Source organism: Pygocentrus nattereri, chromosome 7 (assembly GCF_015220715.1).
Source record: "Pygocentrus nattereri isolate fPygNat1 chromosome 7, fPygNat1.pri, whole genome shotgun sequence".
Lineage (NCBI taxonomy): Eukaryota > Metazoa > Chordata > Actinopteri > Characiformes > Serrasalmidae > Pygocentrus > Pygocentrus nattereri.
This window is the reverse complement of record NC_051217.1, coordinates 20671134-20793029: the sequence shown is the minus strand read 5'-3', so window position 1 is coordinate 20793029 and position 121896 is coordinate 20671134. Positions and strand designations below refer to the sequence as shown.

Genomic DNA, 121896 nt, shown 5'->3' with positions numbered 1-121896 from the left:
TGCACTGGGTCGGTATGACCAACAGGTCAAAACAAGCTCTAAACAAAGTGACCGCTGTGCCCTGATTGGTGCTCTTGCTTTGCCCTTCTTTCATTTTGACATGTTACGTTTTTATAAACACAGAAACCAAAAGGAACGACAGATTTCTCAAAATGTAGCGGAGGAAAAAGTCAGATATTTGACCTTGAAATGTAGTGGCGTGAAAGTAAAAAGTCGCCCAGAATGGAAAAACTTCAGTGCTGATACATGAAAAAACTACTTAAGCACAGTAACTAATTCCATTTACTTAGTTACTGTCCACTACTGGCTTTTAGCAGACGCTCTTATCCAGAACAACTTACAAAAGTGTTTTGTTGTCCACTTAGAGAATGTATCCTAGCTAGTACAAGTACCCTTGAGCTCAGACATTGCCATAAAAACAAAAGCTGGTGGCTGAAAAGATATGGAATACAGAATTGAAGGAACACTATGCAAGATATGGGGATTTGAGGACCTCTCTGGCGGATATGTGTAATTGCATGCAACATGCAGAACAACATTGTGTAACATCCGCTGTACTTTGGACCCCCACAAGTGGGTGAATCTGACTTTTTTGAATGTGTTGAAAGAGAATTCAAGGAGAATTAAGTCAAAACTTGGTGAAGGATGCATCTTCCAAGGATGTGAGTGAATTATTTGCTGTCATCATATCTTCATTGGTCTAATGTTGATCTTGCATTTGAGTCCTAAACATTGAGCTGGACCTATTTTTTAAGTCTGCGAGTGTGACGTTAATACACAAAGTCATAATAAATAGTCCCTTTTCAGGAGGGCATGAGCCTTTTGAGCCAATATTATACTATTGTTGTCGAAACAAAACCACATAGGAGATTCACTTGCTGAATATTCTGTAATAACTCTCTCTAGGATGAAGCAATCTGAACGAAACAATGTGCAATGTGCTCCTCAGTATATGGAGCTTCGAACAAGCCTGGATGTCCCTGCGTCAGAGCAATGAGGTAAGCGCCGGAAAGCCATTACAACGTTAAACCTCCATTTGCACCTTCCAGGTGCAGACCCCTATACCTCTTCATGTGTCTGGCAGAAAACTTAGATCACTTCCAGCGTATTTGTTTGGTTCAGGTTGCTTCATCCAAACAGGAGTTACAACAGAATATTCAGGGCCTCTTTTGAGTGAATCTCCCTGTATCTCTGTCTTTCACATTGTTTTAAAATTTCATGATGAATGGACCAGTAGAAATGCTCCAGAATTATTTGGAAATCAGTCTTATTTAACTTCCATTTAAATTTCGGAATGGTTTTGTCATGACAGTCATTTTTATAGGTGACGTAATAATGTACAACACTGATAGTGTGTAAAGATGTATGTAGCTGCTGTCAGAATAAAGCCTTCGATCTCCACATTTCACATAATTTGAAAGTGCATGTTGCTCTTTACATTGTGTGTAAATTTCATGATGAATGGACCAAAAGAAACAGTCTAAAATAACTTGGAAAGACATCTGGTTCCACTGACTTCCATTAAAAGTAAAGTATGTTTCTCCTTCTCCTGGAAAGTTACCATTTTGGAGATACAAGGTTTTGTTCTGACATGTAGCTGTATGTAAATGTAGATTTTTATAGCTGTAAGCAATATGTATAGAATAGAGAATTGTCTGGCTGAGGGTTACTGAGGATGTGAACCAGGGCTATGCGTTGCCTAGCAACGAGCCAGCGCTGCAGCTCCGCCCCCTCCCAAGTGCCTCACTTTACCGAGTCGACTCATTTGAATCACTCGCTTAATGGGCTTACAACTGAGCGAGTTGTGATTCATTTGATTCGTCATCCGGTGTCCCGCACTTGTCTGAAATTAGAAAGCAAAAAAAAAAAAAAAAAAAACAGTTTGCATGGATCTTTCTATGTTGGTAAAACTTAAATAACTTACTTGGAACAACTTGAATTCATAGTCAAGGATTCGTTTTGGACTTTAAGTTTAGTTTTTAAGTTTAATTTACTACAAAAATTGAGTAAACTCTAACTAAATGTTTGTTGATGAAAAGGAAGAAATGTTGTCTATAAATTGTCTATACATGATGCCTTTAGTTATATGGGTTTAGTGGCTTAGATAAAGGGTCAGGATACTTCAAATAACGCAAAGTGGAACCGAGATCCCTGCAGACTATTGCCTTGTTTCAAATGAGGTCATTTCAGATAAACAGTTACACTGACCTTCACTTCAGTGGGCTTCACTGGTTTGACTCTAACAGGGAATATAACAATAAAACATCACTCTTAAATGTGGCTCTTCAAGGGTTCTTTAGTAAAGAAATCGGTTCTACATAGAACCATGAATGCTCAAAGAACCCTTTGGATGAGTCTATTTGATGTCTTATTTTATTTTGATCTGATTCATTTAAAATAAGAAAATTGCGTATCATACATCTGTTTCTCATATTAGAGATGCTTCACATCCAGGGAGTAAACTGGTATGTCTATAACGTACAAAGTAATGGGAGTGGTCCTATTTAGAACCATGAGTTCTATATAGAACCTTCTCATGCTTAAATGGAGTTTGCATGGTGAAACAGTTCATCAGATTGATGGAGAATTAGAACTTTGAAAAAAAAGGGTTCTATACAGCACCAAAAAGGGTTCTGTTGTTGTGTACAAGCAATCATCATTTTCAAAAAGATTCAATATAGAACAATACTCTTCATCTAACTGCCCTGCTGAAAAGGGTCCATTAGAAACCATTAGTATTAAAACCAGGTTTTGCTTTTTAATGGGAACTGGCTTAATGGTTTCCAATAGCGACCACTTTCCTGTAGAAGACCTTTAGATCCCATTAGGAAATCACTAAAAATACATTTAGAGTCAGCCATTAGGATCCTTTACACTGTGATATCGACCCATTAAAGAAGCCAACATGCAGCACTTTGGTGTCCTGGACCAAAGTCTGGACTCTTTTTGCGAGTCGATTCGTCTGATTCGCTTAGAAGAGTCGTTCAAAAAGACCGACTCGCTGATGAGTCGTCTGTCCACCGCGATGCCGCTATGGGAAAGCTCGGACTCCTTCTGCCCCATGGACCCTTTCAGTGTGTGTTAAATGCCACCAGGAGGACATGTCCGAGAGGTGAGTCGTGAAGCCGTAGATTAATTAAGAAATGAATCTTTTGCCTGACTCGGTTCGGTTCTGTTGTGCTGTTGCTCGGAGTTGTTCTGCTGCGTGTGTGTGTTGCCTGCATGGGAGGCCGTGCTGTGTCTATTTCGCCTGGCTTGTCGTGACCCTGACGCTGTTCACGGTATTAAAGTTTTTGTACAAGAAGTACTTGGGGGTCTTGTGAAATCTCGTTCACCTGCGTTAGAGCGCAGCGAGCTCGGGTGTGCTCAGGTATCCGGCTGTTATGGCGACGGCTTTAATCCGGCACAGAGCGCAGAGTTCAGGGTAACCTAAGCCTTATTTCAGCAGAGCTGCGGCTCTCCTTACAGCCGGCCAGCGTTTCCAGGCCTGATTTACCCAAAACCTACTTTCTCCAAAGTGCACATTCAGTTAAAGGGGAATTTCACAGATTATTTTATCCCTATATAATTCAATGAAATGCTTAAACTGTAATCAGAGTCATTCAGAGTGGTTTGCTGTGGTTCTAGAGAAACTTATTGAGCCACTATATTAGAAACCCCTGTCTTGTGCTTCCACTGACTGGCCATTTTATTAGAAACCCCTATCTTGTGCTTCCACTGACTGGCCATTTTATTAGAAACCCCTATCTTGTGCTTCCACTGACTGGCCATTTTATTAGAAACCCCTATCTTGTGCTTCCACTGACTGGCCATTTTATTAGAAACACCTCCATTGTACTTCCACTCACTGGCCACTTTATTAGAAACCCCTCCCTTGTGCTTCCACTCATTGGCCACTTTGTTAGAAAACGCTGCCTTGTGCTTCCACTCGCTGACCACTTTATTAGAAACACCTCCCTTGTGCTTCTGCTGACTGGCCACTTTATTAGAAACCCCTCCCTTGTGCTTCCACTCACTGGTCACTTTATTAGAAACACCTCCCTTGTGCTTCCACTTGCTGGCCACTTTATTAGAAACACCCACCTTTTACTTCCACTAACTGGCCACTTTGTTAGAAACCCCTCCCTTGTGCTTCCACTCACTTGCCACTTTATTAGAAACCCCTACATTATATCTCCACTGTGTAGGCACAGTTTATCAGCCTCATCTACCCCATTCATCATTGCTTGGTTTCTCAGGACTGCAGTAACTCTGACATGGAACTGACTGTAGTGCATGGCTGTCACTGTCTGAACACAGAGCCACTGTTGTCTGGATAATTTTGGCTGGACAGTCCACTCTCAACCCAGCAGTGACACTGATGTGTGTAAAAACTCCAGCGGCACCGCTGTGTCTGATACACTCATACCAGCACCATTGTCATTGCTGTGCTGAGTGGACCACTACCCACAAAATATCTGGACAACAACCGCCCTGTGACCATAAATTGACCAATGATGGGCCAGACGATGGACAATACACACTGTGCATGAGCAAGGATCCACAAGAGAGGGGTTTCTGATAAAGTGGCCACAGAGTGTGTCATTCTTCTAGTTCATAGTTTGGAGTTGCTGTTCACAATTATGTAAAACAAATTTAGTTGCAGATAAATGTTCATAATTACTCTGTGTTGCTTTGTCTGCACAACTTCACAGCTTTCAGATGTTTAGAATGTTTAGAAAGCTGTTTAGAATGAATACGGAATGATGAACAGAGCTATAAATGATTCCAGAATAAATGACTGACTGACTCATTTTAGACTGACTGACTCATTTTATTGCCACACGCCATGTTAGTGGCATTTGTATCCGGTGTAACAAGGTATAATTTATGTAGCACAATACACATAAATATACAATATAATACACATACAGTAAACAATATACAATACAGTACACAGTATACAAGATTTAACATAGGAGAATCATGAAGAATTGCACAGTAATGTTAGGTGTGCATTTTTACAAAAGGTGGAAATCCTACAGACAGACTACACCGAACAGGCATAACATTATGACCACCTCCCTAACCCTAACTGTCCATTGTATAGCTGCACTTTGTAGTTCTACAGTTACAGACTGTAGTCCATCTGTTTCTCTGATACTTTGTTAGCCCCTTTTACCCTGTTCTTCAGTGGTCAGGACCCCCATGGACCCTCACAGAGCAGGTACTATTTGGGTGGTGGAGCATTCTCAGCACTGCAGTAACACTGACGTTGGTGGTGGTGTGTTAGTGTGTGTAGTGCTGGTCTGAGTGGCGTGTGGCAATAAAACGAGTCAGTCAGTCTAAAATGAGTCAGTCAGTCATTTATAGCTCTGTTCATGATTCTGTATTCATTCTAAACTGACCACTGAAGAACAGGGTAAAAGGGGGCTAAAGTATCAGAGAAACAGATGGACTACAGTCTGTAACTGTAGAACTACAAAGTGCAGCTATACAGTAAGTGGAGCTGATAAAATGGACACTGAGCGTAGAAACAAGGACGTGGTCATAATGTTATGGCTGATCAGTCTATGTTCACACTACACAGAGTTTAGTAACTTTACAGCAGTAGGGAAAAAGCTGTTCTTGAAGCGGGTTGTCTTGGTTTTTAATGGGTCTATATAGAGTCTCAAATCAAAGTTTGAATAAAATAAATTATGTCTTAAATGGCTTGGAAAGAACTCCTGTAAATACACACTGCTGCATGCAGAACTTAAATTTCTTGTTTTTCATAATTTTCTAAGTCAACACACTTAAATGTGGCATTTTACTGCACAATTTCTTTCATTTCAGCGTCTAACATATTGTAAACATCAAATATAAAATGTGCCATAACTTTTGCACAGGCCTCATTTGATTTTTTTTCCCCAAATATGTTAATTCAGCAAATAAACAAAAATTGTGCTTAAAAATGTCTAGAAGCAGGTACTATAGACTATATTAATATATAGTGTATTATTAATAATCGAATACCTTCTTATTATTCTCATAATACTTCACATATCCTGGTGTCTAGTTTGAAATGTTTAAATGGGCATTATTCGCATCGCTGAGTATCATAACAATGATTATTAATATTGTGGTTAATAAGTGGTTCCACACTTTTGAATGGTGCTGTAGTTTAAAGTGTCACACAAAGCGAAAAGAATAAAGAATGAAAATATGAATAAATAAGCGAAGTAAGATTATAATGGGCTGTGAAAACTGTGTTCCCTCTTTTGTGTGCGCTTTTCTCACGTCCTCCTGACGTGCTTCTCTCTGCAGTTCCTCAGGAGTGAACACCAGCAGTGGCAGCTTCCCCAAATCTCACTCCTCTCACTACTCTGAGCTCAGCGACACTCACACTCCTCTCTCCGTGGAACACACCCCCGACTCCGGCATCGTCGCCACTCCGGTAAGCCTCAGTCCAGAACTCACGCTACGCATGTAGACGTCCAGTCATACGCAAGCGTTTGAGGTCAGATCTGCATGAAGAGAAGTTAAAGGGCTCATGTTCTACACTCTTCTTATGCTTCACTTCATTCTGTGTGTTTGTGCCCAAAACAGTTGGAATCCCTTTTTGCATGACTGATACTATGTTTTAGAATGAAACAGGTGTTTTCAGGACTGATGTAGGTAAATGGGGGTCATTCTACAGAAATGTTCACTTTTCTGTCTTTCCATAGGAGTCACGGGTGTTACTGCTTGTCATTGGTGTTACACATAATAAAGGTAACACCAGAGACATTTTTGATTTAAAAAATTTATTTTACAAAACGGCTGCTACATCAAACCACATATTGTCAATCATGGAAAATCCACTAAAATATGTACTTTAATTCTGTTTTTTCACAATTACCACAGAATAAAGTCGGTCACACCAGTGACTTCAGCTAAAAGCTTCATATGAAATCATGAGTTAAATGAGAAAATCTCTGAGAACTGAAAGACACTTAGTGGGCTCACCATGTGCTTTTCTTCATAGATCATCAGAAAACAGGTGAAAGGAAGTCGAATGAGGTCATCGGTGTGACTTTTATTTCAGAATAAGAGATTTTTTGTTACGCATGATGTTACGTTTGATAACAGCAGTGACACGACTCCTGGGGACCACAACTTTCATTATACAGGGCGAGTCAAAAGTCACAGGACACCATTTTATCTTATTTTTTATTTTATTATCGATTTTCATCTCTGGGGTCATCTCAAACAAATTGTGTATGCTGAGAAAATACGCAACAAACACCACCTTCAGCACCGCATCGTGGAGGCTTGTGACAGCATAAAAAATAAAATAAGATAAAATGGTGTCCTGTGACTTTTGACTCACCCTGTATATTTTAAAATGTTTATTTGGCATTTGTTTTCTTTATGTTGTTTAATATTTTATATATTTCATAGTCATGTATGGTTTATAGTAGTTAAAATTGCAGAAAAAAAAATGTTTTTCTTTAGAATATGGCCTCACCCTTCATACATGGCTGTGAGGACATGCACTTCTGTGGTGCTTGGAATTCTGTATGATTGATTTAAAAACTAATATTGCTAAATTGATGGATCAAGAAGGTGTAACTGTTAAATTAACTTATAGCTTTATTTTAAAATAATGATAAGGTGTAACCTTACACTTTTTTTTAAGTGTAATATATGTCTAAACGGTAGGGACACAGAAATGGACATGTCTGTAGATTGACCCAAATGAGCTCTGTGTTTAGGTCTTGTGTGGTGTTGATGTGGGTGTTACTCAGTGGGCTGCTGGACCAACCACATTATTGTTTATTTAAATCAATACAGTCATAACAATTTATGTAAAAATACCAGATGTTTAAAATATTGCAAGTGTCCAGCCTAGGGTTCTCCTTTAGCAGCTGTAGCCAGTCAGCAGCCTGTTCATGTTGTACACACACACACACACACACAGACACACACTAACAGCATGCCATGTAGGAGGAGAACAGAGTGAAGGACACAGCACCTCCACACTTTTACTCCCCACAGGTTCAGTCACCACATGTGCAATATAAATGTGTGGGGGGTGAACGGAGTGAAGGCACTAAAAATGGGTTATTGAGTTGGTTTGAAAAAGCCAACTTACTGTTCTTCGTAATGTTATTATTATTCTACGCTCAAAATATAAAATGTTTCTCGTCCCACAGTTTTTGAGCTAGAACCACGAAACTTTGCGGGACCGTAGTACCTATACCTGATTAGGTTGCATGTGCTTTTCTTAGGAATCCGATGTACGATTTCCGTAAAATTATCATTCAAAAACGGCATTTTTTCCCACAGGGAATGAATGGGTGGAATGTTGGCGACATTCAACTTTGTGATGTCACAATGGGCACCTCTCACACACACTCACGCACGGAACACATTGTCTCACATGCTCACAGACTATTGCACAGCAGGATCAGCACAAATAATGAATTTTTAAAGGTCGAACTGCTTTTAAGGTGGAATTTCACTTAGGAAACACTGAATTTAAGGTGGAACTCTCCTTAAGGTAGCACTAAAATGAATGTGGCACAGAATTTAAGCTGGAACTGGAATTAACATAGCACTACATTTAAGGTGGCACAGAATTTGAGGTGGAACTTCAATAAACAAGGCAATAAAATGAAGGTGGCACAGATTTTTAAGGTGCAACTTCAATTTACATAGCACTAAATTTAAGGTGGCACAGAGTTTAAGGTGGAACTTCAAAGAACATAGCTCAGAATTTAAGGTGCAACTTCTTTTAAAGTGCCACAGACGTTAAGGTGGAACTCTCCTTAAAGTAGTACTAAAACTAAGGTGGTGCAGAATTTAAGATGAAACTCCAATTAACTTACCACTAAATTTAGGTGGCACAGAATTTAAGGTGGAACTCTTTAAGATGGCACTAAATTTAAGGTGGAGCTGCAATTACCATAGAACTAAATTTAAGTTGGCACAGAATTTAAGGTGGAGCTCTTTTTTAGAGACACCAACTTTAAGGTGGAACTGGAATTAACATAGCACTAAATTTAAGTCGCTTAAATTTAACAGTCGCTCTTTACTCCAAACACTTGGGAAACTGGGCGAGTTTTCATATTTACAGATCTGCTGCAGCTCATTGTAAAGTTTTTCAGAGGAAACCAGGCAGAGTTACAGTTTCTAGGCTATGAAGGACCAACTGGGTGAACCAGTCTGCTACATCGCCACCCTGAGGCAGAGCAGTGCTGCAGTTTTAATTAATTGAGAACACCAGAGACAGAAGATGATTGTGGGTGAAGCAGATAAACAGTGAGCTTCACTGAGTGTATGTCACCGTAATGGACCATATAACATCATAATAAAGGGTCCAAGAGGTCAATTAGGGGGTGCCGGACCCCCCAAGGACCCCCTATATTTCGTGCCTTTGGAGATGTACATTATCAGAAATACAGCGAACTCAAAATGGGATGTTTTGGCAGCTTAGTCTCCATGTATGGACTGCATGGACTTGGGGGTGATTTTAATAATGTTCACAAACTGCATCACACACTTATTTGAAAATTCAGTTTTCACAAAACAGACAACAATACAAAATATTACATATGTAAGATACATGTAGTATTTATTCATATACACTATATTTCCAAAAGTATTCAGTCACCCATCCAAATAATTGAATTCAGGTGTTCCAATCACTTCCATGGCCACAGGTGTATAAACCCAAGCCCCTAGGCCTGCAGACTGCTTCTACAGACATTAGTGAAAGAATGGGTCACTCTCAGGAGGTCAGTGAATTCCAGGGTGGTACCGTGATCAGACGCCACCTGTGCAACCATGAAGTCCAGTCATGAAATTTCCTCACTACTAAATATTCCACAGTCAACTGTCAGTGGTATTATAACAAAGTGGAAGCGATTGGGAACAACAGCAACTCAGCCATGAAGTGGTCAGCCATGTAAAATGACAGAGCGGGGTCAGCGGATGCTGAGGCGCATAGTGTGCAGAAGTCACCAACTTTCTGCAGAGTCAATTGCTACAGACCTCCAAACTTCATGTGGCCTTCAGATCAGTTCAAGAACAGCACAGAGAGCTTCATGGAATGGGTTTCCATGGCCGAGCAGCTACATCCAAGCCTTACATCACCAAGCGCGATGCAAAGCGTGGAATGCAGTGGTGTAAAGTGCAGCCACTGGACTTTAGAGCAGTGGAGATGTGTTCTCTGGATCGACCAATCACGCTTCTCTGTCTGGGAATCTGATGGACGAGTCTGGGTTTGGCAGTTGCCAGGAGAACGGGACTTGTCTGACTGCATTGTGCCAAATGTAAAGTTTTTCAGGAGTTGGGCTCGGCCCTTTAGTTCCAGTGAAAGGAACTCTTAATGCTTCAGCACCAAGAGATTTTGGACAATTTCATGCTCCCAACTTTGTGGGAACAGTTTGGGGACGACCCCTTCCTGTTCCAAAATTGCTCCACCAGTGCACAAAGTAAGGTCCATAAAGACATGGATGAGCGAGTTTGGTGTGAAAGAACTTGACTGGCCTGCACAGAGTCCTGACCTCAACCCAATAGAACACCTTTGGGATGAATTCGAGCAGAGACTGTGAGCCAGGCCTTCTTCTTCATCAGTGTCTGACCTCACAAATGCACTTCTGGAAAAATGATCAAAAATTCCCATAAACACACTCCTAATCCTTGTGGAAAGCCTTCCCAGAAGAGTTGAAGCTGTTATAACTGCAAAGGGTGGGCCGACATCATATTAAACCCTATGGATTAAGAATGGGATCTCACTCAGTTTCATGTGAGTGAAGGTAGACGAGCGAATACTTTTGGAAATATAGTGTACATCATTTATAGTAAAGAATAAGTAAATTATTGCAATTTGTTACTCAAATTGCCTTAGGAATTAAAGATATCCATAACCAATGATTGTTCTTAAAGGGTTCTTTAGGAGAGAAAGTCGTTCTATATATAGAGCCCCTTCCATGATTAAAGGGTTATTTGCAGTGTTGAAGGGTTTTTAGATCAATAGACAATGTGCTGTAAATGGTTCTATATAGCACCCAAAAGGGTTTTTCTATTGTTACGATGTCAAGCTTGTAACAATAGAAGAACCCTTTTCAAAAAAGTCCTATATAGAACCATCTACAGCACATTCATGCAAATTTACCATAAATCTGAAGAAACAATGAAATGTTAAAAGCCTCTGTTTGAACACAAACAGCGTTTCAGTGTGAAAGTGGTCAAACTGTTGAGTCTGTTGTTTAAATACTACTTGTAAAATCACTCAAACTGAGCTGGAGTTGATTATTTAATGATCAGCTGAATGCACACCTGTGTTTTTCCTCACACTGTGTACCAGTCTAGAATAAGGGTCAGCGTGAGGGTCGTCCCAGTGGATTGTGTTACTGACCACAGCTGAGCCGTGAATAAACTCTGTGTGGACGTAAAGGTAATTCTAGCTTCAGAGATAGACGCGTTCACTGGGGGTCACAACATGTCACCTAGCTGGGTTCACTGAGTCCAGGCTGTTTCCTCAGTGAGAGTCAAAAGAGCAAAGAAATGTGGTAGTAATATTACAGTAAATCGAGCCAAGCCAAAAATGTTTTTACAGTTTAGTCTTTTTTTATTTAACTATCATTTAACCCAGGGAACCTCAAACACACAAATTCAGAAACAAAGAGCTGAGAATATTAAATTGCCTTAATTATCTTAGATACAAAACACAGTATAATACAAACATAAGACCAGGTTTGGGATTGCTACTGAAAAATTAGTAGTTAGTTACTTCTTAGCTACTTTCTCCAAATTTGTAGCAGCTACTTTTTGAAACGTAGTGCACCACTTTTTAGCTACTTTCACCCCTTACTAATAGGCTTAACTCAGGGGCTTTAATCGAAATGTTTCTTATACAGCTCTGTTCTAGATCACAGAACCCTCTCAGCAGACTATCAGCACTGAAGGAGTACTCACCCTTTTCTCATTGATCACTAGAACTTCTCACAGTGAAACGCTGACGTTAATCTCATCTTTTCTCCTGAGAAATTGGAAATCTGAAGCGCAGAAGATTCAGAAATCTATGATCCTTCATTAATGAAGGATTGCGATCTGCTTTATTTCTTTGAGACAATCTTGAGACAGACAGTTTTGTCGGGAAGTGTTGATTCCAAGCAGTTTGAACAGAACATGAGGACTGTGCAAACGGTCAAACTGAATCATTGTGAGGTCAGAGATTTACATCCCTTCTCTTCTGTGTTGTTTCTCTCTCTTTCTCTCTGGGTTTATTTTAGCTGCCATCCAGCCGCTTCAGGTTCACCTCGTGGCATCGCCTGGAGGAACATGATGTCCGTGGAGACCAGCTCACCTGCCCCAGGGTCCGAGAAGGTGACCTTTCATAGAAAGTTCATGCTGACCTTCTCTGAAAGCTATGTTGCATAACTGTTGTGTCCAGTGCATGTGTTTCACATGTTTGTGGCATTTCAGAAGTTTGTATTGCTTAATACTTCACAACTAAGTAAGAAAAATAGCAAAATTGTGGTGTAACATTCAGGGTCCATGTACCTTCTGTTTTGATTTTCATTGTAAAAAACAGTATTAAAAAACAGCAAATGGGTCGATTCTCGGTTCTGATTCTGGTACAGTCAGTGGAAAAATCAAGAAATAGCTTCGTTTTACTGTTTCACAAACTAATCATAAAATAACATAACAAACAAACAGCAATGGAATAAAAGGTCGTATTCTAATGACCCAAATTTAGAATTTCCCATCATAAGCAGAAATAAACACACAGAATGCAGGTGTGGAAGGTCAGGAATCACAGAAATCTGGCCTGTGCATCTGGTGTATTTGGTCGGCTATATTTCTTTTTGTATAAGGTTTGTATATTTGACCTGTACAAACTACACTATATTGCCAAAGGTATTCACTCACCCATCCAAATCACTGAATTCAATCACTTCCATGGCTACAGGTGTATAAAACCAAGCCCCTAGGCCTGCAGACTGCTTCTACAAACATTAGTAAAAGAACGGGTCACTCTCAGGAGCTCAGTGACTTCCAGCATAGTACCATGATCGGACGTCACCTGTGCAACAGGGGCTGTTTCTCAGGAGTTCCTGTTCCAACATGACTGCACACCCGTGCATAAAGCAAGGTCCATAAAGACATGGGTGAGTGAGCTTGGTGTGGAAGAACTTGACTGGCCTGCACAGAGTCCTGACCTCAACCCGACAGTACACCTTTGGGATGAATTAGAGCGGAGACTGTGAGCCAGGCCTTCTCATCCAACATCAGTGTCTGACCTCACAAATGCGCTTCGGAAAGAATGGTCAGAAATTCCCATAAATACACTCCAAACCCTTGTGGAAAGCCTTCCCAGAAGAGTGGAAGCTGTTATATCTGCAAAGGGTGGGCCTACATGATATTAAACCCTGTGGATTAACAACGGGATGTCACTCAAGATCATATGCGCATGAAGGCAGATGAGCAAATACTTTTGGCAATATAGTGTATAGTGTAAGAAAGAAGTGATATAGGGTAGAAACTGAACTCCCACCATTTGACGGGGTCTTCATGCCCCCCAGATCAGCTGCTGACGTGCTCATCAAGAAGTGTTCTATTGATGTTGTGCTGAACTCCCTATGTGTGCGTGCGCTCCATACAGGCATATGGACACTAGATTACATTCTGCAATTAGGCATAATGACCAGTATTGTGGCCTCTTGGTGAAATAGGAGACTCAGGAGATTGTCAATCTGCTAGAGAAGTGCTCTTTATTCCATTGTTGTTTATTTGTTATTATTGATTTTATGATTAGTCTGTGAAACTGTAAAATGAAGCTATTTCTTGTTTTTCGACTCACAATAACAGAATCAATAATGAGAATCGACCCATTTGCCATTTTTCTTTACTGGATTTTAATATGAAAATCAAATGAACAGAAGGTACACGGACCACTCAGCTTCATGATCGTCCTTAATACTCTATATGAATAGTAAGTATTGGGACACCTCTTAATCATTGAATTCCGGTGTTTCATTCAGTCCCATTGCCACAGGTGTATAAAATCAAGCACCATGTGTATAAAATTAAGCAACAAGCACCTATTAGATCTTCCATGAACTGTGAGTGGTTTTATTGAAAAGTGGAAGCATTTTGGAACCACAGCAACTCAGCCACAAAGTGTCAGATCATGTAAAGTTACAGAGCAGGTCTCCGAGTTCTGAGGAGCACAGTGTATAAAAGTCACCAAAGCTGTGCTGGATCAATAACTGAGTTCAAACCTCCTCTGGCATCAACATCAGCACAAAAATTGAGCCAAGATCTTCATGGCAGGGTCTCCATGGCTGAACAGCTGCATGTAAGCCTTACATCACCAAGCACCATGCGAAGTGTTGGGTGGAGTGGAGTAAAGTGCCGCCACTGGATTTGCCAGTGGAAACGTATTCTGTGGAGCGACAAATCATGGTTCAAATCTGTCTGTCTGATGGATGTGTCTGGGTTTGGAGGATGCCGGGAGAACATTACCTGCCTGACTGCACTGTGCCAGCTGTAAAGTTTGGTGGAGGAGGGATAATGATATGGGGTTGTTTTTCAGGGGTTGGCCTAGAACCCTTAGTTCCATTGAAGGGAAATCTTAATGCTTCAACACCAAGACATGTTGGACAATTGTACACTTTCAACTTTGTGGAAACAGCTTGGGGAAGAACTTTTTCTGTCCCAGGATGGTTGAGCACCATGCACAAAGCAGCTCCATAAAGGCCTGACTGGGTGAGTTTGGTGTCGAAGAACTTGACTGGCCCTCCTCAGTCCTGACCTCAACCTTTGGGCTGAACTACCTTTGGGATGAACAGAGATTGTGAGCCAGGCCCTCTCGCCCAACATCATTGTCTGACCTAACAGGTGCTCTTCTGGATGATTGGACAAAAATTCCCACAGACACTGTCCAAAATCTTGTAGAAAGATTTCCAGAAGAGTGGAAGCTGTTAGAGCTGCAAAGAGGGACCAACTCCATATTAATGCCTATGGATTTAGAATGGGATTCGTAAAAGCTCCTGTAGGTATAATGTGTAGGCATCCCAATACTTTTGTCAATTTAGTATAAGAAGAGCAGTAATGATGTTAGTGTTTTTTTCCCCAAATTATTGTTAAAAGCTCATACTGAAACTCTTTTAGTCCAGAGGTGGTTTAATCACCTGAAGGGTTTGAGTGCTGATGAGTGACATCACAACAAGGAGATTAAGTGGGTGTGGCCTTTATTGATAGAGCAACACTATCACGAATATTGGCACGAATACTTACACATGTAATGATGTTTTCCTTTAAACCTGAATATACTTAATATGGCCAGTTGTTTCACGTCCACATAGAAAACATGCCGTTTTAAAATAGCTAGGTGTCCTCAAACTTTTGATGAGCAGTAAAATGTGTGTATGTCAACGTGTGTGTAATATTGTGAAGTCAGTCTATAAATCTGTCATTACAGGACCTTCAGAAGATGAACATTCTCTTAGGGACGATGACATCTTTCTCAGGAATGGCAGGAGGAGGAGAGAGGATGAAGAGCAGAGGTGGGAGGAAAGGCTGCAGGAGAACTGGGAGAACTGTGTGGTGAGGCGTTAGAAACACATTATTAACTAGTTAATAAGTAATAAAGTGGAGTAAAGTGGAGTTATTAAGGGGATCTGTGTGCACCAGACGACGTTTTTTCCTTTGCTTTACCTTTTATTTATTTCCACATTTCCAGATATAATAATAACAGACAGACCCATAGACAGACAGACAGATAGGCAGACAGACAGACAGACAAATACACTATATTGCCGAAAGTATTCAGTCGTCTGCCTTCACATGCATATGAATTTCTGTGACTTCCCATTCTTAATCCATTGGATTTAATATAATGTCGGCCCACCCTTTGCAGCTATAACAGTTTCCACTCTTCTGGGAAGGCTTTCCACAAGGTTTAGGAGTGTATTTATGGGAATTTTTGACCATTCTTTCCGAAGCGCATTTGTGAGGTCAGAAACTGATGTTGAACGAGAAGGCCTGGCTCACAGTCTCCGCTCTAATTCATCCCAAAGGTGTACTGTCGGGTTGAGGTCAGGACTCTGTGCAGGCCAGTCAAGTTCCACTGCTCCAGTGGAGTCCAGTGGCAGCACTTTACACCACTTCATTCCATGCTTTGCATTGTGTTGTAAGGCTTGGATGCAGCTGCTCAGCCATGCTCAGCCACTATGCACCTCAGCATCCGCTGACCCTTCTCTGTCATTTTACGTGGCCGACCACTTCGTGGCTGAGTTCCTGTCTGTCCCAAACACTTCCGCTATGTTATAATACCACTGACGGTTGACTTTGGAATATTTAGTAGTGAGGAAATTTCACGACTGGGCTTGTTGCACAGGTGGCTTCCAATCACGGTACCACCCTGGAATTCACTGAGCTCCTGAGAGCGACCCATTCTTTCACTAATGTTTGTAGAAGCAGTCTGCAGGCCTAGGGGCTTGGTTTTATACATCTGTGGCCAGTGATTGGAACACCTGAATTCAATGATTTGAATGCATGACATTTACATTTACAGCATTTAGCAGATGCTCTTATCCAGAGCGACTTACAAGAAGTGCTTTGTCTATCTAGAGAAAGTATCCTTGCTAGTTACCAATAGGTTAGAGAAAGAGACAGTCTGGAGCTCAGATACTGCTATAAACAAAGTCACTGTAAATACCCAGAGAACAAGGAACAGAGTTGAACACAGAACTCTTTGCCGTTCAGTGCAATACAATACAATAATCTACAATACACAGTGCAATACAATAAAATATAATAGAATTCAATGCTCATTTAAGTGCTGTGTCTTCAATCTGCGTTTGAAGACAGCAAGAGACCCTGCTGTACAGACAGACAGTGGGAGTCCATTTCACCACCTGGGTGCCAGTACAGAGAACATTCTCGACGCTTGTCTTCCATGGGTGGTGGGTCAAGGATGGCGGGTCAAGCCGAGCTGTACTCGAAGCTTGAAGGGCTCTTGGTACAGTTTGAGATTTCACCATTGCCATCAAGTAAGTAGGGGCTGGTCCATTTTTGGCTTTGTAGGCAAGCATTAGGGTTTTAAATCTGATGCATGCAGCTACAAGAAGCCAATGAAGGGAGCACAGCAGTCGGGTGACGTGGCTGAACTTTGGCAGATTGAAGACACGCCGTGTTGCCATATTCTGGATGAGTTGCAGAGCCTTGATGGCCTGCATGGGAAGATCAGTAGACAAGTTACAGTAGTCAAGTCTTGAGATGACAAGAGACTGCACTAGCACCTGCGCGGCCACTTGGGTGAGGAAGGGTCGGATCCTATGGATGTTGTACAGGAGATATCTGCATGACCGAGTTAGGTTTGTGATATGAATCGAGAACGATAACTGGCCATCCAGAGTCACACCAAGACTTCTTGCCTCTACAGATAGGACAATCAGAGAGTTCTCAAATGAGATGGCAAGATCATGATGAGGACCTGTAGTTGAAGGGATGAATATCAGCTCAGTCTTGCTAGGTTTGAGCTTCAGGTGGTGAGCTGACATCCATGAAGAGATGTCAGACAGACATGCCGAGATGCGACTGGAAACCTGTGTGTCAGAGGGTGAGAAAGAAAACATTAGTTGAGTGTCATCAGCATAACAGTGATAAGAGAAGCCATGAGAAGATATTACATCAGCAAGAGAGCTAGTGTAAAGAGAAAAGAGGACCCAGCACCAAGCCTTGTGGGACACCAGTGGAGAGCCTGCATGGATAGGATGTGAACCCTCTCCATGTTGCCTGATAAGAGCGATCCTCCAGATAGGACTTGAACCACTTCCACGTATAGCCAGTGATTCCAAGGATGGTGAGGATGTCCAGAAGGATCATATGGTTGACTGTTGAGAGATCAAGAAGGATCAGGATGAATGACAGTTTGGCTGATCTTGCTGATTGGATCTTGTGTGAGTGGATACTTTTGGAAATATAGTGTAGACAGACAGACAGACAGGCAGGCAGATAGACAGACAGACAGATAGACAGAAAGATTGACAGACAGAAAGGCAGACAGACAGATAAGCAGACAGATAGACAGACAGGCAGACAGATAGACAGATAAACAGGCAGAAAGATAGACAGATAGACAGACAAACAAGCAGACAGATTAACAGAGAGACAGGCAGACAGACAGATAAGCAGGTAGACAGACAGACAGGCAGACAGATGGACAGACAGGCGGACAGATGGACAGACAGACAGGCAGAGAGATAGATAGGCAGACAGACAGACAGATAGACAGGCAGGCAGAGAGATCGACAGGCAGACACACAGACAGATAGATAGACAGACAGGCAGAGAGATAGACAGATTGGCAGACAGACAGACAAGCAGACAGATAGATAGGCAGACAGACATACAGAGAAGCAGACAGATAGACAGGCAGACAGATAGACAGATAGGTAGGCAGACACACAGACAGATAGGCAGGCAGACATACAGATAGATAGATAGATAGATAGATAGATAGATAGATAGATAGATAGATAGATAGATAGATAGATAGACAGGGAGACAGACAGAAACAGACAGATAGACAGGCAGGGAGACAGTCAGATAGACAGACAGGCAGGCAGACAGATAGACAGACAGACACACCAATAGATAGATAGATAGATAGATAGATAGATAGATAGACAGATAGGCAGACAGACAGGCAGCTAGACAGGCAGACAGACAGACAAATAGATAGGCAAGCAGGCAGGCAGATAGATAGACAGGCAGGCAGTTAGGCAGACAGACAGACAGACAGATAGGCAGGCAGGCAGACAGACAGATAGATAGGCAGGCAGACAGACAGACAGATGGACAGATAGATCACCCCACTGAAAACAATCCAAAATAGGGTATCTATACCCTAAAAACACTCCCCCTTACACACTCTCTTCCTCTGACTGTCCCCTCAGGAGCTGAACCTGTCCTATCAGGACCTGGGAGACCCGTACCAGCTGGAGAATTTCACACGCATCCTGAGGAGGCTGATCAGAGTGGAGCGGCTCCAGCTGGTGGACAACACCCTGCAGGACCTCAGCTCAGTCCGACTGCCAAGGTACAGCACCCTCAGCCAAGACAGGGAGTGAGAGAGCAAGAGAGTGCAGCACCAAGCATATGTTTATGTGAATACTGCACTGTGGAAGCTAAGCACATTACTGATAAGAGAAACTTTACTGAATAATACATTCTCTCCTATAGACTACTGTACAGACCACATGACCCACTCAGCCACTTATAAAAATGCTGGAATCCGTGACGTTAAAAACACTAGTTAAGCAAAAAATCTAATGTAGACAGTTTTCTATGTACCCCAAACATATTCACTCAGCCAAGATTTGAAGATCAGGCTTTAAGACGACTGCTACTGTGTTTAGATGTGCTGAAATACTTTAGTTTATAGATAACAGGGAGTGTTTACATGCACACCAATAATAGGCAAGGCAAGCTTATTTATATAGCACCTTTCTTACACTGTGGTCATTCAAAGTACTTTACAAATGAGAAAATACAAAGATAATTTTAAAAAATAATTTAAACAAGATTAAAACAGTAGATTTTACAAGAGAAGAAATTAATCAATAAAAATTTAATATAAAATTAGGATCGTTTATTAATATCATCATTATTAGTGTTCTGCAGTTATCTGATTATTCAAGTGGTCATGTAAATAGCATACTCTGATTTCTTAGATCAGATTATGGTTGTTATAGGATTTCTAGAAATCTGATAAAGAGGCTGGATTTGAGCTCAGGTTTTTCAGTGCATGTAAACTCTTACTCTGATTTCTTTCATTTCTCTCAGTCTGTGCTTGAGTAAAAACAGAACGCCACCCTGGAAAACAGTAAGCAGCATTTATACAGAGCAACAGTCTGATTTTCAGATTATCAGATTATTAAGTGTAAATAATGATCAGTTTATCAGATTTTTAAGATTATTATCAGATTAAATGTAAACACACTGAACCAGTTTCTGTGTATCATACAGTGTCAGAAAGGGCAAAATCAATGACATTAAACCCTTTTTACATCTTGTCACTTCATGTGTTGAGTATCTGTATTGTATCCTTATAAAATTTTAGCCACATGAATTTACACTTGGTAGTCAAATGAATCTCTGGTCATTCAGACTAAACTCCGATTTCTATCTGGGACGGAATACACAAATTCGCTCATTACATGGCAAACAGTTACCACCTGTTTATTAATCACTTGCAGTTTTTTAATTGTGGTGTCTGTCCTTATTGCTATTAAGCATTTTGTTTCGTCCCCAACCATGTGTGTCCATCATTATCTTCCTCACAGTCGCAGATCACCAGCCCAGTGATGTACTGCATGGGAAAGGGTTTTGGTTGTACTGGGAGGGGTTTCGTTTGTACTAGGAGGGGGTTTGGTTGTACTGGGAGGAGTTTCAGTTGTACTCGGAGGGGTTTCGGTTGTACTGGAAGGGGGTTGGTTGTACTGGGAGGGGTTTTGATTGTACTAGGTGGGCTTTTGGTTGTACTAGGTGGAGGTTTGTATTGGGAGGGGTTTTGTTGTACTGGGAGGGGTTTTGATTGTACTAGGTGGGGTTTTGTTTGTATTGGGAGGAGTTTTGTTGTACTGGGTGGAGTTTTGTTGCACTGAAATGGTTGTTGGTTGTACTGGAAAGAGTTTCGGTTGTACTCAAAGGGGTTTTGTTGTACTGGGAGGAGTTTCAGTTGTGCTTGATGTAGTTTTGGTTGTACTGAAAGGGGTTTCAGTTATACTGGGACGGGTTTGGTTGTACTGAGAGGAGTTTTTGTTGTGGAATGTGTGTTGTAGAGACGGATGGGTTCACGCTGTTATAACGTGGCGCAAATACCTCTCAGTCCACCTCCTGAAGTGGTCTGAGTGATCAGATTTGTATCTGTTTTAAATGCGTCTTGGCTGCATTTACACATTGTTTACACTTATCCAGACATAATCCTGATACTAAAGATACATGAAGTTACCAGGTGTGAACGGGATCTTAGAGATTACTGAACAACAACACACAGTTTGAGAGAGTGATGATTTAGGCAAGTGTTTAGCACCATGCTGATTGGTGGGGTTTAAGCTTCCATTACTTGTTAGCTGCCTTAGCCCCTTAGCTGTCTTGGCTGAACAACATTTGGGGTAATGGTGGGGGCACTGGTTAAAAGTAATTTTTCACTGAACTATTACTTTAATGCTATCACACAAATTTGGCTCTTTCTTCTGTTTAATCCACTTTTCTGCATTCATGATTTGATTTCTCAGTGCCACTGCGCTAAGAAAGCTGAACATACAATCATTTTATTCTGTTTATGTTTATTAACCAGAAAACATGAATGGGAATGTGTCAAACATTAGTAGCTTTTTGTGCACTGCACTCTGAATGAGCTCACTTGATTGCTCTGATAAAACCACTGTGCATTCAGCAATAAACAAAGCCTCATGCATCTTTTATACAGTGATAGGAAACACAGTAGCTCACAGAAAGCTCTGATTCTACAAGCTGATACATTCCACTCTGGCACGCACTCCTTTGACAGCAGGTTTAAATGGGTTTAAAATGCTGGTGAGTTAATTATAGAAGAGGTAGTAGTTTAAAAAAAGCTATAATATAATGGCTCAACATGTACAGTATATTGCCGAAAGTGTTCACTCACCCATCCAAATCATTGAATTCAGATGTTCCAATCACTTCTATGGCCACAGGTGTATAAAACCAAGCCCCTAGGCCTGCAGACTGCTTCTACAAACATTAGTGAAAGAATGGGTCGCTCTCAGGAGCTCAGTGAATTCCAGCGTGGCACGGAATGTGAAATTTCATGTGTGAAAGTCCAGTCGTGAAATTTCCTCGCTACTAAATATTCCACAGTCAACTGTCAGTGGGATTATAACAAAGTGGAAGTGAATGGGAACAAGAGCAACTCAGCCATGAAGAGTGGGGTCAGCAGATGCTGAGGCACAGTGCGCAGAGGTCGCCAACTTTCTGTAGAGTCAATCGCTACAGACCTCCAAACTTCATGTGGCCTTCAGATCATCTCAAGAGCAGCGTAGAGAGCTTCATGGGTTCCCATTGCTGAGCGGCTGCATCCAAGCCTTACGTCACCAAGTGCAATACAAAGCGTGGAATGCAGTCTGACTGCATTGTGCCAAGTGTAAAGTTTGGTGGAGGGGGGATCATGGTGCGGGGTTGTTTTTCAGGAGTTGGGCTCGGCCCCTTAGTTCCAGTGAAAGGAACTCTCAATGCTTCAGCAGACCAAGAGATTTTGGACAATTTCAGGCTCCCAACAGGCTCCCGACAGCCCCTTCCTGTTCCAAGATGACTGCGCAAAAGTGCACAAAGCAAGGTCCATAAAGACATGGATGAGTGGGTTTGGTGTGGAAAGGTTGGGCCGACATCATATTAAACCCTTTTGATTAAGACTGGGATGTCACTTAAGTCCATATGTGTGTAACGGCAGATGAGCAAATACTTTTGGCAATATAGTGTATGAGAACACAGACCAACAGCAAGTGACTTTTATCTTTAATAAACTGATGTTATGAAGTGTGTGAGTAAGAACACGTCTTCACTGTAGATGTAAAAGCCTGAATCTGCACCGGAACCACTTGACGTCATTCAGTCAGCTGCCAAAGGTTCCGGAGATCCAGCACCTGTGCCTGTCGGAGAACAGCATCTCCAGCCTGGGGGAGCTGAGCCTGCTGCAGACCACAAGCATACAGTCCCTCACACTCAGACTCAACCCCTGTGAGTTCCTGGAGGACTACCGCTCACGGTGAGAGAGAGAAAGAGAAAGGAGAAATTAGTTTCAGTATCTTTTTTTCAGTATCTTTTATATTATGCACTATAAAAAGAAAGAAAGTTCTTCAAGGGTGTTTTTGGCAAAGTCAGTGGTTCTATATAAAACCAATATATATAGACCAATAATGAGTGTGTGGTGCTCTAAACGGGTGTGGCTCAAACCAGTTATGAGTGTGAAGTGCTGTAAGGGGTGTGGCTTAAACCAATAGTGAGTGTGAGGTGCTGGAAGTGGGTGTGGCTTAAATCAGTAATTAGTGTGAGGTGCTATACGTGGGTGTGGCTTAAAATAGTAATGAGCAAGGTGCTGGAAGTGGGTATGGCTTAAGCCAGTAATGCGTGTGTAGTTCTGTGAGTGGTTATATTTACTGACTGTAACAAATTGCTGAGTAAAGAAGATGTGCTGATATTAATAAGCTGCATATTAAATGTAATTTAAACAGCCAATCAGAAACAAGGTGCTTATTGGATCATAAATGCTGATGAGACTCACCACATTCAAATTTGGTGAATAAGATGAAGGTTTTTGATGCTTCTCCTCTTGTTCTGATGCAGTGTGTTCTCCTGTTTGCCAAAACTCAAAGTTCTGGATGGCATCCCAAAGCTACCAGAAGACTCCGTGCCTCCGAAACTCCCAGCATCCTCCAGGCTCTGCATCATTCTGTAACATCAGCAGGGTCACGAGCTGTCCACCACAAGCCATCATCAGATCTGCTGTACTGTACCGGAGATGGAGGTTTTCTTTTTGAAATGCACTGTTTGTACAGAATCTGCTGAGGCAAATTAAAGCATTGCTATTTTTTGTATTGTACTGGCTTCGTCTTATTCCTGTTCAAAATTCCAATTTGTCAAAAATGTAATTGCAGAAAATATATCACTGAAAAACTGCAATATGCTTGGAAATCATAACTCATTCACCTTCCATACCATGGCGTATTTGTGATTATACAACCGTTAGTTCAGGTTGCACAGTCTGGTTGACAAGCGTTCTGGTTTCCATCACAAATAACAGCACATTTTTTAACCACATAATATTTGACCTGCAGTTCATTTGGTCACTTCCTGAAGAAGAAAGTGACCACAGGACTGCAACAAACTTTAAACCCATCATTAGCCACATTTACATGCAGCAACATCTCAGTCGGAGTAGTCTAATCTGATTGAGGCCAATCGGAATATAATTTCTATCTGATTGAACAAGGTGGGTAATCCTGTAAATAATAACCCGTTAAATAGAAGAATAATATCCGTGTAAATGCCTGTTTGTGATTACATTCCCTAAAGGAAAGTTTAAGTCCGTTCTGCATGTGCGTCGCGTCATAGTGAAAGATTATAACGTCCAACATGTCGGGGCAGAAACTGGTCTGTAGAGGAGATGAAGTTTATGCTCTAATCTTTAAAAGACGGCGGTGTGATGGATGTCCAGCTTATGTGTCTCAGAAGACGACGTCTTCCTGTTGGCTGTCTTTAATAAGGACATGTGAAGGACATTTCTAACATCATTTTAAAGCAATTAAAAGCACAAGCACTGCTCACTGCTGCTCATCTCACTCTGACTGGACTGACATGATGCTGGTTCTCATGGTAATGTCTACGTTAAGGGGTTCTCTACACGTGTGTAATTTTAGATCTGATTTCTTGTAGTGAGCATGTAAACATTGAGATTTTCATCAGATTGTTGAGTGAATACAAACACCTCAGTCTTAGTCTGTAATCAGAATGTATTCAATTGTATTAGCAAAAATCTTTGCATGTAAACACAGACATTCATTTGGCAAAAGTCTCAATATTTAGTTTGGGCTGGAACAAACTGTAAATAATACTAGATGGCAATAAACAGATGTGGGTTTTTGGAAGAATGACTCTGTTAACTGGCTTATTATACAGCTTATACACTTTTAATACCAATGGCCATGATAAACTACCACTATAATTTAGTCAGTAACAACCAATATGACATTTAATTGTTATCGTGATAAATTATAGCGAAATATGCCATCGTGGATATCGTCACTGTTTAAAGAACACTAATGCTTCGTTAGAAAGTGAGCAGACGTAGGACTGTTTAATTGGTTTTAGGCACTACAGGTTCTGTTTTATCTGTTGCAACTTGAAAACTAAATATGATAATACATATGTATCTTGTGTTTTGAATGTTTTGAAGTATTGCGATATAACAAATGTGCTATATCACACAGCCCTAGTAACAACTATGAAGTATTACAACTACTGTGTATTGTGCAGTCTCTGTACTGCATGTACTACTATAAATACATTAGTAACTACTATGAATTATTCAGTATCCAATTTGAAATTATTCAGTATCTACCACAAATGATTTAGTATCTACTTTCACTTCATGTATCTACGTTTATATATATATAACAAATAGAGATGCATGGCTTATCAGCCTTATACTATTTACATTCAATCATTTGATAGAGATGTGTGATCCTGCATGTGCCACAACATCTTACCATTCATAGCCTCTCTCACCCCGTAACGGCCGCTTCATCCTTTCAGCAGTGCTTCATTAATTCATATGTACCTCAGGGTTGTGTTTTAAATTTGGTGTCGATTTCAGCTCCACCGAAACCTGAGCTGAGGAGCCGGGACACTTCAGGACAGTGAGGAGAGAGACAGAGAGAGAGGGACAGCAGAAGAGACAGAGGAGAAAAGAGATAGAGAGGAGGAAAGACATGAGAGACAGAAGAGAGCATGCACTGTTGGAAATGAAGGTTCTGTTCAGGTACATTTTTCATTCGTTAAGGTACAAACAATGTAAATGTTCCCTCAAAAGGTACTACAGTTGGTTTTTGAGGTCTGACTGTGAACCTTAAAGAAGTTTCTCCAGATGAAAAGTTTGTACTTGTACCTTTTCATAACCAAATGTTTTAAAACAGAACAGTAGAATAAAAGCCTGGAGGCGAGACGGGTGTGTGTGGAGTCAGTACAGCTTAGTAAATGTAATTTCAGTGGATTATGGTTCAGTTACGTTTCCTGACTAAAGGTACTGAGATGTATATTGGCATCGGACCGCAGTCCGAGTGCAGACCAAGATGCTGTCCTGGACCTATAATCAATAAACTATGGAAAATTATTTAATTTTGATGAGGTGGTCTTATTTTAATTGGCGTGGCTTTTCTAATCATTACGGTACCAGTTTAGCATTCTAGGAGACTCACAGACCAATCACGTGTGTTGTAAATATCACATGTGACGCTACTCAACCAATCAGATCTGTGCATTACAATGAGCACTGAGATTCAAGTGAGTGATGCACACACAGGTGAGGGACGAGGTGAGACACAGCATAAGAAAGTCGGATAAGAAAGTGAGTCAGAGGGAGGTTATTTTACATGACGTGATCTAAAAAGAGAAAACTGACATTAAATGTTGTTGAAATATTGTTTTTTGGCTGATGCTCTTATCCAGAGCAACTTACAATTTTATCAATTTATACAGGTGGGCAAAGGCAGTGTTAGGAGTCTTGCCCAAGGACTCTTATTGGTATAGTGTAGGAGCTTGTCCAGGCAGGGGATTGAACACCAGTCCACAGCATAGAAGGCAGAGGTGTTACTCACTACACTACACCAACCACATATACCAAATATGACTGAATTGTCCTTTATTTGATTTGACATTCAGTTGACATTCAGTTGACTTCAGTACACAGTATATGGCACTGAATCATAATGCAAGTTAGACATTATGATGTTCTGGACCTTTGCATGAGGTCCTCTAACTGGACCTTACTGAATTTTAATTAAATACCCCTGATCTACAGAGACAACTTTTGCATATTTTAATACACAATTATTGTTTATTAACTAAATTTAACATGATGGAAAACAAAATGCCTGTGCGAATTTTTCCCAGTATGTTAAACTCAAATAGAGCAAATAAATAGAAAATGTGCTCTGAAATATGCAGAACAATGTCATATTTAAGTGTGTCCTCGGTAGAGGATGTGCTTACTTGTTTACACTTAGAAACTGTATGATTACATGTCCTAACAGGATTGTTATTATTATTATTAGGAATATTAGTATTAATATGGAAATTTGGTAACACTTTACTATAGGGTGCTGTTCATAAGGCTACATGACACCTACATAAGCTTGTCCTAACAACTGACATAGCTCTACATAACTGTTTATAAATGTATTTTTTACAACAGGTGTCATCTGTCATTAGGCTACTTTAGCTGACTTTGCCCAAAATTGGCCAACATAACCTTTATAGTGAATGACACCTGTTGGTATAAACATTTATGTAGGGTTATGTCAGTTGTTAGGACAAGCTTATGCAGCTGTCATGCAGCCTTATGAACAGCACCCTACAGTAAAGTGCCACCAGACATTTTTATACAGAGAAATGTAGCTCGATTCTTCAAAAATTTTAAATAAAAGGACAATAAAAATTTAAATCAAAGCAAAAACTACTTTTTGAAGCTGAAGTGAATGTGTCGAGTTTATCTGTCAGCAGGATTAGCGGACAAATCTGAGCTGATAAAAGAAAAACTGATAAAACAATGATAAAATCATTAAGTTCACAAGAGGTCAAATGAAATATAGAGAAATGCTGATAAAATTTTTCACCACCACTTTTATTCCACACATCACCAAAAGAGGTGACGGTTCTACACCAAACCTGAACTCCCATTTCCCCCCATAGTGAACGCCATCACTGCGGACTGTCTTTATGAAGGCTCTGGAAAGAAGGGAGTACAAATGTATGTACAACCCCAATTCCAATGAAGTTGGGATGTTGTGTAAAACATAAATAAAAACAGAATACGATGATTTGCAAATCCTTTTCAACCTATATTCAATTGGATACACAAGATATTTAATGTTCAAATGGATAAACTTTATTGTTTTTTGCAAATATTCACTCATTTTGAATTTGATGCCTGCAACACGTTCCAAAGAAGCTGGGACAGGGGCATGTTTACCACTGTGTTACATCACCTTTTCTTTTAAGAACACTCAATAAGCGTTTGGGAACTGAGGACACTCATTGTTGAGGCTTTGTAGGTGGAATTCTTTCCCATTCTTGCTTGATGTACAACTTCAGTTGCTCAACAGTCCGGGGGCTCCTTTGTCATATTTTGCGCTTCATAATTCGCCACACATTTGGCTTAGCATTGTCTTGCTAAAATAAGCAGGACATCCCTGAAAAAGACGTTGCTTGGATGGCAGCATATGTTGCTCCAAAACCTGTATGTACCTTTCAGCATTAATGGGGCCTTCACAGATATGGACCCATGCCATGGGCACTAACACACCCCCATACCATCAGAGATGCTGGCTTTTGAAATTTGCGCTGAAAACAATCCAGACAGTCCTTTTCCTCTTTGGCCCGGAGGACACGACATCCATGATTTCCGAAAACAATTTGAAATGTGGACTCGTCAGACCACAGGACACTTTTACACTTTGTGTCAGTCCATCCCGGATGAGCTCGGGCCCAGAGAAGCTGGCGGCGTTTCTGAAGTGTTCCTGAGCCCATGTGGTAATATCCGTTACAGAATGATGTCGGTTTTTAATGCAGTTCAATGTTGGTTTTCTGCCTTGCCGCTTACTTGCAGAGATTTCTCCAGATTCTCTGAATCTTTTGATGATATTATGGACTGTAGATGATGAAATCCCTAAATTCCTTGCAACTGACACTCACACGTTTCCAATTAACCTGCTCACCTGTGGAATGTTCCAAACAGGTGTTTTTTGAGCATTCCTCAACTTTCCCAGTCTTTTGTTGCCCCTGTCCCAACTTCATTGTAACGTGTTGCAGGCATCAAATTCAAAATGAGCGAATATTTGCAAAAAACAAAGTTTATCCATTTGAACATTAAATATCTTGTCTTTGTAGTGTGTTCAATTGAATATAAGTTGAAAAGGATTTGCAAATCATTGTATTCTGTTTTTATTTATGTTTTACACAACGTCCCAACTTCATCGGAATTGGGGTTGTACGCTGTAAAACCTAATGAGTTCAGTGAACTTAAATGGTTTAAGGAAACCAATTGCAACTTATATTGCTTAAACAATTTAAGTTTAGGTTACTCAAATCATGTGACCATAAGTAATTCCCTGTTTACTGATGTATAAACTTAAGTAAATTGAGTAAATCACTCTTTTGATCTTAAAATGCCTGCGTATTTAGGACTTATATAATAATGGTACTAACTCAATACAGTTAAATCATTCTAACTTATATTTACTGCCTTTGCACAACTCTATTCACTGAAGTTCAGCTAATTTTCCTACCATTAAAAGCTAAACTCAGCTTTGATTTTAACAAATTTACACTGACTAGTAGAACATCTTTGACAAGAATACCTTAAACAGTTTAACTTAATTCTGCACTGGACTATCTTGCCCAATACTGACAGTTCAGCTCAGAATGCAGAAGAGATGTGAAGTGTTCATAGCCACCATCAGCAGGTGGGGTCATGGCAACTCAGCACTGATCTACAGTTGGTACTAACAGATTAGATGAGCTCCCAAAATTTAGGAAATAAGCAAGTGCCCAAGGGAAGGTAGGCTGGGGAGAATGGCTACACAGAGATGGTAGGTTAAACAAGATGGGAAGACACACCCGATATGCCCTCAAGAGCCAATAGGAATCATGCAAATTTTACTCAAGGTTGCATTGACCAAGCTTTCATCAAGTAAAGCTGAGAAGTCTTAAACTAAACTGCAAGAGGTTGATTCAACTCAAAAGATCCCATTTGAATGTCCAAAGTTGTCAAAAGTTACATGAAAAGCACGAGAAGCCCAAATCATTTGAATGTAAACCCAACCCTGTCTGTACCCACTGGTAAAGTCAACTTGACTAAAACTGGTGAAAATAAAACGCATGAATAAAGTTGCCTTAACTCAAAATAGGCTAACAAATGATTTCACCCAAAATGACTGAGTCATTCATTTTTGAGTTGGTTTGAATTTGTCTGATTAAGTTACTCCAACTCTGTGTGGTATTCAACTCAAAAATACTCTTCAGTCTGTAGGACGTATGCAAATTAATTGATTTCAACTAACTTTACCTAAGTAACTAAGGATTACATAAGAAATAGTACGCATTACTAGATTTGCATTAGTAAGTGTAATAGATGAGCAAAGTTAACCCAAAAAAATAAGTTAGTGCAATTGTTACATTTTACAGTGTAGTGTTTTATTTTAATAGTGTCTTAAATAGATGAACATCGACCTAAAAGATTGTTCTTTGCAATATTATTACTGTGATGAATAATCAAAGTCAAATGGGAAGAAAGAAAGACAGTTGTACACAGTAAAGTAACATTTTGGCATCAAACAACAGATTTTCTTCATAATAAAAATAATACTTGACAAAATAAATACAATAATTCTTTGTACTGACATACATTCAAAATGAGGACTGTGTTTTTTCCACCCTCAAATATAAAATTTCTTCACAAAACTGTAACCTCTGTCTGCCAAGTGAGCTTACAGGCCATGTCAAATCATCAAAACATCAGATAATAACAGAAAACAGCCCCCAGTGGAGCTGAACAAGCACAGCAGGATGGAAGGGTGGAATAACCTCTCTGATGTTGATAGAGAGAGACCGGACAGTACGATCAAAGTTAAATATTTCACCCAAAAAACATTTGGTCTACAGTGAAAGCTGGACAATGAGGTCATGCTAATGTTTCGCAAGTCAGTTTAATAACAGCCAAGTTTTTTAAATTAGAAAGTTGATGTTTACACCCAGTACCCAGTGTGATCGATGCCAACTCGATCTACACTGAACGTTAGCAGAGCCGTTTTATGAAAGGCCTGGCCACTTCCTATTCCTGTTATATCACAAAAACTGCTAAACAGCAGAGGGTGCCCCTGAGCGAGTCCTCAACGAATGGGGTGAATGGAGCTAAACGGCTAAAAACAAGAAGTTAAAATAGTTTCTAATCACTTGCCCAGAACTTTCCTTTCATCTTAGAAAGAAGGATGTATTTCACTTAAAAACTAAAGAAAACGATCCTGTATGTTTCCTTTATTCTAGTAGCGTAACTGCTACAGAGTGCTGATTGGTTGGCGAAAGGCGCAACTCACTGGCAGTCATGAACGCAGAGCCAGTTTATGAGGACTTTGGCTGCTTCCTATTTCCCACATTATATCAAAAACAGGAGAGCAGAGGGCCCCTGCGAGGGAGTCCTCAATGAATTGGAGTGAATGGAGCTCAACGGCTAAAAATGACAAGTTAAAATAGTTTCCAATCACTTTCTCAGAACTTTAATTTTAGAAAGAAGGATGTATTTCACTAAAAAAGCAAAGAAAACTCACCTGTATGTTTCCTTTTTCTAAAGCAGAAGACTGGCATTACTGCTACAGCTTGATGATTGGTTGGCGATAGGAGCAGCTCATTGGCTGTTTGCGTTCACAGACATCATGAATGAGGTGCAGTTTTAAACTCCTATTTCTCGAGTTTTAAAGCTCTTAAAAACATAACAGCAGTGTTAGTGTTTTATGCTGTTCTGTGTTCAGGAAATTACTGCATTCTTTTATATTAAAATATTTAAGCATTTATAAACTATGATTTTGCTCAAAAAAAAAAAAATTATTTTGGACTCGCTCAGGAGCGCCCTCTAGCGTTACATTACAGAGCGGTAATTCTCCTCTACAAGTTCTCTGGCGTTAGTCTGAGTTTGAGAGCAATGTTTGTGATGTGGTCAACCTATCACCTCGCCTACAGGTGAGCAACACCTGTGAATCATGAAATGAATGATACGATGTTTCCCAATAACTACACTCTTAAAGGGATGGTTCTTCATGGGTACTTTAGCAAAGACAGTGGCTCTATATAGAACCAGGAACGCTCAAAGAACCTTTTGTGTCATTAAATGGTTCTTTGCATGGTGACATGGTTTTTCAGATGGATGGAGAATGTGCTGTAGATGGTTCTACATAGCACTAAAAAGGGTTCTTTTACTGGTACGATGTCAACCTTGTTATAGTAGAAGAACCCTTTTTGGTGCTATATAGAACCCTTTTTAAAAATGTTCCATGTAGAACCATCTATAGCACATTCTCATCAATCTGAAGACTCTTTTCATGATGCATAGAACCGTTTCATCAGGCAAATGGTTCACTGCATGTTCATGGTTTTATAAAGAAACATGACCTTTACTCAAAAACCTTAAAGAAGTGTGTTTTTAAGAATGTAGCTATAGGTAGTTTAATAAAAGTGGTTTTGAAGGGCCTAAGAATGGCTCTTCTTGGTTTCTGATGGGGAAAAATTTGAAGCTAGCATCTTTGGAGCCATGGCTGAAAAAATACAATCAAAAACAAAAACAGTGAAAGATTTTTCTGTAGTCGGCACCATATTAGGAACACCAGACACCAGATTTTTCTCTATTTGAATTTTTTTTTTTTTGAAAATTACCGCTCTCGCATCCTGTGGTATTGAAAAATGTCTGAAAGATATGTTTTGTCCTACGAACTAATCAGGTAGCTATCAGGGTTATTACAGTTCATCAAAACTATCAGTGAAACAGAAACTAGCAGTGAAAAAAAGTGCTTGTTCAGTGTAATAAAAATAACTTTAAAACGCTGAATGGCTGCTAATGCTAGCATCGTTTCTGTTTTGCTAGCCTGATCTACTTGGCTGGGTCATGTTTTTTCTTCTCTCTTGGTGTAAAAAAAATTATACAAAGCTGTAAATGTAAGCCAAAAAACACATCTTTAAACAGCCAAAACAGTGCGATATATAAAAAAACATTAGCAGCTAATTGTGCTAACTATTGAAAACTTTAGTTGCTTGTAACTTCTATGAATCTAAATTTTACTTGCTTTGCATGTCTTAACTTGCTAGCTAACAAGTTTGAAACCAATCAAAATGCAGATAACGTACCTTGTAATCAGGTCAAACGGTATCATTTCCAATAATAACAATGCTTATTTGCTGCTAACCAGTTAGCTCAATTAGCTCGCTAGCTATCATGATCACTGAATGGCTGCTAATGCTAGCATTTGTTCTGCTTTGATAGCCTGATTTACTTGGCTAGTTTATCTTTTTACTTCTCTCTTGACTTTTAGTTGATACAAAGCTGTAAGCGGAAGCTAAACAACACATAGCAGATCTTTAAACAGCCCAAACAGTGCGATATATGAAAAACACTAGCTGCTAATTGTGCTAACTAGTGGATAAAGTTGAATGTGTTGCGTGCAAACACTGTTTCTAAATTGCTTTTTACATTTATCAAATTCTGTTTTGCGTAACACAAACTGAAACTAGTTGCATTAAAGTTTCACCATAAACAGCCCAACTTAGTGTTATAGGCATTTTAGTGAATGACTCTGATAAAATCTAGTCAGCGATCATGATCAAAGCTACAGAATCACAAAATATAAAACAAAGAGCTCCACTTATGATACACAATTGCTACAGAAAAACATCTAAAGATAACAAAATGATAGTCATGAGCATCTACATCCATCGGCCACAGATAACAGACATTTATGTAGTGACAAGGGTTGAGTATCGCAATTCTGTACTTCCATCTAACTGACCGAATTACTTCAAAACAACCGAGTATCAAAAAATTCTGTCATTCAGCATCAAATTTCAATACCTAATCTGTGAGCCAACAAAAACACTTGTTCCCAAACATTGACTGCTGATTGGCTAAGCTACATGCCCTATCAGCTTATTAACATTGGCACTTCTTGATTTGTCTGCAAGCCACACCCACTTCTGATTCACATTTAAAGGGTCCAATCCATATTTTCTTTCCACTTATGATTTTTATGTTCCAAATACCGTTATAATTCATTTTTATAAGTCTCACTTTATACCTTTAAATTAAACAAGCTTTTGTTTTACTATGCCTTTAACCCTCTGAGGTCTGAGGTCATTTTCTCGATTTGTTCAAATCTTCTTAAATCCTCCTTTAAAGGCTCTTCATATCAAAATGCTCCGTTATCTTCATCACTACATTCCAAACCCGCTGCAGCAGCTTCAGCAGCTGTAAACTCTCTGACGCTGTTTCACACGAATCTGGACTGAATGATGAATGAAGGGTCCCCAGCGTGATGGTCAGTCCTTAGTGATTTCCTGAATGTCCGCTGGTCAGTTTCACACAGAATGTAGACGGACACATGAATCCACCAGTTCCCCATGGTGAGAGGAAGGTGACATGTATCTCAGCCCCTCTTCACAGGCTCTTAACTCTGGATGCGAATCTCATATGATCTCGTGATAAGATGGAATGGAAAGGGTGACTCTACAGATTCAGGAAGTGTTTAAACTGGATTTCTGCACTGGATCATCATAAAGACACAGACACAGATATAGAAACAGAGAATTTGATGCACCAGCATATTTGTAGACCCCAGAAGGTGAAGACTGATATATGTAAACAAGCTCTGTTCAGATGGGATAACCTGTATTGTACCTAATTCAAAAAGCAGTCCAGGCAGAAACACTCCTTATAACTTAGCTTAGTTTGTTTATGTGGACTTTATGGACTGGAGGGCAAATGGTAACGTTAACAGTGTTTACATACTGCATTGACCTCTCACAAAAAAAAAAACAAGGAAGATTATTCCAACGATATGGGCCCTTTAAATGTCCTGAAAAAGGTACTGAATCAGGAATCAGAACAGATGTGACGGTCTCAGTTACAGAACATGTTAAACAATACCCAGTCCTAGTTGTGACATCAACAGTATACACCAGTCAAATATAACATTATGACCACCTCCTTGTTTCTGCGCTCAGTGTCCATTTTATCAGCTCCACTTACTGTATAGGTGCACTTTGTAGTTCTACAGTTACAGACTGTAGTCCATCTGTTTCTCTGATACTTTGTTACCTCCTTTTACCCTGTTCTTCATTGGTCAGGACCCCATAGACCTTCACAGAGCAGGTACTATTTGAGTGGTGGGTCATTCTCAGCACTGCAGTAACACTGACGTGGTGGTGGTATGTTAGTGTGTGTTGCGCTGGTCTGAGTGGATCAGACAGCAGTGCTACTGGAGTTTTTAAACACTTCCGTGTCACTGGACTGAGAAAAGTCCACCAATCAAAAATATCCAGCCAGCAGTGTCCTGTGGGCAGCGTCCTGTGACCACTGATGAAAGACTAGAGGATGACCAACACAAACTGTGCAGCAGCAGATGAGCTGTCGTCTCTGACTTCACATCTACAAGGTGGACTGACGAAGTACGAGTGTCTAATAGAGTGGACAGTGAATGGACAAAGTGTGTGATGCACTCGTACCAGCACAACACACACCACCCAAATAGTACCTGCTCTGTGAGGGTCCAGGGGGGTCCTGACCACTGAAGAACAGGGTAAAAGGGGGTAACAAAGTATCAGAGAAACAGATGGACTACAGTCTGTAACTGTAGAACTACAACGTGCACCTATGTAGTAAGTGGAGCTGATAAAATGGACAATGAGCACAGAAACAAGGAGGTGGTCAGAATGTTGTGCCTGATCAGTGTACACATAAATTGGTGACAGAAAACCGTGGACGAAAGGCTGACGGGGACAACTTTCTTCTTTTTAGAATAAATTGATTAACATTTTCAAGAAACCTCCAGCAACATTGCAAGACAGACACCTTACATATTGTCGCTGTCCAAAAATAAACATGTATCTTCAAAAGAGTAACTTTACAGGAGGGGCAAAAACATCCTTTACTTTTAATGTAAGTTAATGTTACAAGATTTTATTCCAATTTTTGTTGGTCCATTAATCATGAAGTGTTCACCCAGCATAAAGAGCAGCTTCCTAGATCAAATTATAAAACTGAAAATCAGAAAAAAATGAATTTCTTTGAACAGCAACAATATATAAGAAAAAAATTGCTTTCAAACTCTTTATTGTTTAAAAGCAAACTCATAGCTAATGTGACAGTGTTTGATTTGGACTTCAACACAATAAGGCACAGTTAAGAAGTTCTACAGTATATTGTAGGCAAACTGAGGGCTGTAGGTTGATCTGTACATCAGGCGCTCATGTCCATTTCACACCGCTGAAGAACTGACCCTTTCAGACCTTAAATGTCCCAGCAGAATCTCTGCTTCAGACAGTTTTACTCTGCTACAAGGAAAAAGGAGAATACCGCCAAAGGCCTGTGCAGAGGAAGCATGACGTGATTGGTCATCCTCACATCTCCGCTCTGTGATTGGTGTCTTCCTCTGGCTCCTCCTCTTCCTCTTCGTAGTTCTCCTCCTCATTGGGCTCTTTGGCAGGCTGTTTGTCCTCTGGCCCCGCCTCCACCTGCTCACGAGCATCATCCTAAACACACACACATATCAGCAAGTGAATATGAGCTCAAGGACACTACTGTTTACTGAACCACCATCAGAACAGGCTCACTGAGCACCAGATGGATGTTACTTCAACTATCCGAGTTCAGAACCATCAGCCAACTGTGTTTGTACACCGTGGAATAAGACATCCGCATTTAACCCATCCATGCAGTGAATACATACATACACACTAGTGAACACACACACACACAAGGAGGCAGTGAGGACACTTGCCCAGAGCGGTGGGCAGCCCTATCCATGTTGCACAGGCTTCTGGTCACAGATCACCTCCAGCCCACTACTGCACAACACACATATTACTATGCACTGCCACTTTGTTTACACATCCATCAATATAGCATTAATATTAATGTGTTATTACTCTATCATTTACAGTGCAAAGTCACTCGGCTTGTGTTGCTGCTTGGATGTTTTTAGATGATTCACTGGATGTGACAATACACCACACCACCACAGACCTTCAAACTTCATGTGGCCTTTAGATTAGCTCAAGAACAGCTTAGAGAGCTTCATGGAATGGGTTTCCATGGCAGAGCAGCTGCATCAAAGCCTTACATCACCAAGTGCAATGCAAAGCGTTGAATGCAGTGGTGTAAAGCGCCGCCACTGGACTCTAGTGCAGTGGAGACGTGTTCTCTGTAGTGACGATTCACGCTTTTCCGTCTGACAAGGTGATGGACGAGTCTGGGTTTGCCAGTTGCCAGGAGAACGGTACTTGTCTGACTGCATTGTGCCAAGTGTAAAGTTTGGTGGAGGGGGGATTATGGTGTGGGGTTGTTTTTCAATACATCATATTAGACCCTATGGATTAAGAATGGGATCTCACTCAAGTTCATATGTGTGTGAAGGCATATATGTACAGTATCTATCTATGTATCTATCTATCTATCTATCTATATGTCTGTATCTATCTGTCTAAAAATAAAATGTGGTCTCTGACTTTTGGACAGTGCTATAATGTAACAAGATTTTGAGACACAAGTTGTTTGTGTCAAGCAGATGGAGAGATTTTCGAAATCCCTGCTGATGCAAGATTTTTTTTGGTTGTTAATTCTTCCATTGGACAAATTTTTGGCATTTTTTAGCTTGATCCTCATTAATGTAATATGATGTTTTTAATTAGAAAAAAATTGTTTATTACTTTTAAGGAAATTCAGGAAACACTTTTCTAGTGATCACTCTCGCTGCCCTTTACATTGCAAACATTTCATGATAAATAGATCAATGTCTCTAAAATGACCTGGAATAAAACCTTACTACACTAATGTGTAAACACCCAGTTAAAAACGTTTCACCATCTCCTACAGTTTCCACTCCAGAGATTATTACATTCACGCAGGAGAAATCAGGAGAAATGTTTATTTATAAAAAAAATCAATATCAAATGTTTTGCGATAATGAGATAAAAGAAAGTTGCTTTATTTACATATTTACTTGGTCATTTAAATTGGAAGTCAATCATCATTGTTTGTAAATCCAAAAAAGTTTTTTTATTTAAATGTTTTCAAGTTTATTCCCAGTGTGTGTCATGCTAGTGATAATTACCCAAATGTACACAAAACTGACCCTAAAGTTTATACTGTTCAACATGGCAGAGGAGAACCTGGTCTGCAGAGGAGACAAAGGTCATGCTCTGATTTTTAAAAGATGGCGGTGGGACAGACGTCCAGCTTACATGTCTCAGAGCATGATGTCTTCCTCTCGGCCTTCTTTAATAAGGACATGTGAAGGACATTTTCCTGCGTCTGACATCATTTTTGAAGTGATAAAAACACAAGCACTGCTCACTGCTGCTCATCTCACTCTGACTGGACTCATGTGATGCTCGCTGTCATGGTAATGTTTACTCTAAGTGGTTCTCCACGTGTGCACGTCATTTTGGATCTGATTACTTGTACTGAGCATGTAAACAGAGATTTACCATAAGATTGTTGAAAGTGAATAGAAACACCTCGGATTTAGTCTCTGTAATCGGAATGTATTCGATCAGATTGGCAAAAATCTTTGCATGTAAACATTGATAAAAACAACAAAATCTTAAAATTGGAAAACATCTGGAGCTCTGCAGTTCATCTCAATAGAGTAACTCCTGATGATTCGGGAAAGTGAGCTGCTGCGTGCTGTGATGTAGAGGGGTGGCAGTAACCAGACACTGCCGAGAACACGGCAACCAATCTGCCATTCAGCCAACTGTGCCAGCCGTCAGTCTACAGTTACACCAACAGCTCACATAAAGGAGTGTTCACAGTCGCACACAGCCAGCATGCATACATCTCAGCAGTAACATCGAAACCTTTCAGCTCTACTTTTATTTACTTAGTAATTAGTGACTATTCTTAACCAATTTATGGGTAAAGACCATTTCTGTATCCATAATGTTTATAGATACATTACACTTGAAAAACGTTAGGGTTGCCGTTTTTTTTTTCTTACCTTTTCAAATAAAACAATGTTGTTTTAACAATTACACCTTCTCAATCTATCAATTTAGCAATACTGGTTTTTAAAATCAATCATATGGAATTCCAAGCACCACAGAAGTGCTTGTCCCTACAGTCATGTGTAAAGGGTGAATTATTTGAAGGGAATAAAAAAACAAAAAACCTAAACACATTTTTCTGCCATTTTAACTACAATAATCTATACATGACAATGGAATATCTAGATAAAATGACAAAAAGAAAACAAATGTGAATATTATAAAATATATAATGAAAGTTGTGGTCCCCAGCAGTCACTGGTGTTACCATGTAATAAAAATCTTTTATTTTGAAATAAAAGTGACACTGATGACATCACTTGGCTTCCTTTTACCTATTTTTGGAGAATCTATGAAGAAAAGCACACAGTGAGTCCACTAAGTGTCTTTCAGTTGTCAGAGACTCTCATTTAGCTCATGATTTCATATGAAGCTTTTAGCTGAAGTCACTGGTGTGACTGACTTTACTCTGAGGTAACTGTGAAAAAAATAGAATACAAATGGATTAAATTACATATTTTAGTGGATTTTCCATGATTGACAATATGTGGTTTGATGTAGCAGCCGTGTTGTAAAATGCATTTTTCATTAAAATGTCTCTGGTGATCCCTTTATTATGTGTAACACCAAAGAGGATAAGTAACACTAGTGACACCTATGGAGAGACAGAAAAGTGGAGGTTTCTGTAGAATGAACCATATTATATTCTTCTTTTTCCCATCGACGTTCCAACTCTGGAATTTTTGGTCTGATCGAGGATGGTGTGCACGCATATAGCTTTTTGATTGGGTGTGTTTTTTGTACAATATTTATTAAATGCCAATATTTTTTTACCTGAGGAATGAAAAGGGGTGCAAAAGTTAGTGCGCCCAGCCTATATCACAATGACACAGCCCATTAGCAACACCATATTAATTATGTGGGATATCATAGTAACCATCAGCACCCACCTAGCAACGCCCCCTGGCAACCATCTAACAACCCCCTACCGCCCATATAGCATACTAGAGCAACGACCAAACAACCCCCTAGCAACCACTTAAGATGCCATAGCATAGCACCTACCAAGTTCTTAGCAAGCTTAAGCTGACCAATCACTTTTCTAGTTTACCTACTGTCACCCCATTTAAACACTCTAGCTGCACTTTAGATTGTGAAAATTTCATGATGAATAGATCAATAAAAATGTCTCTAAAATGACACCAATGTAAACACCCAGTTAAGAACATTTCTCCATCTCCTACAGTTTCCGCTCCGGAGATTATTACACTCTCGCCGAGAAAATCCAGGAGAAATCAGGAGGAATATTTATTTAAAAATGATTGACTCTACTTTTCTCCCACTCACCACACAAGAGCTCACTCACTTCTGAAGCACATTTCATTTTTGGGAACGCCCGGAGTGCAAGTGAATAGATTAATGGAATATGAAACAGTGGCAATGTGGGATCTCAGTGGTTGATGCTCAGAAATTGGGTTGAGGAATAAAAATTCACTCATTAGTTTGAGGCTTCAGAGAAGAGTAATGCAGCGCAAGTCTCCGGGTTCATTTTAGCAGCCACAGGGGTAAATTACAGGCCCTCACTTCTATCAGAAATACTGATTAATCACTAAACCCCCTCCTGAGCACTCGTTCACCCACTGTTCTCCTCCTCTTTTCCTTCTCTTCCTCTAGATCCTCGAGTAAGTTTTTCAAGGTTGCGTCACAAATCCCAGACTTGAGTAAGCAGGTTTTTTATCCATGAATGTATGTATCTCTGGCTGAAAAGAAATTGGTTTCTCTATGGATGCATATACATTCAGCTGTTGTGGACAACCCTTTTTATTAGTAAATTCGGCTGCATTAAGGTGAACTCCCTGCTGACACAGGCCTTCAAATGCACACATAGCTTGTGTAATCTCCATAGAAAAGCACTGATAATTGAATAAGATGCTCTAAAACAGAACCACGAGCCTAAGGTCACCATATCTAATGCCAATCGTGGGCTAGAGGGGTATAAAGCCCCCCCAACATTGGGCTGGAAAGCAGTGGAACTGTGTTCTCTGAAGTGATGGAGTTCCAATACCTTTACGATGAGCTGGAGAGATCCAGAATTGACCATATAACATCAGTACCTGACTTAATAAAATCCTCACAGTAATGTTCCAACATTTAGTATAAAGCCTTCCCAGAAGAGTAGAGGCTGTTTCTCCAGCAAAAGGGGACAAATTTATTTTTGATACGCTTGATTTTGAAAGAAACACCGGATGAGCAGGTGTCCATAAACTTTTGGCCATACAGTGTATCTCTGTGAGAGGAGTTACTGTTTTACCATGGTTTACTGAATCTCTGGCTGAGGATATACTGGGTTTTCTATAGATGCACATAACTCCAGCAGAAAAGAATTTCTCCATGGATATATGTATGTCTGACAAAGCAATGGACATACAGCATGTAAATCAGACACCACAGATACCAGTTTCTCAATGGACATGCATCTCTGACAGAAGAAATACCAGTTTTTCCATGGACACATGCATCTCTAGCGGAAGACATACTGGTTTCACCATGGATGTATGTGTCTCTTAAAAAGGATATACTGGTTTCTCCATGAACGTATGTATCTCAGAGAGAATACAGATACCAATTTGTCCATAAATGTATGCATCTCAGGTAGGACATACTGAGTATTCCATGGATGCATATATATCTCTAGGAGAAAAGATATCAGTTTCTCTCCATGGACAAATGATAATGAGACTGATTTCTCCAAGAACATATTGCTGCTGGCATGCTGGCACGTATCTCTGATAGAGGAGATGCCACTTTCTGCATGAATGTACCTGCTCTCCATTCTCCTCATTGTAAGGATCTGCTTCCTCTCCTGCCTCTTCTGGCTTCTGCTCCTCAGCCAAGTCATCCTGGGCCTGTCAGGAGAAAACAGTGCTTAGATGCCCAAAGATTTTGGCCCAATCCCTTTTCAACCTTCGCCCCTACCACTTAGCCCTACCCCTCCTTTTTGCACATCCACATCCAGGGGTAGGGTGTCCCGATTGTTGTTGAGATAGAGGGGTAGGGCAAAGTGTTAGGGCTACATGACCCTCCAAACAGAGTAATATGAGGAAAAAAGAAAAAATGAAAAAAGATGGCTGTACAAGATATCAAAGAAACCCACAAATAAGTATTTTTCAGATAACTACTTTATTATATTAGTTTAATGCTGTTCTAATGTATTATGGTCCTTTTCTTCATAACAAGTATAAAAAAAATGCTAGTAGTGCTGTTGTCTCACATTCTGGCACCTCAGGCATCAGAACAGCTGCTTCATTTAAGGTGGAACTGAAAAATTCAAACAAAACACTGACGAATATCTGACTTCAGCTTCATCACACTGATGAATTAGGGGTGGGTAATAATAAATAATTGCCCCCCTCTTTGAAGGTAGATGATGCCCTAAATGTAATGTCAATGTAATGTAATGTAATGGAGCTGAACTTTCCCCTCCTTTGCTGTCACTGCAGACTGGCAGGGTCGCCTACAGAGCAGCACTAGTAGCTGTTAATGAAGTAATGCTCTGTTTATTTGTCCCATTTTGTAGGGGAAAACTTTAACCATTAACCACTGGGACACAGTTCCAAGGGGCAAGGTGACCCTCAAAAACAAGGGGTAGGGGTAATAATAAGAAATGGGACTGGGCCTTAATTTGTCTATGTGAGTGTGAATGTGTGAGACTGACCTCTTCATCTCCCTCTTCCTGATACTGCTCTTCCAAGTTGTCCTCTTGTTGGTCAGGATTTCCTGCCATCTGCACAAATACACAACACAGTTCAGTTTTTCCACCCTGTTTTTTTTTAGTAATTTTTTTTTTTATTGATCTAATGACATCTGTCTTGTTGCTAAGGTAACTCAGCGAAGGTTATCAGTGGAGATGAACGTATTTTATCATTTCTTCGGTTGGTGTTGGTCAGATTTGGTGGCAGTGCCCTCTCTGCTGACTCACCACCAGCTGTTCGTCTGCAGGCGGCTGCTGTCGGTTTTCTCTGTGTAAGTGGTTGTCAGAGTGTCCAGGGGGTACCGGTCCTTCGTCATCCTCTTCTTCGCGGCCCTGTTGCTCAGCCTCCTCAAACTCATCCTCTCCTTGGTTGTTGGGGTCATCTGCTGGATCAACGTCGGCCTCAATGGGCTGCTAAGCGGAGTCACAGAGAGATACTTGATCATCAAAGGCATCATGACTTTCTAACACGCTAGTCTATAATGGCAGAATTCTCAATTTTGACCAAGTTTTGGATGCACCAAAAATGGAGAAATTTCCCTGTGAAAGAACAAATACTACAAAATATGCAGCTGAATTCATTCTTTATGCAGCTCTCCCCAAGTTACACAAAACACCAGCTCAGTAGGTTAAGTTACCCTTTATTAATTCCACAACAGAGAAATTCACCAAAATTCACTTTCCGCATTTAACCCAGCTGTGCAGTGAAACACCACATACACACCAGTGAAAACACACACTAGGGGGCAGTGAGCACACTTGCCTGAAGAGGTGGGCAGCCCTAACCACGGCGCCCGGAGAGCAGTCAGGTTTAGGTGCCTTGCTCAAGGGCACTTCAGTCACGTACCATCAGTTCAGGGGATCAAACCGGCGACCTTCCGGTCACAAGGCTGGTTCCCTAACCTCGAGCCCATGACTGCCCCTATATAGGACGTTTCTGGGTTTACAAGCAAAAATAATTTTCAGTCTAATTAGCTACATGTAATATTCTCACTGTATACGCAAAACCTTTCTACTCACTGAGCGTTACTTTTTTTAGAGCTCTCATGAAAACTGCTGGCAGCCTCACAGAGCATTTTTACCCATATCTTCATCACTTCCAGCACATCCAAATATGTGTGGATTTCCCAAAAATGGGAACTACACCTTCCTGTTTTACTCCACAGAAACTTCGACTTCCTTCAACTTAGCGTCTTGACTTTTTCATGACCAGAGTACAACCACACATTTATACTTTCCTTTTTTGGTGAATAAAAGAATTAAAATCATCTCCTTCATGGCCAAAAGAGAAAAAAAAGGTAGAATATATAAAATTTATTTATTTATTTATTTATTTTACTACCCTCTGTAGTGCCTCACAAAGGCCTTGTTTAGTAGCCAGCAAATAAAATCAGATGTATCAACACAGAGAAAACACAAACGGGCAGTAAGAATCCATAATGGTTCATAAAAATTTGATATTAACTGACCAAACATTTTCAGTGCTCTGCAAGACTAAAGTGATCCTATCAGTACCATAAACATAAAGAATGCTCTCAACACCCAGCCCTAACTCTGCCTAAATTATCTGATGTATCTGTGTTTATGAAAACACCTCTACCTCTTCATGATGGACTTGCTTCTCCTCTTGCCTGTTATTGTTGCGTGGATTACTCTCCTCTAAAAAGAGAAAACATCATTTCACATCTCAGGTTTCATTATACAGCACATTTCATAGACCAAGGCAATTCACAAAAATATAAACAAAATAAAAATCAGCCGAGAAAACAAGCGATGCACTGGTGCAATTCATCAACATTTATAAACATGGGACTAAACCCATCTGGATCAGCATAGGGTTATAAATAAACTGCAGACAGTTTAACACAGCAACCCAGCGCCACCTAAACGTTCTGCTCTTCTAGAGTCAAAATCAATACATCATATAACGGTATGAAATGACAATCAAATCTAAACATTGACTCAACGCCAATCTTTTTTCAGCAATTATCTGCCAACACTGATGTGATTCTGATGTCATTGTGCAGCCCTAAAAATAGAAAGCTATAAGACGATACACTAATAAGATCAGCTGTGTTAGACTGAAAAACACAAAGCTGTCCAAAGGGGTCGTCTAGCACTGTGAGAGGGGAACCCTGCTTACAAGGACTCCTAATTTTGTGTTGAGGTTCTTGGCACATTTTAAGCTCCATATATATATATGACTCTTTAAAGCTGCCTACTCCTCACATGCAGAATGTAACATGGGATGGCTCACCAAACAGGGGATGTGAACTCAGGCTGTCTGAGTTATATCCAAGGGCCTACCAGGTGAGCCACCACAAGTTCTGGGACCCAAGTTCCAAGATTATGTACGATAGAAGGATGAGATAAACTAAAGCACTTGAACATGTGGCGAGCCCTGGGATCGAACGCAAACCCTACAGATGCTGCGTGAGCGCTCTACCACCTCAGGTCATGGTAATGGTCACTGAAAAGAGCACCCTTCTATGGGATTTCCCAAAAAAGGGGTGGGGAAAGCTGTCCGAATTTATAAACCCACCCATTTCTGTCAGGCATGAAAAAGCAAAGGATGCCAGGGGAAAACGGGCTTTCCCAGAAATCGAGAGAAGTTAATAATTAAAAAGATCAAATTTCCCAACAGAAATAGAAGCAAAACTGAACAGAAGGGAGGATGATTCCAGTTTGTGTTTTGTTATTTTCTTTTTTTTTTCTCTTTCCTTTTGAAAGAGACAGAGAGCAGAGAAGGAAACCTCAAGAGGAGGCTGGAAAAACTCAAAAAGTGAGGGGCAGTGCAAAACTCTCAGCCCTCTTACCCAAATGACCAGCTGTTTCTGCTGACTCAAGATGAGACAAAGACACAGCAGTGTGTCTCTCCGTCTCTGTGTATAGCAGAACTCTTTTGTTGCTATCCAGAACCATATAAGTGGTAGGCCACATAAAATGACATCAGCGGATGCTGAGGTGCATAGTGTGCGGAGGTCTGTAGAGTCTATCACTACAGATTTCCAAACTTCATGTGGCCTTCAGATCAGTTCAAGAACAGCGTAGAGAGCTTCATGGAATGGGTTTCCATGGCTGAGCAGCTGCATCCAAGCCTTACATCACCAAGCGCAATGCAAAGCATTGAATGCAGTGGTGTAAAGTGCTGCCACTGGACTCTGGAGCAGTGGAGATGTGTTCTCTGGAGTGACCAATCACGCTTCTCCGTCTGGCAACCCGATGGATGAGTCTGGGTTTGCCCATTGCCAGGAGAACGGTACTGTCTGATTCCATTGTGCCGAGTGTAAAGTTTGGTAGAGGGGGGATTATGGTGTGGGGTTGTGTTTCAGGAGTTGGGCTTGGCCCCTTAGTTCCAGTGAAAGGAACTCTTAATGCTTCAGCACCAAGAGATTTTGGACAATTTCATGCTCCTAACTTTGTGGGAACAGTTTCCCTTCCTGTTCCAACATGACTACACACCAGCACACAAAGCAAGTCCATAAAGACATGGATGAGCGAGTTTGGTGTGGAACAATTTGACTGGCCTGCACAGAGTCTTGACCTCAACCCGAGGGAGCCTTTGAGATGAATTAGAGCGGAGACTGCGAGCCAGGCCTTCTCATCCAACGTCAGTGTCTGACCTCACAAATTCCCATAAACACACTCTTACCAGAAGAGTTGAAGCTGTTATATCTGCAAAGGGTGGGCCGACATCATATTAAACCCTATGGATTAAGAATGGGATGTCACTCAAATTCATATGCATGTGAGGGCAGACAACCGAATAGTTTTGCAAATATAGTGTATCTGTTTATGAACTCTTACTGTTACTTGAAAATCAAAATTAGCCAGAGTGCAGATTATTCTAATTGCTCTGTTTCAATGACAGTACAGGCATTACTAATATTTTATATTCTCAGTGTACAGTTGCCAAAGCAGAGCTTATGCAAACTTCTCACCATCTTGCAGATCAACCCGAGCATCTTCCTCACCCTCACCAGCATCTAGGTGTTCATAATGTGCCTTTTTCCTGAAATGAGCAATAAACGATAATGATGTTAATTAACAATCCAGATACAGCAGCTTACTGTGACTTCAAATAGTAAGTTATTAAAAGAACTGGTTAAAGGAGAACTCCACTAATTTTGCAAAATTCCATAATCATTCAATGGTTTATATGTAAACAAAATCATTTTCAGTGTCAAATGCACCTTTTTAGAAAAAAAATTATTCACCATTAAAGTACTAGGAACCAGACGTCCGATGCTTTTAATGGCTCTAAAAACTACAACCCATTAAGTTATTTCACAGAATGCTTTTTAAAGTGATGCTGGACACCCGAGTCATTATTTTGTGATAGTTTTGTTATAATTACTCCAGGATTACTTGCGTGTTTTCTGTCAAAACTGCATCTCAACTGAGATCAATGCGCAGGATAACGTGTTTTTGTTGTTATTAGTCTCCTTAATGTTCATATGATCCACACAGTCACTCTGACAGACTGTAATACACTACAGGAAGTGTAGGGGGCGGTATATGGCTTCTGTACTGAGTGGAAGTCCAGGTAGTTAAACTCTCCATAGTTGACCTGTTAATCGAGTATTGAAACAGTCATTAGCGTGAGAGTGTGTGCTTGCGCTGAACCTGAGCTGTTCCTCTCGGAGCTGCTGTTCTCTGAGATCAGCCTCTCTGTGCTGCTGTTCCTCTCTCTCCTTCTCCAGCCTCACTCTCTCCTCTCTCTCTCTCTGCTGCTGAAGCTGTTGTCTCTGGAGCTCCTCTTGTCTAAGCTGGAGCTGCCTCCGTCGCTCCGCCAGCTGCTCAGCCAAACGCTTCTGCTCCTGCTGCTGCTCCAGTGCAGACTTTACGTGTGCTGCCTGGGTCGGGCCGACCTGCAGACAGACAGACAGACAGACAGAAAGACAGCAGGCTACTGAAACTGCAGGACAAATTTTCTAAATAATGCCATCATAGTAAAAGCAGCTTTGTTGAAAATCCAAACAATAACCCTTAGGCCTGATTCACACATGCTACCTCTGCGTGGAGTGAGCGCTGCATCACTACAGATCGAATGCGCTGGCCTTTCAAACATACAGTGTTGTAAACATGCAGCAAGAAAGTTATATAGACATTCCTTTTTCCAGATGGATAAATGGCCACATCAGCCACTCTGATCAACAAAAATATCATTTATGAAAGTGAACGATATGTTTATTTATCCTCAACGCCATTCTGACTGATTAGGCAAAAGTTTTAAGCCAAAAAATGTTTTAAGAAAAAATGTGTAACTAGTATTTCATCATCAAAGTAGGGGGCGCTGGTGAGCTTTTCCTCACTGTCCAATGAACAAAAAGCACAGAAAGGTCCCCCATAAAACCTCAGTTAAGCATGTAATGTGAGTCTTGTGTGCAGAAAGGACATTGTATACAGTAAAAACAAACATTACCATAAATTAAAACAGTTCCATTAGCTAGTGATAGCTTGTTTTGTCGGTCATTTTGAGGCATGGGCTTCGGGGGAAGGCAACGAACCTTGGCGAGGATGGCAGGGAGAGAGCCACGAGTGTGGAGGGGGCGGAGCACAAAGCCTGAGCTTTCCTGACGGACGCGAGTCACAGGAGTGACAGCGTAGGAGGAGGACGACGACAGTGCCAGCAAAGAGTGAGTCCCGAGCTCCGGCCCTTCCACACTTGTGGCTCTCTCCCTGCCGTCCAATGCATGCTGGGTACTGTATTAACACACAAAAACGATGCAAAATTGTGGATTCTGTTGAACTGATGAGGCTGTGGGTGCAATGCTACTCTACAGAATATTATGTAACATAATAAATAATATTAAATACTAAACAGCTAAATAGTTTTAGGCTTTAATCTCATAAGTAGTTATTAATTTAACATTCTGTGTCAACTAATTTGAGTCTGCACTTCCAACATTTGTTGTTTTAAAGTCAAACATCAAATTAAAACCTCTTCTTTTACATAAAAGCACAAACATGATATGGATTGAAATAATTAGTGTTTTCTCCACCATTTCTCCACTTCTTTAGTGAGTTATGAGTCAGAAAGACTGCATGCTGTTGTTACCACAGATGATAACTGCAGCTTCTAATAGTCAGACGCAGAAGATGACTGGCTCAGTGTTCTAACCAGATGGGTGGCGTGCTGCTCCCGCTCTACTGCGTTCTCATCCGGCTGGTTTTGTTCTATATCCCTCTCTCGATCCTCGTGTTCAGGTTCCTCTGGATTCTGATGCTGCTCCACATCTTCATTCCCCCGATCTCGCTTCTCCTCCTCCACCTGTGCTCCTGCAGCTTCTCGCTCTGCTGGTTTGTCCTCATGGTGCTGCAGCTGAGGGAAAGAAATGTGAGTGAGTATGTCAGGTTTTGGTGACGTTGGCTGGAGAACACTGGTATTGTTGGAGTTTGATAAGGCATTCTGTGTTTTCACACTGAATAATATTGAATTTGTTGGAGAGAGTTGGGTTTTGTTAATGTTTGCTGGTTGGGTTTTGGTCAGAGTTGCTGTGTTTTGTTTGTGTTTGTTGTGTATAATGAGGGTTTTTGTTGGGTTTTGTTAGTGTTTACTGGAGAATGTTGGGCTTTGTTGGTGTTTACTGGACAACGTTGGGCTTTGTTAGTATTTACTAGAGAATCCTGGGCTTTGTTGGTGTTTACTGGAGAATGTTGGCTTTTGTTGGTGTTTACTGGAGAATGTTAGGCTTTGTTGGTGTTTACTGGAGAATGTTAGGCGTTGTGTTTACTGTAGAATGTTGGGCTTTGTTGGTGTTTACTGGAGAATGTTAGGCTTTGTGTTTACTGGAGAATGTTGGGCTTTGTTGGTGTTTACTGGAGAATGTTGGGCTTTGTTGGTGTTTGCTGGAGAATGTTGGGTTTTGTTGGTGTTTACTGGAGAATGTTGGGCTTTGTTGGTGTTTACTGGACAACGTTGGGCTTTGTTGGTGTTTGCAGGAGAATGCTGGGTTTTGCTGGTGTTTACTGGAGAATGTTGGGCTTTGTTGGTGTTTACTGGAGAATGTTAGGCTTTGTGTTTACTGGAGAATACTGGGTTTTGCTGGTGTTTACTGGAGAATGTTGGGTTTTGTTGGTGTTTACTGGAGAATGTTGGGCTTTGTTGGTGTTTGCAGGAGAATGCTGGGTTTTGCTGGTATTTACTGGAGAATGTTGGGCTTTGTTGGTGTTTACTGGAGAATGTTGGGCTTTGTTGGTGTTTGCTGGAGAATGCTGGGTTTTGCTGGCGTCTACTGGAAAATGTTGGGCTTTGTTGGTGTTTACTGGAGAATGTTGGGCTTTGTTGGTGTTTACTGGAGAATGTTGCGCTTTGTTGGTGTTTACTGGAGAATGTTGGGCTTTGTTGGTGTTTACTGGAAAATGTTAGGCTTTGTGTTTACTCGAGAATGTTGGGCTTTGTTGGTGTTTACTGGAGAATGTTAGGCTTTGTGTTTACTGGAGAATACTGGGTTTTGCTGGTGTTTACTGGAGAATGTTGGGTTTTGTTGGTGTTTACTAGATAATGTTGGGCTTTGTTGGTGTTTGCTGGAGAATGCTGGGTTTTCCTGATGTTTACTGGAGAATGTTGGGCTTTGTTGGTGTTTAGTGGAGAATGTTGGGCTTTGTTGGTGTTTACTGGAGAATGCTGGGCTTTGTTGGTGTTTACTGGAGAATGTTGGGCTTTGTTGGCGATTACTGGAGAATGCGGGCTTTGTTGGTGTTTACTAGAGCATACTGGGCTTTGTTGGTGTTTGCTGGAGAATGCTGGGTTTTGCTGGCGTCTACTAGAAAATGTTGGGCTTTGTTGGTGTTTACTGGAGAATGTTGGGCTTTGTTGGTGTTTACTGGAGAATGTTGCGCTTTGTTGGTGTTTGCTGGAGAATGCTGGGTTTTGCTGGTGTTTACTGGAGAATGTTGGGCTTTGTTGGTGTTTACTGGAGAATGTTGGGCTTTGTTGGTGTTTACTGGAGAATGTTGGGCTTTGTTGGTGTTTACTGGATAATCTTGGGCTTTGTTGGTGTTTACTGTAGAATGTTGGTGTTTACTATAGAATGTTGGGCTTTATTGGTGTTTACTGGAGAATGTTGGTGTTTATTGGAGAATGTTGGGACATAAAAAGGTGCCTGAGCTTTGTGGCTGTGGTACCTGAGACTCTGTGTCCCTGTGCTCATCAGGTTGTCCTACGTGGGGGGGTTGGGCTTGCAAGCCTCCTGCAGGGGGCTGGTGCTCCTCTGGCTGCCTCAGACTGGGCATCCTATTCAGAGTCTCTTTCAGCTGCTTGAATTCATCCACTTGGACCTGCAACCCAAAAATAGAAACATTACACTCTGACACTTTCACCCTCCGACAGTGCAAGTGTGTGAATCTGAGGATGGTGTAATACAGCAAATGACTCAACTTACAAGAATCACTTAAGCTATGACACTTTCCCTGCATCAGTGGTGCAACATACAATATTTATCTAAAATGTATCAGCAAATTTAGCTGTATGATAAGCATCCCATCTCTGTTGAGTTTAAACTTACAAACTTCTCAACAATAAATCATAACGGTAGCAATTATTCTTCATGATGTTCTGGGGTGGGAGGGATGGGTTTGGTGGTGATGACTGACATGAGACTAGACAGTGAATACATAAGACACACAAATGACAGACAAATGATATTTGTGGTGAAAGGTTTTTTGAGAGTTAGTACAACCCTGTTTCCAAATAAGTCAGGACGTTGTGTGAAATGTACCTGAAAACAGAATGCGGTGATATGTAAATCATTTAAACCCCACATTCAATTGAAAATAGTTCAAAGACAACATATCAAATGTTGAAACTTATATTGTTTTTTGAAAAATATATGCCAATTTTGAATTTGATGCCAACAACACGTTCCAAAAAAGTTGGGACAGGGGCCTGTTTACCACTGTGTTTCATCACCTCTTCTTTTAACAACACTCTAAGCGTTTGGGAACTGAGGAGACCCTGCTGTAGTTTTGAAAGTGTTGATATGTTGTCTTTATACGATTATCAATGAAATATAGGATTTAAATAATTTGCACATCATTACATTCTGATTTAATTTACATTCTGCACAGTGTCTCTTGGACTTTTTTGGAAATGGGGTTGTAGAACTGAAAAGCCATTAGAAGCAAGCAGTCAAGATAGTGAAAACAAAGCCAATCAGCATCCACACCAGACAGGTGGGTAAGAGAGTCAGTCAAAGGCAACTGATGCAAAAACAAAGAATATTTGTGGACCTAACATACAGGAATCCTGTATACAAAGAAAACTATGACCCATTAAAAATCATTATGTGCCTCATTCATTCCAAAAGAAAAGACTGAGCTGGATTCTAAAGAATTTCCACTTGACTGAATTCCACCTTGTCTAAATCAGCCTATCATTAAAATGCTTATCCTATATATATATATATATATATTAACGGCAACAGTAAGTGTCTATAGTAAACCTAATGCCTATAGTGTCTACAGTAAACCTATTGCCTACAGTAAGTGTCTACAGTAAACATAATGCCAATAGTAGGTGTCTATAGTAAACCTATTATAAACTTACATATAGTAAGTGTCTATGATAAACCTAATGCCTACAGTAAGTGTCTATAGAAAACTTCCACCTTCATTTTTACTGCTCCATTATATTTTACAGTTTTGGTTAAGTGGAAAGAGCAGTGCTCAAAGTCTTTCTTTCATATCAAGATCAGACTGATGAAGTCAAAAGCTTCAGTGGAAGTTCTAGATGTTCTATAGAAGGCTGGTCTTCTCTCAGCTGTAAAGGAACTTCAAAGTGACAAAGAAAACAACATGATTCAGCCCAGGGACTCCGAGGAACAAGCTGATATAGACCATTACTATCAGAACCAAACATATATCTCTGAAATGTTAACAGAAAGAGAGAGAGAGAGAGAGAGAGAGAGAGAGAGAGAGAGAGAAAGAGAGAGTTTAAAAGAGTTTTAAAGCTCCAGGTTGTTTCATTAGCAGGAACTGAAGCATGCTTCTGTGAATAAAGGAACGAAGAGCAGCGCGACCCACAGATTGTCCCAGCTCAGAGCTCAGCATTAGAACACAGCAGCATGCACACACACGCCTCAACCACACACACACGCCCTGACCTGGGCCGCCGCTAGCGCACTCTTGTGGTCCTCCAGCGTCAACACAAGCTGATCATGGGCTGCTTTTAAATCCTTGTGCTGTTGCTGAGGGGGTCATCACAGGCAAAGCTCAAAATTAAGCAGCTGTTTTTCACAAAACCACTTCAGTTCAAGTGCGGTTAGCACAACGAGCCAACACACAAACACATCCACAACTCAGGACAGTGAATGGAACATTTAAATCTACACGTAGTACACAACAGGAAAACATGATAACCTGTTTCTGTAGTATAAAACCATACTAATTATTAATGCAATTACTTTTAACGCTTTTAATTGTTTTTATTTAATAATTTCACTACATCTAATAAACCATGAGTAATTATTCTATCTTTGATCAAAGATAGAAGAGTTTCTAAATGACAATACTAACTAAACCAGATACATGAGGATACCTACAGCTAATACTACGACTTCCTCATAGAGAATATCATTACTTCTAGTATTTATCTTATTTGTATGTTATTATAATTTAATTATAATATAAAACACTTAACAACAAATAAACACTTACTTCCCAGATAAACATCTTTTTAATTTTCCCATGTGACTAAAACATTTTCACTGTACTGTATGTAGCTTAGTTAATTAGTATACAGCATACGTATATATATTTGGGTCATTCTACAGAAACGTCCATTTTTGTTTCCCTACCATTTACAGATATATTTCTCTTAAAAAACATGTTAGGGTTATAATATAATGAAAAAAAAACAATAAGTTATTGTAACAATTACACCTTCTTGAGCCTCAATTTAGTGATATTAGTTTTTAATCAATTATCTAGAACTCCAGGCACCACAGAATAGCTTGTCCCCACAGTCATGTGTATAGGGTGTGGATATATTTTGAAGAAAAAAACACATTTTTCTGCAATTGTAACTGTAATAATCTACATGTGACTATGAAATATATGAATTAAATGGCAACAAATATTAACAAATGGCAAATAAATATTATAATATATATAGTGAAAGTTGTGGTCCCCAGGAGTCATGTCAGTGGTGTTACTGCATAACAGAAAAAACTCTTATTTTGAAATAAAAGTCACACTGATGACCTCACTTGACTTCCTCTTACGTTTTCTGAGGATCTATGAAGAAAAGCTCATGGTGAGTTCACTGCGTCTTTCAGTTAACAGACATTTTCTCATTTAGCTCATAATTTCATATGAGTTAATTGTGAAAAAATTAATGGATTAAATTCCATATTTTAGTGGATTTTCTATGACTGACACCTTGTGGTTTGATGCTCTGTAGCAGTTGTTTTGTAAAATGCAGGTTTTTTTTAAAATGCAGGTCTCCGGTGTTACTTTTATTATGTGTAACACCAAAGACGATCAGTAACACCGGTGACTCCTATGGAGAAACAGAAAAGTGGACCTTTCTGTAGAATGACCCATTTATATCTGCTCACGTCACAGATGAACTTCATTACCCATAGTTCCTGTGGGCCTTACCCTCGTATCTTGAAGCTGCACATGGATTTCCTGATGAGCTTTCCTCAACTGCTTATTCTCCTCCCGCAGATTATAAACATTTTCTATAGGAAAAGGACAGAGAGGGAGAGAGAGAGAGAGAGAGAGAGACATATTTCAGTACTGCATAAACTCACCAACCACGTTATCAGAAACCCTCTCCCGTAACTCCACCGTGCCAGTGAACAGTTACAGTTCCCATCATCAATGGTCAGTCTCTGACCACAGAGTCTCTCTCTGCTGGATATATAATTATGCACCTTTACAGTGGACGTGTAAGGAGTTCATTAATCAGCCAATTAGTGGAAGCGCAAGATAAGTGTTTGTAATAAAACGGCCAGCTAATGGAAGCGCAAGGGAGGTGTTTCTATTAAAGTGGCCAGTGAGTGGAAGTACAAAGTGGGTGATTCTAATAAAGTGGCCAGTGAGTGGAAGTACAAGGTGGGTGATTCTAATAAAGTGGCCAGTGACTGGCAGTACAAGGTGGGTGATTCTAATAAAGTGGCCAGTGAGTGGAAGTACAAGGTGGGTGATTCTAATAAAGTGGCCAGTGAGTGGAAGTACAAAGTGGGTGATTCTAATAAAGTGGCCAGTGACTGGCAGTACAAGGTGGGTGATTCTAATAAAGTGGCCAGTGACTGGAAGTACAAAGTGGGTGATTCTAATAAAGTGGCCAGTGAGTGGAAGTACAAGGTGGGTGATTCTAATAAAGTGGCCAGTGAGCGGCTGCAGATACATTTTAACCCACTAGATGGCAGCACAGTTGTTAACTGAAGCAGTAAAGAGCAAATGAGGAAAATAAATGCTTTTCTACACACAGCACACATGAAATTAATTTATAACTCCTCTGAACTAAAACTGTAATCATAAATTCAACAGAATTACATTTATGTCAGCGTATTGGGACAATTTGTGTCCACTCATTTTCCTAAAGTGAGCTAACTTCAATGGATCAACTTCAGCACAGCCACAGCCAAGTCATGTTATTAAAGCATCTGTTAACTAGAATAACTTAACTAGAAGAATAGAATATCCATTTATAATTTGTACTAACTAAAGACAAATGGTGTCTGTTTTCTGAGGTCTCACTGGCTAATGCAATTCTGAGGTATGTCAAAAATGCTATACCATGTTACTTGACAATATTTTTACAATACACGATACATATCACAGCATTAGGTCTTTAAAAAGTAGAACAGATATGTTCAATTAAATGGAACAGACAAAAAAAGCCCTGCAGTAGCATGTTTTAAAAAAAATACTGTCAATAACAATGAATATAATTATTATACATGATTTTTTAACATTTCAAAGTGTGCTGTAAAACCCTTTTCTCTGCTGTGTGTCTTTAAACTTAAGATAATACAGTGGGTTTTTCAATATGCAAATTAATGCATAATTCAGTAGAAAAAGTTTCATCTGTACTAAATATCATTTTTGACAAACTTCCAACACAAAAAAATCTTAGAAACATAACCCTGTTCACCAGCAGCATCTCACCTTTACTGGTATAATATGATGAATCATGCTTAATTTGAACTGTGACACAAACTAACAAGGCACAGATGTTCCATTATGATTTCAGGTTGACTTTAATCACTAAAATAAGGTAAAAATATGGTACAGTACTTGAGTGCGATGTTAAAAGTGTAGGCATTTGTTTGTGCCAGCAGGCCGTCTTGTACAAGCGCATTTAAGATCAGCGCTTAAAGCCTATGGGGTTATATGGGGCTTTACTATAGCTGCTCATCCTATGGTGGATTGGATCCAACCATATACAGGATGTGTAGTCAGGATCTATCGTAAGTTGACTGAAGCTACTATGAAACCTTTTCTATTACTGCATTATGGAACAGAGAGAACTTGCTGCCTTAAATTAGACTCCGGAATGGGGAACTATTTGGTCTAAACTTAGCAGAACATCCAAAAATCTAGCACATCAAGTTATTCATTCCAAGGTTATTCATAGAGCATAACACACCGTATAGAAGATTTAAAATGAAGCTCCAAGCTGGCCATTATTGTCATATATGTTCTAACACTGCTCCTGGAACATTTTTACATATAGCTGCTGTCGAAACAAAACCTCGTATCTCCGTTTTTGCTGTTTTTCAGTTTTTGATACAGTCTGAAAATGCCTGTTGTTTTTTACATTGTGTGTAAATTTCACAATGAATGAACCAAAAGAAATGGCCCAAAATGACTTGGAAAAATGTCTGGTTCCACTGACTTCCATTAAAAGTAAAGTAGGTTTTTTCCTCCTCCTGTAAAGTTACTATTTTGGAGATATGAGGTTTTGTTCCGACTACAGCGATGTTCTGCGAATGTCCTTTGGTTGAAAAATTCTGGAAATATGTAAATTCAGAGTTGTCTGATTTACTGGATATTGAATATAATTATGACCCATGTTTGTGTCTCCTGAATGACAACTCCAATATAGGGTTAAACGTTATACAGAGTAAACTGCTGTTTTCTGGATTTACTGCTGCTAAAAGGACAACCCTAAAAAACTGGATCACACCTGGACTTTACTGGAATCATTCTGGGCTGTTAATTTCCTTAGCATAGCAAAACCTGGATGAACTGACCACTGCTGCGTGACTTAACCATGCTGACACCATGACTGTTCAAACAAGGCAAACCTTTGTGTTTTCCTGCAAGGTGAGCATTGAACACGTCCTCCCTTATTTAATATTGTGATGTTGATCATTCTTGCTGTCCACATCTCTTATGTCTCCTTTTGTTTTGGCTGTCTGTTGCTCCCCATTCCCTTGTTGCTTGTTGTTTTGTGAAATAAAAATTCTTGATCACAAAAAAGTAAAAAGCAAATACGTGTAGGTGAGCGTGAGGTAAAAGGGACTGAAAGAACGTGTTACCTTTCAGTTTGGAGATCTCCAGCTCTTTGGTGTGCTGCAGCTGGTCGTATCTCTGCCGGTGATCGTTGAGTATCTTGCTGTGGTCATCACCCTGAGCCTGGTGCTGCTCCTGCAGCTCGTAGTACTGCTTCTTCAGCTCCTCGTGCTGCGTCTGAGGACAAAGACATACAGACAGACAGACAGTGAGACAGACAGACAGACAACAAGGAAAAGCACTAAACCTAATGAGTTTTAACTGATGAAATACATGAACTGCATGAAGCGTCCAACCCGTAATTTATCTGATAAACATTGTGACTGACTGAAATCTTTATTTGAGATATTATTTTCCATAAACTGAATTCCAGGCCTGTTTTTTTGCATACACTCTTAAAAAAGATGGTTCTTTAAGGGTTCTTTAGTATAGGGAATAGTTCTATTTAGAGTTCTATAGAGAACTATTGCATGCTTAAATGGCTCTTTGCATGGTGAAATGGTTCTTCAGGTTGATGGAAATGTTGTCAAGCTTTTAAAAAGAGCAGAACCCTTTTATGGTGCTATATAGAACCGTATACAACATGTCCTCCATCAATCTGAAGAATTATTTCAGCGATTTAAGCATGAAATGGATCCTTATTGAAGCTATTCCCATTACTAAAGAAGCAGCGGTGGACATTAACTAAGTAAATGTAATTGGCTTCTGTACTTAAGTCGTTTTTCGTGTATCTGTACTGAAGTTTTTTCATTTTGGGTGACTTTTTACTTTCACTCCACTTTTTCAGAGCCACTGATGGAAACTGTTTACCTTCAGTGTTTTGTGCTTATGATCATTTTAATAGACGTCAACGTCACTAATTAATGACGTTCTATTAAAAGACTGGTTTACCAAGAGAATGGCTCATGGTCATCATTTAACACAATGGGAAGTAAAGAAACCAGAAACACTGGCTTTCCACCCAAGCCATACTGACCTTCAGCATCTGGTGCTGCGTGTGCAGAGAGTTAAACCTGCTGCTGGCATCTTGCTGTAGAGGAACGACAACAAAAAAACATAAACATTAAAAGCACAACATAAACACTGCCATGAAAAGCAGGAAATAAACACTGCTGTGCTTTTAAACAGAGAGCCAATCATAGCCATGAGCCCCAGGCATTCAGCATCATAAAGCTGAACTCACAGGCAAGTCCACACCTGCAGGGAATGTATGCATGTATGAATGTATGCACAGTTCAGAGACACCACAGCCATCTGCCTGTATGTTCCTCACTACATATATATATATATAAATATTTTATTGGTGGATTTTTAGCTGTGCTGTTCTCCTTTTTGTGGATTTTTAGCTGTGCTGCTCTCCTATTGGTGAATTTTTGCTATGCTGTTGTCCTGTTGGTGAATTTTTAGCTGTGCTGCTCTATTATTGGTGAATTTTTACCCCTGCTGTTTTTCTCTTGGTGCATTTTTAGCTGTGCATTTTTTTATTGGTGCATTTCTGGCTGTGCTTTTCTCCTGTTGGTGGAGTTTGGGCTGTGCTGTTCTCCCATTTGTTGTTTTTTCAGTTGTGCTTTTCTCCTATTGGTAGATTTGTGCCATTCTTCTATGGCCAACTGTGCCATTCTTCTATGGGCGGATGTTTAGCCGTGCTGTTCTATTATTGGTGGATTTTCAGCTGTGCCACTTCTTATTGGTGGACAATGGGCACAGCATCACATTTAAACGCTCTGCTATAAAAAGTCTGACTCTGACTTCATTGTCAGCCATCTATAAAGCCAAAAGCACATTAAGCTCTTTACTGTTCATCACATGCTTTTCTGTTTACCATTTTCCGAGTCATAATTATGAAGCCTTTGCATTCAGAAACAAGGATATTCCAGCTGAATCTCTTTTGTCCCCCGTCACAAAAATGGACATAACACTTCATTACATCCTGCCTCACCTTCTCTTTATTTAATGACTGCTGGGCCTCGAGTTTATACACCAGGTAATCTGCAAAAAATAAGAACAGCCTTAAACACAAACAGAACATGTCCTGGATTAAAGAAGTTACACAAGGCACGATCCTGTTGGCTGGATATTTTTGGTTGGTGGAACTATTCTCAGTCCAGCAGTGACACTGAGGTGTTAAACTCCAGCAGCACTGCTGTGTCTGATCCACTCAGACCAGCGCAATACACACTAACACACCACCACCACGTCAGTGTTACTGCAGTGCTGAGAATGATCCACCACTCAAATAGCACCTGCTCTGTGAGGGTCCATGGGGGTCCGGACCACTGAAGAACAGGGTAAAAGGGGCTAACAAAGTATCAGAGAAACAGATGGACTACAGTCTGTAACTGTAGAACTACAAAATGCACCTATATAGTAAGTGGAGCTGATAAAATGGACAATGAGCGTAGAAATCATAATTAGTAGTCATAATGTTATGGCTGATCGATGCCTCTGCTACATCTTTAGATATTCATACAGTAAGTACACTAAAAGGATAAAATCACATTTCACACAGTCAGTACTGTGCTTCTTTGTACTGACAGCAGAAAACAACAAAAAACCTGTAAAACTTTATGACTTTATGCTTTTAACTCCTCCTACTTTCTATTTATTCACACATTACTATATTTGTCACAATAAGAGCTATTTCCAAGATTTATTGTCATCTCACTTGGCCAATAAAGAACAATTCTGATTCTGAAACGTCTGATATTTCTTTCCAGCTGCTCTTCTTAGAATCAGCAGAAAAACAGGTTTACTGAAAACAGCTTCTGAAGGCTAAATAAAAGTTAAATATTACACAACTAAAACAGGAAATACTACCTTAGTGTGCAGCTCTGCTGTCATCAGTAAAGTCTAAGCAGTAAAATCAGTGAACAGCAGTGAATCACAGCACTACTGACACAGGCTTTAAGAATGCAGACCTTACCTTCTTTGGCTTTTTTGTGCTCCAGGCGTTCTTTCTGTAAAGACTTCTCCAGTCTGGACCGATGCTCGTACACAACTAGGAGAGAAAGACATGCATGAATTACTTCTGACTCGTATTTTTCACTGAAACAAGTGGAGAAACTGTGGAAAGAGCCGATTTTAAACTTAAATCCACACCACATTTGTGTTTGTAAGAAAAAGAGGAGACGTTTTACAGCGGTTTAAAAATGATCTATTCATCGTTTTCAACACCAAATGAGAAATAAAAGAAGAACAGGACAATTCTGGGCAATAGACGCTTTTTAATTGCACCTCCTCCAAACTCACTGCTCTCCTTACAGCCAAAAAAGTTGTCCTTAAACACAGGAAGGCCAGGAAGTCCATAAACATTACACAATGGGGAAAGCTACTTTTAATGCATATACCATTGGAGAGATTAAATGCTATAGAAATGAATCAAATGGGCATATTCAACACCTCATGGGAACTAAAAATATCGACCCATTAGCACTGTAATCCACCCACCACTGTCCAAGCCTGTAAATCAATCCCCTCAATTCAGTCAACACTTAAATACATGCAGGAGTTAGTTTACATATACATCAAGTACACATATCAACAAACACCAACTTATATACACACACACACGTGTACAAATGCACAAATAGGACATGAATATGAACCTTTTCTTACATGATTACATTGAAAATATTCAATATACATATGTATGTTTGTTGGTCGGTCTGTCTGTCTACTCTTTCATCTTAGTCACACTGACTAACACATGCACACACACACACACACACTTGCACTGACCACCTTACCCAACTCCTCTGTTGGTTATTATTTTTTGATTATTATCTTGGTTATACTTCTTAAAAACGCCACAAGTTGTGGAAGTTAAATGTTATCCTTTTTTCCCTTTTTTATCCTTTTCTTTCTTTTTAAATCTACCTGTGTAATAAAAATAAAGAATAAAGTCGTCCTCCAAAGGGGGGGTGCGGGGTTTGGCGGGCCAAAAATAAATAAATAAATCATAAGAGTCTAATTGCAAATGATCTATTCATTGTTTTTAACACCAAATGAGAAAAAAAGGCAGAATCTGTCGAACAAAACATAAATCAACTGTAAACACAATTCATTGTGCACGTTTGCAGTTAATTACTGCGTTTGATTAACTCACATTTAAGGGTTAAAAAAGGGAAAAGCTTAAATACTGCAAACAAGAACACACACGGCTAAACAAACACTTCATGACTCAGAATGTAAACACAATTCAGTCAACGCACCATCCCCCTCACTCCCACACACACACGTTCCACCCTCCAGACCCAACACACTCCCCCACACACACGTTCAACGCACCATCCCGCTCACTCCCTCACACACACTCGTTCAACCCTCCTAACTCAATACACTCACACACACATGTTTGCTTTTATACAATGTCAAAATGTGGGGTCACACATCTGTATCTATGGACCTGTATATAAAAATAAAACCCACATGCACTGTTGGAAATGAAGGTTCTGTGCAGGAACAATTTTCCTTCATCAAGGTACAGACAATGTAAATGTTCCTTCAAAGGTTCTACAGTGGTTTTAAGGTCTGATTGTGAACCTTAAATCAGTTTTTCCAGGTGAAAAGTTTGTATTTGTACCTTTTCATAACCGAATGTTTTAAAACAGAACAGTAGAATAAAAGCCTGGAGGCGAGGCGGGGTGTGGAGTCAGTACAGCTTAGAACAGATCATTTCAGTGGATTATGGTTCAGTTATGTTCCCTGACTGAAGGTACTGAGATGGACCTTTGAGGGTCCCACCTCAGTCACAAGAGGGGCCCTGACCCAGTGGTGCTTTACTACCTTTATTTCTGAGAGTGTGTGTTACATAAGTATTGTGGAAAAAAGTCAACATGCATTTATTTAATTTCCAGTCAAAATTCAGGAAAAAAGCTAAAATTAACAACAAAAATATACTCAACTAAACAACTACATCTACTCTCTGCTGTGTGAGTGTCAGTGAGTCACTTCATCTCTATTCCAGCTTCCATTCTTTTCAGGAGACTCACTTTCAGTTCCTCAAAGAATCTGCAGACACACCTCCAAAGCTCAGGCTTAGAAGCTGGTTGATGATTTTCTGAAGTAAACCCATTCAGTGATGTTGAGGTCTGGACTCTGGGGTGGTCAGTCCATTGCTCAGCTTCTTTGTTTGATGTGTCTGTCTCCTTTTCTCAGTGAGGTTCTTCTTGATCAGCTACACATCCTTTCAGACCCACAGCGCTGAGTCGTCTTCTCACAGTGGAAGGATGGACAGAAACAACTGTGGATGTTTTCAGACCTGAAGCAGCTTGGTTTTATTTTCTCCTCTCTCTCAGAGATGAAAGCTCTAAGTGCTGTTTATCTGATGGGGGCAGTTTTGGGGTCTACCAGGTCTTCCAGGTGGTTGTTAGGAGCCACATTTAATCAATTTTCACTCTGTCTTTCTCCTTTCTTACGGAAGTGGATTATCTTATATCTTATCTCCTCTATCTTCTGAAAAAAAACAATAATGTATTTAATGGCCATTTGTCTGGAAATTAAATGAATAAAGAGGGGTTCTGACTGTTGGACAGTGCTATATAACCAGCACTACCGCTTGAAGGTAAAGTGAGCTCTGCTGCATGAACTACTGACCCATTGAGAAGCTCTTAAATAAGAGTCTAACTGCATGGCCCAAATGTGCACTGACTTTTCCTGAGTAACCTGAGCTGTAAATGAACTGACCAGCACTCACAGCAGGTAAAGAGTAACAGTGAAGTATCTCTGAGAGATTTGGCTGGTTTACCTGGGTGTTTACATCTTTCACACAGCACTGTAAGCCCACCGTGTCCATCTCCTGTGTATTTCTGCATGTGTTAATCTCTCAGCTCACTTCTGAACTGTAAGATTCCCATCACATCCTTTTAATCACAACTTCAAGCCAATAAAATGTCAACGCTACAATAAAAATGCACTGTAAATTCCTCAGATTACTGTCACAGCCTGTCCTAAAAGAACAGGCTGCATGAGCACTATGTTACACTAGAATGCCAAAGTTTGTGCACCCCTGGCCAAAGTCCCTACTTTGTTGATTTTTAAGTCAAAAGAGGTAAACACAACAACTCTGGATGTTAAATGCATGGGTGCTTTATATTTGATAAGCTTAAAAATAAAACAGTAACTGTGACATGTGCAGAGGCAGATATCACAGCTTGAAAACCCTTTTTGTAGCCAGTTAGGACTCGTTTTATTCTTTTCTTCTTCGTTTTACTCTTTTCTTTAAGAAAGCTCTCTATTTCTTCTGGGGTAGTCATGGGCTGGAGGTTAGGGAGCTGGCCCTGTGACTGGAAGGTTGCTGGTTCGATCCCCAGCACTGACAGTACATGACTGAGATGTCCTTGAGCAAGACACCTAACCCCCTGCTGCTCCCCGGGCGATGTGGATAGGGCTGCCCACCACTCTGGGCAAGTGTGCTCACTGCCCCTTAGTGTGTGTGTGCTCACTAGTGTGTATGTGGTGTTTCACTTCACAAATGGGTTAAATACAGAGGTAAAATTTCCCCATTGTGGGACTAATAAGTATCACTTAACTTACACTTTTCACATGCACAGCATTTTTAGGATCTACCCACAGATTTTCACTGATGTTCATGTCAGAGAACTGCGAGGGCCACCTCAAAAGCATCAGTGTGCATTTCCTTAAGCAATTCATGGTGGATTTTAAGTTGTGTTTTGGGTCATTGTCTTGAGGCAGCAGCCAGCATCTTTTCAGCTTCAGCTTCTTGACTGAATGTGTCATATTTGCTTCCTGATTTTGCTATTATCTGGAATCCATTATTCCACCCTATCTGTGCAAATGGCTGCCACACAACCCCAAAGCATAAGAGATCCACCTCAAGGCTTAACAGGTGTTCCATGCTTTTGGTGATTGTGGCCATATTCACTTCATCAGTGCACAGGACTTGTTTCCCAAATGCTTCTGGTTTTTCTAGATGTTGTTTTGCACACTTCACACATGTTGACTTGTGTGGTGAGGTCACAGGTAATGTTTCTGACAGATGACTTTTCCATGCAGATCATGTTTGTATGAATTTTGTTATCTACTCATCTCCAAAGCCACAAATAAACTTCAACAATGTCAGCTTCAGAATCAGTACACAAGTAGAATGTAGCAGGCTATTTCCAACACAGTCACTCTGTTGGTTGGATTCTTTTGCATAAAAGCTTCCTATTGAAAACTAATGGGATATATTGTTGTGCACTGACGTGCCAGAGCAATGTAAAAAACACTGTACACTGTTTGCAATGTACACCAATGTTTCTACGCTCATTGTCCATTTTATCAGCTCCACTTACTGTATAGATGCACTTTGTAGTTCTACAGTTACAGACTGTAATCCATCTGTTTCTCTGATACTTTGTTAGCCCCCTTTTGCCCTGTTCTTCAGTGGTCAGGACCCCCATGGACCCTCATAGAGCAGGTGGCGGGTCATTCTCAGCACTGCAGTGACACTGACGGGGTGGTGGTGTATTAGTGTGTGTTGTGCTGGTCTGAGTGGATCACAAAGAGCAGTGCTACTGGAGTTTTTAACTCCACATTTGACCACATTTGAGTCTGTGCAGCAGCAGCATTGACAGGAGTGTCACTGGCATGCGGGTGAGGTTTGCCCAGCACTGATGCATCATCAGCATCAATATCACAATAACGATTAACAAACTATGTATTGTGTAGCCATGGTGTCCACACTGATATAAGAACGCCAGTTCAGCTGCGGAAGGGTTTGGTAATTGGCTGGTGAGGTAAAGTGCGTGTGTTTTGAGCAGGAAAACACTACAGCCCTGTCCTGAAGTCATCCCTCCACCCTCTTCCTCGAGAAACTTTGTGCCTGAAACCCATTAGAAGAGAAGGAGGGTGGCTCACACAGCTCACATGCAATGAGTCAGCTTTGCTGATGGGTCTCCAAACTGCACTAATATTTTTACAGCCCACATTTCATTTCGAAGGGAGATTCAATAGAACTATGAAATGCATTTTTGATTCCCACTGACTGGAATTTGGGGGCATTTTGTACACAAATTGGAAAATTTGACAGATTCAGTATCCTTACTATATTACTGGAAAACAAATATAGAATTAATAGCAATAATAATAATAATAAATCACCAGCTTTTCACCCTCTCATGGATTGTTGAGGGAGCATGGGAGTTTGCCAACCCAGTTTACATGTGTTTTTTGGATTTGGAGAAGGCTTATGACCGTGGTCCCCGAGATATCTTCTGGGAGGTCCTCCGTGAGTATGCGGGCCATTCAATCTCTGTACTCCCGGAGTGAGAGCTGTGTTTGTATACTCGGCATTAAGTCAGACCCCTTCACTGTTAGTGTTGGACTCCACCAGGGTAGTGCCCCGTCTCCACTCCTGTTTGTAATATTCATGGACAGAGTGTCAAGGCGTAGCCGGGGTCAGGAGGGCATTATGCGTGGAGGCCGGAGGGTGGCGTCTCTGCTGTTTGCAGACGATGTTGTTCTTTTGGCTGAATCACACAGATGCCTCCAGCACTCAGTGGAGTGGTTTGCAGCTGAGTGTGAAGTTTTTGGTATGCGCATGAGCACCTCCAAGTCTGAGTCCATGGTCTTAGCCCGGAAAAGGATGACATGCCCACAGGTAAGGGCTTACTCTAAGGTCTTGTTCACGAGTGATGGCAAAAGGGATTGTGAGATCGGCCGCAGGCTGAGAAAGGCGGCAGCAGTAATGTGGTCACTGTACCGGAGCTGAGCCATAAGGCGAAGCTCTCTGTTACCAGTCAGCCTACATCCCGACCCTCACCTGTGGTCATGAGCTGTGGGTAATGACCAAAAGAATGAGATCGCGAATATAAGCAGCCAAAATAAGCCTCCACGCAGGGTGATGGCTACACTCTATTTGATAGGGTGAGGCTCAGTCATCCGGGAGGAGCTCAGAGTAGAGCCGCTACTCCTCCACATCAAGAGGAGCCAGTTGAGGTAGTTCGGGCTTCTGATACAGATGCTCCCTGGACTCCTCCCAGTGGGGGTGTACCAGGCCCGGCCTACCAGGAAAAGACCCCAGGGTCGTCCTAGGACCTGCTGGAGGGATTATATCTCCAAGTTGGCATGGGAGAGGCTTGGGATGCCCAGGAGTGAGCTGGAGGATGTTGAGGAGAACAGGGCCACCTGGGATTCTCTGCTCTATCAACTGCTACCGCAACCCTATCTGGACTAACAATGATGATGATGATAATAAAAAATAATAATAATTTTCATCTATAGTATATAGTACTATATATAGTACTTTTCATGCCGATGGCAGCTTTATAGTGCACTTTATAGTACAGACAGGAGATAAAGCTTAATACAAATACAATACAAGAAATTCTAAGTATTAATTTAGAATCATGAAAGAAAACAACATAGATCAGATTAAAAGATAAACACCACGAGATGTGCAGTTTAAATTAAATGCTGAGTTAAAGAGAAACGTTTTCAGATGTTTATTAAAAGCGAGCTCTGAGCTCAACTGTCTAATAAAAGCTGAACTGAGCTCCACAGTTCAGAAGCAGAATAACTGAAAAAGCCTCTCCATGGTTCTGTGTTTTACTGAAGGTGGTTTGTACGTCAGTATCTGGAGATCTGAGATCACAAACAGACGGACACTCTGTGATGTAAATGGTGCTTTAAGGTAATTTAGAGCTTTAAAAACTAGTAGTAGAACTTTAAACTATCCTAAATGATGTGAAGTCAGCCATTGCAGCTCTTTTAAAGCGGAAGTGATGCGGAAGCCCTGAATGACCCATTAACCCCAGGTAGCGCTGTTTTAGTTCTGTGATAAAGTTTTGGCTTAATCCATTCATTTTGATCCATTCATAGTGGAGGGATACATGTAGGGTGTTGTGAGGTAAATATTCCCCAAAGAAAACTTTTTCTCAGATTTTCATTGATTTTACAATTATCAACATTTCTGTCTATATGTGTATTGTAGTCATGGTGACCCCTGGTTCCTATCACCACCATTGTAAAGAAAGCTGTCTTTAACATGAGACACTGTTTTACAAGAAGGTTTTGAGATGTTTTTTGGCCCAAAGTGTATATTTTATACACATATAGTGGAGGGATGCATGCAGGGCTGAATGACTCATTCATAAATAATGATGCTTAATCAATTACTTGGACTGAGAGAAATTCACTTGCGGCACATTTGTGTATAATGTAGCAGTTGTGGATTCGCTAACAGGCCAGGGTGAATTCGGGACGTGTCGTTCAAATTGATTTATTACATTAACAAGGTAGTTCATATTGATTTATTTCATTTATAACCGCTTTTGGGAACACTTCTCCCCAAATTCCACATTTTACTACAGCCAACGTGCAGCTCAGCTAATCCAGGGAAACAGACGTGCACAAATACTCGAGGCTCCAGTACCTGAAGACTGATATCAATATTCTGATATTTAATTTGTTTCATCACAGAATGGCAGGGAAAATTTCGCCGCTGTCGGATGAAAACCTCACATCTCCATTTTTGTCGTTTTTCGTTTTTTAACATAATTTGAAAATATGTGTTACCCTTTACATTGTCTGTAAATTTCATCATGAATGGACCAAAAGTAATGACCCAGAATTACTTGGGAAAAGTTCTGGTTCCATTGACTTACATTTAAAGTAGAGTAGGTTTTTCCTTCTCCTGTAAAGTTACCATTTTGGAGATACAAGGTTTTCTTCCGACAACAGTGATATATACAGGTTAACAGTTCAACACCATTTATGTTTTAACAGGACTGTAAGGTATGATTATTTACCTCTGATGCAGCTTTTCGCTAATTAAGCTACATTATCTACTCTAGCTGATGTCAGCTAGTTCCAATGAAAATATATTTCTCTGACAAACCAACATGTCGAGACTTTCTCCTACTAAGTAGAAAAGATTAAAATTCCTTATTAGCCTATGTCGCTGTATTGGTTAGCTCTAGTGTTAGCATGAGCTAATCTGAGGAGGCAGCCTTTAAGATTAAGAGACCCTTATTAGTCCCACAACGGGGAAATTTCACCTCCACATTTAACCCATCAGTACAGAGAAACACCACATACACACTAGTAAACACACACTAGGGGGCAGTGAGCAGTGAGGCTTATCGTGTTGAATGGGTGACTCCAACATCACGGGTTTGACCCACTAACTTGCTTTGGGGCAGTCGTGGAGCTGGAGGTTAGGGAACCAGCCTTGTGTTATATCAGCCCAGAAAGCACAATTTAGCTAAAACTAGTTTTAAAAAGTTTGTTCCATTTTAACCATACTGGAATTTTACTGTGACAACATTTTCAAGGGCTATCTCCTTCAATCCCAGGCCTCCAACATAATATTACGAATAAAGAAATCTTTTAATACCAGTTAAACACTTTTACTAATAATTGTTCTAAGTCTAAGTTCTCAAAAGACGTCAAAAAGGAAAGAGTCTTCAGACGCTGAGTTTGTGGAAAGAGGGAAAAGGCTTCTTTATTTCAGCATCAGTAGGCTCATTTAAGCTCTGTGTTTGCCCTTTGTTTTCGCTGGTCGTCGTTGCTCATCGTGTTTGTACCGTTTGAAGCTCTGTGTTGCTTTGAGTCTGTTATTTGTCATGTCTGAACCTCAGTCTCTCCGCATTGGCTCAATGACCCTTGACCGTTACGACCCTGATTTTGGATTTGCCCTCAATAAAAGTCGCTTACCTCCGCACATGTGTCCGCTACCTCGCTCCACGTTACACAACTGTGCAAGCAGTGCTCCAAACAACAGGTTATAGACCATTTATCTGGGGCGGTTTGATAACCCCCCGCCTTACTTCTCAAATTTTGATATTAGCTCATTCTGTAATAGGTACATCTCTTCATCCATCAATTTGACCATTGCATGTTGAGTTCACTGCTAAAACTGGTTACAACAGGTTTTTACCAGCCTGCTTTACCTTTCAACTTGCCCCTGTCATCACTGGGTCAGTAGGTACACAGGCCTGTCTGTGAACCCAGAATCTCCTATGCAGACAGACTAAGGCCGATCCTTTGTAAGAGAATTAATATTACTATCTATTTGGTCACTGATTAGAATATCCAATCTCTTTGATTACTGATATCCACAATCTCTGTCAACATCATATCCCTCAGGCCCTAAACTGCATGTGAGATCACAAATGAAAACTACATGAGCATAATGCTAGGAATGCAAACATATTCAAAGTATATACACAACTGCAAACAAAAGAGCCTCACAATATAGACAGACCAGCATAAAGAGGCACTGTTCCTTCTAAAATGCTAAATTTAGATCTGCATGTGTGCTGTTTTAAGGTTAATGCATTTATAGGTGATAAATGTACATCTACAATGACTTGTACTGTAATAATAATAATAATAATAATAGCTTTATTTCTAGAGTGATGAAGTTATGTCTAGGTCACAAAGCTTAACGGTAACAGGAGAAATGGTGAGTATTCAATTAAAATTGAAGAAATAGAGTTTTAATAAAGACAAAGAGCTGCGCTTTCAGATGTTTATTAAAAGTGAGCTCTGAGCTTGACCATCTAATAAAAGCTGAACTGAGCTCCACAGTTCAGAAGCAGAATAACTGAAAGAGCCTCTCCACGCTTTCTGTGTTTTACTGAAGGTTTTCGCAGAAGGTCAGAATCTGCAGATCTGAGATCATAAACAGGCAGACATTCAGGAGCTTTAAGGTCATTTAGAGCTTTAAAAACCAGCAGCAGAGCTTTAAACTCTCTCTAGCAGATCCAGACGCTCAGTGCAGTGTGTAAACGGGGTGATATGAGCTCTGTGTCGGTGCTGTGAGGATCCATGCTGCTGCGTTCTTTATGGGTTCTAGAGGATGGACCGTTTTCTCCAGTAAGGAGATCATTACAGTGATCAACTCTGCTGAACAAACACAGCGACAAGTTTCTCTGCGTCCCTCTGAGAGAGAAAAGGCTGAACTTTGGTGATTTTCTCACAGGATGAAAAGCTACCTTGGTGGCCGTGTTTACATGCTGGACAAAACAGAGTCTAAGATCACAACATGTTTACTAATTCAGGTTTGATATAAGAAGAAAAAGAAACAAGACTCTCATAAAGCAGCTCTAAGTTTTAGTACCAAGGATCAGTTTTTCAGTTTTTTCTTGTAGGAAATTTTGTGACATCCACTGAGAAATATCTGATACACATGTAATAAGCCTGTCAGTGGACTCTTGATCATCAGAAGGAATGGAAATGTATAATTGCATGTCATCAGTATAACTGTGAAAATCAATATGCTTCCTAATGACATCACCTAGACATAACATTTAAAGGCCCTATAACTGAACCCTGTGGGACTCCACAAGAAATGTCACATTTAATTTCTACTCTCTTTGTAATGAAGCCTGCTGTTAGAGGTTTCTATGCTTAGAAAAGTGTGTTATGACAAACTGTGATGTAATACCACAATAACAGGCGCTAGTTTCACACCATCTCCCATTTGACCACATGGCAACATTTAAATAGATAAGAAGAGTGAGGAGTTCAGTAAGCATGTAAACCAAAATGCAAAATGGCGCAGCGTTTCTGAAGCCACAGCAGGAAACTGACACGGTTTCCTCATTTGGCAACAGCTGGAAGGTCACAAAGTTCTGATCAGCATGACTGGAATAAAGCAATGAAGTTAAAAACTAAAATTAAACATTGCCCAATTGCAGACATTAACAGCAAGGCTCCTAAGTCTGGCCAAATTCCATCACCCTGGATCAGGTGACCTGCTTAGATGTGGGATCAAAGAACTGGCATTCTTCTCCTAATTAAAATCCACTTCCCTGAAACCAAATATAGACACAACTCGATTTTCAATGGCTCGCTTTTCCTCATTGGCTTCATCTGGAGAGAAAATAAAACACATACATCAATAACAAACTATGTTAATTTCCATTTCTCAACATCTCTATTCTTCAACAACCCAGAGGCTGAAGGTTTAACATTATGTTTAGAATATTATTATGCAGTGCTGCAGCTTTGTTCAGTGTAAAACCTCCACCACCACGCTATCTGACTTTAAAGCGCAATTCCACCATCTGTTTTTGAAATTTCTGCATAATTAAACTATTATTATATAAACTAAGCCATTCAAATTCGTCTGAAGTGCAATGCAAATGTTGAATTAAAATTAAACATTTGTTTTTAATAGTTTTCATAAATGGGCATTTTTTCATCTCAACTTGTTCACAACCCGCAGAAAAACTAAATCTTGTGGCACACAGACACAAACAGTACTCCGTAGAAGAAAAGTCTTGTAAATTGTATTTACAAGCAGTTTATCTGGGCAATAAGTGTTTTAAGCATAAATATTAGATGTAAAGCAAATAATATTAATAGAATAAGTAATTATTTTACATACACTATATTAGTAAAAGTATTCACTCACACATCCAAACCACTAAACTCAGGTGTTCCAAAAGTCACAAGTGTATATAACCAAGCCCTTAGGCCTGCAGACTGCTTCTACAAACATTTGTGAAAGAATGGGTCGCTCTCAGGAGCTCAGTGAATTCCAGTGTACTGATAAGCTCAAGAACAGCGTAGAGAGCTTCATGGAATGGGTTTCCATGGCCTTGCAGCTCCAAGCCTTGCATCACCAAGCGCAATGAAAAGCGTGGAATGCAGTGGTGTAAAGCACCACCACTGGACTCTAGAGCAGTGGAGATGTGTTCTCTGGAGTGATGAATCACGCTTCTCCGTCTGGGAATCCAATGGACGAGTCTGTGTTTGGCGGTTGCCAGAAGAACAGTACTTTTCTGACTGCATTGTGCCGAGTGTAAAGTTTGGTGGAGGGGAATCATGGTGTGGGGTTGTGTTTCAGGAGTTGGGCTCGGCCCCTTAGTTCCAGTGAAAGGAACTCTTAATGCTTCAGCACTAAGAGATTTTGGACAATTTCATGCTCCCATCTTTGTGGGAACAGTTTGGGGATGGCCTCTTCCTGTTCCAACATGACTGCGCACCAGTGCACAAAGCAAGGTCTGTAAAGACATGGTTGAGCGAGTGTGGAAGAACTTGACTGGCCTGCACAGAGTCCTGACCTCAACTCGATAGAACACCTTTGGGTTGAATTAGAGCAGAGACTGTGAACCAGGCCTTCTCGTCCAACATCAGTGTCTGAACTCACAAATGCGCTTCTGGAAGAACAGTCAAAGATTCCCATAAACACACTCCTAACCCTTGTGGAAAGCCCTCCCAGAAGAGTTGAACCTGTTATAGCTACAAAGGGTGGGCCAACATCATATTAAACCCTATGGATTAAGAATGGGATGTCACTCAATTTCATATGCGTGTGAAGCCAGACGAGCGAATACTTTTGGCAATATAGTGTATGTGAGTATGTTTGTTCAACCACTTACTGTTCTCTCCTTAAGAAAGCACAGTAACAAATATTACAGGTATAACTAAACATTCCTGAACTAAATCAATGGTACTGACTTTACATTAACCACGTGCATCTGCAGTGAGACTCTCACACACAATGTACTTCAAATAAACAAGATATCAGATCATAACTGCATTTTCACAGAGTATCAACACCTACAACACTCACTTCTGTCATGTTAAAGGATCATTTGATCAGATTTGAAGTGCAGATACTAGAACACAAATTCATTTCTCAAGGTATCAGACAGTGAAGAGCATCAGACAGGATTCTGGATATTTTCATACTTTTTCAAATGGATTTAATAAATACATTTATATATATTTATTTTTGCATGTTATATTGCTGTGTGTATAATTTTTAAAAAATTGTATGCTAAAATATATTTGGTTTATATGGCAATATATTCTGAATTAAAATTTTGTGTTTGGAATGTATTTCAGCATCGACTGCACTGTATTTGAAAAAAATATGTAGTTGGCGACAAAGTCAAATTGGGCATATATTTTTCAAAAAACAATAAAATGTTTCACAATTTGATTTATTGTCTTTATACTATTTTCAATTAAATATAGGGTTTAAATGATTTGCATGTCAATGTATTTTGTTTTTATTTACATTTTGCACAGTGTCCCAACTTTTTTTTTGGAAATGAGGTATTTCAAATGCATGGGATTCAAATTCAAACTAGCTCACAAGATATCAACTACTCTGTAAAAATAAGAAATTCTTGTTTTTTTTGTTTTTTTTTTTACTGTATTTATGCTTGTTTGCATTTATTCGAATGACATGTTGTGTTTTTACTGGCACAAACACACTTCTGGCCAGGATAAATGGTTTTATACTATGTGTTCAGGTGCCTAAGGCTTTTACACAGTACTGTATGTGAAAATGTTTTCAAGTATAGATGCTGCTCACTCTTACAGGACAGTGTTTCCTGGCGGTTCTGATACCACATTTTTAACTACAACTTCAGCTTCAGCTTTTTCATTCCACTCACATAAACAAAGTTTCTAAGAGGGACGAAGTACAGTTTATCGTTTACCACAGCGCTATAGACTCCAAACAGTACCTACACAGTACAACACATCCTCACCCAGAAATAACTGACTATGCACACCTAAAAGGGTTCTTTAGTAAAGGCAGCGGTTCTGTCTAGGACCATGAGTTCTGGATAGAACCACAAGTGCTTAAATGGTTCTTTGGATCCATCCATCCATCCATCCATTTTCTAAGCCGCTTCTCCGTCAGGGTCGCGGGGGGATGCTGGAGCCTATCCCAGCAGTCTTCGGGCGAAAGGCAGGATACACCCTGGACAGGTCGCCAGTCCATCGCAGGGCAGACAGACAGACACAGACAGTCACTCACACACTCACACCTAGAGGCAATTTAGCATGTCCAATTGGCCTGACTGCATGTCTTTGGACTGTGGGAGGAAACCGGAGAACCCGGAGGAAACCCACGCAGACACGGGGAGAACATGCAAACTCCACACAGAGAGGACCCTGGCCGCCCGGCCGGGGAATCGAACCCAGGCCCTCCTCGCTGTGAGGCGACAGCGCTACCCACCATGCCACCGTGCCGCCCTCTTTGGATCCATATGGTTCTAAATAGCAGCAAAAAGGGTTATTATAATGTGACAAGCTTGAAATTGTAACAATAGCAGAACCCCTTCTGGTGCTATATAGAACCATTTTCAGAACCATTTATATATAGAACCATGCTCAACACATTCTCCATCAATCTGAAGAAACATCTGACCATGAATCATTTAAGCTTACAAATTGTTCTTTGAGTGTTTCTATCTAGAACCATTGCCTTTACCGAGGAACCCCTGAGGAACCATCAGTGTACAAATAACTACAAGTAACAATCATTTACTGATTCGATGGTGGCAGCTTATTATGCCATTATCTTATTTTATTCATTTATCACAGAGAGATTCAGAGAGTTTTGGTGTGAAATGGTTCAGATGTCATTACAGTGGTGGTGATAGGAACCAGGCGTCGCCATGACTACAACACAGATATAGACATTTTATTTACCATCCAAACCACCAGTGAACCTACACGAGTCTTTTGAATGTTGACGATGGAAACAGTGGAAAATCTAAAATAATAAGCTTTGCTTTTGGGACTATTTTGCATCACAACGTCCTGCATATCATGTATCCCTCCACCATGAGCAGATTTTAAGGCCAAAATCTTCTTAAAACTATCACAAAACAGCGTCTCAGACATCAGGTAGTGAATTCATAACCATTTCATGTAGGAACTTTCTGTGAGGGAACTTTTAGAGGTGGACATCTGGTTCCTATCACCACCACTGTGAACAGTTCTGACTTGGTAAGTTTCTCTAAAACAGAGCGTTTCACACCAAACTGCTCTGAATGACTTTCTTTCCATCTTAACCAGTTAATTATGCAGAAATTTTGAAAAGTTGGTGGAGATCCCCTTTAATGACAGCAATTTTACTTAATGGCAAGGAGCTTGTAAACCTCCTGTTGATGAGTTAAATTAATCAGAAGTAACTTGACGCTTAATCATGTCTCAGAATTGAACGTACGAATCTGGAGCTGAAAAACAGAAAAGAAAAAGAGAAGATGAGGAGAACAGGCTTAATGATAAAAGCTTGGTTTGGGGTGTTTTGTCAATATTATGCCATGTCAATATTGTCAATATACTGCCAAGACAGGGGCAGTCGTGGGCTGGAGGTTTGGGAACCAGACCTGTGACTGGAAGGTCACTGGTTCGATCCTCTGAGTTGACAGAACATGACTGAGGTGTCCTTGAGCAAGACACCTAACCCCCACATGCTCCCCGGGCACTGTGGACAGGGCTGCCCACTGCCCCGGGCAAGTGTGCTCACTGCCCCTAGTGTGTGTTTATTAGTGTGTATGTGGTGTTTCTCTGTACTGATGGGTTAAATGTGGAGGTGAAATTTCCGAGTTGTGGGACTAATAAGGGACTCTTAATCTTAAAGGCTGCCTCCTCAGATTAGCTCATGCTAACCAGTACAGCGACATAGGCTGATAAGGAATCTTAATCTTTTCTACTCAGTGGGAGAAAGTCTCGACATGTTGGTTTGTCAGAGAAATACAAAACATTTGGACACACTGTGGTGTCTACACAGTTCTGTCCCGCACTTTTTCGTACTGTCTTGCTTTTCATTATGCATGTTCTGGTAAAATCAAAATAAAGTTGAAATGAAATTAGCTGAATTGAACGAGCGCATCGTATCTCAGTGAAGGCACCTTAGCAGAGAACACAGAGCAGCCACGAACCATAATAAACGCGCAGGTCTTACACGGCTCTGATCCTCTGCTGTCGTTTCTCAGGAGCTCGGCTCTGTTAGCTCAGGTGAGAGAAGCCTCCGTAGTGAAGGAAGGGAAAAGTGTGTGTGCAGTAAAATCAAGAACAGGACACGGAGCCTGACGAACCACAGGAATGAGGCCTCTGTACCAGCTAACACAGTGCAGAGAGAGGGCGCCAGTTAAAGGAAAGGTAAGGGGGTACCTTAGTTTTGCCACAGGCAGCAGAAGGTCTTGTAGGTGGAAAAAACACAAAAGGCTGTCTTTAAAGGGGAATTTTTAAAAAGAAGTTATACTAATCAGAGGCTGAAATGTAAACAGTTATTCAGAGTGTTGTGATGAGAAATGGTTCACTGTACTTTAATAATATACTTTCCAAAACTATAAAAATACATATAGTACTGTTGTCTTTCTATCACCTCGAACCAGTCTGCCCATTCTCCTCTGACCTCTCACATCAACAAGGCCTTTCCGTCCACACAACTGCCACTCACTGGATATTTTCTCTTTTTTGGACCATTCTCTGTAAACCCTAGAGATGGTTTTGTGTGAAAATCCCAGTAGATCAGCAGTTTCTGAAATACTCAGACCAGCCCGTCTGGCACCAACAACCATGCCACGTTCAAAGTCACATAAATCCCCTTTCTTCCCCCATTCTGATGCTCGGTCTGCACTTCAGCAAGTTGCCTTGACCACCTCTACATGCCTAAATGCATTGAGTTGCAGCCATGTGATTGGCTGATTAGCTATTTGTTTTAACAAGCAATTGAACACCTAATAAAGTGGCCAGTGAGTGTGTGTGTGTGTGTGTGTGTGTGTGTGTGTGTGTGTGTGTGTGTGTGTGTGTGTATATATATATATATATATATATATATATATATCGCTGTTGTTGGGACAATTTTTCATTTTTCAGTTTATCATGATTTGAAAATGCCTGTTGCCTTTTACATCGTGTGTATATTTCGTGACCAAAAGAAACCACCCAAAATTCTGGTTCCATTGACTTACATTAAAAGTAAAGTATGTTTTTTTCCTTCTCCTGTAAAGTTACCATTGTGGAGATACAAGGTTTTTATTATTTATATTTTATATGTAAAAATATACAGGGTAACTCAAAAGTCACAGGACACTGTTTTATTTTACTTTTTATGCTGTCACAAGCTTCCACAATGCAGTGCTGAAGGTGGTGTTTGTTGCAGATTTTCTCAGCATACACAATTTGTTTGAGATGACCCCTGAGATAAAAGATAATAAAATAAAAAATAAAACCTGTCCTGTGACTTTTGACTCACCCTGTATACATATACATATACAGGAGTGTAATATGTGTTCTGTTCTGTATAACTTCAGCGTGAGTGGGCGGAGCTAAACTGAATAGTTTGTTTATATATATGTGTCGGTTTTCGTGACATCACAAAAACTTTCAGTTCAAAATGAGCTTTTTTGCAGCTTAGTTCCCAAGGACTGTGTGGACATGACAATGAACGGTATGTTTTGAAACTTGAAACTGAAAGTAAATGTCTTGGTTGCATAATGGTTGCAAAAAAGTTGCAGAATTCAGAGGCTGAAATGTAAACAGTCATTTACTTTCCCAAAATATATCTTTCTGTGGTCAGAACAAATCCTCGTATCTCCAAAATGGTAACTTTACAGGAGAAGGAAAAAACCTACTTTACATTTAATGTAAATCAATGGAAACAGATTTTTTTCCAAGTCCTTTTGGGTCATTTCTTTTAGTCCATTCTTCCTGACATTTACATACAATATAAAAGACAACAGTCATTTTCGAATTATATCAAAAACTAAAACTATAAAAAGTAAACTATTAAAATGTCAAAAATGGAGATATGAGGTTTTCTTCCGACAACAGCAAAATATGTATGTATGCATATATATACATCTTTAAGATACAGCCAGAAGCAAGGGCCGGTGTCCCTAAGAGAGCCAGCTCATCCATGCTTTTATCTCCAGCGGGGTGGACGACTGTAATGGTCTCTTAACCGGACGTCTCAGTCAGTTAAACAGCTGCAGCTCATTCAGGCCGTTGCTAAAGGTTTAACTAGAAGCAGTTCAGAGCTCATTACTGCAGCCTAAAATCTCCACACCAGCTTCCAGTTAGTGACAGAACACAGTTTAAAGAGCTGCTACTTACAGAAGTCCAGAGAGGCCATGAGCTGCTGCTGTAATTATCTGAATAGTTATCTTGAGATCACAAGATAATTAACTCATTACCTTAAGATAACATTGCTGCTATCTTGAAATCACAAGATAGCTAACTTTTTATCTCAAGATAGCATCTTTGTTATCTTGAAATCAAAAGATAGCTAACTTGTTATATTAAGACAACCACTTTGTTATCTTGAGATCACAAGAGTTAACTTATTATCTCAAGATGACAACTTTGTTATTTTGACATCACAGGATAATTAACTTGTTAAAACAAAATAACAACTTTTTTCTCGAAATCACCAGATAGCTAACTGATTATAAGACAGCAATGCTGTTATCTTGAGATCACAAGATACTTAACTTGTGATCTCAAGGTAACAACCTTGTGATCTTGACATCACAGGATAATTAACTTGTTAAAACAAAATATATCCTTTGTTATCTTGAAATCACAAGATAGCTAACTTGTTGCATTAAGATAGCAACTTTGTCATCTTGACATCCCAGGATAACTAACTCGTTATAACAAAATAACAACTTTGTCACCGTTAGATGACAAGATAGTTAACTTGTTATCTCAAGACAACAATCCAGAAAATGAAAACTACCTCATGGCCTTCCACAGATACCAGTCTACAATCACTGGCCCAGAATGCATCTGTGACCCGTTTAAAGAATATAAAGTGAGTAGGTCTCTTAGATCCATGGATCCAGGTCAGCTAATCGAGCCCAGAGTCCAAACTAAACAAGCAGTGTTTACTGCTACAACTGGAACAAACTGCTTCATTACATGAAGCCCAAATGTAGTGGTTCTAATCCAGCTCTAGAACATTTCTCTTTAATTCAGTTGTGTTTTTATTCCACTCTATGTCCTTTGTACTTTCTTTTATTCACATTTTTTTAAGACATGTATCTTTAATTGTTCTTCATTCTTAAGCACATTTTCTTCATTCCTCCTTTTCATGTAAAGCAGACTGAACCGCCTTTGTGTGTGAATTGTGTTCCATTAATAAACTTGCTTCACCTTTAATGGGCCAAAAACAAGCCAAAGCAGCCTTTCTCCGTCTTAACAGCTGGAAACGGAGCTTTCTAGCATTCCAGAGAGCAGACCCACCTTGTAGCTGGGCTGAAAGAGCCTCCTGGTGCTGCTGGTACTTCAGGGCCATGGCCTCGGTCCTCTTCAGCTGTTTGTGGGTCTCATAAGCCACCATAGCCCCGTACAGCCCCCCACAGACCAGGGTGAGCAGCAGGAGCGACTGCAGGATCTTCCTCTGCCTCCTGGAGCAAACCCCGTTGGCCATGGTGGCCTGGCCCAGACTGCTGCTGCTGGCAAAACCTCCACCCAACCTTCCCTCCTGGCTTCTAAAGTAGTCAGAATAACTCGTTGCGCTCATAAACCCAGGACTTTTCAAAGAGACTTGGTGGAAATCAGCCCTGGCATGCATGAGATGTCCATTCCCATAACGACTCCCATAGAGTCCTGGTCTCTCTTCTGCCTGGAGGGTTCACCAGATTTTACCTCTTCTAAAAGATCCCAAAAGCTGCAGAAGCTCAGAACACGAGGCTCCTCGCGTGAGTCCACCTCCGCGCTCACTTGCTGCACTGAAATAAGGATCTCGAGATCATTGTTGCTGTGTGGAGGCCTAAACTGCCGTCACCAACTTTACTTTTTCAGTTTACGTGTCACCCAAAACTGCAGTTGCGCCTGCTATCCAACAGCGGACCTGAAGGAAAGCAGGAAGTCCCTCCTTCCCTGTTTCCCACCTGTTTTCCGACTAGCCCCGCCCACTTTGGCTCAGAAGCACTCCACCAATGGGAGAGTAGATATGCGAGCCCAAAAGGACAGAGAAACTATCAGCCAATCATACGCAGGAATGGTCTATTACTAGCCAATCCCAACAGGGGAGGCAGGGTTTGACCGAAAATGGGTGGGAAATAAAACCGCTTGTGCTTTTCGGCCAGTGTAGCCATTAAACTAAAACTGGCCCATCGAGAAACAATGAAAACAGTTCAACAGCTCACAAACAGCGGAAACTCATACATTTAAAGTATTTATACATTTCGGCTGTTTTCATAAACTTTCAAATGTGTTTAATAAATGCATTTATTTTGTATGGCATATTTCTACGTGTAACATTTCACCCCTACATTTTAAAAATATATTTATTTGTAAATATATTTGGTTAATATGGCAATATATCTTTGGGTTTAATATGGCAATGTTTCTACGATTAATATGGCAATACATTTTAGTGTTTGGAATCTACAGCCCCATTTCCAACCTGGTCCCAGTTGGGATGCTGTGCAAAATGTAAAAAAAAAAAAAATCAATGACGTCATTTAAACCTTATGTTTATTTTTAAATAGTACAAAGACAACATATCAAATGTTGAAATGTTATTGATTTGATCAATGAAATATAGGGTTTAAATGGTTTTGCACGTCACTGTATTTTGTTTAATTTACATTTTGCACAACTTTTTGGAAATGGGCTTGTATTTCAGCATGAATTTCACGGTTAAATTCTCCATACTGATGAAGAATGTGATGCATATGGTTCTAAATAGCACCAAAAAGGGTTCTTGTTGCAAGCTTGACATCGTAACAACAGCAGAACCCTTTTTACTATACAGAACCATTTTCAGAACCATTTTTACATAGAACCACATGCAATACATCAATCGGAAGGACCATTTCACCATGCAGTGGACCGTTAATTAAGGCAAAAGGTTCTTTGAGTGTTTATAGAAGTGATGATTTAGGATCAGATTCATGTCTTATACAATGACTCACAAGGTTTTGTGAATGTGGGCCTCTGTCTTAACTAAAGAACCCTTGAAGAACCATTGTTTATGTGTGTATAGGCAATATACTGCTAAATATTATGCTGTAATATGATCATATGAAATTGCGTTAAAATACTATTATATACCTTGTTATTGTATTTTTAAGTTTTTATCATTATTGGAAAATACCTGTTGCTCTTTACACTGTGTGTGAATTATATGATGAAGTGGCTGACAGAAACGGCCCAAAATGACTTGGAAAGACGTCTGGTTCCATTGACTTACATTAAAACTAAAATAGAAAACTAATATACTATTAGTTCTGTTACTGTTACTATTAAATATTATATAATATATTAAATAATATATACTATTAAATAAATATTGTTAATAAGTAATTATTATTATAATTATTATTCAGTGTGTGAGATGTAAATAGTCATTCAGAGTGGTTTGGTGTGGAATGGTTTAGATGCCTTTACAGTGGTGGTGACAGGAACCAGACATCGCCATGACTACAACACAAACATAGCCGTTTTATTTACCATGCAAAACCACCAGTGAACCTACACAAATCTCCTGAGATTTTATATGGAATGTTGATGATAGAAAACAGTGGAAAATCTGGAATAGTACGTTTTCTTTAGGGACTATTTTGCCTCACATCGCCTTGCATATTATGTATCCCTCCACCATGAATGAAGTTTAGGGCCAAAATCTTCTCAAAACTATCATACAACAGTGTGTCAGTGAATTCATAACCATTTCATGTAGGAACTTTCTGTGAGGGAGCTTTTAGAGGTGGATGTCTGGTTCCTATCACCACCACTGTGAACAGTTCTGACTCTGTAAGTTTCTCTAGAGCAGAGAGTTTCACACTAAACCACTCTGAATGAATCTGTTTACATCTTAACCATTAATTATGCAGAAAGTTTTGAGTTTCCCCCTTTAAGGTGCTGTGCTGCTGTTCTTCAGGAAGAGAACAGCTCCTTTTCTGTTGTAATTACACATACAGGTGAAACCTTATAGGACAGGAATGAGCTGGACTTGCTGGACTGGTTCATTCTGTATGTGAGAAACTGAGCAGCCAGTGAAGAATAATTCACTTTTTAATATAAAATGTCCTCTGAACTGCATTCAGTGACAGGCTCAAAGAAAAACAGATGTATACATATTCACGTACACAATGTGTTTCAATAGGCACACATACAGCTTAACTTAATCTATGTATGCTGATATCTTTGCACTTTTTAACATTTGCACATGTAAGAGTTATTATTGTTGATAGACATCATTATTTTATTCCATAATTAATAACAGTAATGTTAAATTATATGAGGAATTATACACTGCTCAAAAAAATAAAGGGAACACTTAAACAACACAATATAACTCCAAGTAAATCAAACTTCTGTGAAATCAAACTGTCCACTTAGGAAGCAACACTGATTGACAATCAATTTCACAGCTGTTGTGCAAATGGAATAAACAACAGGTGGAAATTACTGGCAATTAGCAAGACACACTCAGTAAAGGAGTGGTTCTGCAGGTGGGGACCACAGACCACTTCTCAGTACCTTTCTGCTTTCTGGCTGATGTTTTGGTCACTTTTGAATGTTGGTGGTGCTTTCACTCGTGGTAGCATGAGACGGACTCTACAACCCACACAAGTGGCTCAGGTAGTGCAGCTCATCCAGGATGGCACATCAATGCGAGCTGTGGCAAAAAGGTTTGCTGTGTCTGTCAGCGGAGTGTCCAGAGGCTGGAGGCGCTACCAGGAGACAGGCCAGTACACCAGGAGACGTGGAGGAGGCCGTAGGAGGGCAACAACCCAGCAGCAGGACTGCTACCTCCGCCTTTGTGCAAGGAGGAACAGGAGGAGCACTGCCAGAGCCCTGCAAAATGACCTCCAGCAGGCCACAAATGTGCATGTGTCTGCACAAACGGTTAGAAACCGACTCCATGAGGATGGTATGAGGGCCCGACGTCCACAGATATGGGTTGTGCTCACAGCCCAACACCGTGCAGGAAGCTTGGCATTTGCCAGAGAACACCAGGATTGGCAAATTCACTACTGGTGCCCTGTGCTCTTCACAGATGAAAGCAGGTTCACACTGAGCACATGTGACAGACGTGACAGAGTCTGGAGACACCGTGGAGAGCGATCTGCTGCCTGCAACATCCTTCAGCATGACTGGTTTGGCAGTGGGTCAGTAATGGTGTGGGGTGGCCTTTCTTTGGAGGGCCGCACAGCCCTCCATGTGCTCGCCAGAGGTAGCCTGACTGCCATTAGGTACCGAGATGAGATCCTCAGACCCCTTGTGAGACCATATGCTGGTGCGGTTGGCCCTGGGTTCCTCCTAATGCAGGACAATGATAGACCTCATGTGGCTGGAGTGTGTCAGCAGTTCCTGCAAGATGAAGGCATTGAAGCTCTGGACTAGCCCGCCCGTTCCCCAGACCTGAATAGGATTGAGCATGTCTGGGACATCATGTCTCGCTCCATCCACCAACGCCACGTTGCACCACAGACTGTCCAGGAGTTGGCGGATGCTTTAGTCCAGGTCTGGGAGGAGATCCCTCAGGAGACCATCCGCCACCTCATCAGGAGCATGCCCAGGCGTTGTAGGGAGCTCATACAGGTATGTGGAGGCCACACACAATACTGAGCCACATTTTGGAATCAGCCTGTAGTGTGTTTTTCCACTTTAATTTTGTATGTGACTCCAAATCCAGGCCTCCATTGGTTAATAAATTTGATTTCCATTGATGATTTTTGTGTGATTTTGTTGTCAGCACATTCAACTTTGTACAGAACAAAGTATTCAATGAGAATATTTCATTCATTCAGATCTAGGATGTGTTATTTGAGTGTTCCCTTTTTTTGAGCAGTGTATTTACATTAGATTTAAATTTTGTATCAACAGGTTTGACTCTGCACTTCTGACATTAATCTGTTTGTTGAAAGATCAAAAATGACAAAAACAAGTCATGAATGCTTTTACTTTCTGCAAAACAACAACAAACTTTGAAAAGGTTAATCATCTCTTTTTCTTATAAACACTAATGTAGTATGAATTGGGAGTTTAGAACCTGTGCTTTTTGTGTAACTGTTTCAGTAAAGAAACATTTAAAGAAAACTGAGAACAGTTTTTACACCATGGGAGGCCGATGGGGATTAAAAAGAACCTAAACTGGAACAAAAAGTCTTTTAATTTGTAAAGGAAAAATATACAAACAAGTCAAGAAAGCAAACTCTGAAGATGATCAGTCAGGCTACTGCAGCTCTTAAGCAAAGTAAAGGTGGGAATGTGATGTGATGTTGATCATAATGATGATGATGATGATGATGCTGGTATTGGTGGAGATGATGATGATGATGATGATGATGATGAACATGATGATGATCATGATTACAGATGGTATTAGTGATGGTGTTGACAGTCTTGATTGCAGTGATGGTATTGGTGATGATGGTAATCATGATTACAGTGAAGATGATATTAGTGATGATGATGATCATCATCATGATTACAGTAATGATGATATTGGTGATGATGGTGTTGGTAGGCCTGATTACAGTGATGGTATTGATGATGATGGTAATCATGACTGCGGTGAAGATCGTATTAGCATTGATGATGATAATCATGATTACAGTAATGATGGTATTGGTGATGATGGTAATCATGACGGCGGTGAAGATCGTATTAGCATTGATGATGATAATCATGATTACAGTAATGATGGTGTCGGTGATGATGGTGCTGATAATGCTGATTGTGGTGATGGTATTGGTGATGATGGAAATCATGACTATGATGAAGATGGTATTAGTTATGATGATGATGATCATCATCATGATTACAGTAATGATGATATTGGTGATGATGGTGTTGGTAGGCCTGATTGCGGTGATGGTATTGGTGATGATGGTAATCATGACTGCGGTGAAGATCGTATTAGCATTGATGATGATAATCATGATTACAGTAATGATGGTGTCGGTGATGATGGTGCTGATAATGCTGATTGTGGTGATGGTATTGGTGATGATGGAAATCATGACTATGATGAAGATGGTATTAGTTATGATGATGATGATTATAGTAATGATGGTATTGGTGATGATGGTGTTGATAATCCTGATTACAATGAAAATAATGATAATAGTGATAGTGATGAATGTAACAGTGATGATGGTGAAGGAGATGATTGTAATGGTGACAGTGATAATATTGACTGTGATAACTGTAACAATGTGATGATAATAATTAGTGCTGATGGTGAATATGAAGATAGTGGTGATGTGATGATGGTGATGGTAGTGATGGTGATAATAGTGATGTGATGATGGTGATGGTAGTGATGGTGATAATAGTGATGTGATGGTGAGGACGATGATGATAACAATGATCATAATATTTATGATGGTGATAATAATAGTAATTATGTTGATGATGGTGATGATTATGGTGATGGCACCATAGTCGTTAATGATAATAATAGTAATTATGATGATGGTCATGATGATAATAGTGATTATGTTAATGATAGTGATAACATTGATCATTGTAATGCTAGTCATAATAGTGGTGATGATGATGATGATCATGATGATGATGGTGATGTGATGATTGAGATGATGATAAGTAATCACTGTGAATATGATGAATGATAATAGTAATTATGGTTATAATAGTGATGTGATGTTGGTGATGATAGAGCTGATTGTAATGATTGTGATGATTATGATGATGAGGGGTAATGATAGTGGTGGTGATGTGATTATTGTGATGATGATGATGATGATGATGATGATGATAATAGTAATGATGGTGATGATGGTGATGATGAAGATGGTGATGTGATGGAGATGATGATAATGATAACTGTAATCACTGTGATTATGATGATGATGGGTAATAATCGTAATTATGGTTATAATAGTGCTGTGATGGTGGTAGTGCTGATTGTCATGATAATGATGACGATGATGATAGTGATAATGATAGTGATGATGGTGATTGTGATGTAATGGCGATGATGAGGGATGATGCTAGTAATGATGGTGATGGTGGTGATGTGATGATTGTGATTATAACGATGATGGTTGTGATGATGTGATGATTGTGATGGTTATGATGTTGATAGATGGTGAGCGATGATAATATTGATGGTGATGTGATGATAATGATGATGGTGATGAGAGAAGATAATAGTAATGGTGGTAATGTGATGATGATGGTGATGATGTGAGGATTGTGATGGTAATGATGTTGATGATGAGGGAGGATAATAATAATGATGGTGATGTGATGATAATGATGATGGTGGTGATGATGATGGGATGATTGTGATGGTAATAATGTTGATGGATGATGAGGGATGATAATAGTATTGATGGTGATGTGATGATAATGATGATGATGAGGGAGGATAATAATAATGATGGTGATGTGATAATGATGATGGTGGTGATGATGATGTGATGATAATGATGATGTTGATCATGAGAGATGATAATAGTAATGATGGTAATGTGATGATGATGATGGTGATGATGTGAGGATTGTGATGGTAATGATGGTGATGAGGGAGGATAATAATAACGATGGTGATGTGATGATAATGATGATGGTGGTAATGATGATGATGATGAGGGATGATAATAGCGGTGATGGTGACAATGGTGATGGCAATAAGGCCATAGGTGCTATTCCCCTGCCTGGTGATGGAACAGGTAAGACAAGTGCCCTCTGTGGGCCGTGCTCTGCGCTGGAGTCATGAAGACTCCAGGTCTGTTTTCATTATTAGGGTGAGAAACATATGGAACCCAGTGTTCCTGATGGTTTAGGATGTATTGGTTTAAAGGTTTTAGAAGCTGGAGGAAGATACTGTGAGCTCGGTTCAAACAGAGCGAGAGAAAAAATGTCAACAAGTTAGCTCCCTTTCAGAGTGAAAAAAACAACGCAGTGACTGTAGTGAAACTCAGCAGGAGTCTGATCGCCTGGAGTTTTATTACATGCTGCACAAACCTCCTTTGTTTCATTCTTCTGTTTCACATTAATGATTGAAACAACATCAAATCTCCTTCATCCTCTCTCTCTCATCTCACAGTTAAACTCAGTATTTTCATGACATCCAATCTTTCCCCACATATAATTTTGAACATCACAGCTGTAAACAACACTGTACTGATTGCATTTTTGCTGTTTACAGATCTTAAAGGGCCACTTCGGCTAAAGTGAAACATGGAACCGTGGCTACGTCTGTTGTAAACATACTCACTCATGTGCTACAGCGTCTCTAGATCAGAGGTCTTTAATTAAAATGCAATAAGGTCCAATTAGAGAAAAGTTCCTCAAGCAAAGGTCCAGAACATCATAATGTCTAACTTGCATCATGCCTCAGTGCCATATACTGTTTACTGAAGTAGCCTAGTAGGAATATTGACATCTTATACAGTCAACAACTGAATGTTAAATCAAATAAAGTCCAATTCAGTGATATTTATTATCAGTTTTCTGTTTTAGAGCATGTCACGAGAAATAACTTCCCTCTGACTCATTTTCTTCTCTGACTGCTGTTTCTCTCCTCATCCCTCCCCTGTCTGTGCACCACTCACTCGAGTCTCAGTGCTCATCGTAATGTACAGATCTGATTGGCTGAGTAGCGTCACATGTGAAATTTACAACTCGTGATTGGTCTGTGAGTCTCCCGGGCCACTAAAGCCATACCGTAATGGCTAGAAAAGCTAAATAAATCTCCATGCTTTATTGATTATAGGCCCAGGTCTGCATGGGACAGCTTCTGGGTCTGGACCTATTAGTCACCTCTGCTCTAGAGCGAGCTTTTCCAGTTCAAAGACTCATAAAACCCCCTCTGATGATGTATCTTGAAGTTTTAAGGGGGGGTTACACTGCAAATATTGGTATCTTGTCAAGCAAAATGATCTTAAATATAGTCCATATATCTAATATTTCCCATTTTGAGATGGTTATGCAATTATAAGATTGGTTAAATTATTTCTGTACATTATTTACTTATTAGGTGTTTTTATCAAGTAAATCCATTTCACTATAGCAGACAATTTAGCTAGTTTCAAGTACATTTCTTAAAACAAGCTAAATGATCTGCCAATACAGTGAGATAATTTTACTTAATAAGACCACTTAAAACTAGTAAAAATGTCTAGAAATAGAGAAAATAATCTTAAATTAAGCTGAAAACAAAGCTGTATATCTTATTGCAGTTGTGTAACTTTAATCATCATTACAAAGGCTATAATGGTAAAGCTACAAGCTAAAGCTAGCAGACAAGTTAGTGTCATTTTACACTGAAGAATGATAGAATTGCTGTTTCCTGAAAGATTTTGTTTAATGACTGAGGTAAAAGTTACACTAATGTTAGCCTGGTAGTATTTATTATCCTATAGCTCTGTGTACAAGTTTGGTGTATGAAGCTGTATCAAATGTCTGTCAGCATTTACATGTCAAACATTGGCATATCTGAGCAGCCCAGGGTGTCCTTCAAAATAACAGCACATGGCGTGTGTGACTGTCACATATAAATACTTTATAATTCTAATTGTAATTGACCCAAAATACCAAAAAAACATCCCCAAAACTTTATGAGTGTTAATGAAATCTCTTTAACCGGGGTCGTAAAAGGCCTGACTTCATTACATTTATTGAGCTCTGTCACTTTGAAAGCTTTTTACTGCCTAAAATCTCACATCTGCCATCAGTGAGTGAGTAAAACCTACTCCTCAGTTGAAAACAGCTCCAGCAGCTGTGTGGAGAGAAAATGAAACAGGCTATGTACTCATGTTTGTATCTGGGCCTGTGAATTAGATGAAGTGCTCTCTGCAGCAAATCAAAAAGTGCCTACAAAGCCTAAAGGCTCTTTAATCTGGGCACTCGCTCTGCAGCCGCTGGTTTGTTTACAACATTCTTTACAGTAATTAGAATATGTCATCTGCTCAAACCAGCAACTGCATTCTTAGTTACATCTACAAGTTTACTGCCTGAAAATCACAGAGACAGAAACTTGCTGTCAAATGAGTGGCATAATTTATTGTGCTCAACTTCACCAAACAGAACAACATGATGGACCTAATTAAACATGCATAAAAATGTTTCATTTGCTCAAAAATGTAGCGTGTGTATGTGTGTGTGTATATTATGTATGTATATATATATATATATATATATATATATATACACATAAAACCCTATTTCCAAAAAAGTTGGGATGCTGTGCAGAATGTAAATAAAAATAGTATGCAATGATGTGCAAATCAAAATTTTATTGTTTATTGAAAAATATCTGCCCATTTTGAATTTGATGCCAACAAGACGTTCCAAAAAACTTGGGACAGGGGCCTGTTTACCACTGTGTTTCATCACCTCTTCTTTTAACAGCACTCTGTAAGCGTTTGGGAACTGAGGAGACGCAGCTGTAGTTTTGAAAGTGAAATGTTTTCTGCCCAGAGAAGGCGGCAGCGTTTCTGGATCCTCTTTATATTTGGTTTCTTCTTTGCATTTGGGAGTTTTAACTTGCATTTGTGGAAGCAGTGATGAACTGTTTTCACATACAGTGGTTTTTAGAAGTGTTTCTGAGCCCAAGCAATGATTTCCACTAGAGAATCATGTCTGTTTTAATGCAGTGCTGTCTGAGAGGCCAAAGATCACGGCCAGCAAATACTGGTTTTTGGTTTTGTCCCTTACACACAGCGATTTCTCCAGATTCTCTGAATATTATACTGATATTATTTACTGTAGATGATGAATAGCAAAAGTTATTTGCTATTTTATGTTGAGAAACGTTGTTCTTGTTGTCGTTGTTTCACTATTTGCTCATGCAGTCTTTCACAGAGTGGTGAACCCCTCCCCATCTTTATTTCTGAAAGACTCCGCCTCTCTGAGATTATCTTTTATACCTAATCATGTCACTGACCTGTTGTCAATCAATAACCAGGTGTTTTTGTAGCATTACACAATTTACCAGCCTTTTGTTCTCCCATCCCAACATTTCGGGACATGCTGTTGGCATCAAACTCAAAATGAGCAAATATTTTTAAAAATTTCAGTTTCTCAATCTATATTGAAAAATATTCATCTATCTTCGATATGTCAAAGACATCGAGTGATCCAATTTAAAGTGGTCCATAGATTGCATTGGTCCAAAGTAAAACTGGCAAAATTTAAACGTGAGATAGATCCTCACTGTGATAGATGTGAAGTTGAGCCTGGAACTCTGTACCACATGTTTTGGCTTTGTCCAAAACTTGAAGATTTTTGGAAGTCTATATTTAGGTTTATCTCTGATATATTGGGGACAATAATAGAGCCTGATGCCATAATCTCTATATTTGGCATTGCACCACAGTATTCTCATTTAAATCAAAATAATAAAATCCTTATAGCCTTTACTACTCTTTTAGCTCGAAAGCAAATACTACTTAAATGGAAAGAATAAGTTCCCTCCAACTTTTAAAATGTGGTTTATTGAACTTTTATACAATTTGACTATGGAAAAAATAAGGTATTCTATAAGAGGTTGTGCCTACAAATTTTTTTATATCTGGCAACCGGTTTTGGATCAAATTAAGGAGATGGATCCCTCGCTAATCTCATTCTCACAGGAGTAATGTACATATTTTGTTATTTATCATTTTTTTTCTTCTCTCCTTTTTAAATGCTAATACTTTATGAATCTTTTCAAATCTATATTTGCATTTGTGCAACAGTTGGGAGTTGTTTTGGGTGGGGGGGTTGAAATAATGACAAAAAATAAAACGTGTATTATATAGTGTATTAATGCTTAAGATTTTCAATAAAAACACTTTGAAGAAAAAAAAAATCAGTTTCTCAGTTTCATGATTTTTGATTTGAATATTTACATTTATGAATATGGAATTTAGTTATCAGTGACATTAGACTGATTGTATAGTATTTATCTGTCTTTTTACAGGAGATCTTTGTAAAATCAAACATGTTCAAAACAAAGAGAAAAGTTACTGTCAATTTTCTGTATAATAGAAGAACAGATATCTTCCTATGTGGAAAAATATAAATAGACATATATTTTATTTATTTGAAATATATGTCAAATACACTGCAGTCCATACTGAAATACATTCTAAACACTAACATTTATTTCTGAATATTTTGCCATATTAACCAAATATATTTTAACATATGTTTATGGGGAAATATTACACATAGAAATGCACCACATGAGAATAAATGTGTAAAAAATCCATGGAAAATGTATGAAAACCAGAATCTTGTCTGATACCTTGAGAAATGAATGTGTTCAGGTCTCTTCATTTTAAATGTGATCAAATGATCCTTTAACATGGCAGAAGCGAGTGCTGTAGATGTTGATACTCTGTGAAAATGCAGTTATGATCTGATATCTTGTTTATTTGAAATACATTGTGTGTGAGGGTCTCACCGCAGATGTACCTGGTTAATTTAAAGTACAGTGCAGATCACAGTCAGTACATTTAGTTACATTTGTAACCTTCATTACACACAACTGAACACATAATAATAAATATGAATAAGAGCATTTTAAAAGTACATTTAACAAATACTTTTTTTGGCCATTTTAAATATGTCTTGAATATATCTTTTTTCCATATGCATTGATTTGGAGGGCTTTTTGCTGGAAGAGTCTGATTAGATTTTTTATAACGCCCAAACTCAAATTAAGGTGGTAACAGTTTACTGTAGTGTGCTCTTCATAAGGGGACATGAATCAAATCAAATCAAATTTATTTGTATAGCGCTTTTTACAACGGATGTTGTCACAAAGCAGCTTTACAGAATTTCAGAAAAGAAAAAGTTTCAAGAGAACTGTAAGAATGTACAGAAACCCCCCAGTGGGCAAGCCGGGGCAACAGTGGCAAGGAAAAACTCCCTCAGAACTGAGGAAGAAACCTTGGGAGGAACCAGGCTCACCAGGGGGGACCCATCCTCCTCTGGTCAAACTACCTACAAGTGATTATACTACTAATATTAACAGCAGTAATATTGGTATTAGGAATAACTAGGAGTCTATGAGAACATCAGCGTAGGGTGGGCAGCTCATCCAAGGTAGGTGGTTGGGGCGTGGGCAGCTGGTCTGAAGTGCTCGTGCACCTATATAAGGTTGTCATTACAACTGACATAACCCTACATAACTCTTACCGTTTATAAATACTTATTATAACAGGCGTCATCTGTCCTAAAGGCTACTTCAGCTGCCTTTGATCAAAATTGGCAAAGGTAACCTTTATAGCGAATGACGCTTACTGGAACAAGCATTTATAAATAGTTATGTAAGGCTATGTCAGTTGTAATGACAACCATATAGAGGTATCATGTAGGCTTGAACAGCACCCTACAGTAAAGTGTTACCATTAAGGTTAACTGGGGCCAACTTCCCCTGCTGGAGGTAGTGCGGGGCAATGGACGTAGACCATGAGCATGTAGTATGGTGTTGTCCAAAAATTTAATCCTTTTGGATTAATATTTCTGAGATCTTGGGTTTAAATGTGTGATTTAACTCTGTGTATCTTGGTGTAACCCCTGAAGGCTTAAGTAAGAGTGACGGCTTTTCTATGATATGGTTCTTTTAAATAAACCACATCTCTAATAAACCCTGTATTCTCTCAGCAGGTTATTCAATACAATATCTGAAAAATGGATTATAGTAAAAATAAAGAATAAAGAGGCTGCAAGATATTTTTAATATTTTATTATTTTGTTTTTGTTGATGTTTGTGTGTGTGTGTCGTTTTTTGTTCTGTGTGTTTGTCAATTTGTGTGTGTAATTTCTTTTTTCTGTGTGTGTGTGTATGTGTGTGTTTTTGTATGTGATTGTGTGTGTGAGCGTGTGTGTGTGTTGTCTATGGGTGGCCGTTTAGGGTGAATTACACTGAAACACTTGCACTATCAATAGATGATCTTGAATGAATTCAGACAGATTGGATTTCATATTAAGCTTTAATATTGTCATTATCATCTCATTATCTTCATTTTCTTTACTTACCCAAATGTTTCTCCAGAGGTTCCTCCTCAGGCTTGTGCAGACTCATGCTCATGATTTTGCTGGTGGCTTCAGCAGCCACTTCATCAGCCACCGTCATCATCACTGTCTCAGTTTCTGTTTTCATAAAAATACACTCAACATTCCAGCTTTTTCACTTTTCATTATTACTTTTTTATGTCTTTTACTCACCCAGAGGCTGGACACTCGCCAACAGAGCATCATCAAACAGGATCTCCAGGAGCTCTCTGATGGCTTCAGCTGTGTCATAGTTAGTGCTCACCAGAAGATCTTGAATGAATTCAGATTAAAGCTCACATGAAGCTGCTTTTATATTCACTAAATGTGTTATTATCATCTCACTATCTGTTCATTTCCTTCCTCTTCAGGCTTGTCCAGACAGATGCTCATGATTTTGTTGTTGGCTTCAGCAGCCGCTTCATCAGCCACCGTCATCATCACTGTCTCAGCTTGATGTCTCAGCTTAATATGATTCAGTTTGGAAAATGATTTCAAAAACTTCTTATTTTCCAGTTATTACTCTGAAATATTCAGTACTTTTTCCAAATTATTCAGGATGAAATATGAATTTTTCCATATGTCATAGGAATTCAGTATTTACTATGAATCATGTAAGTATTGAGAACTATCCAGTCTCTGTTATGAACGTTCTGTGATTATTTTGAAATATTCTTTACCTCCTATGATTTATTCAGTATCCACTGTGAATTATACAGCACCTGTATAATTATACAACTATGAATTATTTACTGTCCATTATAAATATTCAGTATCCAATATGGATTATTTAGTGTCTACCAATAATATTTAGCGCTAATTTTAATTATTCATTCTTCATTCTGAATTATTTGTATCTGCAATTAATTATTCAGTATCTATCTACATATTTTTCAGTATGTGCTATAAATGATACTGGATCCATTTTTAATTATACAGTATCTATTACAAATTATTATGGAATTACTATGAATTATTCAGCATCCACTATGAATATTCAGTATCCATGGTGGATAATTTAGTATTTACTGTTAATATTTAGTATCTACTATGAACTATTCAGTCTTCATTATACATCATTTAGTATCTGCAATGAATATATTTAGTGACTATTATTAATTATTCAGTACCCACTATGAATTTTACAGTGTTTACTACGAATATTTGGTCACTACTATTTTTCAGAACGTGCTATGAATGATTCTGTATCCACTTTGAATTTTTCAGTATCCACTATGAATATTTAGTGACTACTATGAATTGTTCAACATCCCCTTTGATTATGAATGTTTTAATACCTGCTGTGAATTAATCAGTATCTACTATGAATATTTGGTTGTGACTACTATTATTCAGTGTCTATTATGAATATTATCTCATTAACTCACTCAGAAGCTGCTCCATGCGTGTCCCAACCTCATTCAGCCTCGTTTTCATTAGATGCTTTATGGCTTCGTTCGCCTCTTCAGTGAGGTTCACCTGTAGTGGAGGTGCCGTGTTCTCCAGCGTCTCAGCCAAAACACTTTTAAGGCCTACTGGCAGGTCCAGAACATTGGCCTCTTCCTCCACCTTTGCTAGCTTTTTGTTCTCTTCTCACTCTGCTCCTCCTCCTTTCTCCGTGTGCTCTGTGTTCGAGTCGTCCTCATGGACTTGGCAGCAGATCCAGAGGCAGCCGATTGTCGCAGCTCTTCTCTTCGTGGCTCGGCACAGAATGTTGTGAAATGTCAGTGTGACGGAACTGATCTGCTTCACCTTTATGGCATCACACCCTATAGCCTTTAGACCTTTATGACATCAGAGCACAACTTCAAACAACATTCTACATCTATTCTTCTCCCTGCTGACCATTGAGGGAGGAGCTACAGTCAAGTGGACAAACTGTAGGGACCCTTGAGGAAGAGAAACACACTCAAGTGAACTTTTCAAAAGTGTGTTTAATATGAAAAGTCCAAATTTTCAATGTTCACACTTTAAACTTTCGTTAGTTCAGATTGAATGTGTTGTTTTTGTTCATCTTATCATGATGTGTGCGTTTAAGTTGGAATTTAGCTGTAATTAAATACATTTAGTTTATACAAACGCATTTAGTTTTGTTTTTTTCATCCCAAAGGTGTTCTAACGGGTTGAGGTCAGGACTCTTTGCAGGCCAGTCAAGTTCTTCCACACCAAACTCGCTCATCCATGTATTTATGGACTTGCTTTGTGCACCGGTGCTCAGTCATGTTGGAACAGGAAGGGGCCGTCCCCAAACTGTTCCCACAAAGTTGGGTGCATGAAATTGTCCAAAATCTCTTGGTGCTGAAGCATGAAGAGTTCCTTTCACTGGAACTAAGGGGCCAAGCACAACTCCTGAAAAACACCCCCACACCATAATCCCCCCTCCACCAAACTTTACACTTGGCACAATGCAGTCAGACGAGTATTGTTCTCCTGGCAACTGCCAAACCTAGACTTGCCCAACGGATTGCCAGACAGAGAAGTGTGATTGGTCACTCCAGAGAACACGTCTCCACTGCTCTAGAGTCCAGTGGTGGTGCTTGGTGATGTATGTCTTGGATGAAGCTGCTTGGCCATAGAAACCCATTCCACTCTCACCACAGATTACAATGTCATCTGCAACCATCATGGTCCATGGAGCCTCCTGCCTGACCTCATCTGACAATCACCATTGCAAACAAGAATGGGCCCAAAGTTGATCCCTGATGTAACCCTACCTTCACCTTGAAACCATTTGTCACTCCAACTGCACACCTCACAACTGTCTCACTATCCTCATACATGTCCTGCACCACCCTAACATACTTTTCAGCTACACCTGACTTCCTCATACAGTACCACAGTTCCTGTCTTGGCACCCTATCATATTCCTTCTATAGATCCACAAAGACACAATGTAGCTCCTTCTGACCTTCTCTGTACTTCTCTACCAACACTCTCAACGCAAAAATTGCATCTGTGGTGCTCTTTCTGGGCATGAAACCAAACTGCTGCTCACTGATCTGAACCTCTCGCCTTAGCCTTGCTTCAACAACTCTTTCCCATACCTTCATGGTGTGGCTCATCAACTTTATACCTCTGTAGTTACTGCAGCTCTGCACATCACCCTTGTTCTTAAAAATGGGGACCAATACACTGCTTCTCCACTCATCAGGCATCCTCTCACTCTCCAGGATTTTGTTAAACAACCTGGTTAAAAAGTCCACTGCCTTCTCTCCTAAACATCTCCATACCTCCACAGGTATGTCATCTGGACCAACTGCCTTTCCATTTTTCATCCTTTTTAAAGCTGCCCTCACTTCCACCTACACCATGATAGAACAGCTTGAATCCACCTCCAATGTTCCTGGCCTTGCTTCCTTTCCATCTGGTCTCCTGGACACACAGAATATCTACCTTCCTTCTCTCCATCATGTCTGCACGCTCTCTGCCTTTACCAGTCATTGTCCCTATGTTCAGAGTCCCTACTCTAACCTCCACACTCCTGCCTTTCCTTCTCTGCCTTCTCTGCCTTCTAACCCGCCTTCCTCCTCTCCTCTTTGATGGTCTTCGACCTACAGTAGTCCAATTTCCACCGGCACCCTGCTGGTCAACAGCACCGGAGGTGGTCGTTGTTAGCCCGGGCCTCGACCAATCCGGTATGGCAATCGTATTTGTGATCTGCATGATAGTTTTGGCACAAGTTTTATGCCGGATGCCCTTCCTGACGCAACCCTCACCATTTATCCGGGCTTGGGACCGGCACCAGAAGTACACAAAGTACACCCATAATGGCTGGTTTGTTATTTTAAGATAACAATCTTTAACAATTTTGCAATCACAAGATAATTAACCTGTTATCTCAAAATAACAATTCCGGAATTATAACCACCTCATGGCCTCTCTGGACTTCCATAGGGACCACCTTTGGTTTGGAGAGTGTGGAAAAATAATAATGAGTATGTCTATAATTACTCATTATTATAATGATAATGCCTGTAATTATTCATCAGTAGCACTTTGGGATATTCTTTGTCATTGTGGTGAGGGAGGTTACCAACACATGCTGAGCATTTAGTGAGGGAATATTGATGAATACTAAATTGTGAATTCTGTGAAACCGATAACAGCTGAGAGATGCTGTGCTGCCCAACAAATGACATATTACATGCAAGTTTTAGGCCAGAATATCCCTTTAAAATAAATGATATACCAAAAACCTGAAGGTATCGCGTTAGAAGTATAAATTACAGATCATAACATGTCGTGTTAAAAGGAGCTGATGGAGTTTTTCCATCTTATCCACACTTACCACTTACCTGAAAGCAGTTCTCAGAGAAGCCAAATTCATCTCAAAAGAGACGACTCATGAAAAAGATTCAAAGGACTCAAAGCTTAGGCAATAAAACTATGTTTATAAATAAAAACAATTTGTTTTGGCATAAAACAGTGTACAGTGATGATTAAATTGAACCATTTGATACTGCACAGTATCGGTTTCTAATCATTACAAACTTGCGATAAATGTATTTTGGAAAAATAATGGAAGGTTTACAGAAATACAAAGAAACTTTAGACTGTAAAAATACAGAATGTTAATGTTATTGATAAAACAAGAGGAAGATATGTAAGTGATGGATTGCTTGGGAAGAGTGAGAGAGAGAGAGACGAGGGTGACGTTCTTCCTTATTTGTTCATTCATGTGTCGCAAATTTCTGCATGAGCCTGACAGCTTGTCTGTTAAATTAAACTTCATGTTATGGTCATCATTAAATAGAGGTGATGTGCAGGACGGTACTAAATTTGTGTGCTTTCCATATCAGCTTATTTAGTTAGGGGCCAAAGCACTGAAACTGCTATAAATAGGGCTGCAACAACAAATTAATTAAATCAGTAACATTAATAATAACTAATGGCTGACCTTGAATCTTGATAACTGGCTTGACAATCCTTATAATTTTCATCTAACGGTACCTTAATTTAAGAAAATAAAGATAACGGACAAATTAAAAAGTAAAAAAATACAGAAACACCACTTTAAAGCTACACTATCTAGGTTTTGGGGATTTGGACTCTCTGGTCATATTGTGTAACTGCAGACAGCGTGTGGAAGAGCATTTTGCATGTGTTGTGCTTTGGACCCCTTTCCCAAGTGGACAAATCTTATGATTCTGAGTGCGTTAAGAAAGAGTTTTCCCAGAGAACTAAAAACTTGATGAAGGACGTGATTTCCAGGAATGTGAGTGAATAGTGAAGCTTTAAGATCATCATAAATATTGGGCGATTTGGGGGCAGTCATGGGCTGGAGGTTAGAGATCCAGCCCTATGACTGGAAAGTCGCCGGTTTGACCCCCCTGAGCCGACAGTACATGACTCCGGTGTCCTTGAGCGAGGCACCTAACCCCATGTGCTGCGGATAGGGCTGCCCACCGCTCCAGGCAAGTGTGCTCACTGTCCCCTTAATCAAGTTAATTTGTTTTCTCAGTTGCATCCATGTAAAAGCTCAGCATGATACTATAGTCCAAAGTCAAAACTGCATGTCACTGTCTGTACATGCCTAAAATAAACAAATTACCTCAGTGATAATTTAGTATTAAGGTAAAATGATTAGTTCCTTTACTGTTTCTGCATCTTTCATACTGTTTTCAAGATCAATGCATAAGATCTGTTGCTGTATCCTTCATAAAAGTCTTTTTTTTTCTTTTTTTTACAGATATGATCTAGCTCTTTATACTGTATAACAATATTACTACTAATGTTGATTATTTTACGGTATTATTCTCATTCTGATTAACAGATTTATCAAAATCATAATGAACTGAGAATATACTGAGAAAATAGTTGCAGCCACAGTTGAAACCCTTGTTTTATTAAGAAATGTCTTATTTTTTAAGCTAATATTCTTTCAACTCAATTTAAAAAGAGTCACTACGAATTTAGTGAAGTCAACAGACAGGATTTGTAGCCCCTCCTCTCCTTCCCACTCTCCGTACAACTACTGACAAAGAAAAAAAAAGACAAATATAAAACAATTGTCTATAGTTTTCTCATGATAGTGTTTGCTTTCATTTTTAAATCATTATGAAATGATTTCACTTCATCCTTTAAAAGCAAAAGACAAGTCACCGTGAGAGAGAACACCTCCCTTCATTCTCCCTCGTCCTATTTGTTGCTCTTGTTTTTAGTAGTTTTTGATATAAAGGGCTTTTTGACCAAGGCTAAGGAAAACTGGCGGGAGAAAAAAAAAAAGTCTGCAAATGCTGGAAAAAGTACATAAAAAGGGACACGGAACAAAAAGCTTTCACCTCGCTCTGACCCCCATCCCTCTATCCCTGCAGAGCCAGCCTCTGAGGGATCTTCTAAAGGGGGAGTGCTCCATCTAGCCGAGTATTCTTCACTGAAGAAAGTACACGGGAGGGATAATGCGTGGGACACTTAACACTGCCCTCGTTGTCACGTACATGGGTCAATATCACTGCAGAAGCCTCTCTCCTCCTATTCAGCTGTCAAAGTCAACCCTCAGCGTCCATGTGAAGCTCATCACATGACATCTACGAAGAACTCGCTGGGGTTTCCCATGGCCATGCGGAAGGACTGGCGTGAGGCTGTGAGTTCTGGGGGCACTGAGGCTAAATCCCGGCCCGGAGGAGATCCAGGCGCGGCTGCTACAGGGGGAGGCTGTGGGGGAAGGCCCGGAGGTCCGTAAACCACGCTTTGGCCGTGTGACTGGATGCTGCGGACGCTGTGTATGCTGCGGACGCTGTGCTCGCTAGGGGGCGCCGCTGAGCGCTCACTGGGGGCCTTCTCTCTTTTGTCCGATTCACTCCCACTGCCGCCAGACTTTGTCTCCAGCGCGCCTGCTTTAGTGCCACTGCGGTTTGAACCACTGCTGCGACTACCTGTGAGTGGGGACAACGAACAAAATGAAAATGAGAAATAATAATAATAATAATAATAATAGTGAGATGAATGTGAACAAACAAATATGTTATTTTTAGCTGCAATTCGTTGAACAGTCAAGACATAAGTTTAGCTCGCAATAGGCTCACCAACTATTCCTCCACCCATTGATTAGTAACAAGATTCACAATTCACTTTGGTCTACATTTAGTGATACAGTGCTGTGAAAAAGTATTTACCCCTTTCCAATTGCTTCTATTATTCCAATTGCTTCTTTTTAAATGTTTCAGATCATTCAACAAATTTTCATATAAGATAAAGACAAGACAAATAAACACAACATGCAGCTTTTTAATTAAATCACTTAAATCATTCCATTTATTTTAGATAAAGATTTATTCACAGCATCTCAAAGGGAGTTAAGTTGATTCGGACACTACAAAAACTTAATTTTGTGTCCTTTGAGCCATTCAGAGGAGGGCTTGCTTGTGTGTTTTGGATCACTGTCCAACTACATAACCCAACTGCTACAGTAGCGACCTACAGTGCTTCAGATGTTCATCTGAGTTCTTTTGTGACCTCCTGGATGAGTCGTGCTCTTGGTGAAATTTTAGTAGGCTGGCCACTCCTGAGAAGGTTTACCACTGTTTTCCGGTTTTCTCCATTAGTGGATAATGGCTCTCACTGTGGTTCACAGGGTCCCAGCGCCTTAGCAATGGCTTTGTAACTATTTCCAAGTGTTAGATTTCAATGACTCTGTACTGCATCTGTATTTGTATCTCTTTAGGACGCGGCATCACGAGCTGCTTTTTCCAGACAGGTTCAATTTATGTGATGTTTAAATTCAACAGGTTTGGCAGTAATCATGCCTGGGTGTGGATAGTGAAACTGAACTGGATAGTCAAATGAATTTGGTTAACTGGTTGATTTACTAGCTAAGGTGGCAATTTGTTTAGTTTACATCAGTACTGTGGATGAGGATGACGAAACTATGCCAAGAGGTACATTTTACCAGCTAGCCTCAACTCTCACATGCCAAAAACAAAAGTGCTGTTTTCTATTACCAGGATTTGTTATTAGATTACTGTGAGGTTGATTTGAACAGCATTACTATTACTGAAGAAGCTCCGAACTTGATGAATTCTAGAACATCATTTGCTACAGAATTACTTCTTAACAGACTTGTAAATCCTACCAATCCATTCAACAAAAACAGTCATATTTAACTAAAATCACGCATTTCCTCGGGTAAATCTAACTCAACTCCAGTAGGGCTTAAAAGACGAACATATGCAATACTGCATAAAATATAAATTTGGTCCATTTATGGTCACCATTATGGTTCTAACCAGCCCACAGGCCCAACAATGCTGTCTGTTCTTACCTTCACTGTGTGGGCTGCCAGCACTGCCTCCGCCAGCTGTGTAGCTATAAGTGGGCTCGTGCAGTGGGTGAGGATTGTACGGGTGAGGGATGGGATACTGGTAGGGAAAGGCAAGGGGCCATGGGGCCGCACCAGGGTGTGGCAGGGGGGCCAAAGTGTCCTGGTCAGATGTCCCACTAGAACCATCATGGTCATGCAGGGTGAGATTAGCCATGTCTGAGAAAGAGAGGGAAGGAGGGGTATACAATTGGAAAATTGGAAGTTAACTCTGAGATAAAATAATAAATCAAGCTGAAAACAGTGGAAAAATGGGGGAAGATCAAACCAAAACAAAGAAGAAAAAACACACAAACTCACTTCCACAGAGATCTCCAAAGATATAGTAGCACTGCTCGGAGAATGTGATTTTGTTGACAGTATGGCGGATGTAGCCAGCCTTCAGTAAGTTGCTCGCATACTTGCGTGCTTCTCGCCGGTCAGTGAAACCTTCCACATGATGAAAGAGCCAGTCCACCACATCTGAACCTGGAGGAATACAGAGACACAGCACACTACTGAGGACTTACTTACCTCTGACTGAGGACTGACATAACAATAATGTAGAGTTTCTATGTACAACTACTAGAATGTTCCTTAAACTCATCAACACTAAAGGATTCATATACTATATTTTTCTTGTATTTTTATTTTTTGTCCTGTGGTTCAATTTTATGAGTCATAATTCATTTTTATTTAACTAGTAGTAACACTCTTTATCCCTTATAATTAAACAGGCTCATTTTGTTGCTGAGCCTTTAAGACTGATATACATAAATGACATCACACAATTTTCCCCCTTACCCTAAATGTAGTCCATCACCCAAGACATGTTTGGTGTCTGAAGTTAGCAAGACTAATGTAGATAAGAAGTAATGGAAGCTGGATTGGATTGGATTGCTTCCCAAAATCATCTGCCTTGCCTCAAAGTTAAATGTTGTTAAAGTTAAGTCAAGTTTATTTATACAGTGCTTTGTACAACAGTCGTCTCAAAGCAGCTTTACAGAAAAATCTGAATCCAAGCCCCTGTGAGCCCCAGTGCAAGAGGAAGAAACCTTGAGAGGAACCAAGACTCAGAAGGAGAACTCATCCTCCTCAGATCCACACCGGATAGCAAACAGTAACACAAGTAATGCAATATGAAGAGAGAATTAGGTTTTAGGATTAGTATAAAATATTTAAATGCAGAAAAAAGTCCAAAAATTAGAGTTAATATGTAGTTTGTCGGGGTGGGCACGGTGGCGTGGTGGGTAGCGCTGTCGGATTTACAGTGGAATCGTTGTAGTGTCAACCAATCCTGACTTTTAGCCTAGCTACTGAGCTACAGGCTAATAAATAGTTAAAACAGAGCCAGCTTTAGTTTGACTCCTACCTTAGTCATCCAACAAAATCATAAAGAAAACAGATTCTATCTTTGTTCAGCACAAAATGGCATTATCTTTTTCTGCCATTGAAAAGAAGCCAAAGTGCGCTATTAATAAAGCCCATCCCAAAATATCCATCCTAAAGCTGCTGTAGTTTTTCATACCTTCCTCCTACCTTCAAGACACATCATCTGAAGTTGGTATTCCTAGTCTTAAAACTGGGATATTCCACTGGAGACTATTGCGGCACAGCTGTAAGATGTGAGTAGGCATGTTTCCGAGAGATGTAGTTATGGTTTTCATTTGGACCGAGGTCCCTTTCAGTAATCTGTAAGAGACTTGATTTTGAGGTTTGTCACACTGTTATCTATAAAAATGGAATAAAGTACGTTGTAAAGCTAAAAAAGCCCATTTTAAAGCCTGAACATTGGCTTTCATTCACTAATATATTCCGAAGTTTTTTCTGAAATCTGTTCTTGAGGAAGGTCCTAAGAAAAAGTCTATGTCAGATTTATGACATAGTGTTCTTAAAGTGCAGTTCTCACTTTTATGCTCTGATTGTGTGTTGATTCTGTTCTTACCTAAGAACAAATCCCAGACAAGAAAACTGAATCTTCATTAAAACTCAAATCAATAAAAGTGGATTTCATGAAGAAATTCCTCTTTATGAACAGTGAATGAAGCCCATTGTCTATACCTTTGTCCATGCTTATACACAGTGTCAGGAACCACATGAGCGAGTCCGTTTCTTCAAACAGTTCCCAGCTGAAGTTTGAAATTGTGTTGTTACCTATAAAGGCGTTTGGGATGGTGATCTTCAGCCACATTCTGTCCCGCACCTCCAGCCCTGACTCCGGTGATGCCATTGCTTTGGCAATGGTTGCCATGTCACTGTGGATGGACAGATGAAACTCCTCGAACCCTGTAAAGTTAAGGGCACCGAGAGTGAAGACAGCAGCAGGCATGTGGATGGGTTTACACTGGGAGGGACTGAGGGTCCAGTTTCTTTCAGGGTTTGACGTGGCTTCCCCGAGTGATTACAATCTCTACTGTTTTCCAACTTTTAAACTTTTTCAGTTTCACTTTTTCAGACTGCAGTTTCACTACCATCGCTTTTCACGGCTTTGCACTTGGAGGAGCACTGGCGTCTTTTTAACAAGTTATCAGTTATTAAAATGAGTAACAGTATGATCTTTGCTGGGTTTTACACAAGAATGCAGCATTAAAATCGGTAACCTTCCCATCTCTCGCTGTGCTCTTTTGCAGATTCTTGCAGGAGCACAATAACTCCTATCAGTTGTTAAGGGCATGGAATAAACACACAGTAAACAGTGGATTGGCAGCTGATGGCAGCCTGAGCAGACGGACAGGAAGCGGGCGTGGTGGGGTGGAGTGGGGCGGGGAGGGGGGTAAACACTTACGTTCGGTCTCTGGAATGGAGCTGGTGATGGAAGAACTGGTGGAGGTGATGGTGCTCATGGAAGGGCTCATACCGTACACAGGGTACGCCCCCGTCATCGCCGCTGTGTGAGACACCCACGCAGCAGGGTCTATTGGACGGATCGGCTCACCTGAACAAAAACAGGAGGAGCGCTTTACTTCACAGAGCAGGATTTCACACTTAGAAAGAAAATGTCATTTTTAGGTTTAGCCCAACATGCTGAATTACCAAAGGCACTCCAGTGGCCTGAATTTTTATCTTTTATGTAATAGGCAAATACGAATTACATTTTAAATTAGAATAGCTAAATGCCAGTAACAACTCTAGACCAATAAAGGTTAAGCAAAGCTATGAAACCTTTCTTGAAATCGAGTGATTTAAGGCAGATTTACCCAGAGGTCAGTGACATTTCCGGCGGACAATCTTCAATTCTAGGCTTAAGTTACCTGCACTGTAAAAAATGCTGGGTAATTTTCTCAATAAAGATGCTGGGTTGAGTCTACTGGGTCATTTTGCTGGGTCATTTATTTCCACAGTCCTATGGAAAGATCTGTGTAGCCCAGCTGCTGGCCCATACGGAAAATTACATATATTCCAAATATACTTATCAAATATATTTTTGTAATGTATGCAAATGGCCAAAACATATATTTTTAACATGCATTTATTATACACACCGATTAGGCCTAACATTATGACACCTTGTTTCTACGCTCATTGTCCACTTTATCAGCTCCACTTACTATATAGGAGCACTTTGTAGTTCTACAGTTACAGACTGTAGTCCATCTGTTTCTCTGATACTTTGTTAGACCCCTTTTACCCTGTACTTCAGTGGTCAGGAGTGTGTTGTGCTGGTATGAGTGGATCAGACATACCAGTTTAATGGCATCCTCCTACTTTGTAAAATTAAAGCAAGTTTCCACACAGTTAGTACTCCATTCATTGAGGAGTTGATGGCATGTCGGCGCCCTCTAGTGTTTTGCAGTCATGTTTTTTAATAGGATGAACAGGAGAAAGTGGTCAGGTAATGAAGCTGTCTAGGTTTTATCAGCACGGTGAGCATTACTAGTTTTTCTATATTTTTGCCCTGAAATAACAGATTTATCACTTTTAACAAGAAATCAACTTTTAAACCAATTTGGTTTGAGCATAAGGTTCAGTTTGTTTGTGACTTACTGGATGAAATTGATGACTTTCTGTCTGTGTATTACTGATTTCAATTTAATGTTAACAGCAGAGAATTCAGGAAATATGTAAAGCTATATCTCCTGTCTTTCTTCTGCTGATGAAAGGTACCAAGCCAACTTCTTATATATCTTCCTAAACTACAAATCGATTAACATGTTTAGGATGTAATAATAAGTTGGTAAGGAGGGCTATAAATCAAGCTTTATTTGGAGGGTTCAGCAGAGCTTTGTGATAGAACACTGGCTCACTCTACTCAACAATCTGATAGAAAATCTCCCTTTACAGTCACATTACAAGTAATCAGATCCAAAATGACGTATATGCGTAGAGAACCACTTAGAGTAGATGTTACCATGACAGCAAGCATCACAGTCAGAATGAGATGAGCAGCAGTGAGCAGTGCTTGTGTTTTTAACTTCTTTAAAATGATGAGAGACGCAGAAAAACGTCCTTCACATGTCCTTATTAAAGAAGGCCGAGAGGAAGACGTCGTGCTCTGAAACACATAAGCTGGACGTCCGTCCCACCGTCGTCTTTTAAAAATCAGGGCATAAACTTCGTCTCCCCTGCAGATCAGTTTCTGCTCCACCATGTTGGATGTTATAATCTTTCACTATGACGCGACGCACATGCAGAACGGACTTAAACTTTCCAATAGGGAATGTAATCAGATACAGGCGTTTACACGGATATTATTCCCCTATTTAATGGATTATTTACCGGGTTACCCACCTCGATCAATCGGATAGATATTGTATTCTGAAATGCCTCAATCAGACTAAACTATTCTGATTGAACTATTAGAGGGATTATTCAGAGATTATTAAGATGCATGTTAACATGGCTAATGAGCGACATTATGCTCAACAAGGCTGTTACAAAAAGTAAAGATTCTGTCACCCATTTCTCCTGTTAATGATTTACTTTGTGGTAGATTTAGTTTTGTAAATACTTCTTGCAACTTTTGTCATTTACAATGTGAAACCACTGAACATTATTTTCCTGACAATGTGTGAGGACCTTTTGGACTGAAGACTGAAAAACAGCTTTCCACCTTTCATTCCTAACTTGCATGTTACTACATTAAGATATTAAGAGTTTTTAATCAAACTAGTGACCATAGTATTAATCTCTTGACTAACACTAACATCATATGTCAATTATTTTTTTTATCCACAAATGTAAATAAAGTGCTAAAGGGCCAGTCGTGGGCTGGAGGTTAGGGACCCAGCCCTGTGACCAGAAGGTTGCCGGTTCGATCCCCAGCACTGACAGTCCATGACTGAGGTGTCCTTGAGCAAGACACCTAACCCCAAATTGCTCCCTGGGTGCCGTGGATAGGGCTGCCCACCGCTCTGGGCAAATTTGCTCACTGCCCCCTAGTGTGTATGTGGTGTTTCACTTCATGGATGGGTTAAATGCAGAGGTGAAATTTCCCCGTTTGTGGGATTAAAAAGTGTCACTTAAACTTAATAAACAACCAGTCTTTGTCTCCTTCTATGCTGAATTTTATCACTATATGGTTTTGTGCTCTTCTTGTAACAATTTAGCACTTCAATTGCTGAATGTCTGCTCAATGAGTTTGCTGGCCAGTATGTCTGTTGTTTTTTAGGCTCTGGAGTAGGGGTGTTACTTTCTTAAAAAGCCTATTTGTTTGTATTTTATATGTTGAGGCAACAAAAAAATGATTAGACTGTATGAAAAAGAGAAGATCATGTGAGTATAAGAGTGTCTGTAGCAAACAGTGTTAATAATCACCTACACAGTGTAGAAAAGGAGGAAAATAATAAACTGGCTCTGTACCTATGCTTGGTTGAACTATAAAGCTATTTTTGCAACTATGGTGCAATTTTAGCTTTTTTGTACATTTTTGATCAACTATATTTGGGGTGAGAGGAACTATACAAAAATAACTAGTTAGAGCACCTTATATACTCATGGCAGCTCAAAGTGCTTTATAGAAAGGTGATAAAGCTTAACAGTAAATAAAAGTAGCAAATATTCATACAAAAATATAAGACAATAATACAGATCAAATTGAAGAGATAAATATCAAAAGAGCTGCAAAATTTTAATTAAAGAAAAAAGTGTGTACTGAGTTTGACTGTCTAACAAAAGGTGGAACTTGTGACTAGTGACAATAAAGGGATTCATTCATTCAAATTCCACAGTGCGATACTTTTAAACTAGATATCACTGAGTAAACACTCACTCCGGGGTAGGGTGAAGCATCCGCGGGGGTTCGGGTCCCAACACTTGGCCACGGTCAATGTGATGGGGCTGTAAAAAAAGACACAAATCCATCCCATCAGCCAGCTTACAGGTCCAGTACTCACATACCAGTAAACTCTCATGTAAATACAGTCTTACAGTCTGAGGTGTCTCACCCTGGCTTGTGCACTATTTCTCTCAGCACTCTCACAGCATCATCATTGCTCATGTTCTCAAAGTTTATGTCATTTACCTGAAACAAAGAAAAGAACATGGTTTATTGTCTAAACAACACCAGAATCACCAATAAAGCGTTTTATAATACATGAATCTGAAACAGCTGCACAAAAGTCAGTGTAAACTGCTCAAAGGTTTTGAGTGTTTGTGCTATTTTTTGTTCTAGTTTGTATCACAAACTTTCCAAAGTACTCAGTGTTCATAGCAATCTATGAATATCTACAATATTTTACAATATACAAGATAATGCATTATGAACATGAAGTTTTTAGAATGTCTTAAGAAACAGTGCATTTACATATTATGGCTGTCTAAAGAAAATCAAATATCGCCAAAATGGTAACTTTAGAGGAGAGGGCAAAAACACCCTTAACTTTCAATGTAAGATAATGGAAAGAGATTTTATTCAAATTGACTCTGGGGCATTTCTTTTGATCCAACCATCATCAATTTTCACACAATGTAAAGGAGAAATGTCACGTTGAAATGTAAAAAAGTAAAAATTAACAAAAATGGAGATGCACGTTTTTCTTTGGACAGTGACGATACATAGATGTATTCAGCCTACAGCAGTTTAGCTCCGCCCACTCAGACTGAAGTTATAAGGGTTGTTCAGCCCACACTGCTTTTTGAAGGAGCCACAATTTAGGACAGCGAATCAGAACAGAGCTCATTTTCATATATCAGTCTTATAGGCACAGTAACAAAAACCAGTCTGTTTAATTCTAAGGCCTGAAACATACTTCACACAAGGATGTGAACGCAGATGCTTCAAGCTACACAGATGGGGTTTTGCACATACTTGTGTTCAAACATTTGTCACAAAACATTTCATAACACATACAAGCATTAGGGGCGCAATAATGACAGCCAAGTCTGTCCAAGCGGTCTTGCAGTGCTAGTGTGCTTTCTCAACTGCAATAGCAGACGAGCAGTTGAGTCTCTTATGGAGCCCTGCTGGTGATATCCTGTATAAATAAAAATAATGCGTGGCCACGACTTAGTAAAGCATGGGAATGAGATCCTAATGCATGGCCATGACTCTGTAAGGCATGGGAACAAGATAATTAATTCATGGCCATGCCTTATTAAGGCATAGGAATGAGATCCTAACGCATGGCCACAACTTAATAAGGCATGATCTCATTCCCATGCCTTTCTAAGTTGTGGCCATGACTTAATTATCTCACTCCATCACCTTACTAAGTCGTAGCCACGAATTAGCATCTTGTTACCACTTGGTAATAAGGTATGGCCACGGATTATTTTTATTTATATGGGATGTCAATAGCAGGGCTTGGTAGTCTCATGCAAAATGGCTTACATAAACGTAAATATTATGTTTTAAAATAAAATTAAAATGTAAAAATGATAAACTGTATTGCTGTATCAACCAAATACTGTATACTGTATATTGCTGCTCTGGTTGCTACCTTAGTGACTGCTATGCTCATATATGCTAGGCTCTCTGCTAAGCTGCTAAAATGTCATAATATGGTATGTCCTCCTTTGCACAACCCCACATACTCTCAGTGCACTGTGTTTATTGTATTGTCTCGCACTGCTGTTTGTGTTCGTGGACTTGTGTTGAGTATGTTTCCGGCCTTAGGGATAAAGAGAGGTTGGAAAATGGACGTGTGCAAATAAACCCACACAAATGTCATACAAAGTACACGACAAATGCAGGACATGGGCCCTTTAAAATGGATGCAGATTTAGCTTCCTCAAAACAGCCAGAAAATGGCTTAATAACAGCTTCAAGGAGAGGAATTCTTTATCAAATTTTACCTTAAAAGCTTATGATTATCTGCTTATTTAAAAGCACTCATTTCATATAATGCAATTCTAGGCAATCACAAAACAGACCGTACAGTAAAGAATCTACGATTAGTATAAATTCACACAAAGACAAACAGCATAAATCCCAACACACAACAAGCACAGCAGCCCACACACCTGGAGCAGCATGTCCCCTGGTTCTATGCGCCCATCCGCCGCCACCGCTCCACCCTTCATAATGGAGCCGATGTAGATCCCTCCGTCCCCTCTCTCGTTACTCTGACCCACAATACTGATGCCCAGAAAGTTATACTTCTCTAAAGGAGTGGTGGAATGCGGGACATGAGGGCAGTGGAGGGGGGAGACCCAGGAGAGGAAGAGCAGAGGACAGATTGACAGATGTTAACATATAAACAGGACACGGCCGCTCGGTCATACATGTACTCAGCTCACCTTTACTAGACCAACAGCAACAATGTCACCATCCCTGTCACACATGCACACTATTTTAATATCACACTGAAGAAATCGTTTCATTTACACAGTGTTCCCAGAATTCCTGCAGACAAAACTCAGGCTCTTACTGTTATTTATTTATTTATTTATATAGATAAAAGTATGACATACAGGCGATACAATGGCAGAAACAGAGTTACTGTAAATGTGTTGTGTATTAATTCATTTTTAACTTTATTTTTTTATTTTAGTTTACTGGTTCAGCGTAGTTTAATTCAGTAAGTTTTGATTCTGAAAATGATTTTTCATTACTTTTCATTTGCTTTTTGTTTGACTGACTATTTTAGCACTATGGTAAATATTTTGCCGGAAACTGGTATAAATCCAAGTTGGTCTCTGTTCAGCTACACTCTTTAAAAAGATGGTTCTGCAAGGGTTCTTTAGTAAAGAAAATGGTTCTATATAGCACCATGAACACTTCAAGAACCCTTTGCATGATTAACAGGTTCTTTGCATCATGAAAAAAGGTTCTTCAGACTGATGGAGAATGTGCTGTAGATGGTTCTATATGGAACCTTTCTGAAAATTGTTCGATAGTACCCAAAAGGGTTCTTCTATTGCTTTAAGCTTGATGTTGTAACAACAGAAGAAACCTTTTGGGAGTTATATAGAACCATTTTCTTTACTAAGGGACCCCTGAAGAACCATCTTTTTTACGGGTGTAGGTTGCCAGATTTACACTGAAAAAATATTTTCCACCTTTTGCTTGTAACAGCACAACACATTTCTAGCTTCAAATACCAAAGAGCTGCAATTATACTTTGGTATAAACTTTTTGGGTTCAGCAGTAATTTTTGTTGGTGGCAGTCCTAGACTGGAGGTTAGGGAACCAGCCTTGTGACCGGAAGGTCCCCGGTCTGATCCCCAGAGCTGACAGGACATGACTGAAGTGCCCAGAGCAAGGTACCTAACCCCCAACTACTCCCCAGGCGCTGTGGATAGGGCTGCCCACCGCTCTGGGCAAGTGTGCTCACTGAGCCCGTGTGTTTGTGTGCAAAATTAGATTTTCCTGTAAACCTCCTGTAAACCTCCTATAAACCTCCATTGATGTGAGAATGTTAAATGGTCCATATCTTAGAAAAAAAACCCAGGGTTTTCTCGCATTATGAAATAACTCGGATAAGCGGTTGAGGATGGATATATATATTTATATATCTCTCCATCCATCCATCCTCAACCGCTTATCTGAGTCCGGGTCGTGGGGGCAGCAGCCTAAGCAAACCGGGCTCCCTCGGTATGTGGTCAAAGCATTGTGGGATGTGGGAGTTGAAGATCTTTCTGGTAGGTTCCTCTGCCAGACGTTCCCAACAAACCCTCACAACTTGTTTGAGTCTGGCAGGTCTGTCCGGTATTTTCACCCGGCATCTGATCCAACTCACCACTAGGTGGTGATCGGTTGACAGCTCCGCTCCTCTCTTCACCCGGGTGTCCAAAACACATGGTCGCAAATCCGATGACACAACTATAAAGTCGATCAATGAACTGTGGCCTAAGGTGTCCTGATGCCATGTGCACTTATGCACACCTTTGTGTTTGAACATGGTGTTTGTTATGGACAGACTGTAGCGAGCACAGAACTCCAATAACAAAACACCACTCGGGTTCAGATCGGAGAGGCCGTTCCTCCCTATCACGCCCTTCCAGGTCTCACTGTCACTGCCCACGTGAGCGTTGAAGTCAACCAGCAAGACAATGGAGTCCCCACAGCGGGCACTTTCCAGTACCCAAGAAGGCTGGGTACTCCGGAACTGCCATTCGGTGCACAAACACAGACAACAGTCAGAGCCCGTTCCCCGACCCGAAGGCACAGGGAAATAACCCTCTCGTCCACCAGAGAAAACCCTAACGTACCGGCGCTGAGCCGGGGAACTACAAGTAAGCCCACTCCTGCCCAACACCTCTTACCCTGGACAACTCCAGAGTGAAATAAAGTCCAACCCCTCTCGAGAGAGTCCGTTCCAGAACCCCTGCCGCTCGCCAAGGAGCCCCTCCCCCAGGCCTGGCTCCAGGGTGAGGCCCTGGTAACCCTAATATGGGCAAGGGAAATATATATATATATATATATATATATATATATATATATATATATATATATATATATATATATATATATATACACACACACATATACATACACACATACATACATACATACATACACACACATATGCATATATATATGTATATACATATAAGTCTGGGACCACTGGTAAAAGTACTTCTACTGTCCATTCTAATGTAATAAAAAGTTTTTTCATTACAAAGAAAATTATCTGACAATCTGAATAAAAAGTAAAAGCGCTGTATGTTTTCATGTTCATGTAGGACTGAGAAAATGTGACCTCTTTGTCACAAAGGCCTCAACACCGTCCATGTCATAAATTTGCTTAAATCTGAATAGCGATCTATGAACAGTGCACTTAGTAATAGTAACTTTTCTTTGTTTATGTAGGATGTGGGCTTTTAACGTACAATAAACATAATAAACAATACATAGTAATAAATAGAGTCTGAGAGCAGAGTTTCCCAGCTCTGACACGAGAGGCGGCAGAAGCGTAGCACACATTAAAAAAGCAGCGGACACAGATACAGATGTACTCACCCATGTTTAATGTGACAGTGATGATGTTCAGAGACATGGTGGAGTCAGTTATACTGCTGAACGAGGACGACTGGAGAAGGAGGACAGAATGAGAAGGAGAAGGAGAGAGAGATACAGGTAAGGGAGAGAAAGGAGAGAAACGATGAGGACACACTTAAAGAGACCAGTCTAACGCTGACAGCTGCATGGGTGTGAGTGCGTGCGCCCCTCTCACCCTCTCCATCCGCGGCGCTTTGGGTTTCCGTCGGCGACGGCGATGGCGTCTCATGAGCCTGGACGACGTGCTCTGCTCCGTGGAGCTGCTGAAGCTGTAGTGACATCACAACTATCATTGAACAATTTCTGGGGCTGAATCTCAAACAGCTCCTTACACCCTACAAAGTGCACTAGGTCATGCAATAACGACTTGGACAGCAGAAGTAGTGCACTGTATATACCACAAGGAGCCATTTGGGATTCAGCCTGAGAGGTAGTGGGTTATTGTATGTGCACACATTACACTGTCCTCACTCCTGATTGCTCCCTAAAATGTCACATGATGCCTTCTGGCCAATCCTCATTGAGTGTTTACCTGTGTTCCAGCAAAAGTAAAGCAGCTCTTTGTGCGGGCTTTCCAGAGCATGTGATCTGAGTGCTTTAAGTGATGTGTAAAAGGAAGAGGAGATACGTATAGAGTTTGTGTTTACGCCAGAGGGAATCTACAGTGCTGAGATTCAGGATGTACCTTTATGAGGCTGCATGGTTTCTTCTCTGTAGTATAACTAAGTATAAGTAAAACAATAAAGAATGAATCTGACAGAAAATAGTAATAATAATGTAGAATTTCTAATTTTCTTGCCCCGCGGCCCAGAAGGATAAGCGGCCTGAGAAAATGTATGTGTGTATTTTTTTTTATTTTTCAATCTAATTTTTAATTTTCCTAATTTAATTCTAATTGGATTTTTAATCTATTGTTTTAATTTCTGTTCTCCTTTACATTTAATGCATTTCTGAATGTACTTTCTCATAAAGCCCCTGTGTGCCCTGCACCTTATTATCTACCTCAGACTCACATATTGCACATATGGACGACTGTACAACTGTACCATATTTCATAACTTATATTACTGTACAAACACTGTATATATTGGAATGGTGCAACACTGGTGTATACTAATATGTATATTGCATGTTTTATATATATATATATATATATATATATATATATATATATATAGACACACACACACGTGTGTTTTTGGTTTCTTTTCTTACATATTTTTGTATATTTAAGTACTACAAGGGGCTTCGCACCCAAGATTTTCACCGACCTTCGCACCTGTGTAAATGTAATGTGACAAACATGATTGATTTGAATGATAGCAGTGTATGAAAGGTGCTATAAAAAAACGTTTCCTTGCCTTGATTTCCTCATATCATTGTAAAAAATTATATCTTGTGAAATCATCTTAAATCTAGTCAATTTAACTACTATTTCTTATTCTAAGATCTGACTTTTTTAGGTAGCTTTATAGAGAAAGCCTGTCTCATTCTACTGGTAAATTATTTTCTTTCAAGAAAAATACCTGAAACAAGCAAAATTATGTCTACAAATAAGTAAAAAATGTATACTATTCTTACAAAAATACCACGAGAAATACTAGCTATATTGACTAAATCACATGCTGCAATTTTGCAGAGATTCTTATATAAATTAATAAATATATCACATTCAGAGTATCATTATATTTATAAATAAAACATTACGGTTAACAGTAAAGTGTGATAGGAATCAGTCTGTATTTTTCATTTGAAAAACCATAATTGACATATTCATATTTCTTTATGAACTTAGCTGTACTTAGAACATTTACATGACTGATCAGATTGTAAATCCAGACCTACTACAGAACTTTGGTGAATGCAAATCTCACCGGCTGGCGGAGTCGTCCTCCTCTGAGTCGAAGAAGCTTGTGGTATCCAATTCACTGCTCATTAACGTTGAGGAGCTCTCATAGCCTGCAATCTCGGGCCTTCGCTCTGGCCGAGAGTGACCATTCAGCCTGCCGCCTTGAGCACAGACATGCGCAGGCATAAACACCAGCACAGACACAGAAACATACACACAGAGTCAGGTGACGAAAGAAGACAGGATTCAAGGTAGACGTGCCGACACAATATCTCGCGGCATACTAATCTTCACGTTTGCTAGTAATAGCGAGCCCTTCAGATGGGAGCGGGCGGAAGCACGTATATAGAGAAATCCTGTGAATTAATGAAGTAGAACGACCACTAAATCATATACGTAAACAATATTACAGTAAAACAGTCACAAAACAGTCACAAAGTCATTCTCTAGCAACTGATCATGTGAACAACATGCGAGATTCTGTTAGATTTGATTCACACATACTGAATCTGGGTGGTGCGAGCGAAGTGAAAAGTCTTGCTTTACATTCCGGCACCAGAGTTATAAGCGGTCAGCGCTTTCACACAGGCTGCGTGTGCAAAGTGGTGGAGTCGCACTGAAGCGCCGTGGTGTTTAGGGGCAGAGTTTTTTTCTTGTGAGGGTCACACAGTATAGACTGTATAGAAACTTAAAAAAGTGATTTTTATGTCATTCATGATGAAATAAACATTCCGTGTCGCAGACAGATTTGCCGGCTGGTCTACCAGGCTTGACACTTTTGCCTCATCAGTCAGAATGCTGTCCAGGATAAACAAATATACCGTGTACATTTACAAACGATATTTCTATCGAGCAGAATGACTGATGGGACAATTTATCCGTCTGAAAACAGGAATGTCTGTGTAACTTCTTTGCTATCATCTAGGAATCTGGTGAGCTTTTCGGTTACATTTTAGGGCTTAGTGATCTGTTTATCATTAGACTGTTAAAAACCAGTGCACGTGTTCCCCCGAGAGGCGCAACAATATAAACCGGATCCTGAATCCAGTCCTGGATCAGTAGTAGCTGAAATTTAGATGTAATCAATTGGCCAAATAGTGTCCCACCGACCAGTGGGACCAGTCTGACCAGAAATCTGGATTTGAAGACTTCTGGTCTAAGAATTCAGCCTACTGTTGGGAGTTTGCAAATTTGATGCAACAGCCGTCCCTCCTCCCCATCACTCAGCACGATGCTAGACAACACTGGCGCCTGTTAGCTGACGTTGGCTCTTAGCCAGGGGTTTCCAGGCAGTCTGGATGACCCTACATTACGCACATTTTTGTGCTTTGTCTCATCTAGAACACCTGATTCAACTCATTAATTAACGAGGAAACTCTTTGTGTGCTGGATCAGGTGTGTGAGCAGGGAAACAACAAAAATGTGCAGAGCAGTCAGAGGAGGTCAGCAGGACCATCTAAGTATACAGAAAAAAATCTGAGGGTGGAGCATCTGAGGCTGAGAATATGAGCAAATGAAGAGCTTTGGACAGGTGGTCAGTCTCACCATGGTCATGGGTGTCTTTCCTGCGGGGTCTCTCTCTTTCTCTTTCTCTGTCCCTCTCTCTGTCTCTGTCTCTTCGCACTGATGGCCCAACCTCCGGCTCCGCATCATTGTCCAGGTTGTCCTGACTGCCCGCTGCATTGGCACTACAGAGATGGTCAAAATATGAGGTCAGTTGGTAAAACAGGAGAGGCACAAATTGAAGGAGAAAAGAAAATAGAAGTACATTTTTACAGAAATACATTTTTTTTGTTTTTTTCCTCCCATATTTGTAATTTATTACCTAGAAAATAAACCGACTGCCTCACAGGGGGTGACAATAGTGCGTGTTTCTGATTCTACTTAATCAATTTCTGTATAAAGCTGTTTGCACAACTCAGACACAGCTACCCAATTTACATGCTGATTTTTAAAGTGAAAAAAGGAAACATCTCTACAGCACAGCTATGTAATATTTAATAAGCTAAAAAATAATAAATCAGAGTTTTAAAAAAATCATAGTTGCCACATGCAAATGTTTTGACACCCAACTTTATTAGTACTTACAAACACCACTTTGCAGATATCAGTGTTTTTTGTAACATCCTTTCAGTCTTTTAAGAATACTCTTCCTTGCAGAAGTTGACTGTTAACATACTTTTTAATTGTTTTCATTACATATGTTACATATTGCTATTTTATCTCTATTCCTTATTTGAGCATTTATTTTATTTCATATTATTTATTAATTATCTATTAATTCTTATTAATTCTCTTTACTCGTTCAGTTTTATTTATTGATTTTTTTTATTTGTTTTAGTCAAATAGATTTAACTTTAACTTTTTTTGTTTAACATACTCAGCTACACGCTAAACGAGGGTCACCCTCAATATATTTCAGAGTCAAAATTAAGGTTGATTCACTGAAATGCTATTTCATACTTCAGACATGGTTTGGAGATCTTGGAAAAAATGTGGCAGATCTTCCACTATTTTACTATCAGCATCATTCCATTAAAACTCAGTATACATGTGGTTGACTGCTGGTTTTGGATAGTAAATAAAATGGCAATATTTGTGTTGTAGAACCATTTCATATCAAAACACTCTGAATGACTTGGTTTACATTTCCATAACCAATTATGCTGAAATTCTGAAAAACTGGTAGAATTTCCCTTTCAATACAAGTGAAGGGAGGGTGGTTTGTTCCTTGAGGGAAGTGCAGTGGGAGAGTAACTGCACAAAATTAGCATAAGATTATCCTTCAAAAATAAAATACATAAAAAAGGAAGGCAGAAAGCGAGATAGAAAGCCACACACACACACACACACACACACACACACACACAAACTCAAGCACACACACACACAAGCTCATGTACAGGCCGGCGCCTTTTAAGAGACCCCCGCTGTCTAAATGTCAAGTGCTGTTATCGAACCGTCAGGATTTTTTAATGTTAGCCAAGCCTGAGAACGCCGTGAGCAACACGCATGCCACTGTGTGTGTGTGTGTGTGCTTGTGCATGTGTGTTCCGGGCTCTACCGCCAGCAGAGGGCACTCATAAATTGCTGTACTTTTCCAAACTGCTCCCAGCCACTTTAATAATTAAGCTGTACACTCAGGGGGGCTGGCAGAGCAGGAAACACACACACTCACATACAGGAAACGCCAGCAGGACAAACAACCATACACACACATATGTTCACACACAGATAAAGGCAGTGGGCAGCAGACACACAGAACTGTGGGTAAATCTAAACCTGTGGGGATTCAGAGGGTAAAATTCCAACACTGAATTCCTGGGAGGGGATGGGGGGTCTTTTGCTACAACAAGAATACTTTTCAAAAACTTCAAAAAAACAAAACTCATTCGATCACAGCTGTCCACACATTCACTTTGCTTTCAGTCAGTACAGTTCAACTAAGTGCTGTGCTGATGTTATGGCAATGACGGACTACAGCTTTAAAGGGCCCACAGCGTACATTTATTGTCCCTTATCCGTTATCCTTTAACGTTTTTCCAAGTGTTTCTTTTGGTCCATTCATCATGAAATGGAATTTTCAAATGTTTTAAAAAACTGAAAAATGGAGATAGGAGGTTTTCTTTCAACAGCAACAATATATATATATATATATATATATATATATATATATATATATATAGTCCATTTTATCAGCTCCATTTACTATATAGGTGCACTTTGTAGTCCTGCAGTTATAGACTGTAGTCCATGTGTTTCTCTGATACTTTGTTGTATATATATATATATATATATATATATATATATATATATATATATATATATATATATATATATGTGTGTGTGTGTGTGTGTGTGTGTGTGTGTGTGTGACGCAAATTTGGTGAAGTTTTCTGCTTAGAAAAACACTCATATTTTATGCAGGTCCTTATCTTTAGCAACTCCTTCCAAACCTGTTGTTACAGAACATCTGAATTGACCGGCAGTACTTCTTTTTGTTCAGCCAGATGTGATGATAATGGGATTTAACAAATTTTTGTGATGGCTGAAAGTTTCAAAGACACATCTGAAACCAAATTTATGTTTTTCTGTCCGGTTAAAATGATAAACTACTTCAAAAAACCCTACAAATTCTTGTTACTTTTTTACTGTATTAATGTTTGTTTGCATTTATTCCAATAGTGTATTCATGACCAAAAAAGGCGTTATTGACCAGATAAACTATTTTCAACAACTTGCTTTCTTTTCTATGACTTCCGCATGACACTGTAAATATTCCATCACATCATTATTCATATCACAGTTAGCCTTAACGTACACATGACCACAAACACACATGAACAGAATGAAGCCTCAGGGTAATGGAGGCTCTGGCAGAGGAATATTGATCCGTATTGATGAGTGAGTGTGGGTGTTGAGCTTGGGGGTTAATCAGATTTATAGGTTCTGGGCTCTTAGGTTTATTGGACACTGACACTCGCTTTAGTAAAACACACTCGGAGTGACCAGGCCACTTCCACTTACACGTATTGACCCCCAGCATTCGCTCAGTAAGAAGGAGACAGAGGTGATTAGTTTAGTTAGAGGACGTTTGTGCCTTTGGGACGGAAGGGTAATGACTGTGGCAGCTTCAGCTTCTCCTCTTCTCTAAGTATCTTCACTAGTAGGGGGCAGTACACTGGTTCATCTAGTATCTGGATTATTCTATAAAAATGTCCACTTTTGTGTCCCTAGCGTTTACAAATATATTACAAACGTGTTAGGGTTAAAATTATTTTTTAAATAATTATTAAAATGATTATTTTAACAATTACACCTTCTTGAGCTGCAATTTAGCAATATTGGTTATTAAATCAATTATCTAGAACTCCAAGCACCACAAAAGAGCTCATCCCCACAGTCATGTGGAAAGGCTGAGGCCATGTTCTGAAGAAAACATGCTTTTCTGCTATTTTAACTACACTGTACTTGACTATGAAATATATGATTTAAATAACAAAGAAAACAAATGGCAAATATTATAAAATATATAATAAAAGTTGTGGTCCCAGGAGTCGTTTCACTGGTGTTACCGCGTATCAGAAAAACTCTTATTTTAAAATAAAAGTTACACTGATGATGTCACTCGACCTCCTTTCTCCTGTTTTCTGAGGCTCTATGAAGAAAAGCACATGGTGAATCCACCAAGTGTCTTTCAGTTCTCAGAGATTTTTTCATTTAGTTCACAATTTCATATGAAGCTTTTAGCTGACGTCACTGGTGTGACCGACTTTATTAATTGAGGTAATTGTGAAAAATATAGAATACAAAAGGATTAAGCATATATTAGTGGATTTTCCATGATTGACAACATGTGGTGTGATGCTCTGTAGCAGCGATTTTGTACAATGCATTTTTCATCAAAAATGTCTCTGGTGTTACCTTTATTATGTATACGGATAGAAAGAAAAGTGGACGTTCCTGTAGAATGACCCATACATCGAAAGTCCTCCTCAGGTATAAGTCCCATCAGGGCCATGATATCAGTCTGTCACAAACAACTGCAGATGATTTGATGTATGAACAGTGCAAACCACCCTTCATCAGCACCGTTTGAGACAAATGCTTGGTTAGTGTAGTGGGTAACACCTCTGCCTTCTACGCTGTAGACTGGGATTCAATCCCCACCTGGGTAAACACCCTACACTATATCAATAAGAGTCCTTGGGAAAGACTCCTAACACCACCTTCGCCTACCTGTATAAACTGATCAAATTGTAAGTCGCTCTGGATAAGAGCGTCAGCCAAATGCCATAAATGTAAATGACTTGAGATATTAGACAAAGCTGGAAGTTCTTATCTGAATTTCACGTTCCACCTTAAATGCAGCAGCTATATTAAAGCACCTGCACAGGTGCCAGAATGTGCCTGCCACTCAATTTAAGGTGGCGAAAAACCAGAAAGCAATACTGACATAGGTTCATCGATACAATGTTCGGTTCTGTTTTGACTATTTTGCACAATACAATATTTCAGATTTACTTTGGTTGTTAAAAATAGCTATTATTAAAAAAGGAAGGGACATCCTTGAACAAAAAGGCCACTCTTCATCTACAAAAATAGTTTTACCTAAGCACAACCATCAGAAATATAACTATACTGTGATTTCAATTTTGGACCATACCACTCACTGCTGTCTTCACCTGTTACAACAACTATCAGTCTGTTTATGATGAACTTTAATTTCTCTGTGATTCCTCAATGTCTGGATTTCCGTAACAGTTAACTAGAAGAGAATTAATGTTCTGTGTTTGAATGTGTTTAGTGACGTATTTGCAGTTCGTGTTGTCTTGAGACTGGATTGGAAGACTGGTGATGAAAAATACCCTCCATGCTGGTGCAGCTAACTAACTCGCCAACCATTAAAAGTAATGACAGAAAAAAAAGAGCAAAATTCTACATTCGCGAGAGTACAGTGCTGCTCACTGATCGGTGGCAATAAAAATAAATATATTTTCCATGGTTGGTGACTTAGTCAGTCTGAGGTAGCAAATAAATGAGATGCAGGTACTCAGGGGACAGATTACTGATATAGAAATCTTCCAGATTGTACAGGACATGGACTGAAGATGTACAAGATGTCAGTCTATATATGTGAGTACAAATTTACTGGATTGAAGGTGCAGTAAGATCAGAGTGAGCCTGATGGTGTGGATGAGGTGTTTTGATTGTCCATGGAGATGATGACTCAACTATTTATAGGTATATGTTTGAGTAAAATGAAAATTGTTGTTTTATTCTATAAACTACTGACAACATTTCTCCAAAATTCAAGTCATTTAGAGTGTTTATTTGCAGAAAATGAGAAATGGTCAAAATAAAGAAAAAGATGCAGTGCTTTCAGACCTCAAATAATGCAAAGAAAACAAGTTCATTTTAATTTAGAAACAATAATACTAATGTTTTAACTCAGCAAGAGTTCAGAAATCAATATTTGGTGGAATAAGCCTGATTTTTAATCACAGCTTTCATGCGTCTTAGCATGCTCTCCACCAGTCTTTCACATTGCTTTTGGGTGACCTTATGCCACTTCTGGCACAAAAACTCAAGCAGCTCAGCTTTGCTTGATGGCTTTTGACCATCCATCTTCCTCTTGATTACTTTCCAGAGGTTTTCAATGGGGTTCAGGTTTGGAGATTGGGCTGTGAAATTTGGTGGCGTTTCGGTGATGATCTGGGGATGCTTCAGTAAGGCTCAAGACCTGGTGGTCCTTCATCCACACCTTGATTGACCTAGCTGTGTGGCATGGAGCATTGTCCTGCTGGAAAACCAGACCTCAGAGTTGGGAAACATTGCCAGAGCAGAAGGATACACGTTTTCTTCCAGAATAACCTTGTATGTGGCTTGATTCACACGTCCTTCGCAAAGACGAATCTGTTCGATTCCAGCCTTACTGAAGCATCCCCAGATCATCACTGAACCGCCACCAAATTTCACAGTGGGTGCAAGACACTGCAGCTTGCACGCCTCTCCAGGTCTCCGTCTAACCATTAGATGACCAGGTGTTGGGCAAAGCTGAACATTGGACTCATCAGAGAAGATGACCTTACTACAGTCCTCTATGGTCCAATCCTTATGGTCTTTTGCCAACTTCAGCCTGGCTCTTCTTTGCTTCTCATTGATGAAGGGCTTTTTTCTAGCTTTACATGACTTGAGCCCTGCATCTAGGAGCCTGTTTCAAACTGTTCTTGCCATGCACTCACCCCAGCTATCATTTTCCATTCTTTTTGTAGGTCACTTGATGTCATCCTGTGGTGGCTGACTGACATTCGAATAAGTTGACTGTCATACCGGTCAGTGGAGAGATTTTGCCCTCTGCCGGTCTGTAGCTTTGTTGTGCCCAG

The 121896-nt window shown here is 39.9% G+C and overlaps 3 protein-coding genes across 6 annotated transcripts in view; 1 reads left to right on the top strand and 2 right to left on the bottom strand.

Moving 5' to 3' along the window:
- Positions 1–2999: 2999 nt before the first annotated feature.
- Positions 3000–25896, top strand: LOC108410961 (protein tilB homolog). Its single transcript, XM_017682298.2, has 7 exons — positions 3000–3112; positions 6286–6415; positions 12243–12336; positions 15437–15561; positions 18918–19060; positions 22571–22768; positions 23347–25896. The coding sequence occupies exons 1-7, from the start codon at positions 3102–3104 to the stop codon at positions 23456–23458; spliced, it is 813 nt and encodes a 270-aa protein (XP_017537787.1). The 5' UTR covers positions 3000–3101; the 3' UTR covers positions 23459–25896.
- Positions 25897–35193: 9297 nt separating this feature from the next.
- On the bottom strand, positions 35194–79353 carry golim4a (golgi integral membrane protein 4a). 3 transcript variants are annotated; one of them, XM_037539788.1, is made up of 16 exons: positions 78755–79353; positions 59724–59798; positions 58740–58789; positions 57777–57830; positions 56827–56977; positions 53933–54015; positions 52435–52518; positions 50459–50611; positions 48453–48653; positions 46955–47199; positions 46270–46340; positions 43929–43987; positions 42557–42742; positions 42293–42361; positions 41400–41483; positions 35194–36063 (listed from the first exon to the last, which is right to left on the bottom strand). In XM_037539788.1, the coding sequence occupies exons 1-16, from the start codon at positions 79083–79085 to the stop codon at positions 35932–35934; spliced, it is 2028 nt and encodes a 675-aa protein (XP_037395685.1). In that variant the 5' UTR covers positions 79086–79353; the 3' UTR covers positions 35194–35931. The 3 variants fall into 3 exon arrangements, with proteins under 3 accessions (XP_037395685.1, XP_037395686.1, XP_037395687.1); XM_037539789.1 differs by having other exon boundaries at positions 42557–42739; XM_037539790.1 differs by lacking the exon at positions 52435–52518.
- Positions 79354–96856: 17503 nt separating this feature from the next.
- Positions 96857–121896, bottom strand: part of LOC108433433 (segment polarity protein dishevelled homolog DVL-3) — a 73296-nt gene continuing 48256 nt past the window's right edge. Inside the window, exons 4-15 of one of the 2 annotated variants that reach the window (XM_037540076.1) lie at positions 115556–115698; positions 114036–114171; positions 112337–112430; positions 112123–112192; positions 109182–109321; positions 107165–107241; positions 106990–107057; positions 103639–103716; positions 102936–103067; positions 101103–101270; positions 100746–100961; positions 96857–99360 (exon numbers count right to left, since the gene is read on the bottom strand). In XM_037540076.1, the coding sequence (XP_037395973.1) occupies positions 99002–99360; positions 100746–100961; positions 101103–101270; positions 102936–103067; positions 103639–103716; positions 106990–107057; positions 107165–107241; positions 109182–109321; positions 112123–112192; positions 112337–112430; positions 114036–114171; positions 115556–115698 (1681 nt within the window). In that variant the 3' untranslated portion in view covers positions 96857–99001. Of the gene's footprint in view, positions 99361–100745; positions 100962–101102; positions 101271–102935; positions 103068–103566; positions 103717–106989; positions 107058–107164; positions 107242–109181; positions 109322–112122; positions 112193–112336; positions 112431–114035; positions 114172–115555; positions 115699–121896 lie in introns of both variants that reach the window. The other variant, XM_017707992.2, reaches the window with a different exon arrangement.

Bases quoted from the DNA above. Each gene is read 5' to 3' on its own strand.
- LOC108410961 (XM_017682298.2), top strand. The intron at 12,337-15,436 runs GTGACCTTTCAT...CTGTCATTACAG, and splicing joins CTGCCCCAGGGTCCGAGAAG to GACCTTCAGAAGATGAACAT. The intron at 19,061-22,570 runs GTACAGCACCCT...TCTTCACTGTAG, and splicing joins AGCTCAGTCCGACTGCCAAG to ATGTAAAAGCCTGAATCTGC.
- golim4a (XM_037539788.1), bottom strand. From the start codon at position 79,085: ATGCATGCCAGGGCTGATTTCCACCAAGTCTCTTTGAAAAGTCCTGGG. The intron at 47,200-48,452 runs GTTAGAACACTG...GTCTGTCTGCAG, and splicing joins AGCAGCACGCCACCCATCTG to GTCGGCCCGACCCAGGCAGC. The intron at 42,362-42,556 runs GTGAGTCAGCAG...GTATTTGTGCAG, and splicing joins CTGCAGACGAACAGCTGGTG to ATGGCAGGAAATCCTGACCA.